At 43.6% G+C, this 111,258-nt stretch overlaps 3 protein-coding genes across 5 annotated transcripts; all 3 read left to right on the top strand.

Moving 5' to 3' along the window:
* The first annotated feature begins 5,553 nt into the window (after positions 1 to 5,553).
* On the top strand, positions 5,554 to 16,448 carry LOC119240098 (CD48 antigen). Of its 2 annotated transcripts, XR_008551302.1 has the most exons (5): positions 5,554 to 5,749; positions 12,323 to 12,619; positions 13,503 to 13,766; positions 16,030 to 16,185; positions 16,335 to 16,448. XR_008551302.1 is itself a non-coding variant. In XM_037504460.2 (4 exons), the coding sequence occupies exons 1-4, from the start codon at positions 5,680 to 5,682 to the stop codon at positions 16,107 to 16,109; spliced, it is 711 nt and encodes a 236-aa protein (XP_037360357.1). In that variant the 5' UTR covers positions 5,554 to 5,679; the 3' UTR covers positions 16,110 to 16,278. The 2 variants fall into 2 exon arrangements, 1 of the variants encoding a protein (XP_037360357.1); XM_037504460.2 differs by lacking the exon at positions 16,335 to 16,448 and having other exon boundaries at positions 16,030 to 16,278.
* A 32,026-nt stretch (positions 16,449 to 48,474) lies between these two features.
* Positions 48,475 to 79,948, top strand: SLAMF1 (signaling lymphocytic activation molecule family member 1). The gene is made up of 7 exons (XM_037504461.1): positions 48,475 to 48,550; positions 56,673 to 57,008; positions 58,868 to 59,152; positions 69,440 to 69,538; positions 73,590 to 73,657; positions 78,873 to 78,965; positions 79,358 to 79,948. Exons 1-7 carry the CDS (start codon positions 48,475 to 48,477, stop codon positions 79,406 to 79,408), a joined length of 1,008 nt encoding a protein of 335 aa, XP_037360358.1. The 3' UTR covers positions 79,409 to 79,948.
* Positions 79,949 to 92,308: 12,360 nt separating this feature from the next.
* CD84 (CD84 molecule) lies at positions 92,309 to 106,950 on the top strand. 2 transcript variants are annotated; one of them, XM_037506659.2, is made up of 6 exons: positions 92,309 to 92,396; positions 101,368 to 101,709; positions 103,393 to 103,644; positions 103,989 to 104,108; positions 105,154 to 105,243; positions 106,041 to 106,950. In XM_037506659.2, the coding sequence occupies exons 1-5, from the start codon at positions 92,351 to 92,353 to the stop codon at positions 105,222 to 105,224; spliced, it is 831 nt and encodes a 276-aa protein (XP_037362556.1). In that variant the 5' UTR covers positions 92,309 to 92,350; the 3' UTR covers positions 105,225 to 105,243; positions 106,041 to 106,950. The 2 variants fall into 2 exon arrangements, with proteins under 2 accessions (XP_037362556.1, XP_037362555.1); XM_037506658.2 differs by having other exon boundaries at positions 106,030 to 106,059.
* The last annotated feature ends 4,308 nt before the right edge of the window (positions 106,951 to 111,258 follow it).

Below are 111,258 nucleotides of genomic sequence, written 5' to 3' on the forward strand. Positions count from 1 at the left end.
CTAAACCTGCTCTTTAAATATAACTTACATCTCTGTCTTGTGGAGAAACTCACCTGGGAAACTCACTGCATGCCACTGAAAGGGGAGCTCTGGTGACACCTTTCCCAGAGAGACCATAAGGACCCCGCACTCCAAACCCACTGACTCCAAAAAAGACATCATTACTGTCACTGGAAGATCCAGATTGTCTTATTCACCAGGATACTCTGGGCTTGGGAGGGCATCTCTGGACGTAAGGGAGAAGGAACACTGAAATAATTTTCCCTACATGGCACAGGTTTATGTCAAATGGCTGATATATATCAACATTGTAGGGAGCTTCTCCCCTTGGGGGCCAAGAGTTATTTCAAGAAAAAGTAAAGAGGGGCTTCCCTGGTGGCACAAGGGTTGAACACAGCACTATGAAGCTATATGCAACCCCTGCAGTGTGAGTTCAAGGCCCCAGCCCGCCAGGGAGCTACCCACATGGCATAGCAGACCTCTCCTGTCTCACCCACTGCTCCCCTCAGCAGTGTATTTCAGTCAGTCTGCCTGTTCTGTTCCCCACTCTGTCTCTGGTGAATCCTCTCACACCCCGAACCTCTGGCCTGTACCCCAGCTCTTATATGCATAAATAAATAAATCTTAAAAAAAAAAAAAGACAAGAAAGCCGTCTCTCCTGTTTTCAATCTGCTTTCCATTAGTGAACTTTCTCACATCTTCACCCACCACCTCCTGCCTGTCCCCTCAAGTAATGAAGCAGTTGAAAATCACAGTTTTAAAAGAATTGAAAACAAACTGCCTTTTTATAAAACTCGATGGAAAACACAGTTTCTAATAGCAGAGTTGCAGGTGCAGCCACGTGTCAAAGCACACATCCCTTACCTGTCCAACCTCCTATGCTGGTCTGTTTTGTGCCTGGTTACTGCCGTCACCGCCAGCATCAGCCGTCTCCTTTCCCACCGTGTATCTACTTTCCTTTCCTTGCAGCAGCTTTTTATCCTTGGTTTCTGGCTTTGCAGGAGAGGCTTTTGCAGATAAGCCACGATCCTTTTCTGCAAACTGTCTTGGGTTGGGCCTCCCCTGGTGGGCATCAGTTGAGTGCTGGGCTGCGAAGCTGCCCACAGCCTCTGGAGCGCCAGTTCAAACCCCAGCCGCTGGGCAAAGGTCCCACATGGCGGGACAGACCTCTCCTGCCACACCCACTGCTTCCCCTCAGCAGTGTATTTCTTCAGTCTGCCGGTACTGCTCCCCGCTCTGTCTCTGGTGAAACCTCTCACCCTCCCGCACTTCTGACTGTACCCAATGCTTGTATAAATTAAAAAAAAAAAAAAAATCTTAAAAAAAAGAAAATCTTTAAAAAAAAAAAAACAACTGTCTTGGGTTTTACCATCTTTCAGCCTATACACTTGCTCTCGTTGGGGGTGGAGCTCTCAGACTGGCTGGGGATGCCGGTGGACCACTGGCCTAGCCACCCCGGAAATTGCTCTAGCCTCTTTCTCTTCACTCTGTTCACCACTTTATTCTACAAGTTTTGTTTCTGTTGAGCTCCTGGATCCACTTCCTCATTCTCATTTATTTCTCAACTCAGTGCAAATTGTGATTTTCTTCCATGATGTATTTGGAATTAATTTATTGGTCAATGGCGACTAGTGCCAGGAAGACACAGAGCTGGTTTTCCATGATCCCAGCAGACGGGTAAAGGAGAGTCCTGGAGCAGACTCTGCAGCACTAACAAGAACACAGAAATTGAAACTGTATTCAAATTCTCTACCACATGCCTGAGTTAGTGTCTAGCAGTTTTGTACTTTGGGTCTTTTTTTTTTTTTAAGATTTATTTATTTTTATACAAGAACTGGGGTACAGGCCAGAGGTTTGGGGTGTAAGAGGATTCACCAGAGACAGAGTGGGGAACAGAACAGGCAGACTGACTGAAATACACTGCTGAGGGGAGCAGCGGGTGAGTCAGGAGAGGTCTGCTGCGCCATGTGGGTAGCTCCCTGGCTGGCTGGGGATTGAACCCATGCTGCAGAGGCTGCGGACATCCCCACAGAGCTGCGCTCCCTCCCTTGCTCCACCAGAGAGGCCCGGACTCCTAAATCTTAACATATGCCAAACTGAGTTCATTATCTCTCATGTCCTAATATGAACTATGATGGATTTGATCACCCAAGCCAGTAACCAGACTCTAGCCTTTTCCTCACCCTGGTCCCAAACCACGTATTGAGTTTGTTGATTCTGACTTCTTCCCTTTATCCCCTCACCCCTGCTAACTTCACTATTGCTTGACTGGATCCTCCCAATAGTCTCTTATGTTTCCTTGCTCCTCACCTCATTCTCCTCCTCATTAGTTCTCTGTGTAATCTGTGAAATGAAGCATATCACTCACCTGTTCAAAACCCTCTCAATACCTCTCATTGAAAGACTTCAGCATAAAATCCAAACTCCTAATCAGTCCCGCTAAAACTTTAGCAATCTGGACCTAGGTTCCTTTCCAGTCTTGTCTTTATTTCAGTCACACGAAAACACCCCCAGTTTCCTGAACTCATCAAGTTCTCTGGCTTCTCAATATCACTGAAGCTTATTTCTTTTATAACACAGTCCCACTCTTCAGAGGAGCCACACCCACTCACGTGTTTCCCAGCACCTGCTCTAGTAACAGGGTGGTCCCCAGGAAAGGGGGAGGTTCCAGGTTTCCTGCCCCACCCAAGGGAGGGTGGAGCTGAGCAGGGAGAAGAAGCTGCAGGGGAGACTGAGGAAGGAAGGAAGCAGGATGGAGCCAGAAGGAGACCTGGAGGAGGCACATGGAGCTGAGAGACGAGGCAAGAAACTGTGCTTGCCTTTTGGTCGTGGACTGGGTGACACAGACGTGGGTGAGAGACCCATGGTGAGGTGACAATGGCTGCTTTTGTCTTGATTTTGATTTTGTTCTCTTCCCTCCAGACTTGTCTGGTTGTTTCTGATCCTTTTCTGTGAGTCCCCACTGGAAGATGCTTTAGACCTGTGGCAGGCTTTGGGGCCTTGCTCTGGGCCAATCCCATTTGGATGGACTTTTACCCTGGAGGGGACGGGTAACTTTGGGTGCTTGATTTAGAAACTATATTCTTTGCCTTTCCTGTATTGTTTCCTAATTGTATTAAAGTTCCTTCCCATAAAGTCTCATATGTTTCCTTCCCATTAAAGTCTCATAAAGTTCCTTCCCATTAAAGTCTCATTTTATAAGTATAACATCCCATTTTACAAAAAAAAAAAACAATTATTGCAGCAACACTGCATTATATGCTTCAGCTGTGCAGCCTTGAAATCAACATGTGCATTAAGTTCACCACTACACGCCCAATTCTATTCACCAACATACAATTCATCCCTTTAACCTAACTCATCTACCACACTCCCCTTTTCAGTCTGCTCACCACCAAGTGGCCTTATAGTCTAAGTGTGTATTTTTGTTTTATTTAGTTCATGCATTTGTTTGGTTTCTTTATGCACCATATATGAGTAAATCATATGGTATTTGTCTTTCTCTGACTTATGTCACTAAGCATAGTACCCTCTAGGTCCATATACCACATCTTCATCCAATTATTCATTAATAGGCACTTCGGTTTCCAACTCTTGCTTATTGTAAATAATCTCGTGAGCATGGGATGCATATATCTCTTTATCAGTGTTTGTATTCTTTGGGTAAATACCCAGAAGTGGGATAACTGAACATATGGAATTTCTATTTTTAATTTTCTGATGACTATCCATATTACTTTCCATAATGGCTGCAGCAGTTTACCTTCCCACCATCCTCAGCAACACTCATACAACAACACTTCAACACTTTGCTTCTCAATTTCCTCTATTAGGCCATGAATTGCTTAGGAACCAGCAGGAGTGTTACTTTCATTCTACACTCGCAGATATAGCTAAAGAAATAACCAACAGATCTGGGGAGGGAGTTGAAGGGCCAGAGGGAAGGAAATTTGGCTTTGGTCTCCACTAAAATGGCTCTCACCTAAGTCAAGGTGATCAGTAACCACACAATTACTAAGTGGCAACTGACACATGTTCACTTACCTGGATGCTGTTTTGGAGTTCTTTCCTATATATTTTTTGAGATATCACTTTCTCTTAGACTCCTCTGGGTCTATCCAACAGATCATTTTCCTCTCCAGGATCCCTTTCTTCTGCTTACCTCCTGAATGGCTCCTTAGGCCAGCACCAGGATATTGTCTGGGTCCTCTGTTCCATGCTGCTGCCCGCTCAGCCACCCACGGCATTGTTCTTTTCCTCACCGGGACTGCCGCCTGCCTATGGTGCTGGTCCTAGAGTTTGAAAATAGTTTTTGTTATTCTCCACTGGTCAATACCTCAGTGAATGCTTCAACAAATGCTATAAAAAATTCTGAACATATGCTTCTGAATGATTTGCCCTGAAAAAATTGCTGAAGCATATGCTTCAACAAAACTCATGGCCTCCTCAGAGGAAGACTCCTCAAAGGAGGGGGCTGAGCAAAGCACAACAATTTGTTTCACTTCCTTCCCTTGCCCCATTCTCTCTCCGACTCCACCTCTTCCTCAACTATGTTCTCAACTTCCTTTAAAGTCTAACCTAGCTAACCCCACTTCAACCTTGGTCATTCTACTTCTGTCTTTTCTCCTCTCCTAGTGCAAAGCCTGACTATTGCCAATTTGGGGGAGGAGCTAAGGGCCAATTTGGGGGTGGACTGGGGCTGAAACATGACAAGTCGACCCTGAGTTTCAGCTGTAAAATGGCCTCCTCACCTCACAGGGCTACGCATGATCAAGCATATGGGGTGTCATAGACACTCCCACACATTGTGCTGACTCAGCTTCCCCATGTTGATAAAGGATGGTAACTATTCTCATCCCAGGAATCCACAGGTTGAAGAGAACAGCGGCTTTGTTGGGCACCTCCATGTGGAGAATCAGAAGTGTCCCCGATTCTGAAATAGTTACGGGTGTGCTGTTTCAGGGACTTTGGCTTAACTACTGGGCCCCCAAAGTGTTCTGATTGAATAGAAATGAGCCTGAGATTTCTTAGACCACAAGTGTCTGGTATCCACTTGGGGGACAATAATCTTACTTTTCTATGCACGTTCACTGGGTAGTCAATGTTAAGTTCAGACAGTGCATTTATCAGAAAGGAAACAGGCTGTGGAGGAGCTGAGGAGGTAGAAGCACAGCCCTAAGGCTGTGAAGATCTGACTTCCCAATTTCTGATTCTCACAACTCAGAGTTCCCTTAGAACAGAATACCCACAGTTTTTGTGTGTGTGTGTGTGGAGGGGTGGTGCGGGGGGAACCTGCTGGTCTCAGCCGCTGAGTCAGTCAGGGTGATTCCTACCTGGGAAACCATAGCAGATATCAACTATAAGGACCCCTTAATCTTTTCTGAGCACAGATCCCTCTGAGGATCCCGTAGAAGCTTCAGATTCTCTCGTCAGAAAACAATACAAACAAGATTGCTCATTTCTGTGTTCTTAGTTAAAAAAAAAAAAAAAAAAAAAAAAAAGGCCATCTATTTCCGTTCTCTTGGCCCCACCCTGAGGGCTAGATGAGGAAATGAAGAAGTGTGGGTTCACTTACTGGTGTTCACTTTTTGGAGTCATTACTTCAAGAGGATGGGAGTGCTGAATCTCTTTTTAGCTTATCCTTGAAGTTTCCAGTGTCCTGAGAAGGTCGGAAGCAGCATGTACTGGCAAGGATGGGAATGGTGTCTGGTCCTACAACTTCTGTTCCTGCTGGAGACTGGCATTCAAGGTACTTTCCACACATTGTCTGCCTGTGATTGTGCACCAGAGGTGGGGTCCGATGGAAAGGGGGTGTGGGGTGTGGCTCAACTCTGGAAGAGGAGTGTGGGCTCCAGGCAGCAGGGGGCCTTCCTTAGCCTTGGAGAATATATACCTTCTCTTTGTCTATGAGATTTGCTAAATTTGAAGAGGAAGCTGCTCTCATACTGTGTGATTAGGGTTCCCATTTCCTGGTGCCATGTCAGCCCCACATCTAAGTTTGTGTCCAGAGGCTGCTACCATTTTGTCCTCAAAAAGATCGCACTTTTAGTAAAGAAAATTTGGGAAATATTGCTTCCTCTCGAGTCTTTGAATAGGGGTCTGAGCTGAGACCTAGCCTCAGCAGTAGAGGAAACCCCAAACACCAGGGTGTTAAAAGTTAAGGCCCGATCCTCTGTGATGTGCTTGTTCTGCCCCATCCTGTGCCGGGGGCTGGTGGGGGGGGATTTGCTTTCCTTTTTCTGTTACAGCTGCCCAGCCCTCCATCATTCATCTGCCTAGACAGCCAGAAGTAAGGATTAAATCACCATACTTTTCACTATTGCACCCTCTGCCACCATAGGTATTCAGGTCTTTTTCATTTAAAGGACTTTAATACTCACCACAATGGAGAAAAATGAGAAAAATGAACAAATATGGAAAAAAAAGTCACATCATAGGTTAGAGTAGCATGTCCCTTTTAGGGGGGTCAGAAGGAAAGGTGTTGACACTCACCAGGGCCTTTCAGGAGACCCTGCTTTGGCTCTGGGGTGTGACTGCATCAATGCAGAGACCTGGTGTCTTCAGGACTCCCTGGGGTGGGTTCATCTCCTAGAATACTCACAGCATTGGAATGGGGGTGATGTGAGGTATTAATCCAATTGCTGAGTGAGAAAGATGGAGTTGCCAGAAGAAACAGAAACTTTCCGGACTTTCAGTAAGTACAGGGTACACGTGCCTAAATCGCTGTGTACAAATTATGCTACAGATGGTCATCTGAGTCCCAATTTATGACTCCCCCCATATAACCACAAGCTTTCTAAATTTAACTGTTTGCCTGGAAGGAGGTACTTTTTGTCTTACCTCTAACTCTTTGTACAAGTCTTTTCTCCTGCCTATAATTCCTGCACCTTTTCTATCCCTGCTCTCCCCTTCATGTGAATTCCTCCTGGAAAGTTCATGCTCCAGATTCTGGTTGAAGTTTGATGATCCTTGAGCTCTGTGAGATCAGGGACTATGTCTGGTGCGAACTTAGCACAGTGCCTAGAGCCCAGACTCAATAAATAATTGTTAAACAAGTGAATGAATGACCTCAAGGACTTCTTTCAGGGTATACATCCAGATCTTCTTGGGGCACAGTAGTTTTTTTTCCGCTGTGAAAAGGAATGATTTTTGGACAAATTTGGAAGCCCTTTTAGATATCTTTCTTCACCAATAACATCTGTAGAGACCTGTTAAATCTATTTGGCCTAATTCCTCTTTCAAGGCTATTGATTCCTTATTTAGTCTCAATCTTGATGATCTGTCTATAGTTGTAAGTAGAGTTAAAATCCCCTAGTATTATTATCTTATAGTCAACTGTCTGTTTAGCTCTGTTAATAATTGTCTAATGTATCTTAGTGCTCCATCACCAAGTGCATATGTATTTATAAGTGTTATTTCTTCTTGTTGTATTAGGTCCATAAAGTAATCTGTCTCTCTCTCTTATTACCTTTCTTCATTGCAAGTTTGTTTTATCTAATTCTAGCTGTTCTTGAATTCTTTTGGTTACCATTTTCTTGTAGGATTATCTTCCAGGCATTAATTCTAGGCCTGTACCTGTCTTTGTTGGCAAGATAGGTTTATTTTCAACAACAAAATGTTAGACTTTGTTTTGAAATCCAATCAGTCATTCTTCACCTTTTGACTGGTAAATTCAGTCCACATACATTTCAGGTGATTATTGCAACATAAGTACTCATTGCATTTTGTTCACTTTTTAAAATGTGTCTTATCTTTTTCTTTTTCTTTTTTTTGAGGGCTTCCTATTATGTTTTGTGTTTCCGTTGTCTTACATGTTGTTTCTATTGATTTCTGTTTTAAGGTTCTACTGAGGTTAGAATATGACAGACTATTTGTGGGACCTATTAGATGGTCTAGTCTCAAACTCATTCTGATGGGTCACATTGTTACTCTACTCCTTGTGTGTGTTATATAGTTTATGCGCCTGTTACCACTGTATTTGTTGTTCTGTTGCTTTATAATAACTCCTTTAACACTTTATCCTTCCTCAGACTTCTTTCATGTACATCTTGGCCTTGATAAATTCTTTTAGGTTTTGCTTTACAGTACATATCCTTACGCAAAACCTCTTTCCTTAAGAGTTTTACTGGACAGGATAGTAGTGACATTTAGAGAAGTCAGAATGTCCTCTTTAGAAACATTTCTCTCTCTTAGTAGATTATAACTTTCTTTGATTTAATTTTTTTCCATTTTAATATTACTTTCAACAGACAAAAAGCATGGTACAAGAAAGATCTTGTTCATTTTCTATTACAAACTAAGGTAAACAGTTACTTTATCTTGAGCATGCAGACACATAACCTTATTTCTTTTTTCTTTTAGAAGTAAATAAAAATGATATTTGTCCTTAATGTAGTTTTCTTACCATCTAAAATATAAAATTGTTAGGAAGGTAATAAAGCTTTTGTAAATTTACTTTAAAAATAGAAATAAATTTATTATACAAGAGAAAAATATCAATGAACAAATATATATGTATTTATTAGATAACTTTCTGTTAGCCAATGAAAGTACCATATTGATATTCCTAATAGTACTGCATGTCTCTGCATTAATTGGCAATCTATATTAATAAAATTAATCCATCTTTGTTCTTCAACCTGTTAATGAATTATAGCATTCTTTCAGAAAACTAGGATATTTTCCCTTTTATATGGTCAATGAAGATCCTTTCTACACCTTCTATTTTTAGTATTGTTATTTTTCTAGGCAATCTTTTCATTTAACATTTCATAACAAATTTAACTCTTCCTTCATTATTTTCAATACTGAGGCTGCTTGATATAAGATTTCCCTTGGCTTTTATTTTCCCCTTGATGGCTTTGCATTAACTTATAGATAACCTGAAACCTTGAGTGCTATAGTCAACAATCTTTGAGTTGTTTCTTTTGAGAATTACTGGGTGCTCCTCCACTGCTGCTCTGCTTTCTGGTCTTAATGCTATATCTTATTAATTTACTCCAGACTCAGTCATAAGATAGGACTCCACTGGCCCAGTTAGGTCCCATCGCAATATTTAAGAGACACAATTCATTGATCATAATAATTAAGTAGTGACTCCAATTTCTTTTTGCAGTGTCTTAAAAGACATTAAAGGAAACACAATTTGTGAAATATGGCAGCACTTCCTGCAAGGCTTTTCCTGCCCTCTTCAGTCTTTTCATCCCTCTTTGACAGAGATTCTGTCAGAATCTCACTTGGAGCATTCACGTTGTAACATCTGTATCCAACCTAATTCATGTTGTTCTAGTCTTTGTGTATCTCCTCTTTCCCTCTGGCCTTTTAGTCCAAACTCATGTTAAGGTGTAAGCAAGAGGGAGAATATGTATAATACAAATGTGAAATTTACAATAAAAATGTAAAAAACACTTTTGACTAGTAGGAGGTCATGAAGAAGAGTAGATAGGAACACTTACGGAGGCATTTCGTCCCTGTCAGTCATTCATTTGCTAATTCAATTCCACAGTAAACACTATAAGCCAAGTATTGTGAGGATTCAAAGTTGCTTAAGATGTGACTTTTGCACTGAAGAAGCCCACAGCCTTAAGGACTATGTGTTACTTCTTCACAAGTCAGTTTGAAGTTCTTCTAAGCATGTAGGGATACCCTTGCCAACCATGACCCCATTGTCCTATAAAGCAGAATTTGTTCTCAAAAGAAGAAAAGATGCAAATTATAACTGGATCTGAATCATAACTTGAGTCACAATGATCTGTATCCTTTTTGCTTTTGACCCATCATTATTCTTCTGTCCTCGAGGAAGTTTCAGGGAAGATCTTTGATCTGGTGATAGTGCTGGGATTCTTATTACCATCATATATCCTAAGCTAGTGATCTGCCCTTCTTATCTCTTATACATACAGTTGTCTTGTACATTTAGATCATCAGGCTATGAGTGAAAACTTCTTCAGGAACTGTTATGATTCTTTGAATTTTAGTCCTCTTCTGCCACATTCTTCACTCTTTCATATTCACATATAGGGGTTCATTTCTAAAAAATATGTCATTAATTTTATCTTTGTTTTGTTATTCTTTGGGTAGAACAAAATCATTTCAACAGGCAATTATTAAGCTTATTAATAATTTAGCCATAGTTCTACAAAGAGCTGCTGAGATTCAACAAAAACAAAGTGAATAATCCAGTCAAAAAATGGGCAGAAGAGCTAAAAATAAACTTCTCCAAAGAAGAAATGCAAATGGCCAACAGACATATGAAAAAATGTTCAACATCACTTGTAATCAGGGAAATGCAAATTAAAACTACAATGAGATACCATCTTATACCAGTGAGAATGGCACATATTAAAAAAAACTAGCAACAACAAATGTTGGCAAGGATGTGGAGATAAAGGAACTCTCCTGCACTGCTGGTAGGAATGCAAACTGGTCCAACTGTTAGGGGGAAAGGATGTCCTGAGCTAATTCCATACAGGCTTTGTGGACTCCACCCCCACTCCAGACCAAAGCCATCAAGACACTGGAAATGACAAATCCCATCATCACCAAAGGGAGGGTTGCTGGGACCTGACCTGAGGGCGGAGTTAGCTGCCCGGTTTGATATAAAACCAGATACACGGGCCTTGGGTCTCTCTCTTGGCCTCACAGCTCTTGACTCTTCACCAGCTCTCAGCCTGCCATTGGGATTCCAGATCAGCAGATCGGGTAGGACGCATTCATGAGTTAATCTCCCTCTTTTTCTCCCTGAGTTATTCATTTCTTCATTTCCCCTTTCTTTTATAAATAAACCTTTTATTAATCTTTTGTGTGTGCCTACAGGTGAGTATTAATAAGTAGCCCCTTTTAGGCATGCAGGTGAGGACCCATAGTCAGGCAACCCGTTTTGTATTGGGGTTCCCTATAACACAACCACTATGGAGAGCTGTGTGGAGAGTCCTCAATCTGCTAAAGATGGAGCTTCCATATGATACAGCAATTCCACTGCTAGGTATTTACCCAAAGGACACAGAAATATTAATTCCAAAGGGCACCTGCACCCCTCTGTTTATAGCAGCACTATTTACAATAGCTAAGCTATGGAAACAACCCAAATGCCCAAAAATAGATGACTGGGTCAAGAAGATGTGGTACATATACACCATGGAATATTACTCAGCAATGAAAAAAGATAAACTCATGCAATTTGCAGCAACATGAATGGAGATGGAAGGGATCATGCTCAGCAAAATAAGCCAGAAAGAAAAAGAAAAATACCAGATGGTCTCACTCATAGCAGGAATTTAGAAAACCTAAATAAGGGACCAGAAAAAAGACGAATTATAATAAAGTAAAAATCAAAATCAACAAGCAACTATTAACCAGAGACACACTACAGTGGGGGAGGAGGGAGTAGGATCAAATCAAGGGGGGGAGGGGGAAAATTGTGTGGGGACTATAACCAAGACGAAAATGCATACGTTGTGCAAAAATGAAAAATGATGCAAAAAATATATAAAATATAATAAAAATACAATAAAAAATAATTTAGCCATAGTACTAATTATTATAGATACAAACTATAATGTAGGTGATAATAATAAAATAACAATACATGAAAGTTATTGAACGCTTACTAATATCCCAAGTATTATTCTAAGTACTATATTTACATTAATTAAATTGTATTCTAAGCATTTTAAGTAGCTCTGACTCCTACCACCTACTGCTGGAACCCATGGAGAACACAAGTCTTGGGAGTAGAGACATGATCTGTCATGATTTTATTTGAAAACCTGCTGTTTGATTATAAGGGATAGAGCCAGGACCAGAGAGTTTCATTATGGTCTGAGGCAAAGCTAGATGGCTTTTTAGTGTTATCCCTGTCCCTACGCTTACTTCTAAAGCTCCATTTTTTAAAAAAGATTTATACATAGAAGACCTGGGGTGTAGGCCAGATGAGCAGGAGGGTGCGAGGGTTCGTTCACCAGAGACAGAGGGGAGAGCAGAACAGGTGGATATACTAAAATGCACTGCTGAGGGGAGCAGCAGGTGACACATGAGAGGTCTGCTGAGCCATGTGGGTCTCCTCCCTGGCGGGGATCGAATGCCTGCTGCAGTGGCCGTGGATAGCTTCATAGTGCTGCGTTTTAACCCTCTGCACCACCAGGGAGACCCTAACGCTCCAATTTTATTGAGTTGATCATCAGGGACATTTCCTCTGATGCAACCCATACTCATCGCTACCAAACAGAAACTTCTTCCTCCTCCCTTGCCCCACAACCTCCCAAAGCCTGAACTGCACAGCTCTGCTTCTCCAGTGCAGGCTCACTGTGACTCTCCCTTGCAGGTCAACCAGAACACAAGGTGACTGCCCTTGCTGGCAGCAACGTGCGTCTGCTTATGCCCCATTCGGGTAAATACAGAGAAGTCAGCTGGTTTTTCAACACCAGCAAGAAGATTGTGTTATGGGATTCTGGAGAACTTACATACTTCGATAATGAAATGAAGAGCAGGATCCATCTTGATCAGTCTCGTACATTGCACATCTCTCGTGTCCAGAAGAGTGACAGCAGCACCTACATCTGCGAGGTGGTGAGCAACGAGGGAAAGATAGAGCAAAAGACCATTCAGCTGCAGGTGTTTGGTGAGTTGGGGAAACTGAAGGGCAAGTCCCCTTTCCAGGGAGATCCAGGGTGTACCCCGGGAGGCTTCCTGGGGATCATGAGGATGCTCTGGGAGGAGGAGAAAAAAACCTCAGGGCAGGCTTAATCATTCCTTGTAAGCCAGTTCCATCTGAGGTAGAGCCTGCATCAGCAAAAGGCAAAGCAAATGACTTCACTGTGTGCAGGACCCAGGCATGTCGTACTCGAAAACTGGTGTTTTGTCCTTCCTTTCTCATAGCTGCTCTACCCACTCCACCTCCCCCCATCCATCCATCTGCTGTCCATCTTTATAGATACTTACAACACCTGCTATGTGGCCAGCTCTGTGCTAAACCTGAGATGAGTCTACAGACACAGTGCTGTCCTCTGCATGTGCTAGGGCCACGAGAGACTCCTCTAGCTCCGCCACAGTCCAGGAAAGGGCTTTGCCATACACAGGCCAGTCCCTCTGACCCCAGGACTCCTGTTGTCTCTGGGTCGAGGCGCTCTTGCAGGATGAACGGGCCAAGGTGTCGCTAGCAGGCCATTGCTAGAGAAAGGCTCCAGGGCAGACTTGGGTAGGATGCCAATTCTTGGTCCCAGCCCTTCTCTGCCACAGTGGGTCATATACCTCTTTTGTTTGTTTGTGTGGTATGACCCTGGATCCAGCTTAGCTTTACTCCAGGGTAGCTCCACTGCTTGGAGATGCTGAGGACAAAGAGCTCCCTGACTCCCTGTAGGGCTCTTCTGGATGATGGTGATTTCCACCACATGCAGAGACTTCTGGTTCCCTTTGCGCTTTGTTGGCTCAGCCCTTGATGCTACTGTAAGCACTAATAAATATACTACATTTATTTTTTTATCTCATACACCTCTTATCTTTAGGTCCTGTGCCCCAGCCAGTTCTAAAACAAGAGATGATAAAAAAGGTGAACAGCAATTGTTTTCTAAACCTCTCATGTGTGGTGCGTGACCCATCCGTGAGTTACAGCTGGTATGGGGAGTCAGGGCTCCTTCCTGAATTCCAGCACGGTATGCTTGAGCTCATCGTCAACCAACAGAACTACTCTGACTTTTACACCTGCAATGTCAGCAATCCTTTTGAATGGAAGAAAGCCACAATCAATGTCTCCTCATTGTGTGTGCCGGGTAAGAAGTTTCCCCAAGTGTGCAGAGGAGGCCTGGGTGATTTGTTTCCACTTGAGAGAAAAAGGGGTAAAGACCACCTGGCTTCCTAGCACAGAACTTGGTGATGAGACTCAAAGGGACTTCAGGGTCTACCTGGGGCTTTGCCACTGGCCTTTACAAGCCCCCCCCTGCCTTGTAGAGCTCGGGGCCTTCACCTGCAAGGGTGACTGGCACAGGGTGGCCATGGGCCCCTTGTCCTGACTCCTTTCACAATGCCTGACCCTGACACCAGAAGCCAGGGCAGACATGAACAACCTGAGGTTTGAGGAGAGCAACATGTGTCATTCATTCAACACATGTTGTTGAGAGGACAGCTGGTGAGCAGGGCCTGAGGGGTCTGCAAGGTAACCTGACTAGCATGGATGCAGATGAGTAGATGGACTTGCGTGAATGAAAACAAGCAGTGGCCAGAGGGAGAACCTTACCTTAAGTCATACACTCCACTTCCCTGGGTTCATGAACTTGAAAGTTCTGATGAGCTTGAAAGGCATATTTTGGGTTTCTCTTCAGTTCTTCTCTCTGGGGCACCCTCCCAGAGCCTCAGTCCCGCTGTCTTGACACAGTCTGATGGTGGAGGAGCTAGACCTTAGGTACGGGAGCCAGCCACCCCGGCGACTAACCTGGGATTTACAGGACTAGCCAAACATGTTGTTTGCTTCTCCAAGTCACATCCTTCTCAAGTAACAAATAGCAGTTCTTACATGTTGTTGTTGTTTGTTTTTTTTTTAAAGATTTATTTATTTATTTATACAAGATTGATTGATTGATTGATTGATTTATACAAGCACTGGGTACAGTCAGAAGCGCGGGAGGGTGAGAGAATTCACCAGAGCCAGAGCGGAGAGCAGAGCAGGCAGAAGGACCGAAGTACACTGCTGAGGGGAGCAGCGGGCGGCAGGAGAGGTCTGCGCGCCATGTGGGACCCTCCTCCGGTGGCCGGGGAGCAGCGGGGGATCGAACCAGCGCTGCAGAGGCAGCGGGCAGCTTTGCAACCCAGCAATCAACCGCTGTGCCACCGGGGAGGCCCCTTACATGTTGTTTTAAGGATTACACGGGACAGTATAGCCAACCCAGCTAGCACTGTGCCTGAGGAGACTTCACTGAATGTAGCTAAATTATGTGTGCCCAGTCCCTTTAATCCTGGAAGCCCTAGGTGCCAGGGACACCTTAACAGACTTGGAGACTCTCTCCAGCATTGCAGACTGTGTAGTCTCCCAGAGACTACACACCCCGGGCCCTGGTCCACATATGCTTCGGAATAGCTGTGCCAACATGGGGCATGTGTGGGGACATTTTCTTGCGGTCTTCTGAGGCCCAGTCTATTCCTCGCCTGTGCTGACCTTTTACCTCTGCTCCCATCATGGACTCGAGAGCCCATGCCCTCTTTCTTCTTCCCACTAGAGGGAAGAAGAAGGACCTGCCTCTTCTCTCTCTCCTGACATGCCTGCTTTTCTTCCACTGCAGACCCCCTGAGCCAGTGGGGTGTCTGACTGAGGGACCACAAGTTGGTCTGACCAACACCACCTTCATGTCAGATCCAGAAAAAGGAGGTGATCCTGTCCTTCATAAATCAACTGCTTACTGCAGAGAGGGGTAGGCAACCAGACACCCCTTTTCTTGAAGGGTTTAAGCCTCCTGTCACCTTTAAGCCACCCCAGTTCTCCTTGAGCAGTGTCCTTAATGGCTCTTTCCTATGTAATCCCTCTACCCTTTCTCCTTTCATTGTCTGCTTCCCCCCTCCCCTCCCCCTCTCTGGCCCTCTCCCCTCCCCTCCCTCTCTCCACTCTTCTCTCTTCCCTTTTTTGACCCTCCCTCCATTTTTCTTCTTGTCTTTCTCCTCTCTTCTCTCCCATTTCCTCTCCTGTCTTCTCCCCTCCCTTTTACTCTGCTCCCCTCTTCTCTCTTTTTCCTCCTTCCCTTCCCTCCTCTTATTCCCTCCCTTCCTACCTCTTCTCTTCCCCTTTCACCTCCTACAGATGGTTAATGGCCTGAAGATGGAGGGGGGCTGAGGTTCTTCCTTCCCTGAAGGCAGCTGCACACAGCAGCTTTATGCGGTTATCTGCGCACACCTGGGCCCTGCCAGCTCCTGCTGTCCCGCAGAAGCGAGTCTCCCAGGCTGCGGACACCCCTGGCCTGTCCTGTGGGCCCCCAACCCAGTGTTGGCTCCCCCCGCCCGACGCCATGTTAAGCAACCAGGTAATGTGAGGTTCTCTTGCTCTTTCAGGTGCGTCCTCTGTGAGAGCCTGGCCTGTCCATTGGCTGGTGGTCATGCTGCCCACAGTTCTTGGCCTCCTGTTGATGTAAGAGGAGCGTTTCCCACTCCCGTGCGGCTTCTGCGTGCAAGAATCTTGCCTTGGTCTGCAGCAGGCTGAGAACTCTGGTATATAAATGTGTTATAGAGCAGCCCCGATATTGAACGGGTTCAAATGGAGAAATAGGTTTGGGTTTTTTTTTTTATTACATTTTTTTTTATAGAGGCATGTTTTATTTATTTATTTGTTTGTTTTGTTTATTTATTTATACGAGCAGTGGGTGCAGTCAGAAGCGCGGGAGGGTGAGAGAACTCACCAGAGCCAGAGCGGGAAGCAGAGCAGGCAAAAAGACCGACGTACACTGCTGAGGGGAGCAGCGGGCAGCAGGAGAGGTCTGCGCGCCATGTGGGACCCTCCTCTGGGGCCGGGGAGCAGCCGGGGATCGAACCGGCGCCGCCGAGGCCGCGGGCAGCTTCGCAACCCAGCGCTCAACCGCTGCGCCACCGGGGAGGCCCAGGTTTGGTTTTTTTAAGCAGGGCGGGAAAGAGACGCGCAAGGGCCGTGGCTGCCGCCCTCCTCCTCCACTAGCGCCGGTCGCCCGACGTGGGAGGGGAGGGGAAGGGGAAGGGATGGGAGCCCCCAGTCCAGGCACGACTGCGCACGCCGGCGGCAACAAAGCGGCAGAAACGCTCCAAACGCCGCTCCCGGACTCGCGGCGCCGCCCGCCTCCTGTGAGCCCCTAATGCGCCAAGCGTCCCCCTAAAGGACTCTCGCGAACGCCCCCTTCCCCTCCCGTCCCAGCCCGAGGCCAGAGGCCCCGGTGGGCGGGAGAGGGGGGTGGCAGAGAGGCGGCGGGGGGCTGGTCTTGGGGGAGTTGGGGGGTGGCCGCGGCGCCGCAGGGCCCCGGTGGAAGGGCGCCGCCTAAGCGTCAACACCGCCGCCCCCCCAAAAAAAAGGCGAGGCACGCGCGCCCCCTCGAACTCCGCGCCCCGGCCCCCTTCCCCGCGCCAGAACCGGCCACCTCCAGGACTCCGGTCCCGCGGAAGGGGAGGGGAGAGGGGGCGTGGGGGGGAGAGGGGGCGTGGGGAGGGGCGGGGGAGAAGAGAAGGGGTGGGGAAGAGAGGGGGCAAGAGGGGGAGGAGGGGAGAGAAGGGGGAGAAGAGGGGGGAGAGAGGCGCCCCATGAACGTGCAGTGCGTGAAGGGCGAGGAGCGGCAGGCATTCCCGAGAAAGACCTTGTTGAAGCAGAAGCCACAAGGATGCCTGGATATTCAGCCAGGTGTTAATCTGGGTGTGTGCGTTCGCGTGCGTGCGTGCGTGCGTGCGTGCGTGCGTGTGTGTGTGTGTGTGTGTGTGTGTGTCTGGGTGAGGCTGACATTTGAATGCGGGCCTGAGTGAAGCGAATTGCCCTCCCCAGTGGGGGTGGGCCTCGTCCCATCTGTTGAAGGCCTGAACTGAAGGAAAGCTCTCCCTCCTGCCAAGTGGCGAGACTCCTCCGGCCTGCCCGCCTTCCCGCCAGGACATTTACTTTTGTCGTATGTAGGGTAAATAGTTTTCAGGCTTTTCTACCCTCCCACCATTAGGATTGCCCTGCCTGATGGGGCACCTGCAGTTGTTACACTGTTGTGGTGTTTACTTCTGTGGGCCATGGGAGGAGTATTGGGATAGTCACCAGAGGAGCGGAAGCAGGAGAGAGAAGAGGAGAAGGCAGGCCAGAGAAGCCCAGAGTGAAGACCTGCTGGGGGCTTGGAGGCCTGCCTGCCGTGTACCTCTTTGCCACACTATATGTAAAGTTCAATAAAAACCTGAGAAAGCCATGGAGGGCTCCAGGAATCCTCCTTTACATGGACATGGACAACCTGCTCTGTGACCATCCTGCCCCTTCATCTTTCCTTCATATCTGGACTGGAACTACGTCATCACAGTGCTGGAGCTCCAGCTTGCTGACTCAGATCTTGGGGCTTGTCAAGCTGCATGAGCCAACTCCTTATAATAAATCTCTTTACATGTATGTGTGTCTTAAAGTTCTTGTGTGTGTAGGTCTCCTGTGTTTCTCTTATATGTGTATGTGCATGGTATCTCCTGTCTTAATGTGTGTGGGTCTCCTGTGTGTCTACTTATCTCCTACGCATGTGTGTATCTCCTGTGGCTGTGTCTCGAGTGAGAGTATCTCCTGTCCTGTGTGTGTGTGTGTTTGGGTATCGTCTCTGTGTATATATGTGTATGTATCTACCAGTAGTAGTATCTACTACTGATTCTGGTTTTTTTTTTTTTAATAAATAAAGATTTATTTATGCATACAAGAACTGGCGTGCAGGCCAGAGGTGCAGGGGGTAAGAGGATTCACCAGAGACAGAGTGGGGAGAGAACAGGCAGATCTACTGAAATACACTGCTGAGGGGAGCAGCAGGAGAGACAGGAGAGGTCTGCTGCGCCATGTGGGTACTTCCCCGGCTGGGGATTGAACTCATGCTGCAGTGGCTGCAGATAGCTTCATAGTGTTGCGTCTTGACCCCTGGCACCACCAGGGAGGCCCCCTACTGGTTCTGTTTCTTTAGGGAGCTCTAATACATGGGCCAATACAGAAAAACTCCTTTCCCCAGTCTTACGTGGATGGCCACCAGAAAGGCATCACATGATGTGGCAGGAAGTGAGCTCAGTGGTGGAGTCATATGAAGTCAGGCACCCGGGTCCAAACCGCAAGCTGCCTGGTCTTGGTAGGGTGTGCCTGGTAAAGGAAGTTTGGGTTTATTTGTCACCACAAGATATTCTGGGCCCCCAAGACACCCATTCTCTGCAAATCCCCTCCAAATTCACCTCTCACAGCTGTTGTCCTTTGATGGGTCTCTTCACTGTGCCTGTCTCCTTCCCTTTTCCCTTTCTCTTGGTAGAAGAGGAGGTTTTCTTGGGCAACACAGACACATGTGTGCTCTGTCTTTCTCTCTCTCTCTCACACACAAACAACATACACACACACATACAAATACACACATACGGTAGAAATAATAAGAGGAAAGAAATATTACTTTAAGTAACATGTTACTTTAAGCAGCACAGCTCTCCAGACGTCATGCTTGTATTGGTCTATTGACTTGGAAACCTGAGTCAAATCCTACCAGAGACACCCAAGTCACCAGCACCAACACTCCCCTGCCCCATCCCCATCCCTCAAGGCAGTACCAGACACACACTTTGTGGCTTTGTGGGACTCAGTGCATACTGAAAATGTGGACCCCCTTCTTCAAGAAGCAGAAAAAAAAAACTGTCATTAGGGCCAGGTGCAGCTGGGGTTGCATGGCTAAGCTGCAGCAGCTCCAGGTGCAGGAAGCAGTAGATTCTACAATGAAGAATAGAGAGGGGACACCCGGAAGTCACCGGCGTCATCTGGTGCAGCACTGGCTGTTGTGAGGACAGCCAGGCCTCCAGGCAGGAGGCACACCAGCACCCTGAGCACTGTCACGTGCCTCTGGATTTATCGAGCCCAGGCCTTGGTGACCAGCTAGCTGGAGAAGCTCCAGGACTACCTGGCCTGCTGCACCATGCATTGCAACAACAAAGCAAAAGATTCACGTAGATGCAGGAGGTAAAGATGACACGGCAGCTGGAGGTTGTGTGTCAAGCGTGTGGATGATCAGGTGCACCTCATCCAGACCATGGCCAGGAAGGAGTCGCTCTCATTCATGGGAAATAAAAGTCTTTGCCATTGGCCATTGGGGCTTAAGGCATGAATCTATTTTAAAAGAGGAATGAGAATTTGGATTTTTTTTTATTTAATATTTTATTTTATGTAATTCTTTTTTCATCTTTGCACAATGTATGCATTTCATTTTGGTTATATTCCCCATACAATTGCACCCCCCCCTTATTTTGACTCTAGTCCTTCCTTTCCCTCCCCCTCCCTCCCTCTCTCCACCCCCCCCCCCCCGTGTGTGTCTCTGGTTTATAGTTGCTTGTTGATTTTTATTTTTACTTTGTATTGATTAGTCTTTTTCCTGGCCTCTTATTTAGGTTTTGTAAGAGAATTTGGATCTTTTAAGCGAAATTTTTGAATGAAGAAATTAAGGACAGCAGCAAGGTTAAAGCATATGTCACTTGCCTCTGGACGCTGGTTCCTTTATGTTTCAATGCTATAAAGTGAAATAGAAAAAAACTGGTGCTAAACTCTGGATCAGAAATGGCACAGGGGAGTTTTGGAGAGCCCAAATCTCACGTGGCAAATGCTGGTCCTGGCAGGAGGGATTTCCCTTGGACCAAACCAAAGCCCTCCACACTTCAGCTTCTTGTTAGTACAGACTCCACGTTGGCAGATCCTCTAACCCACCTGGGACCTGGTAGGGTGCTAGGAGAGGTACTTGTTGCCAATCCCCTCTTGGCACAAAGATCACCACACCATCAACTGTGGAACAAAGTCCCCTAGAGCATGAATTTAGAAGGTGGAAAAAGATTTCTGGGTCTTCGTTTTGCTTGGTTTGGTTTTATACAAACCAAGCGCTTGTTGATGACTGTCTGTGGTCATCAAGATGGGGATGTGCATTACTTGAAACTCTCACGCATTACATCTTTCAGCTGAGAGGCCCTGCAGAAACAAGAGAGGCGGAGCCCCACTGGGTGTGGGAGACAGGCTCCCCTCTCAATGGTTCCTGAAATTGCAGTAGAGGGAAGGGACAGCCTTACGGTGGCACTGTCCCTGGAAGGGACAGGGGTTTCGATTGTGCTATCTACCAGTATCTGGGAATAAACAGTGCAAGAGGCACATTTGGGTATTTAATTAAAAGTTATGATGTGCTGGATTTAGAAAAACCATTCACAGATGACTGCACTGAAAGCCTAAATGCAGTATTGCTGACTCAGCCTCCTGAAATACCAGAGCCCTAGAGAGACAGCCTTTTGGTGACAAGGTCAAGGGAGAAAAAGTAAGCACCTCAGGAGTGGGAGGAGGAGGAGCTGTGATTCCCTTGGAGCAAAGAACAGGGAAACATCGTGCAGAGTTCTGCCCCAGCTCTGTTGCCAACTAGATAAAGACTTTGTCTTTTTACCAACTGATTACTTGAAGTGATAATATCGCCTGTTTGCTGTTTCAAGGCTGTGATATATTATCCTAGCGGTCTGGCTAGAAAAAATAAATAAGGTCTAGTTTTTCCCTCTCTCCTACCCTTCCAAAAAAGTTCCATTAAATGATTAAAGCATAAAGCTTTTTCTTTTCTTCCTCAACCTCTCTCTCTACTTGGGATTGCATTTTTTATAGACTATTTAATATTGCTCCAAATAAAATTAAACATATTAATGGTTATTATAAATTTTACTGCTTTTATTGTGCAGTGTCAGTTTGCAATGAAATATGAGAAATCAGATGTGGAATTGTTACAGGGCAGGGAGAGGGGCACCCCAGACCCCGCAAACCTGCCTGCTCTAAATAGGTTCTGCCATCTGCCACATCAACACACATGAGACTTTAATAAAAAGGAACTTTAATACAATTAGTAAATAATACAGGAAAGGCAAAGAATATAGTTTCTAAACCAGGCACCCCAAGTTACCTGTCCCCTCGTGAGTAAAAAGTCCACGCAGGCAGGATTGGCAGAGAACAAGGCCCCAAAGCCTGCCACACGTCTAAAGCATCTTCCAGTGGGAACCCACAGAAAAGGATCAGAAACAACCAGGCAAGTCTGGGAGGAAAAGAGCAAAATCAAAATCAAGACAAAACTGCCATTGTCACCTCCCCATGGGTCTCTCACCAACATCTATGTCAGCCAGTCCACGACCAAAAGGCAAGTGCAGTTTCTTCACATGTCTCTCGGCTCCATGTGCCGCCTCCAGGTATCCTTCTGGCTCTCCATCCTGCTTCCTTCCTACCTCAGTCTCCTCTGCAGCTTCTTCTCCTCCCTGCTTAGCTCCACCCTCCTTTGGTTGGGACAGGAAACCTGTAACCTCCCCCTTTCCTGGGGACCACCCTGTTACAGAAGGACTGAAATTACTCAATTCACATTTTGTAACAGGTACATGCATAGCTCTTTTGTTATTATCAGAACAGTGGAAATGCAGAAAACAAAACAAAACCAAAACTAGCTTAACTTTTCCTTTTAGTCCACAGCGGTGATGCAACATATTCCACCAACACTCTATGAAGCTGTTGCATCAGCGTGGAGTCTCACTGGACCTCCACTGGGTGAGAACCGTGGGCGTCCCTAAGGACGTCCATGAACAGGCCTGGAAGGATGCAACAGAGTCCCAGTGGACGTCACTTAAGAAACACAAATTGAAAGGTGAAATTATTAAGAATTTGAAGATGGTGACACCAGAGTGTTAATCTAAGTGCAGCGTCCACTGAACACACAGCCCTGTTTGATCATACAGGTCACACCCCATGAAGATGGTTTTGTGAAAGGGCATCCCATCCAAGACAGTTGCTTCTGAGAGTTCTAGAACACATTGCTTCCCAGTCCCATATATGTTTCTGCACATCAGAGCTCAATAGGGTGATTTTCAGTGAATGCGGGCTATTTTGTTGGTGCAGAGACATTTCAGCACTTGCTGGCAGTTCCGTGAACAAACCGCCAGTTTCCTGCTAGCCCTCGGTCCCTCTGGTGGGCTGGCAACACTGCCCTCTGCTGGCTCACAGTGGCCAGTTCAAGTTAAAAATTAAGATTAGGTCCGCTCGTCCCACACTTCAACTTTCCCTTGCCCCCTAGGAGTGGGAGGGATCCTGTCAAAATGCAGACTGAGTCAGAAGGTCTGAGTGGGGACCCAAGTTCAGCATTTCCAGCAAGGCCCCAGGAAATGCTGATGTTACTGGCCATTTTGAGTAAGAGGCACAAGTGTCTAAGTTTCCCACTGTGCTGACTTCCAGGTTTATCCTTGGGACCTGCTTTTCTCCTCTACTTCTGGCTCTGCTGTGCCCCTGGCACCACTCTTCTTCTCTTTTCAACTTAAATTTTCCTGGGAACTTCCCTCCCAGGTGCCCTTGGTCCCCAGGAGACACTGGCTATGCTGCGAAAGGATCAGCTTGTCCCCATTGCTCAGGTGACAGACACAGGAGGGTTTGCACAGCCAGGAGTTCTGGCGGCCTGAGAGAATTAACCTTCATGCCTGACCCCATACAGGCAGGCGGCTTGGATTGGGCCTGGTCCGGGGACCAGGTAGGTGCACACATCAATTAAAACTGGACCCTCCAGTATCTAAGTTCAACACTTCCCAAGCCGCATGTGCCTGATGCCTGGCCATGTGGTCACCGAGGCCCATGCCAGGGCTGCTGGAGAGCACTAATGTGGACAGAGTTCATCTGATGCCAGTTCTGTGTCGAAATCTGTCCCTGATGCTCTTCTTTACAAAAAGAGGGCGGGTGGTAAGAGAGGAAGTCTGCCCAAAATTCTTCTTTGGGGATTTGGGTTTTAAAGAGCTTCCTTGACTGTGTCAACTCTACACAGCTTATGCTGAGACCAAGCATCTCAGAAAGGGTCTGTCCTTCAGCCTCACCTCAGGTCCAGGAATAATAGGTCAGCCTCCTCCAGTGCCTTTGGGGTATGTTCAAGTGCATTTTTTGTAGTGGCAGATGATGTGCCTGGAGAGGTTGCCTTCCCACCCCCCAGCCCAGAGGTGGAAACAGGTGCATCTTGCCCAGAGCCACCTGCACCAGTGCAAAGTGTAACAGCAGGACTTCCTTCCTTTCTTACTTATTTTTTTTAAATATATATATGTGTATGTACGTGTATATATATTTTTATATATAACATCATTGTTCATTTTTGTACAATGCATACTTGTATGCGTTCTCTTTTCAGGTGCATTCCCTGTAAAATTCCCACCACCAATTCACCTGTGAATCATCACCATAGTCCCTTGTGTTCTTTCCTCCTGTTTTGATCCCTCTCCCTCCTTTTTTCCTTAAATGTCTTTGATCTATAGTTGCTGTTAGTTTGTTACTTTCATTATTATTATTATCATTATTATTATTAATTTCCAGATCCCTTATTTGTTTCTCCTATATTCCTCCTATAAGTGAAACCATCTGATATTTTTCTTTTTCTTTCTGGCTTATTTTACTGAGCATAATCCCTTCTAGCTCCATCCATGTTGCTGCAAATTTCATGAGTTTATCTTTTTGATTGCTGAATAGTATTCCATTGTGTATATGTACCACATCTACTTGATCCAGTCATCTATTTTGGGGCATTTGGGTCATTTCCATAGCTTACCTATGGTAACTAATTCTTCAATAAACACAGGGGTGCAGGTATCTTTTTGAATTAATGTTTTTGTGTCCTTTGGGTAGATTCTAGGAGTGGTATTGCTGGGTCATATGGTAGCTCCACTTTTAGTAGTCTGAGGAACCTCCACACAGCTCTCCATAGTGATTGGACCAGTTTGCACTCCCACCAGCAGTGCAGGAGAGTTCCTTTTCTCCACATCCTTGCCAACATTTGTTTCCTTTTTTTTAAACACGTGCCATTCTCACTGGTGTAAGGTGGCATCTCACTGTAGTTTTGATTTGCATTTTCCTGATTATAAGTGATGTTGAGCATTTTTTCATATGCTTGTTGGCAGGCCTTCCTTTTTTTTTAACAGCTATTCTGCCCATTCCCCGTGCAAACTGGGCAAGCTAGAGCCCTGTACCTCTTCCCAGTCCCCTTCCCGTAGCCGCTCCCTATGTCTTCCTCCTCCTCCATCATCTCCCCAATTCCTGTCACCCTCATCTTCTATCCTCACCATCTTCCCGCCTCTCATTTATCACTCTAAATTTCCACCTCATCCTGCTGATTCATTTCTTCATCACACCTGCTTTTCAACCAGCCCTAGCCCTGCCTGGTCCTGCCTCTGATGGTCCGCCTGCCATGAGGTGGTGTCTTGGGTGGCATCTTTCCCCCCTTAGTAAAATCGAAACTATGGTCCCTTCCAAAAATGCCTCAATAAGTGACCTCAGTGCCAGGAGCCCCCTTGGGCACAGGTTCCCTGTGGAGCCCACAGCACAGCAAACACAGTGGTCATTCTCTAGGAGATGTTTGTGACAGGTTTACTTTAGGGTCTTTTTTGCTGCCTCAACGTTAGAGCTAAGACACAGGCTTCACATTCTAAGAGGATCTACAAACAAGATGGGGAGAGCAGCCTCCTCCCCAGGCTTAGTGGGGGGGTTGGGTAGCTGCTGCTGCTACACTGGCCATCCCCCACACTAGTCCCACCTCTCTAGAAGCAGAGAACCCAGGCATGTGTAGGCTTCACCATGATCAGAAGTGCCGGCCTTGAGAGGCCATTATTTGTCCTCTTGCATTTCCTCATAGCAAACGACAAGGCCTTTAAAAGCACTGCTTGAGAGATTCGAGGTGTGGAAGAAGTGGAGATTATGTCTCACCCCCTGGTCAGGCAGGGGATCTGCTGGCCTTCCCCAAGGTAGAACAACATCACTAACTGGGGAGCAGGCTGCACACTTGCTGCCTGGGGTGGGGGGTGAAGGAAGTGGAGGTCCCAGGGTGGGCAGCGAGGACGGCAGAAGCTTCAGTTTTCTGGCCACTGGCCACCAGGTAGGCCGGTCACAGTTACGTCATCACCACCGGGAGCCTGTGGGAGGAGCGCCGGGAGGCCACGCCCCCATCCACTCGTGTCAGGCTGGCTTCCACCCCACCGAGCTAGTCCCCAAGGGCGCTGGCCCCCGGCTGCACACAAGAGCCAATTTCAGAGTCCGTCAGAAAAGGCGGCTCAGCATTAGCAAGAGAACCCCAAACAACCAATAACAGCCAGGTAACTGTGAAGGGGTTTGCCTCTGTCCCTCCTGTCTTAAACACCTGAGAAGCTGGAAACAGATGATGTAAAATGGCGTGAGAGGGGCAGCCCATACCTCCCACCCTATTTCAGAATTTTGGACCATGAGACTAACTGAGCTGGAGTGACAGGAAGAGGTTAGGGGAGTTTTACACTGAATTGCATGGTTAAGTTACTAGAAGTGACAGAAATGAAACTGAGGGATTTACCCAAAAGGGATTTAAGTTATGGAAGGCAGGCTTGACAGTTCTCATGCGAAGGGGGTGAGGGGGAAGGAGGAGGCTTTCTTTGACATTAATTCCCCATCAGCCAAACTCAGACTGGTTTTCTTTTCTTTTTTTTATAAAAGGCTTTTTTTTAATGGCGAATGATAGAATTTTCAACAAATAGTTCAGGAATAGTTCTATACTGTAGAATATTCTTTCAATAATAAAAGGGAAACTATTGACACATGTTTTAACATAGATGATTTTAAAAATAATTGTGCTGAGTGAAACAAATAAGAAAAATGGAATATAGTAAGGTAAATGAGAAGTAACATATAGCAAGAAAGCAGATCTGTAATTGCCTTGGGGAAAAGAATAGAGGGGGAGGGGTGGTAAAGCGATATTGCAAAGGAGGGTATTTGACGTGTTATCTTGACTGGTGGTGTTTTCACAAGTGTATATGTATAGCAAAACTTAATAAATTGACAATGTAAACATATGCAGCATATTTTGAGGTATACCTGATATGCTGTATATTTTAATAACCCTATAAACCATGTTTACATATATAATTCATCATTTTCTATTTTACAAAACAGTGATTTTTTAGTAAGTTTATTAAGTTGTGTATCCATCACCACAAATCAGTTTTAAAACACTTTCATCACCCTAATATGATCTCTTATGCATTTACTGCTAATGTATATTTCCTACCACACACAAATCAAACCACCACAATTTTTTCTCTCTATAATTTTGCCTTTTCAGGATATTGCATAGCAATGGTATCACATAGTATGTGGTTTCTATATTTAGTTCACCTGGCATAATGATTTTTGAGGTTCATCCAGAGAAGCATATATCCAACGCATGTTCCTTTTTGCTGCTAAATAGTATTCCACAAGATATTCAGACTGTTTAATACACTGATGCATGTATTTATGAAGCCTTTGCTCTGAGTGACACAGTGCCTAGTTCAGCACTGAAAAAGACACTGTTCCTGCCTTTACAGATTACACTTTGGGGGAAAAGACAGCCTTAAGGAAAATTAGTAATTTAATTTCTTTACTACAGGCGTCAGATATGATGACAGCTAGAGAGAAGGGCTGGTGAGGCCATGGTAAGTGTAAGAAAAGTCACATCCAGCTTTGAGGGTCCCAGAGAACTTCCCTTTGGAACTGAACAAAGGATGATCCGTCAAGAAAGAGGGAAAGGCTGTGAGACTCAGGGCTCTACAAGAAAAAAGCTCCTGGTTGCTGGAGAGGTTTGAATGAAAATATATATAAAGCCATGTCCCATGTTTCTAGATGGCAGAGCTGTCCTGGGTAGTGGCTCTTGAAGAACAAGCCAGTTGCCAAGGAATCCAGTGTGCTTTAGCAAACTTAATCTCAAAAGAAGAACATCACATCCATGACAGAAACCTTTTTCCTAATGTGACTGCCACCTGCTTATTCCTTAGGAAAACCATTGAGAAGATCAGTGCAAAATGTCACTAGCAGCGACCCTCAGTTAACATGGAGAGGACTGTTTCTGTCTTCTTTACACTGAGTGGACATTTCCCTACTCCAAGATCAGTACTGTTTAAGCAAATGAGAATTTCTGTAAGCATTGGGCCAAATCAGGCATTTGTATTTGCAAAAGACAAGAAAGGACTGAAAAGGCAGAAAGGGTGCCTCCTGGGTCAGCTGTTGTGTGCAAGACACCTACACCAAAAAGGTGGGGAGAATTTGCTAAGGCTTTTTGGAAAACCTTGAAGCATCGAGAGAAAAAGCTAGACACTGCCAAAAATTCAAGGTTCCCCACCAAGATGAATCAGATTTATGACATTGTTCAGATTTATGACATTGTTTCATATGTAAATTCCTAAAATTGCTGTTCCTTCTGAAGTCCCCTGGGCTTTTGAGATTAAATGGACAATTCATTAAGACCTTTCTATACATATATGGCAGGGTTGGGATTCTTTTTCTGAGAAAAACTAAAAGGGCAATACAGAGAAGGGCCAGCACTCCCTCTCCAGTCTCTTGTGACGGATTTGGAGAGGGACAGAGGGAGGAGAATCAACCCACTCTCTTAAGACTTTCTGAGTAGATGAAACGGGTCATTAAAGCAGCATTGACTGATCCACAAGCCAGCACCTATAGTGGTTGCCCTAATTCCCGTCTCCTAAACCTTCTTTCTGTGCTCCAGGACCAGATAAAAAACTGAATTCCAGATACCCTAATTCAGAAAAAGGAAGAAAAACTTGTCAGTCCTAAGAGACTGAGAGGTCCAGTGTGTCTGGAAAAGCTAGAGAAAGCATCGAGGGAGATGGGACAGGGAGGGTAGTAGGGGTCACATTGTTAGTGCTATTAGCATTAGTACAACATATGTGTACCCTGTGATCCCCAAACTTGCTCACTCTAAAGTGACCCAGTCATCTGTGCACACAAAGGCAAGGCAGACGCTTAGTGTGAAAGATCTTTAATAGAATTAGTGTTCAAAGAAAGAGAAGAGAGGATAATAGATCCCAAGAAAACACCCAAGATTGCCATCCCACTGTGGGCAAATACCCAGCAAATAGGGGTGGCCCAGAGGGGACCTCTGAGTCCGAAATCCTGCCAAAAGTCTATCTTCCTGTGGGGGACCATAAGAAAGGGGTTCTGAAGCAGGTCCCAGAAAGCTGGGACAAAAGGAGCAAAATCAGTGGGTGCCATTGTCAGGTTCCCCATGTGTCTTTCACCTACATGTCAGCCACCTGTGTTCCTGGTACAAGTCCAAAGCTGAGGCACAAGGGCACCATTTTCCATGTATCTCCCACCCTGAGGCCAACCCGCCCTTCATGTTATGTAGCTTCCCCTGGCTTCTCAGTTCTGCCCCCCAGTTCCCAGTAGCTAGTTCAAGATGGCTGCATGTAAGTGGGGGCAGGGAACATGGTACCTCCCCCATGTTTTATGGAGAGGCCTCTGTTACAATACCCTGTAGGGTCTTGGGAATTTTAGTCTAAGAATATTAACAAGTAGTTAATGGGTTTACTGCAGGGAAGCTGCATGGCCAGATTTGTGCTTTGAAAGTTTGTTGTCACCAATCTGTGGAAACACTCAAGGATGTTACAGGTGTTGACAGAAGTGGTTCTATGTAAACCTTTGTAGGATGAATAGGTGAGTGAGCAACTGTAAAATTTGAAATATCTTGTTGAAAAATTCTAGATAGTAATTTGGCTTCATTTCATTCATTTTTTTTTCTATATGTGGGATAATTATAGGGTAGATGGAGACTTTACTCGTAGACCCATCGGCCTCAGAAATGATCCTGGCAAATATATAAATGCTTGTATAAATTTTATTATGTACTTATAGAGGATGATGAAATAAATACAAATATATTTATATAATAAATAATTGTATATTTCCAGAAAAGAGGAAAATAGATCTAAATTATGTGACTCAAATGGAGAAAACTAGCAAAGAATTTGAAATAAAATCACAAAAGCTAATGTTTTCTCACAGACACTTTTATCATTATTTAATGAATGATTACATAGGTACTGAAAAATGCATGGTAAATTTCTACAGTGAACATTCTTCTGTAATTAACATCCAGATCAAGAAATTTGTGATTAATTTTAATAAATGTGAGGGATAAATTCTATTGTGACACTGTTCTCAGGAAAAGCAGATGAGCACACAGGTTGGTCGATATTGTCCTCATTCTCCTTGACAGCCAAGCACATGAGCATGCACGCACACACCTGCCTCTTAGACCTCTGATGACAGTGACATCCTGTCCCATGTTTAAAGCATTCTCTGGGTGGCAGTCATTCCTCATTGATTATAAATGTTTATAATCAATCAATAAATTGATTATATAAATAAATATTTGTCCTCCATTTTTTTCAAGTGAGCAAACTCTGATATTTAGTTGGGTTGCCATTCATCTAAGGTTGCATTCCCTAAGTCCTTTACTTTTCAGCATGATTATGTAGCTAAGTTTTAGCTGTTGCTATATAGATAAAAATTTTCTGCGATTTCTAGGAATGGATAGAAAGGTATTTTCCATTTCCTTCATCCTGCTGCCTTGGAGAAAATAGTGGATGGACCTTCAATAGTCATTTTGACAACAAAGGTCTCTACCTTAGAATGAAAGAACCACCACATCCTAGAGAGAGAATAGATATCCTCATGATGTCTGAGGAATCAGCACACTAAATGAAACTGCCTACCCTTTGTCTTCATAGTTGAGAGAATGATAAATACATATATTGTTTAAGATACTCTTTTTTGGGTCTCTTAAACTCACCTAATTCTAATCCTAATCCTACCTTAGTTATCATGTAGAGTCTCAAATGAATTTACCTATACTGCAAAAGGCACCAACTAAAAGTTATAGCTAACTCTTGCATATAGAAATCGTACCATGGATATTAGAATTCATTTGAACAAATAATCGCTATTCTTTTTATTCTCTGTATACGAATTACTTGTGAACAGAAATTCTAAAATAAAAAATTGCCAAATTGAATTTGTTAACAAGGTAAGATACAATATAAGGTTTATTTCAGGAATGCAAAGATGGTTTAACTTTTAAAAATATATGCAATCAACCACATTGGATAACTAAAGAGGAAAAGCATATAATCACATCAATAAATGAAGAAAAAAGGTAATAAAGTTATGGTAATTTTTAAATCAATAGTAAACAAGAACTCTTTTAATCTGTAAGGAGGATTCAACCAAAAGGCAGTAATATATATAAAAAAATGACAGAGTAAGGATCTCCAAAAATTCTGCCACACATAAAGACAATGAGAAAACTGGGGGAAAAATAATCAGTATCAACTTTTTTTTCAGAATTCTAGAAATTAACCAAAGGCTTTCAGCAATTTGGGGAGTGTTCAAAAAATGGCTAAATCCAAGTAAGAACAGTGAGCTTCATGACATCTTAACTTACTCTATTCCATCTCACTCTCTCTAGCATCTATCTTGCCTTTAAAACCAACAGCCTGCAATCATGGTGAAAACCAATTGTCTGGCAACCACAGGAGGTGCAAAACATGGAGCACCCTCACAACTGCATTCCAGTAAAGTGTCATTATTGGATCTATTTGGTGGTTCTTTGAAAGATCCCCCTTGCAAAGCTGTCTTTATTGGAACTGACTGGGAAATGACAGTGTAGACAGTCTTTTCCATGTGGGTGTTTGTCATAAAACAATGAGGGCAGTTGGTTAGCTTTGCAACTCTCTGAGATGTTGGGTAACAACAGTTCTTTTTTTTCTGTTCACTTAATCAAGAAGAAGTAATACTTCCATGAATAACAGATAGGTGGGGGCTGCAGGGCTCTGCACTCCAGTTCTTGGGTAACTACAACAGTTTCTTTTTCTGTTGTGCTAGCCTCTGGCAGAGGGCAGGAGTATTAGGAGAAGGGTCTTTTTATTTTTATTTATTTATTTATTTTTAAAGATTTATTTATTTATTTATACAAGCACTGGGTACAGTCAGAAGCGGGGGAGGGTGAGAGAATTCACCAGAGCCAGAGCAGGGAGCAGAGCAGGCAGAAGGACCGAAGTACACTGCTGAGGGGAGCAGCGGGCGGCAGGAGAGGTCTGCGCGCCATGCAGGACCCTGCTCCGGTGGCCAGGGAGCAGCCGGGAATTGAACCGGCGCTGCAGAGGCTGCGGGCAGCTTCTCAACGCAGCACTCAACTGCTGCGCCACTGGAGGCCCAAGAAGGGTCTTTTTAAAACATAAATTTGAGGGTGATATTTCCATGCTTAGAATTTTCACAGATAGATGTTGTAGAGAGTCTAAAAGGTTATTACTGATCCTATGCAGCTTGGTGTTATAAATTTCTTCTGTCTGATTTCTAGCAAGGTACCTCCCTTGCACCAAAGGCTGCAATGTTCCTGAACTACTTGCAGTTCCCCAAATGCACCCAATCCTTTCGCTCAAATTTTTGCACTTCCTGGAATCTCCCCTCCTCCTCCTGGTTTGTCTGACAAACTCCTACTCATTTGTTAAGATTCAGATTTATTGTTACTTCTCCAAAGCCTGGAAATTACTACTTAGGGAGGAGCCTTTCTCAGGGACATCACCTCCTTCCATCCACTATGTGACGGGGATGATTATTATAGAGAAAGCTTGGAAATTATCAGGAGGGAAGTCCACAAAATTTGCATTTCCCCATATTTTCTTCAACTTATCAGCAGTTGAGGCTGAAGTCAAAGATGCTTTCTTTTTTGGGCCTTGCTGGTGCCCACTGGGCACACACTGGGCTTGAGCTGGCCCATGACTCATCTTATATTCGTAAGAGTCTTCTGGTCCCTTAATACTCAGGCCACTGACTTTTGTAGTGCTTGCTAAGATGGCTGTATCGATGGGCATGTTGGCACCTAGAGAAGGCATTTACATCAGTTTGTTCAGTCTTCAGGCTTATAGATAACACCTGTAACCACAATAGAAGCTTCTGGAAGTCTGCATGGTATGGCATAAATAGCATAATCTTTGGAGCTAGACAGCCTTGGATTTGAGTCCCAAACCCATTATTTATCAGTTTTAGAATATGAGAAGAAGTAAATTTCTAGTCTTTGGTCTCTTGTATGAAAAAAGTGGATGATTTCTTTAATGACAGTTCAATGAGATTACCTCAGGAAACCATGCAGCACCAGGGCTGGCATTCAGCAAGTGCTCAGTAAGGATTAGCTGCCTTCCTCTGTCTCATGCTACTCCCTTCCCTCTCTCCCAGGCTCAGGACTTTAATTTGACTGAATCAAGACAAGAACTTGTAACCTCAGTTTCTGTAAGATTAGAAGAAGACAGAATTAACCTCTGTGCCCCAAACTTTCTGCTCTCTTTGCTGTTATCAGGCCTGTCCATGGGTGTGACCTGTACAATAGTGGCTTTACTCTCAGAGGAAGTGAAGAGAGGCTGGGAGGTACCTGGGGAAATGCAAATTTGTGGCTAAATAGGACTTCCCTAGGTCTGATGACTTCCAAGATATTGCTAAGATATAATTCCAGTGATGATGTAGAGAGGACAGCCCTACCTCAAGGAATGGCCGTATTAGTAATGTTCATTTACAAACACTTTTAATACCTATTGTATGTCAGGCATTGTTAGATTGGGGAAACATGAAGGCAAACAGAACAAAATGAAACAGATATGTGATGTGTACTGGCCTAGATCCGGTTTCTAGTCATGGCTTTGCAAAATCTGAGCATGTGGCTTCTGGCAAGTCCCTCAGAGGTGTTAATCTCAAGTTTTAACTTCCAGAAGGTGAGGTGAGGCAATTCTAAGGTCTTTTGTTTTTCTAAGGTCTTTTATTTTTCATTTTTCTCTAGATTGTACCACCTCTCTCTAATATATTCTAGGACCCCTGGAAATCTCCATCTGATGAACCATAAACACTTCAATAGAATGTACCCAAGACAATGCACTTACCTTATACCCATGTTCCAATTTTGTCCCAAAGTTATCTCCCCATCCCATCCTTCCTATCTCAGAGAATGGCCTTTCTACACACCTGTGTAAAAGTCACAGTGTACAGGCCCCTCTCCTTTGTACCCACAGGCATTCAGTCATCAAACCCTGCTTCCACATATGAAAACTAAATCTCTATGGGGGCCTCCCTGGTGGCACAAGGGGTTAAGCGTCAGCACTATGAAGCTATCTGTAACTACTGCAACATGAGTTCGATCCCCGACCAGGGAGCTACACACATGGTGCAGCAGACCTCTCCTGACTCACCCGCTGCTCCCCTAAGCAGTGAATTTCAGTCAACCTGCTTGTTCTGTTCCCCATGCTGTCTCTGGTGAATCCTCTCACCACCACCCCCCCCTCCTCCCGCACCTCTGGCCTGTACCTCAGTTCTTGTATTCATAAATAAATAAATCTTTATTTTTTAAACTACTTTTTAAAAAAGATTTTATTTATTTTTATATAAGAACTGGGTACAAGTCAGAGGCACGGGAGGGTGAGAGGATTCACCAGAGACAGAGCAGGGAGCAGAGTAGGCAGATGGATCGAAATACACTGCTGAGGGGAGCAGCGAACACGACAAGAGAGGTCTGCCACACGATATGGGTCTCTACCTGGCCAGCCAGTAATTGAACCTGCACTGCAGAGGCTGCAGACAACTTCACAGTGCTATGCTCATCCTGCTGCACCACCAGGGAGGCTCCATAAATAAATAAATCTTTAAAAAAAAATAAAGAAAACTAAATCTCTAGCACCTCTCCCACCTCATGGCCAGTAGTGGAGATGGTTCTATCTTTCACACAGCTCTAGCCTCTAGTTCCATCTAAATGTCTCCCAATCATGACCAAAGTGATCTTTCTAAAGCAGAAATGCAATCAGGTCACTCACCTGTTTAAAATTTTTGGTAGTTCCCATCAAGAGGATGAAAGATTTTCTAAGAATGCGCTGCACTATTTTTACGTGAGGAGTTTTGACCAGGTCGGAGGAGGGCCGGACTACCATGGGGAGGGCTAAGTTCATTTGGCTGAGCATCTTCTTGGAAATGAATGAAAGACAAAACAATGAGGAAGAGAGGGGGACTGGCAAATGCTGCGTGACTTGCTCTGTATACTCTACATGGTATATACTATGTGGTTTTACAACTCAAAAAATATGCCTTTCAGGTCAGGTTCCTCCAAATATGGAGATGGAGGGGTTTGTACAGCAAGTTTATTGTCAACTCACACCTGTGAGAATGAAGTCAGAGGATGGCGCAGAGGGAGACATTTATGCAGTTTTAACAAAGGCCTAAGCTGGCTCCTGAGAGGGCTCTGGAGCTGGTGGCCCTCAGTGACCAGTTCTTGCATGTGGGTGATCCTCCAGGAAGGCATTGTCTGAGGGTATTTCCTGAAGAGGGACTTAGCTGAGAGCTGTCAGTCACTGATGCTTCCAGTAACTGGGGAGGGTTGCTCTGATTCTGAGAAAGAGATGGGATCAGCAATCAAAGCATCTCCTCCATTCTTCAGGAAACTGTGGGATGGACAAGAACACGTTTTCACCAGCACTAGCCCAAGATCATACAAGTAGGTGAGAAAAATCGCTGCTTCCAATTCTCATTTTTCTGACTCCATGCACCTTTGGTTAGTTTTGCAATGACAAAAAAATATTTCCATTATAGTAAGGTCAACCTTGAACTTTCAGATAATTTGGGTGATGGTATAAGTTGTCACACACGTTGAGCCTTAGCAGAAGAATTAAAGCTGAGAATAGGGGGACCATGTATTTAAGGTCCTAGGCAGAGATTTCTGAGGGCAGACAGCATATCAGGGGCCTCATGTGAAAGTCAAGACAGTATCACTGGACCTTGTTCATGGCAGGATAGGTCTTTTTAGAAGCCTGGAAGTTTAAAAAATCAGCAAAGCAGCAGTTGCAGACCTTGGCCAGTGGCCAGAATGGCCTGGGAGCTAGAGAACTCAAAGAACAGATGGGAGTGGGACAGAAAGAGGGGAAGAGAGAGACAGTCAAATTCAAAATGGGGGTGGTTTCTAGGAAGAGGACAGGAAATGCCAAAGGAAGTCAAGAGTCAATGTGGCCTTCATGATAAATAGATTAGGAAAGGAGGTGCAGCACCCAGAAAGAATATGATTGATTGAGTTCATAGAGCCATGGCTGTTCTTGCTTCTTGGTCTCTCCTGCCCACCTTCTCTGGGGACAGCAGGCTTTGATAAGGGCTTTGCTGGGTAGCCTGTCTCCTAGGTCTCCTAGTAGAGCTGCCCCTGCTTCTTACTGTGTCACCTTAGGCAAGTTATTGAACTCACTAAGCCTCAGTTTCCTCCTCTGTGAATTGGGGATGACAATAGTAAGGTCTAGACTTGGTGCAAAGTTTGTGGGAAACAAGCTATTTAGAATCTTGAAGGATAGGCTCAATTTCCATTGTGGGGTTCTCATATTTGTGTACACCCAGGATGTAACACTCTGGTGCAGATAAACCAAATATGGAGCCCAAGCTCTTAAAGTCTTGTATTTTACTTTGAGAATTGACTTTATTTTATTTACCGGTCTGTCTGTCCATCTGTCTATCTAATTGGTTGACCATGGGTTTACAAAACTGAGTAGGTTTCAGGATACTAGCATAAATCACGTCTACCCTCCACCAAAATGCTACTACCATTCCCCACTGTCTAACCCACCAGTCTTGTATTTTAAAGCGTTCAGCAAGCAAGGCGATTTGGTCGCCTTTCTCCCAGCCTCCATCCCAGACAAGGATTCTCATTGTGTGGGAGTCTGCATGTGGAGGAAGAGTGGGTGATGTTGGAAGCAGAGAATGTCTGTAGCAGCCCCTGCTGAAAGCTCAGTTGGAGGAAGGCTGAGAAGGACAGCAAGGCTTCAGGATGCCCTCTGCGCACACGGGATTCCAGAAGCCAGTGGCCCTGACCCAGGCAGGCCTTTTGAATGACTTTTATACTGGATGTGTCTTCAGAAGTAGGAGCTGTGAGCCCTCCTTAAAGACAGTACAACAGAAACCAAAACTTCCTCTTAAATGATTTACTCACTTCTAGGAAAATGCCTTGGGGTGGGTCCTGCTCCTCACTGCTTTTTCTCTGCTGTCTTGCTAAGCAAAGCAGGGTTCAGAAATAGTAAAACTAAAGAAGGCAGCTCTGGTGTCTGGAATAAACCTTCTTTTACCCTGGATATGCCTTTTTAACTCAACCTTTTAAATAACCTCGTGATCTTTATTTGCTCTTTCCAAGGCCAGATAATGAACATACTGCTGCTTTAGAAATCTCTGGTCATAAAACTAGGCAAGAACATATAATAAAACATGAGGACATCTCAGTCATTTTCGTTACAAATGTGCTAATGGGATGAGTAGCCTGCTGAGTTAGAAAAAGCCTTACTTAAGCCACTGCCACTGGGTGAGAAGCTTTGTTACTCAGTGTCCACACTGGGCACTGGAGCCTAACTCTGATTATTATTTGGAATTAGCCCTACTCTTATGAATTTATGTAAGTCTGATACTAGCAGAGTCCTTTTGACTTGCAATCTCAGAGCAAAAGAGTAAATTGAGGTGACAAAGTCCACCCTACAGAATTACAACCCTATAAATATACAACTACAATTTGAATAAACAGTAACTGCAATTACTATCCTGTGTGATTTTGATATTGACTTCAAATTCTTCCACATGTAGATTTTGTAAAGCTAAGTCAGTTGCAACTGAAGACTCAGTTTCATATTTCAACCCTGTTTCACAATTCTGTTCTGATTCTGATTCATATTTTATTTTATTGTTCTTGTTCTGTTGTATGCACTGATGTTTTTCTTTATGACATGTTTTTCTTTATTCTGAGAATATTTGATTCTTTTATAACAGACATTTAAACGCTGATAACAAGAAATCCACCATTCTGTCTCCAATTGTGAAAACACCTTAATAGCTCAAAAGCTCATCATCTCTAATTTACACTGCAAGATTTAACGTTGCCTCTTACAGAGAAGCCCAGGAATGACTTTCATTTCTGGGGTGTCTGAAGATTTCCATTGCAGGTCTTTGAAGTTTGTCCCTGATCTTATTTTACTTTTTTTATTGTTAGAAGTCAAGTGCAACTACATTAGTGTCATCATGTAATCACTCACACTCATCCTCAGGAATCAGTGAAAACAAGGGGCAGCAAATGTCACATGCCAGACATGGTACTAGGCTCCTCCACTGATGCCATCGAGTATTCCCAACAACCAAGAAGGTGTTTCTTCATCTAACTACGCTACTGATGAGGAAAGAAAAGCTCAGAGAAATGAAATGCCCTGCCTAAGATCACAGGATGTATAAATAACAGATCTGGGACTTGAACCCAGGTTTCTGAATGGAGTCAGAGTCATAATTAGTTAACTTTGATGCCAAATAAACAATGATTTGCAGGAGATTTTCAAACTTGAAAACAATTATGATAATGTTAGAAAACTATGGAAGATTTTCCTTTCTTCTTTTTGTTTTTTTTTTTCAATTCTGTATTACTTTTGCATTTCCTAAAAAGCAGAATAAAGCCTTAATATTTAAAAATACCATTTCCTAAATTTCTTGCTCTTAACTGGAAATGTAATCTAACAAAATCCTTCACGTGTCTGACAATTAACCGTGTCAGTCGTTACATGGTTACACCCTTAAAGAATGGTACAGTCATTATATTTTAACTGAGTGGAGTGGTTTCCTCACAGGCAAGTGCTTGTGGCCAGCAAGTGACAGGAAATTGGAAGTTACTGGACTTCTCCACAAGGCCCCCTTACCCAGGCTAGCCCCCCAAGCTTCATCTTGTTGCTCTCAGTGATCCAGCTTGTTCTTCACTGGAGCTTTCTCATCTATAGCTGAGTTTTCCAAGTTTTCCTCTCTTCTTTGGACTCCCTCAGGTCAGCCACATCATCAGTGCAGCAGCTCAGAAACCCCTATTCTGGGCAGCATCTATGGCCCAGGAACATACCAGAGGATCATTGGGCGACATCCCAGAGCATGCAGCTCCCACTTTCCAAGGTTTTTCTGCCTCCTAGGCAAGCAACTTTTGATTAGGGTCAGAATTATTCAGAGAGAAAACAGTGAACCCTGCCTCTCATCAGTCTTTGCAGGAAGAGTACACAGTGGACATGCCAAAGAGCCATCTAGACCTGCCAAAGAGGAGATCTTCATTTGAGCTTTGCATGGAGGGAAGAACGAGGCTGATGATGGTGATCCATGGTTTCTAAGGTACTTTGCAAATGATTGTCATATTTGCCATGTTGTCTAAGAAGACAGATCAGAGTTATGGAAGGCTGTTTTGGTAAACAGAAAAGGCTGGTGACTCATCAGCCACTGTGACTGGTCCCTACACCCTGTTCATTCTAGAAGGAGTACAACAGCATGGATATTTCTCTCTGTGGCAGCTTATGCCAGTAGAAAGCAGGCTAGCAAATTCATATCTGATGTGTCAGTGTAATGCAAGGAAATTAGGAAGCACCCTAACCTTACTAAGACTGCTTTTCAAATTGCGGTGGAAACTGCAGGAATGTGAGAAATTCAGGGTCTGTGCAGTGAAGGTTCAGTAGCAGAGAGGGCCCCATACAGGGGCCTGGGCTCTAGAAGGATAGTGTAAGCATCTGTGGAAATTATAAGAGTTTGGGAAGGAAATCCTTAGATTAGATGCCCTCAGACATTTCTCCTCAACCTCCAGATTCCTAGGCTCTGAACTGGATCTGAACCCAGAGGAGGCACAGAAAGGGGAAACTAGTGAAGGCTTCTTGTCCAGCATTTTGAGTTCCATCCCCATAAGGTCAGTTGGCATACCAGGTCATGTCACCAGTCCCCCTTCTGGGTCACTCAGCTCATCCATCTGCTCAGGTTAAGATGGCAGATGAAACCTCACCTGGGTCTCGGCTAGAGTCAACTTACAGCCCTGCTCCTCCCCTTCACCCCTCATCCCCACACCCCAGCCTACAACAGGGCTGTCTGGTTGACTGGTCTGCTCAGTCCCCATGACAGACACCTGTCCCGTGGCCTTCCTCATCCAGTGGGCTGACGCCAGGGTGTTTTTTCCAGTGATTTCCCCAGACCAATTTTAGACTCTACTATCAGGTCTCCTAGGAGATATTTAAGAGTTTGGGGAAATTTTGTATTTTCATTTTGTTTTTGTGGGTAGTTTTGTGTGTGTGTGTGTATGTGTATGTGTATATATATATATATGTATATACTATATATATACTGTATCTATAGATATACTGTATCTGTAGATATATAGTATATGGATATATAGACACATACAGCATATAGACATATATAGTATATAGATGTATATAGTATATATTTTATATATATATCTATAGATATATATAGCATATCTAAGTATATTTATATCTAACTATATTTATATTATATATTTTATGATATTTTATTTATAATATTTTATACACTATATATGCATATAGTATATTTATATATTTATTAATAAAATAAATATTTTAAATAATATAAATTATTTTATATTTATTTATATTATTATATTTATATATAAATAATAAATGTATATTTAAATATATGAATATCTAATATAGTTATATTAGATATATTTATATCTAGATATGCTATGTATCTATAGATAGAGTGTATATACACACACATATACACACACACACATACAAATAAATGACTCATCATGGGCTTCGTGAAAACAGGTGGCCTGACCTGTCTTTCAGTGACCCTTCCGTGTGGGGCTGGAAAGCCAGGTGTACTCAGAGGCAGCCCAGCTCCAGGCACCTTGATCACTGCCACCCCCAGCCATGAAATGCCAGGGGAGAGTACACAAGTCTGAGGGGCATGCTCGACCTTGTGTTGAAAGAAAAGATGATCGCCTTGTGCAGCCCCCTGAGATTGTTTGCGAGGCTGCTTTTCTCCTCGCTTGCAGGGTGGAAATCCACCCTCCTTATCCTCAGGGTGGGATCTCACATAGCCAAAGAGAAGGACATAGTGACTGTCACGGATGCTGGGGGTGAGGAACAGGAGATGGTGCTAGCCCAGCAGTTTCTGTTGACCTTGCCAACATGTCTGTGTGTCAGAGCAAACATTCCACAGGTAATGGGCTATCAGTCAACAGGAGCCTGAAGTCTGGCTACAGTCTTGTCCCATGTCGTATGGTGAGTGGGGAGAGGGCAGACTCTTCAGACAGATAATGCAGGGTTTGGATCCAGTGCTTCCACTTTTTGGCTTTGAGTTATTGGATGCTTTAGCCACTCTCCATCTCAACCTGTAAAATGTTGATAATTATTTCTGTTTAATACTGTTACAGAGATGAATGGAATAGTGTAGCTGGACGCCGCAGGCATCTAGGGAGTTCAGCTGATGAAACTTCCTTCTTCCTTGCCCTCTTGAATCTTCATGGAGACAAGAGTACACTCCAGGGAAACAAGAGCTCTTGACCAGAGTCACGATTCCTAAATTAAATCCAGGCCCTGCCTTACCCCACTGCCCCTCAGACTCCTTCTTAGAGGCCATAAATTCCAAACAGGATAGTGAAAGTGAGCTTTTGAAAACGGCTTTGTAAATATAAGATATAATCACCTGTATATCTTTTTTGTTGATATAGCAAAGTCTGCTCTTTATAACAGAAGGAAACAGTACCTGGTATAATAACTGCAAACCTTAGGTTAGTCACCTTGCACCTCAGACCCTATATTTTCCTATGGCTACCACAACAAATTAACTTAATGGCTTGATCACAGGCTTTTGTAGATATTCTTCTTCAAGTAGAGGGAGTTCCCCCTTTTTCTAGCTGTTGAGAGCTTTAATCATGAAAGAGTATCTCTGCATCTAATGATATCACCATGTGAATCTTCTTTAGCCTGCTAATATAATGGATCCCATTAATTGATTTTTTATGTTGAACCAGTCCTACATACCTAGGATAAATCCTACTTGGTTAGAATGTATACAGTTCTTCTTCAACTTAAGGTGAGTTTGCATCTTAATAAACCTATCCTGAGTTGACTTTAATCAAAACTAAAAATATTTTAATATACCTAACCTAACTTAGCCTAGATTATCCTAAATGTCCTCACAACACTTACATTAGCCTACAGTTGAACAAAATCATCTAACACAAAGTCTATTTTTATAACAAAGTGTTGCATGACGATTTCATGTAATTTATTGAATTCCATACTGAAAGTGAAAAACAGATGCCCTAATTCAAAATTTGAAGCATGATTTCTACTAAATATGTATCATTTTTGCACTTTCATTCAGTGAAAAACAATTTAAGGCATGTCATCCTAAGTCGGAGATTATCTGTAAATCTCTTATACATTGATGATTAAATTTGCTAATATTTTGTCAAAATTTTTTGTATCGATGTTCATGACATATATTAGTTTGTGCTTTTCTTGTAATGTCTTTGTCTGGTTTTGTTATTGGAGTGAGTTAGGATATAACAAAGAATGAGTTTGGTAGAATTCCCTCCACTTCAATCTTCTATAATTTCTTCTTTAAATATAATTCACCAGTGAAGCCATCTGGGCCTTGTCTTTTATGATTTGGAAGGTTATTAATTATTGATTCAGTTTCTTTAATAGATATAGGCCTATTCTTGTATACATTTTAGCCTATATATTATTTCAAGGAATTGTGCAATTCCTTTAGGTTATCAAATTTGTGGACATAGAGCTGATCATAGCATTCCTTTATTAACCATTAAATGTCCATGGTACTGATGTCTCCCTTTCATTTCTGACATTAGTAATTTGTGTCCTCTACATTTTTTTTCTTAACTAGCCTGGCTAGGAGTTTATCAATTTTGTTGCTCTTTTTGAACAGCCAGCTTTTGGTTCTATTGATTTTCACTATTGATTTCCCATTTTCAATTTCATTGCTTTCTGTTCTGGCTTTTATTATTTCTTTTCTTCTGCTTACTTTGGATTTAATTTCTTCTTTTTTTTTCCCCTAGTTTCCTGAGGTGGAAGCTTACATTGTTTATTTTAGATCTTTCTTCTTTTCTTTTTTTTCCCAAAGATTTATTTATTCATACATACAAGAACTGGGGTAAAGGCCAGATGCATGGGAGGATGAGAGGATTCACCAGAGACAGAGTGGGGAACAAAACAGGCAGACTGACTGAAATACACTGCTGAGGGGAGCAGCGGGTGAGACAGGAAAGGTCACTGCACAATGTGGGTTGCTCCACGTCGGGCAGGGATTGAACCGGCGCTGCAGAGGCTGCAGACAGCTTCACAGCCTGACTCAACCGCCTGCGCCACCAGGAAGGCCCCTTTCTTCTTTTCTAATATTTGTTTTCAGTACTATAATTTTCTCTCTAATGTGTTTGGGCACTCAAGTCCAATGGCAAAAAGGAACCAAAAGCAAAAATGAGCAAGTGGAACTATATCAAACTAAAAAGCTTCTGCACAGCAAAGGAAACTTGCATCAAAATGAAAAAACATACCACTGACTGGAGTAGATATTTGCACACTTGTCTGACAAAATATACAAAGAATGCATAAAACTCAACAATAAAAAAAAACTTGATTAAAAAAAAAGGGCACAGCATCTAAATAGACCCTTCTCCAAAGAAGATATATAGGTGGCCAAGAGGTAATGAAATTAGAATTAGAAAAGGGCCTCCCTGCTCATTATCTCTTCTAATTAAAGAAATGCAAATCAAAACAACAAAATATCTATCTCACACCTGCAAGAATAGCTATTGTTCTGGGCCTCCCCAGTGGCGCAGCGGTTGAGCACTGGGTTGCGAAGCTGCCCACAGCCTCTGCAGCGCCGGTTCGATCCCCGGCTGCTTCCCGGCCACTGGAGGAGGGTCCCACATGGCGCGCAGACCTCTCCTGCCGCCTGCTGCTCCCTTCAGCAGTGTCCTTCGGTCCTTCTGCCTGCTCTGCTCCCCGCTCTGGCGCTGGTGAATTTTCTCACCCTCCCGCGCTTCTGACTGTACCCAGTGCTTATATAAATAAATAAATAAATAAATAAATAAAAATGAATCTTAAAAAAAAAAAGCTATTATTCAAAAAAGACAAAAAACAGCAAGTGTTAAAGAGGTAGTGGAGAGAAGGGAACCTTTAGATACTGTTGGTGGGAATGTAAATTGGGCTGCCATTAGGGAAAATGGTGTGGAGACTTTAAAAAATTAAAAATAGAAATTCCATATGATTCAATTATCCATTTTGGGTATTTACTTGAAAAATATAAAAACACTAATTTGAAGAGATATATGCCCACCATGTTGATTACAACACTATTTACAATAGCTAAGAACTAAAGCAACCTAAGCACCTATTGATTGATGAATGGATAAAGAAGACAGAACATTGTTTAGAAAATAAAGATGAAATTCTGCTATTTGCAACAACATATATGGACCTAGAGGGAATTATGTTTAGTGAAATAGCCCAGACAGAACAAAAGACATACACAGTAAAATGTCACTCATATGTGGTATATATAGAAAACAAACAAATAAAAAAAGAAAGCAAACAGATTAAGATTTCATTGGTATGTGCTTTATATAGAAAACAAATAAAAAACAAAATAAACAGATTAACTAAATAAAACACGAATAAACTTTTGGACTATAAGACCAATTAGTGGTGGACCTCCCTGATGGTGCAAGGGGTTAAGTCAGCACTATGAAGCTACCCAGGGCCTCTGCAGTACGAGTTTGATCCCTGGCCAGGGATGAAACCCGCAAGGTGCAGGAGACCTCTACTGACTCGCCTGCTGCTCCTCTCAGCAGTGTATTTGAGTAAAGCTGCCTGTTCTGCTCCCCACTCTGTCTCTGGTGACTCCTCTCACTCCCCTCCCCCACACCTCGGGCCTACATCCCAGCTCTTGTATGCATAAATAAATAAAATAAATCTTAAAAAAAGACCAATTAATGGTTATCAGAAGGGAAGAGGTAAAGAGAGTAGGTAAATCTAGAACAGGGAACAATGGTATGGTAAAACATAGATTTGGACTTTCAGTGGTTAACTTAACTTAGTATTTACACATGTTGATTCTCAATCATGAACACCTGGAACTTATATAATAATGTTATAATGCAAAGTTACTTCAATAAAAAAGTAAAATAAAATAAAAATAATAAAGAATTAGAAAGAAATTCTCTACTATTTTTGTTGCTTTCCAAAAATTGTAATAAGTTGTATTTTCATTTTGCTCAAAATATTTAAAAACTCCTCCTGGCATTTTTTCTTTGGCCCATGTATCATTTAGAAATGTGTTGTTTAAACTTCATGTACTTTGGAATTTTCCAGTGGTCTTTCTGTTATTGATTTTTAGTTTATTTTTTATTTTTATTTTTTTAAATTATTCATTTATACAAGAACCAGGGTACAGGCCAGATGTGCGGGAGGGTGAGAGGATTCACCAGGGACAGAGTGGGGAGCAGAACAGGCAGACTGACGAAATACACTGCTGAGGGGAGCAGCGGGCGTGACAGGGAGGTCTGCTGCGCCATGTGGGACCCTCGGTGGCCGGCCGGGATTCGAACCGGCACTGCAGAGGCTGTGGACAACCTCACAGCACAGCATTCAACCACCTGTGCCACCAGGGAAGGCTCTGATTTTTAGTTTAATCCCACTTCAGTCTTAGAGTAGACATTGTATGGTTCTATCCTTTCAAATCTGTTAAGTTGTGTTTTATGAACAGCAGCTTGTCTATCTTGGTATCACTCTGTGTGGGCTTGAGAAGAAAGTGTATTCTGCTATTGTTGGGTAAAGAAATCTGAGGATATTCATTATATCCAGTTGATTGGTTGTGGTGTTGAATTCAATTATGGCCTCACTGGATTTCTGATTATTGGATCTTATTGAATCTGTCCATTTCTAATAGAGGGGTTCTAAAAGTCTCCAACAATAGTAGTAAGTTTATTTATTTCTTTTGGCAGTTCTATGAATTTTTGCCTCACATATTTGAAGCTCTGCTGTCAGACACTAAAGGCTTGTTAAGAACTGTTATGCCTTCTTGGAGAATCGACTCTTTTGTCATTATGAAACATCACTTTTTACTTTTTAAATTTTTTATATTACTTTTCAAATTTCTTTATATCATTGTTCATTTTTAAACAATATTTGCTTTCCCCCACCCCCTCAGGTGTAGTCCCCATAGTTTCCTTCCCCAATGCACCCGTGCACCATCACCTCAGTCCTTTGTGCTCCTCCCTCCCTCCCTCTGATTCCTCTCCCTCCTCCTCCCCTGCAGGATGTCTCTGATTTATAATTGTCCATTTTTGCTTTATTGTGTTTTGTACTGTTATTATTTTTTTACACTGATGTCTTATTGGGTTCCCCTATATTCCTGCTATAAGTGAAACCATCCGGTATTTTTCTTTTTCCTTCTGTCTTATTTCACTGAGCATAATTCCTTCTAGTTCCATCCACGTTGCTGGGAATGGCATGAGTTTAGCTTTTTGATTGCTGAGTAATATTCCATTGTGTATATATGCCAGATCTTGATCCAGTCATCTAATTTTGGGCATTTTGGTTGTTTCCAGGTTTTACCTATAGTAAATAGTGCTGCAATAAACATAGGTGTACAGGTGTTTGAAACATCACTTTTTAAATTGCTTTCTTTGCTGTCTACTCTTTCTTTTTTTATAAATTTTATTTTTACGTAGAAGAACTGGGGTGTAGGCCAGAGGTGCAGTGGAGGGTCAGAGGTGGGGGTGAGAGGATTCACCAGAGACAGAGTGGGGAACAGAACAGGCAGATTGACTGAAATACACTGCTGAGGGGAGCAGCGGGCAAGTCAGGAGAGGTCTGCTGTACAATGTAGGTCACCTCCCTGGCTGGGATGGAACTTGTGTGGCAGTGGTTGCGAATAGCTTCATAGTGCTGTGTCTTAACCCCTTGTGCCACCAGGGAGACCCCTTAAAAAAACTCTTCTAGTGAGTGTCCTCCTGTTGCAATGCACATATACAACTAATCCAACCACACTTTGCCTTCACTTATTCCTTTTCTGATGTTCTTCCTTTCTTTCTATAGATCTGAGTTTCTGATCTGTCTCATTTCCCTTCTCTCTAAAGCACTTCTTTTAACATGTCTTGCAAGGTAGGACTACTGACAACAAATTCCCTGAAATTTTGTTTGTTTGCGACAGTATTAATTTCCCCTTCACTTTTGAAGGATTATTTCACAGGATACAGAATTTTAGGTTGGTGTTATTTTTCTCTCAACACTTAATATTTCATCCCATCCCCATCTTGCTTGGTTTTAAGTTAAAGAAATATAAAACAGCAAAAACGTAATTGCTTGTGACACTATAGACTTTTTTCTTAAAAGACAGTTTTTGAATACTGGAAAAATATCTTCTCTGATTTTTTTTATGCTATTCAGAATGGAATAGCTACATCATGACCCACCTTTTTTTTTTTTTTTTTTTTTTTTTGAAAGATTTATTTATTTATTTATACAAGCACTGGGTACAGTCAGAAGCACGGGAGGGTGAGAGAATTCTCCAGAGTCAGAGCGGAGAGCAGAGCAGGCAGACTGACCAAGTACACTGCTGGGGGGAGCAGCAGGCAGCAGGAGAGGTCTGCGCACCATGGGGGACCCTTGCCCACCGGCCAGGGATCGAACCAGCGCTGCAGAGGCTGCGGGCAGCTTTGCAGCCCAGCGCTCAACTGCTGCGCCACGGGGGAGGCCCATGACCCACTTTTTAAGGTTAATCCCCATTATTACTTTTGTTCTCACTCTTACATTTAAACAATCAGCAACAGCAACAGAAAAAAAACAAAGCACTGGTTTATAACATTTTCCAAATCCCATAGTTTATATACTCCTACCATGGTCAACCTCAAACTACCAATTACATGCAGAGCTGGAAGGAGAGATGAAGTAACCCACGCAGTGTGGTATTTTATTTCCACTAGAGATACAGTAGATGTAAAGTTCTAAGAACATAGATAATAGTAAAATGTTCTCAAACAATTAGGAAGTAATGAGTTTTAAGTTTTTAATTTCCTTTCTTTTTAATATCATTTAATTTTAATTTTATATAATTCAATTTTTAAATAATAGTAACATTTATGAGTAAACCAACTCACACCATTCTTGAAAATGTAGCCACGAGTTCTCCGGAGCTGGTACATGTCGGCTAGTGCTGGGGAGAGGATGGCAGGGTCCCAGGTGAGAGGGGGAAACCGGGGACAAAGAACAAGCTCACACGTGTCATTAGCTCTTATTACCCCACTCACTTATGTAGCACACTGGAAACTGCCCTAGACTTGTTAAAATGAACTTTAAAAACATTCTCTGGCCTTTAAAATCTTGTTAGTACCATAATAGCACCTTTCCAGTGCTTCCTTCTTATAGTTTATCCCATGGAGCACAGAGGCTTTCATCTGTCAGTTCTAGTCCCTTTAAGTCCCCAAATAAAGGTAGCCCCTCCAAACACAGGCAGGGCTCTCTAAATTCCACCACATTGTATCCAACAGGGAAACTGGTTTCTGCCAACTGATGTGCTGGTCCCCACCTCTTCTCTATGACTTTGGCATCAGGACTTGAATGCATGGACAGGTGAGTTCTCTGAACCTATGGAACAAATCAGAAATAAGAGGTTCCTCATTTATTAATCCTCAGTCACTCAAGTTCAGCTTTGAATTAACTAATACAAATTTGGGGGTGGACTGACAGGACTCTATCTTTTCTTTAACTTTAAGAAAAGTTACCAGACAAAACTGCCCATTTGATTTGCTGAGACAGCTGAGAAAATGGGGGTGGGGGGAGCATTTCTGCCCGTGGCTGAGTTTGGGCGAAGTGACACAGCTCCTTTCCCAGCTCCAGTGGTCTAAGCACTTGACTCGAAATTCTTGGGAACAAAAAAATGATTTAAGGTCTGAAAGCAGATGAGCAATCCCCAGACACGAGTAGAAAAGAAAAAGTCCCGGGGACACAGGAAGCTGCCGGTTCCTGATGCATAAACTCAATAGCAGAGGCTGCTCTGTCTACTCAGAGTAACTGTGGTGGCGTCTGTGAGCAGACAGCCCTTCTCCAGGCCCTTCCCTCTCCTCAGAACTGATGGATCCCAAGGGGCATCTCTCCTTGAACCTTCTGCTGCTTCTCTCCCTGGCTTTTGAGCTGAGCTGCACAACAGGTGAGTGGTCTTTGGCTTGGGGCTTTGATTCCTGCGGCTGCTGCCAAGAACAAGCAAGTCCCATGTGTAGAGAGGAGACGGCAGGGGCTGGGGCCTGGGGACTGGGGTTCTACTGTCTCCTCCTGGGGCTTGGCTTTGAGTTTCATTTGTCTCTTTCAAAGAGGAAGGAAGTTTTGGAGTTCCTGGGCCCCTGGATCCTAAGGCTTAGTGCCATCAATTCTAATTTCCAGAGAAACCAGAACTCTAAAGCCAAGGGCACCAGCCACATTCAGGTGAGAGGCTCCACTCCAGTTGGGTTGAATGGCTGGTTTTGCAGGGCTGGTCTTTGCAGGGTGGGAGACTGAGCTATGGGGATGGAGCTCTGGGAAAAGATTGCTCCTACACCCTTGCCCCAGAATGGAGTCCTCACACACACAAGTGGACACCCCAGAACCACAAACCAGAAACATGGTCCAACAACAGGAAGGGCTGTAGTAAGGAGAAAAGGTAGAAGTGAAAATCCCAGGCATTGGGTTGAGAACTGACAGTGGCCACAGTGTGGTCATACTGGTGGCTACTTTCCCAGAAGAGAAGGTTCCAAGGCAGCTAAGGGGTAAAGGACAGAATTTCTGGAGCCCAGGGCTGCATCAGCAAGTGGGAAATGCAAATCAGGAAGCCTCTAGGGCAGCTTCGTGGTAAGGTGAGACCAGTACAGAGCTTTTGGAGCTGTGCTCTGCGCGTTTCTTTCTGGCTTGTCTTCCTCAAAAAGGTGACCTGGTGTTCTCTGCTCAAGGTATCAGGGCTATGAGAAAGGACATTTGAGAAAGAAAAAACTAAGCAAGAAATGGGGTCGGGGTTCCCTGGGGAGCAAAGTGAGTATCTCCTTTCTGCTGAGTGCCTTGGAACCTTGGTGAGACCACGAAAGGCAGCTTGCTTGGAGTAGAAGTGGCATTAGGGAAGGGGGGAAATCCTGAGGCCCTGGGTGTTTTGCCCTTGGGGTTTTCAAGACCGCAAATCCATTAAGGACTTTTCCAGGAAAAGCCCAGAGGTGTGTCGGGGATGGGGGTCGTGGGGGTTGGGGTGTCACTGGGGTCAGGGTGGGGGGCACATGCCTGGGATCTGTCTTGTACCAGACTCCTGAATGAAGAATCAAACTTGGTCCAATTTCCCTCTGAATGACGCAGACCCAGGGCTCTGCTCCCTGAGGTCTAGGAGAGGAATGATTGCTCCCAGGGCTCAGAAAGCCAACTCTAACCCCTGTAAGCATCACAGAGAAAGCCAAGCCTTCCCTTGGAGGTGCCATGTGTGATGCTTCCACCTTTGGGGGTGATGGGGGGACTCTGGGCTGGGCTTTATCTCCCTCTGTGCTCATCCTGGCCAACCTAGCTCACATGGCCCAAGTGCTGCTGGCTGCTGTCCCCCGAAGGGTGGTGGGTCTGCTCCAACATACGTGCCCATCCAATCTGCACAGCCCCTTTTTTTCCCCATGTTCTCTGAAATACACACAAAACTTTTACAGTATTTTTATTTTTAAATGTGCATTCTTTTGTGAAACCTCAATAAAACCCAGACAGTAGTGATGTGCAAATGAGGACAGGTCAGCCATGACAGATTTACCCAGCCAAGAAGCCTGATTCTTGTAAAATCAGTACCACCCCCCTTCCCAGCACTACTCAGGTCACTTTTCAACTCAGTCAGAATTGTAAAAATCAAAAAGTCCACATGTCCCTTTCCCCAATAAAGCAAATTTTCCATTTCCCCCAATGGTATTTTTTAAAATAGACTTTATTTTCAGAATAGTTTTGGGTTTACAGCAAACTTGAATGGAAGGTACAGAGATTTCCCTCCGCCCCCACACATACACAGCCACCCCCACAAGCAACAGCCCCCGCCAGCTCGGTGCATCTGTTACAGTGGATGCTCTACCCCAGTGGGACTTCTTTTTCTTCCACGCAGGTCTTCCCTGCTTCCTTCACATCCAGAGAGGAGAGATGAGGGACAAATGTGGGCTCTAGACTTGGTGCAACCTGCATGCTCACTATGCAGTCTCTCCCACCATGTAGATTGATTTCTTAAAAGCTTAAATGCTGTGATATAAAACCATCACCTTCACTGTCTCCAGTGCTCTACTTGCAATCAAAATATCAGGGTTATTTGGTTTAATACAAATCAATCGGGCAATTCCATTCAGCCACTATTCATTAAGGACACATGACGGGGTGGGCACTGTGAGAGGCGTCAGAGAAGCAAAAGCCTCTGCCCAGCACCTGACACAGTGTCTAATGCACTGTGTGACCCAACAAATGTTTGTTGAACAAGTAACAGTAGTATGCTCATTATGCTTGCTATTTGCCAAGCACTGCTCTAGATGTGTATTTATGTGTTTTATTCACGTCTCACCCCAGCCCCATGAAATGTTTGTTATTGTTACCATCGATATTTTGTAAATGAGAAAAAGGGCAGAGAATAGTTCAGTCACTTCTCTATGGTCACATAACCTTAATGAGGGAGACAAGAGAAATTGATGTTTAGGGAGAGGAAGGTTAAAATTTGTGTTCAGACCCCATGGTAAAAATTAGAATGTTATCTGCAATTGAAGCACGTGAGTTGATTTTAATTGAAATGGAATGAGCTGAAGTATAAGAATTTTCAAAAGGTGAGAGAAGTTAATAAAATCATAGAAGGAAATAGAGGGCACAGGCAAGCGTTTGGAAAGTGGACAGGAATGTCTCTCATCGTGTAAGTTTTCATGTAATCTTTTTGCTAGCTAGCTTGTTTATTGGAAGAGTAGCACATGTGGGTCGAAAAAATTTCAACATGCAGAAGAATATAGAATGGAGACAAATCTCTCTTCCTGACTCCTCTCCGGCAGCAAATACTGTTAGAGGTTTCTTCTGCGTCCTTCCAAATATACACCTTGGGTTTTATTGGGCTTGAAAAGCATATGTAGATAAAGGTGCAGCTGCAAAGGTGAAGTACAGGGAGTATTTGCGGGGAGGGGGTGGTTGGTTGGTAGGTGGTCTGTTGTACCTGAAAAAGACCCCCACTATCCTCTGTGTTTTTCCTTTTAAGGACAGTATCAGGAGAAACCGAGTGCATTTTGACGTTGGAGAAAGGAGCGCTTTGCCTCTGTTGTAATTTTTTTCCTTCCTTCCTGACTCTCTTCCTCCCTCTCTTTCTTCTTTCCTTTCTTATTCCCTCATTCCTTCCTTCCTTTCATTCTATTTTTTTAAAGATTTATTTATTTATTTATTTATTTATTTATTTATTTATTTATTTATTTATTTATACATATAAGAACTGGGGTACAGGCCAGAGGTGTCGGGAGTGAGAAGATTTACCAGAGGCAGAGTGGGGAGTGAAACAGGCAGACTGACTGAAACACACTGCGGAGGGGAGCAGCAGGCGAGACAGGAGAGGTCTGCTGCGCCATGTGGGTAGCTCCCTGGCCAGGGATCCAACTCGTGCTGCAGTGGCTGCGGACAGCTTCAGAGTGCTGCGTCTTAACCCCTTGTGCCACCAGGGAGCCCCCTCATTCTATTTTTGATTATTAGGTTTTTTTCATTCTTTTGAACAATGAGACTTATTGAGTTCCTACCTGTCCCACTTGGGTTTAAGATAAAAAATAGTGAACAAAACAGCCCTGTACCTGGAAACTAACCGCGGAGTAAGGATGAATTAGTTTAAAATGATGGGTGAAATGGAGGAGAGATGCAAAGCAGGGCAGGGAAGCCTTGTCTAAGAGAGGGGCAGAGACAGAGGCCAGAGGGTGGGAGCGGTTAGCCAGGCAAATAAAGGGTGAGACAGGCTGTCAGGTTGGGGAGCAATGAGTACAAATATTCTGGGATCCCCAACAGCACTAAGGCATGGGAACCAGGAGACAGCTACTAGGCAGCAGTTGAAAAAGCAGCCTTAGACACTCATGCTTTCTTTCTGGCCCCAGGGTTACCATGGAAACTATGAGGCCAATGAAGAAGTCTTGCCTCTTGGCATGACAGAAAGGCCATGGCAAGTGCTGCTAGCACATGTGAATGAAGGGGGGCTAGGCAGAAGCAAGGGGTTATTTTTAGGGGGAATCCTGTCTTATGCAAGGATTATCTGAGTGCTTCTGATTTCAGGAAAATGTGCCTGGTGCATGTGAATCACTCTGCTTTCTAAGTTGAATTACCCATGAAGGAAAGTGAGTTGGTGTTCACAGTACAAATGTTTCCTCCAGACTCTTTTTCAGGGCCGACTGAATCACAGGCCCACTGGGAAACCCTCAGCGGGTGAAGGGGGAGCTCAGGAGCTGCAGCTCCACTTGAAGGGCTGTATATGCCACATTAAAGCTCCCACTTATTTTCCACTTAGTTTCAAGTGCCCCTTCACCCCACCACCCAGCCACTCACACACTTGGCTGCATCGTCACGTTTCATGTGGGTGGCGGGGCGTGAGGGTCTCTTCCTGGTGAAGCTTAAATTCCACTCCCTGTGATGAGTGTGTACACGGCACTCCGCCCCCTCTTTCTCTTTTTCCTCCTTTATACTTTTTTTTTTAAGATTTATTTATTTATGCATGCAAGAACTGGGGTACAGGCCAGAGGTATGGGGGGAGTGAGAGGATTCACCAGAGACAGAGTGGGGAACAGAACAGGCAGACTGACTGAAACACACTGCTGAGGGGAGCAGCAGGCGAGCCAGGAGAGGTCTGCTGCGCCATGTGTGTTGCTCCCTGGCTGCCCGGGGGATTGAACTCGTGCTATAGCAGCTGCGGACAGCTTCATAGGTTATGTCTTAACCACTTGCGCCACCAGGGAGGCCCACTCCTATATTCCTTTTTTTTTTTTTTTTTTTCTGTTTTCTTTGAAACTTTTTGTTTGCTCCCTACCTCATCCCATAGTCTCTCTTCTCATTCCCCACAGCTTTGGTCCAAAGATTCTATGGATTAGTTGGGGGAGGGGACGGAGGACATAGGAGGGGGCTGTGGCCTGAGATGGAGTCATTACCATCAGCCATCAGTTTTTCTTCAAATCAAAATGAATCCAAAAAAAAAAAAATCAACAGTGCGAAGATGATTCTTATTCTTATTTTGAACCTCAGACCCCTTTGAGAGATGATGTTTAGGAAGGCGCTTATGGGAAAATGTACATATGCTTAACTCACAGTTTTTGTCCACCATTTCCTGGGGCCCTTGTACCTCATGACATTTCTACTTGCATGTGTGGCTTGGTTTTGTGTTATTTCTTTCTGTCTAGAAGTTTAAGTTCAGGATACGAGGGGTTATTGGGGTACTGCCCCCACCATGTTGCCTGGAGAATCGGGCATTCATGAATGTGGCTGGAAGAAAGTCCAAAACGCTTCCCAATTTGTCTTTGTAAAAATTGCGACAACATCATTCCTCGTCTAATCAATTAAGCAACAACAGCACTTTCAGAGTTGGTGTATTAGCAATATTAAAAAGAACAAATGTCTCCTTGTCTTTCCCACTTTTCGTTAATAATCACGAGCCTCAACCATCCTAATTCTGATTTTAAGACTGTTTTCCCTGTTCCTCAATCTCGAATCTCTAGTCCAATAACAGGCCCCTTTGCAGGCCAGTGTTGGCATTTCAGGGCATTTTGGCATTGAAGATTTTGACCAGTTTGTCCAGTTTTCTAACAACTCATCTTAACTATTGTGTCTTTGCTCGGTGACTGCTTTACTAAAGCAGACAGTTTGATTTTATTCTCTATCTTTCTTATCAGCTAGAACAATCTATGCTCTTTCTGAGTCAAGAGTTCCTTTTATGAACATTAGCTTATGATTATGTTCAATTACATGGCATATTGGACAAAGTGAAACATGAGAGATTTTAGTCACATAATACAGTTTTTGGCGTTCCTAAATCGAACAGATATTTATTAAAAGTCTATGATGTGATAAACACTCTAGGCCCTAGTGACAAAACGGTGAACATGATTCAATTCTTCCTCTTGAGGAGTATATTGTGCAGGGGAGGGAGACAAAAATAAAATAAACGAATATATAATATAACATCAGGCAGGGATAAGGTCAGTAAGAAGGGCAAGCTATTTAGATGGGATGGCAAAGGAGCTCACTCAGGGAAGGTAAATTTTCTAGCAGAAACCTAAAACACAGTGAGGAAATGAGCTCTCCATACAGGTAAGGGAAGAGGTTTCCAGGGAGAGTAGACAGCAAATGCAAAGTCTCTGAGATAGGAAAGCTCCTGGTGTGTTTAAGGGCAGTCAGAGTGCATGTGGTCACAGTGCAACGAGCACAGGAGAGTGGACAGAGAGACGTGGGAGATGCAGGGGGGACCGGTTATTCACAGTCATGGATATCATGACTGTGATGAGAACTCTGTATTCTTACTCTTTGAGTGCTAGAGAACCTGGGATTTTAAAAGCAGGAGAGATACAAAATAATATAGTTCAAAAGATTACTCCATCCTCTGCACAATGTCGGGAGATTAGTGCCCAAGCCACCACATTGGTGGTGGCCAAAGAGCACTAGCAGCCCTTGCCTAGCCCCAAAGGAAAGGAGCTCAGCAGGCTGTGTAATAGAAATGAAGGAGGTTCATTCAGATGCCAGACATTTTTTGAAGGCAGGGCCATCAGGATTTGCTGATAGACTGAATGTGAAATGTGAGAGAAAGGAAGGAGTCAAGGATGCTCCTAATGTTTGAGCCTGAGAATTTAGGGGAATTGTACTGTGGCTCGCAGTAGGGACTATGGAAGCAAGAACTTACTAAGTTTGAGATGCTCCAATAATTAAACACTTTGAAGAGTAGAAGTTTCCAGTCAAAAAGATGGAGAAATGGCTGCCACTTAAATAGGAAGGAAGCCAGGAGAGTACGGGGCTGAGGGGCCAAGTGGAGACAGTTTTTCAAAGAGGCAGTGATGGACTCTGTCCAGTGCACCTGAGAAAAGATGAGGGTGGAGGAGTCTCCAGTGACCTTGACAAGAGTGGTTCCAATGAATAGCAGAGAAAAACACCTGCTTGGAGTCGGTACAGGAAAAGTGGGTCAGGAAATGAGGCCAGAGAGAGTAAATCACATTAAAGGAGTTTGGAACTCATGCTTTGGGGTAAAGAAAAACAGAGAAACGGGGAGGTTGCTAGAGATGGACCTGGGATCAGGGAGGGGTTTGAAGGTGAGGTAAATGATGTGTTGGCATATTGTGTGTTGATGGAAATAACCCACCATCTACTATGCCAGCAATAAAGGAGAGGATGCAAAGGGTGGTGCCCTTTGCCCGAGTAAAGCCTGGAGTAGGAAAATGCTCCATGGAGATACTGCTCTTACCTGAGAGCACTGGACCCTCCATCAAGGTAGGTGGCTGATTTGATAGTGGCACAAAATGGAAGTTTCTTCTGCTTTTTCAGTGAAATAAGAAGCAGGGTAATCAGCTGAGTTTGTGGGTTTGAGGAGACAGGAGGTGTTAAATAGTCAGCAATAGATACCCCACAGTGGTTTGGTAGGTTTGGGGTTTTGGATTTTTCTCTCTTCCTTTTTGTTGGTAGCTGTTGTTGGCTCCATGTTTTTTTTTTTTTTTTAAGAGAACAAAGTAATTTCTCACCCTATTATTAATAATTTCAACAGTGTTTGGAGAGATAGGACTCCAGAGTGTTAACAGTGAGTGCCTTACCCCCTCACCCCACACCCTCAGACTTTTCTTCTTCGTCATCATCTCTTTCCACCCTTGTCATTATATAACCTTGGTCTCCTGGGTTCACGAGCTCATCATCATGTCCAGTTACTGCCCATCCTCATGTCACACATCCAGTGGGAATGAAATGTCTAATGGAGGAGTTGCCTGGATTCTAGTCTAGTTGCTAGTGGGAAATAGTATAGCCTTTAGGGAAGTCCCCTAAATTATCTGCGATTTTGATGCCTTAACTTTAAGTCTTAGTTGAGAGATTTTTCTACCAGAAGAAGCCCAGTGTCTAGTTAAGTTAGTCACACAACTCTACTGTCATTTTAAGGTTTCCACTGAGATTTTTGAAATATTGAGACTATAGTGGTGCCTTGGTGACAGTCCTTAGAGGCCACAAAGGCAACCTAGGGAGAGAGCAAGAGGAAAAGAGAGAGCCTCCACTTTACCATTCCTGACCCATAGATGTGTGTGATTCACAGAGGTCTCCGTAACAGCAACACTTTTCTACAGGTGAGGGCTCGAGTTGTCAAAAGATCACAGGAACATTGGGACACAGCGTGCTGCTGCCCTTCACATCTGGACACATAAATAAGAGCATGAACGAGAGCAAGCTCATCCTTGTCGCCAGGGAAGAATCACTCGGAAGCAACGTCAAGAAGAAAATTGTGTCTTATCATCAATCGGAAGGGGGTTCTCCTGGCTACGTGGAGAATGGCTACACATTTCACTTGGAAAACCTGAGCCTGGAGATCCTAGAAAGCAAGAAGGAGGATAAGGGCTTCTACTTTATGACCCAGGAGGGAAATGTTTCCATCCAGCAACTCTGTCTGCAGCTGGAGCTCTATGGTAACAGTGGTGGCTTCCCTGACCCTCCCGGAGGGTGGGATGGTGCCTTACCCAAGAATTCAGGGCTCTTTCAGAAGCAAGGGGGTTTCAGGATTGGGAACAACTGGAAGAGCAGTAGCTCAGGGTATTTAAACTGGGCTTCAGGAAGAAGTTTCAGAGGTTAAAAATTATTTGGTCCAGATCGCTCATTGATGGCGGCCAAAGAGCACTAGCCCCAAAGGAAAGGAGCTCAGTAGCCTGTGGGCTTGGGGGCCTGGATCCCCAAAAGTCTGTCTGCAAATAGGACAGACTTCCATCACATGGAAGGGGATTCTCTGGGCTATTTGGAGAACAGAGGAGAATGGTTTGGAAAAAAAAAAAAAAAGCAGTGTTTTTCCTCCTGATTTTTAAAAACTGAATACTACAAATCAAGCTCAGTCATTCTTTCATAGGTGAGGACAGGATGGTTTGCAGATGTGCATACACCTCTGTGGGTGCTCACTGCATGGGAGTTCTGAGAAAAGGTGAGCCAAACCTCAGTCCACACACCACCTGCCAAGCCCTGACCCCACAGAGAATGCATCTTCCTGGGGAAGAGGCTCCTTTTCCCATGTAAACAAAATCTCTGGTTATAAAATCCCTTAGTTGCCCAGCTTATACTAGAACCCAGGTCCATGTGAACCCAAGGCAGTTCTTTGTTGAGCCTCTTTTAACTGCCAACCCTCCTTGAATGTACCAGAGTTTGTGTCTTTGAGACCCAGAGGTTCCCTTGAATTTTGGGCATCCTTGGCAGCCATGTGGGCTGTGCTCTTCTGCACACTGACTCCTTATGTCTCATGAGGGACAGGAGCCCACCCACCCGGCATTTCTTTCCCACAGGAGAGACAGCCACACTCTTTCCCAAGTTCCCGTCCCAAGCATTACCCTTCCCCCCACAGCACTCCTCTAGGCACCAGGAAGTCACGGTCACTCTATCATGGCCCTGGGACAAGGCTGCGCTCAGCCAGGAGCCCACGCAACATGCATGTCCCAGAACATTCTACTACCTCTGTTCCCTCTGTCACATTCTATGGTCAAATTCTTACCTTGAAAAATGTGGTCTCTGCAACCATGGTCTTCTTCTCAAGTCAAAGAAAAAGGCTGGATTTTGTAATCAGATAGACCTAGCTTCACATCTCAGCCTGCTGCTCAGAGATTGTGTGAGATTACATGAGACTCTCCACCTTTCTGGGTCTCAGTTTTCTCATCTACCAAGTAATTAGGTTTCAATCATTAAGAAAGGGTAAAGAATATGATGAATGTGAAATTCCAGCATTGTGCCCATCCTGTGGCAGTTGCTAAAAAAGAAGACTTGCCCTTTACCTTGCCTACTCCATGACCTTAGAGTGAGACAGGTTGGTTGGGCCTGTGGCAATCACTACTCAGGTGCACTAAAGGACCTGTTACACACACACACACACACACACACACACACTCCCATCACTAAAAAGTCATTTTTAGATCTAGAAGGTGATGCTTTAGCTAGTGGCAAGTACAGTCTGTGGAGGATGACTTGACAGCGAGCTTTGTGGATAGAATCCAGGGGAGCAACATGATCCAGAAGCATCAGGAAGGGCAAGCGAAGCCCTGACAGTATCAGCAGGAGAGGACTAAAAGACACATTTCTGTTCTCTATTTTATTTCCAGATGGTCCTGGAAAAGAGTGTAGGGCGGAGAGAGGGATAGTGTGAGGCAGAAGGTCCTCGCCTGAAATAACTCACGTGGAAGACCCACAGGGAGGAGGAACTCCAGTGTAGCTGCATTGGCTTCTGGGAAAGAGATCAAGTCAGAATTCCAAGGGGTTCATTTCAGTGATGACTCCTTCCTCCCTCTCCTGACAGAGCAGGTCTCCACTCCAGAAATTAAGGTGTTGAACTACAGCCAGGAAATCGGGAACTGCAGCTTGACGCTGACCTGCCAGGTGGAGAAGGGAGACCAAGTAACTTACAACTGGTATGAGGTGGCAGGCACCCATGCACTGAGACTAGTCAATGGGTCCCAAGTCCTGCACCTCACTCTGGGCCCTCAGCATGCAGACAACACCTACAACTGCACTGTGAGCAACCCTGTCAGCACCAGCTCCCAGACCTTCCACGCCAGGCACAGATGCATGAAGTCAGGTGAGTGTCCTGGGAGGGTGCCAGCATGCCATGTCCCCACCTGGATTATTGCTCTGCTTCTATAGTGATGACCCTCTCTTTGGTGACAACACTTTCCATTTTCTCTGTAGTTTCTATAAGCTGCCCATGTGCATCCAGAGAGAGCCCTCTGCACATTATGACCATGTGGTAATTACAATGCCTGGTTCATAGTTGAGGGGCTCAGTACCAAATGATGAATTCAGACCCAGGGTCCAGTTCCCCAGAGAGCGACATTTCCTCTCCCTTCCCACCTGCAAAGGAGGCTGTGCGAGGGAGTGCAGATGGCAGGGCCTGATTCCAGGTCTAAGCTGAAAACAATGGAAGGTTCTCTACCACCAGAAAGTCTCCATCAATCACCAGTGCCATAGGGAGTTGGGAAGAGGTGTGATGTCCGATCTTTGTTTTCCGACACATGTAGTGATAAGATAAGAAACATTTGCTTGACAGTGCAAAACAGAATAGAATCAAGGGCCACACTTGATGGAATGGATTGTGAATCCATAGCAGGTCAGAGGGCTCAGAAGTTGGCTTTCTAAGACCTAGACTGAGGCTTTGAGACTAATGATGCACATTGTGTGGCAATTTTGTTATTGGCAAAGCAATTTCAACTGTGTCATCTGTTTTGATCCTCACAATGATCTTACAGGTAAGAGCAATCATCCTCCTCATTTATAGGATTAGGTTTTGACCTTTTTCTAGAAAGAAAAGTGTCCTTATTCTGTTATTGAGAGGAGGGGAGGGTCGATGAAGCAAGCCTGCTATCTACCTGAGGTTGGAAACAGACCAGACCAGACTTTTTTCACCAGTAGAGCTGTGCCTGTGCCTCCTCGGTAGGTTCAGGGACGGAAGGACCGGGTGCTGTCCACCAAGGCATTCTGATACCCTGACATTCTCCTGGCATCCACAGGGAACAGGATTCACTCCAAGGGTACTCCTGTCTATAGTAGACCTGACATCTGTGTGTGGGGTTTTTCCCACACCAGTGGTTTTCCCCATGACCAGTGATGGGAGACAGGGATCCAGCCAGGTAATGCCCTCAGCATAGCACTTCCCATCAGAGATTCCCCTGCAGTACCCAGAGGGATGGCCTCCAGTCTGCATCAGGGTTCTCTGATGAACCTCACCTGATACTTGTGGCAGAGTCAGTTTCCTGTCCACCGACCAGATGTATGTTCCCACCTGCTATGTGCCCACCTGCTGTGCATACCATCCACACCAGAGGCCATTCCCCAGTTTAGACCTCTCTCCCTGCTCACAGCCATTGCTGGTGGGACCAGGAAGTCAGAGTTGCATAGTTTAGAGCTTGCAGGATGTGATCTAGGGGTCCTGGAACCCACGCAACCCTTTCTACTGACCAGAATGACTCCCTTAACCTGTCTAAGACATAAGTTCTTTACCTGAAGCCTTACTTGTTTACTAAGTGCCAGCTATGTGGAAGCTCATTTAATTCTCATGCAAACAGATAACATCGATAGTGTCAGTACCTTGCCTTACAAGTGTGGAAGCAAAGACATTAAAGGTCACACAGAGCAGGTGACTGAGCACAGCTGTCCAATCCAGAGTCCTCTTGGACCAGTGGAAGACATCACACACTAAAATGCCTTGTAATCATGATAAGATGTGGGCTTTTTCTAGAGGCTGAGGAAGCAGTGGTCCTCACCCCATATGGCCCTCTCTGGGGGCACCAACCCTCTTAGAATACAGACAGGACTCCACATGTTTCACCCTGGCCTATTTCAATACATAAAGAGAGCTCCTTCCATGTTCCATGCTTGTCTAAGTGGCTTAATGAGAATGGAATTAGTGCATTCCAAAGTCCTGGTGGGCCATATAGCTTACACTGGGGGTACATGGTTCACAATGCTCTAAGAAATATGTGAGATGCTCTTACACACCTGTTCTGAGAATCCAGTACTCCCTACTGAGAGCCAGCTCAGTGAGGGATGAAAGCCGCAAGGTCTCTCAGCAGGGTTCCCTTTAAATGGAACCACACAAGAACATATTTGTTCCTCAAAATTTTTTCCTAATGACACTTGTCCAGGCCCTCTGTCACATATTCATCCTGATGTCTACTGTGATTTCAGTGTTTTGCAGTAAGAAACACCTCATTCTCGATTGTTAGGAAGCTTCTTTATTGCAAAGTCCAAGCTTTTGAGTAGGACAATGCACTCTCCCTAGATCATGATGTGGTGTGGGACTGGTTGTCACACCATGTTCAGAAATACTTCTGTCTGTGCTGGCGTGAATCATGTAAACCTCAAATATTCTGACTCAGAGGGAATGACCCTGGAGGCTTGTTTGAAAAGAGGGCCCTTTAGAGTAGATTTGCAAAAAGCTGGCTCAGCAAGTCTGGGTTGGCACAGTGGAAGACAAGTCGACACCTGCCAGTGAGTTCTGGGGCTCCCCCTTTCTAACAAGGCCCTTTTTTTCAGAGAGGGAGCTCCCATGGGTATCGAGTGCTCTAGATGTTCTTTGCACAGAGCCGGGTTCTTCTCTTGAGGGACTCCCAATCCAGCGAGCATGGCAACGGCCGCGGAAGAGGGCACTTGGCGCCTTTCACTGGTAGGGCCTCATGACATGGCCATGCCTGCTCCAAGGGAAGCTGAGAGATGTAGTCCTTGGCTGGGCAGCCATGTGACCGGGCTGGACCTGCACTATGGTGGAATCGTGGGGCACATGGCCTGGGGCAGCAGGCAACACGGTGCTGGCTGGGACACACGGTTGTATAGGACTTTCCTGTGAACTCTAGTGATTTTTATTGGGGTGGTCTCAGACCTTAAATCAGTATACAATTTGTGAGCATCCTCCCCTACCCCCAATTTTGGGTGGAAACCGCCACCAGTAAGAAAGTATCCTTTGATGGCAGTTGCCTTCCCAGTAGGTGTGTGCCGTGTGCGCAGCCACATGAAAGGCAGGAAGGAGTTCGCACGCTCAGACCGTTACACTAGCATCTCAGCATCTCCTGGGCCGAGCTCCACTTGTCTCTCAGATTCTTTCTTGTTTTTTTCTTTATCTCCCTTAAAGAATAAGGTTTGTTGACTTGAGGAGAGAGACAAGCTTTTCTTTCTGTCACCATAAGCTTTCAGAGATAAAAAGGGCCTCCAGCATTTTCCTTGGCGGCATGGCTACCCACATAGCCACATCTAGCACAAAAGAAGGGGCAGAGAGAGTTTCCTGCCAGGAACTCTCCAGAAATGGCGCTGGAGATCGCAGTCAGCCTGCGCAGCTACCTCTCAGATGCTCCAGGGTCAACACCCACGTCTCCTATTTAAGGATGTCAGGTAGGGCCTCTTTGTGAATAAAGAACGGGGCCTGGGGGCCCACAGCCACTTTGGTCTGGTTTCTGGTACCGCCATGCCGAGGCCTCACTGTATGACTGAGCAGAAGGCAGGAGAGTGGGAGTTTCTGCCCCAGGAAGTGGGGTTTGAATGTGGGAGCAGGCGGGCTGAGAGCAGACCCACGCTCCTCTTGGTTCCACTGTGTTATGTGATGCTTTTGCCAACTAGGTCACAGCTTGGTCCATTTGATTGCCGCGTTGGGATGTTCAGAAGCTGATCTTGCATTCCTTCTAAGATCTTTGTATATGCAGTGTCTTTAATTTTCTAAAAAGTGATCATCTTCCCCCAGCTTCATTCCATGTCCTCTAAATTCATTTAACTTAGTTCATCGTGTGTTTATTGAGTGTCCCTGCCCTACATTGTGCCGGGTGAAGTGCGGGATGCAGATAAAGCAGAAGGTACAGGGTCTGCCTTCCAGGAATTTACAATTAAGTTGGGTCTTGCTAGGTGGAAAGTAGTTGTATATTAAAGTGACACTGCTAGAATTCCCACTCGGAAGGGAGCAGTGTGTGTTTAGGAGAATACTTTCATAAATGCTAGAGGGCAGAAGGCAACACCCAGCCCCAAGACTCGAGCTATGGCCAGGCGGTTCTGTGTGACAGGTGGGAAGACATTGCTGATGCAGACAGAGGAGAAAAGGAGAGGCCCTGAGGCTTCCATGCACAACTCTGCTCATCTTATGACAGAACTGCAGCTCTTCAGGAGAGTATTCAAGCCCACAATGCCCTTGGTGAAGGTTTTTGGTTTTGTTTTTTGTGGAAACTGAGAAAAGCATTGAACTTTGCACCTGGGCAACCCAGACAGGGGTAGGGCAAGTTGAGGGAGCAATGACATTGGGGCCACGAGAAAGTCAATCCCAGAAAGTACAGAAATCATGGGCAGCCTGGATACTGTAAAGCTAGTATTTTGTCCATATTTATCCAAATTCCTGAGGCCATAGAATCCCTGGCACTTAGATTCCATATTAATATCCTAATCAGATTATAGCACCAAGTAGAGGAGTTCATGTTCAAAAACACCTAGGCTTATGAGACAGACAAGGAGACTGAATCTTCAGCAATAACAGGAAGGGCTGAAGCACCTGTGAACATCTGTGAAGGGTCCTTCTGCCCTTGAGGTCACCTCTCTCCTTGTCCTTCCAATCAACCCACAAGAATGGCCCAGGCCTTCTGTGCATGTCATGCTAGGAGAGCTCAGGAGGAGAGAAGAGACACGTGCTGGCTCTGAGAACCTCGCAGCTGTCTGGGGAATGGGGCCCCTGGGAGGAGTTGATGCTCATTCACCACTTGCTGGATCCAGACCTTTCCACATTATTTTATTGATTCATCAGGTCAGCTCTGTGAACTCAATGCTGCTATGCTCGCTGTGCAGATAAGGAAGCTGAGGACCCAGAGCATCTGAGCAGCCTTGCTGAGATCGTAGAGCTGTCCTCGGTCACCCTGGACCTTGAATCCATCTGTCTGGCTCCCAGTGCCCTCACTGAAATTGGTCTCCATGGCCAAAAAAGTGTGGTCACAACTCAGATTCTAAGATGCAGGACATAAACCACAGAGTTGAAGGGACAGGGGACAGTAGCAGGAATGGTCAGGGAAAGTTACACAGGGAGTATAGCTGGCCTGGGGCCTAGCTGGGGCAGAGGGCAGGTGTGGATGTGGGGGGCAGGGGCCCACTAGGGGCCCAGGTTGTCTCCCGGGCATCACAGGTCACAGGCTGCCTTTGACTTCCTTGTGGGGCCCCAGCCCCACAGACTGCAAGCAGAAACTGCAAAGCCTGTGATCCCATCTCTCCGGCTCTGACTACTATTTCTGAGGCTCCAGGTATAGTTGCCTGAGTCTCTATCTCCTCAACACAAAATTACTGGGTTAGGGGAGATAAGCACTATAATCCTTTTAGGCTAAATAAAAGAAAAAAAAAATCTATGGTTCTCCCAGTAAATTCCTATTACTTTGCATCCAACCACTAGAGAAAGATTTGGGTTTGTGAAATAACTTTCAGGACTAGGACGGGTTGTCTCTCAGACGTGGCTGTAGTGGCAGAAGCTGGTCTTTTTTTCCCTCCCTCCCTCTCGACTTTTTTCTTCTTAATGTTAATGAAGTACCATTGTTTGACATCTTTGTTAACACTGTGAGTATACAGGACTTCTCCCTTCAGATGTGGGCACTGTGGCTCTCCCACTAGCAAAGCACCAGGTCACTCTATTGTGCTCTCTCCCCTCCCCCCTGCATGGCCCTCCCCTCTCCTCCCCTCCTGACTTCCTTCCTCTTCCTCTCCTCTCCCCTCCCCCCATGCCTCAGATCTATGGTCACCTTTCAAGGGATGGTTTTATTTCTTTTTTAAAACTTTTTAAATCTTTAAAATTATTTATTTATATATTTTTTATATCATTGTTCACTTTTATACAATGTTTGCTTTCTCCTCTCAGGTGTAGCCCCCATAGAATTCCCACCACCAATTCACCCGTGCACCATCACCATAGTCCCTTGTTTTTTTTGTTTTGTTTTGTTTTATTTAAATTTATTTATTTATACAAGCACTGGGTATAGTCAGAAGTGCGGGAGGGTGAGAGAATTCACCAGAGCTAGAGCGGGGAACAGAACAGGCAGACTAATGAAATACACTGCTGAGGGGAGCAGCAGGCACGGCAGGAGAGGTCTGTGCACCATGTGGGACCCTCCCAGGTGGCCAGGGATCCGGGGATCGAACCGGCACTGCAGAGGCTGAGGGCAGATTTGCAGCCCTGTGCTCAACCGCTGCGCCACCAGGGGAGGCCCACCTTAGTCCCTTGTTTTGATCCCTCTCCCTCGTCCTCCCTTGCAGAATGTCTCTGATTTATAGTTGCCTGTTAATTTTGTTGTTTTTTTTTTAATTTATAGTTATTCCCCACCCCCCCACCGAATCTCAAGGGTTGGTTTTAAAGTTTGCCTTTGTCTGACCATTTGTTTGATTTCTTTATATTCCACATATAAGTGAGCTCAGCCAGTATTTATCTTTCTTCCTTTGGCTCACTTCACTTAGTGCAAGCCCTTCCCTGCTGGTCTTTTATGTGCCAGGACAAGGGGGGCAGATGACCTTCATCGTCCTAGACCCATGGAAAGAAAGAGAGGCTGGCACCCCTGTGTCCTGTGGCCTCAGCGATGTGTTCCTGTCGTTGTTAGTTTGTGTGAGCAGCGGGCAGCAGGGCTGGGCTCCCCAGGCCCTGGGGACAGTTGAAAGTTTCCCAGGGCTTGGAGGGTGGTGGAGTCACCTGCCATTTTCTGGCTCTAGAGGCACCACCTTGTATGTAGGTTTTATTTTATTTTTATCTTAAATGAAATTTGAGAAAAACATCAGTTTTTAAAATGATTTAAAAGAGTGTTTGCTTTTAAATTAACTTGTTTTAGAAGTTCTCAAAATATATGAGGGAAGAAGAAAGAGGAAATAGTCTAAAAAGAGGAATAAATACTGTAGCAATTTGTTGGGTTAGTTCCATGGGCTGATGAAATATTGATTGTAAGCTGCTGTCTACACACCTCATTTCAGGGTTCTGGGGTTTGTCCAGGGGCCCCAGTGTTGTGACATAAATTTTGTGTAATCAATCAATTTATTATTCAGTCCCTATCTCACGCACACATTCATAGTCTCTCTCTCTCTCTCTCTCTCTCTCTCTCTCTCTCTCTCTCTCTCTCTCCCCCCCACACACACACACACAGAGGGCTCTCAGTGGTCATCAGTTTGTACTGCGGCCATTCAGAGTAGACTGGCTCCCAGGCAGCCCCAGCCTCCTCAGGGGTTTCATGCTCTCTGCTTGCCACTGGCTTTTGATCAGGTCATAGGACACTGATGATGCTGGTAACAGACAGGAATATAACATGTTTAATTTGGGAAGAGAATCTATATAAATCAAGATGTTCACAAAGCCAATCTAGTGAGAGACCTTGAGACAACATGATGTGTTAAAAGCCTAGGAAGAAAAGAATCTTTTCAAAACCAGGAGGCAACTTTTGTTCGGCTGTCAGCTGGAGGTCCACTTGGATTTTGGTGGGATGCCTTTAATCAATTCACTGAGACTTCAGTCTGTGGCTTTGGTCAACTCTGTAAACTTCTACATTGTGTCTCCAATACTCTGGTATTTTGTAACCATCTCTTCCTTCCCTTCAACAAATCCATCACAGATTCAACAAAATGCAGGTTTCTCCCACAACCATCTTTACAGTGACCCTTACACATTAATATGAACATCTGTAACATACTATGTAGGACAATACTGCTATTAATTTACTTGGAAGCTTACTGTATCAGACTTGTGCCCAAGTCCAAAAGTCTCTCCAACTGTCCAAGAATTCTGTCTTCACATAAGACTGGAAATCATGAAATATAGAAAGAAATACAGGCAAAACGCTGCATGGCATACACCTCAGTAGCATCTTTAAAGACACATCAACCAAAGCAATGATAGTGAAGGCAAAGATAAACAGCTGGGACTACATCAAATTAAAGAGCTTCTGTACAGCAAAATAGACAGTAACCAAAACAAAGAGAAACCCCACCGATTGGGAGAAAATTTTCACACACAACAGTAATGATAAAGGACTGATCACAAAAATCTACCAAGAACTGATGAGACTCAACAAAAACAAAGTAAATAATCCAGTCAAAAATGGGCAGAAGAGCTAAAAAGAAACTTCTCCAAAGATGACATGCAAATGGCCAACAGGCATATGAAAAAATGTTCAACATCACTTGTAATCAGGGAAATGCAAATCAAAACTACAATGAGATGCCATCTTACACCAGTGAGAATGGCACATATTAAAAAAACTAGCTACAACAAATGTTGGCGAGGATGTAGAGAAAAAGGAACTCTCGGGCCTCCCGGGTGGCGCAGCGGTTGAGCGCTGGGTTACGAAGCTGCCCCCAGCCTCTGCAGCTCCATTTGGATCCCCGGCTGCTCCCCCATCACCGGAGGAGGGTCCCACATGGCGCGCAGACCTCTCCTGCCTCCCGCTGCTCCCCTCAGCAGTGTGCTTCAGTCCTTCTGCCTGCTCTGCTCCTCGCTCTGGCTCTGGTGAATTCTCTCACCCTCCTGCGCTTCTGACTGTACCCAGTGCTTGTATAAATAAATAAAAAAAAAATAAATCTAAAAAATGCTGTCTAAAAAAAAAACCCAAAAACCAAAAAAAGAGCATAAAGGAACTCTCCTGCACTGCTGGTGGGAGTGCAAACTGGTCCAACCACTATGGAGAGCTGTGTGGAGAGTCCTCAACCTAAAGCTAAAGATGGAGCTTCCATATGATTCAGCAATTCCACTCGTAGGTATTTACCCAAAGGACACAGAAACATTAATTCAAAAGGGCACCAGCACCCCTATGTTTATAGCAGCACTATTTTAATAGCTAAGCTATGGAAACAACCCAAATGCCCAAAAATAGATGACTGGATCAAGAAGTGGTATATATACACCATGGAATATTACTCAGCAATCAAAAAAGATAAACTCATGCCATTTGCAGCAACATGGGTGGAGCTGGAAGGGATCATGCTCAGCGAAATAAGCCAGAAAGAAAAAGAAAAATACCGGATGGTCTCACTCATAGCAGGAATCTAGAAAACCTAAATAAGGGACCAGGAAAAAGACCAATTATAATAAAGTAAAAATCAAAATCAACAAGCAACTATAAACCAGAGACACACTGGAGGGGGGAGAGGAGGGAGTAGGATCAAAACAAGGGAGGTGGTAATTGTATGGAGACTATAATCAAGATGAAAATGCATACATTGTGCAAAAATGAAAAATTATGTGAAAAAATGTATAAAATTAAATAATAAAAAATAAAATAAAATAAAAAGAATACAAATCATTAAAAAAAGAATTCTGTCTTCAAACCCAGCCACATTTCTATTCCTAGAAGAAGCTCTGGTTCTTGGGGAGCTCAATGCCTGCTTCCTTAGCCATAAGCTAGGAATAATGAGAGTACCAACCCCATTGGATTGTTGTGAGGATAAAATATGATAGCATATATGATGCACTTTGGAAAAAAACGCTGGCCCGTTGTAAATGCTTAGCAGTTACTGAGCATCCTAGCTTATGGCTAAGGAAGCAGGCATTGAGCTCCCCAAGAACCAGAGCTTCTTCTAGGAGTAGAAATGTGGCTGAGTTTGAAGACAGAATTCTTGGAGAGCTGGAGAGACTTTTGGACTTGGGGACAAGCCTGATACACTAAGTTTGCTATTATCTTATTGAGCTAGATGTCTTGCTTACTGGAACAATAGATCTCATTCACTGTTTTCCAATTGCTGCTCCTGATTTCGAAGGATTTGGTAGTGGATAAAAGAAAGAAAGCAGTAAAAATTGGCTCTCCGATGTTGAGTCTGGGTGAGTGGTTCTCCAGGGCTAATACAAATGTGGGATTTATGATTGAGAAGAAAAGCCACGTGTTTTTCTTTCAGTTCAGGACCAGTGGGTTCAGTACAGTTATTTGTAAGGAAGGATGCTAATAGCATGATTGTGTTTATTGTTTTTAAAAAAAAAATAGTAGCTCTTTCATCCTCCAAGTGTCTCATGAGACTGTGTGGGAGTTTGGGGACAATATGTGATGCCATCATGTTCTTTGTACCAAAATGGACATAGGACACATCTGAGATTTAGAAACAGAGAATCTGAGTAGAGAGCCTCACTCAGGGGAGAGAGATAAGTCTAATTTTAGACATATGGTAGTTGAGGCGAGAATTAAGTATTTGAGTAGAAAAATCATTACAGAAATTAGGAATATGATAAGGAAGTCTAGTGAGAGAAATTAGGAGAAGAAAATAGCCCTCTTCAGTGACCTAAAGCTCATCTCTAAAGCCATCAGAAGGAATGTCTCCCTTGAGAGAGAAGGTAGCGAGAGATGGGAGGCTCTGTTTCCCCTTTTATGTAAGATGTTTTTAAATCAAATACCTTTTGATTTTTTTTCAGTAACACTGGATTGGGGACTGTATGCTGGGCTGGTCTCAGTGGGCATCTTAAGTGTTGTCATGATTCTCCCAGCAAAAATACTACTGTTGAGAAGAAGAGGTAAGTGTCTGACAATAAAGAGATTCTTATCAGGCTCTGTGGTAAGCGGGGGACCTCTTTCCACAAGCACAGACTTGCTCTCACCATTTGGGTTTTATGCATGAAGCCCTTTGTGAAAACACTAAATAAATATATCTTAGGACCTCACAGAATGGTCCAGTTGAACATCTTGGCTAGTAGGTTATGGGGATAGAAAGTGCTGAATCTGCCAAGGAGACATTATGCAGCTCATTTCAATCCAATGTGACTAGCCTGTGTAGAGGTAATACAGGCTGCCTATGGGGCCAGGCAAGAGGTATAACAGTACTCACAGAAATAGTACTCTTGTATCTCATCCAAGAAAAGTTCTAATTACTGACAAATAAAAAGACACTCTAAGATGCTTTCATCCAAGGGTTGATACCTTTCAACAATTTCTTCTTAAACTTTCAATGCTCTCTGGAAGAAGTAGGGCAGTTGCTTCTGTGTGGCTTAGCAGTGGAGTAACAGAGCTGCAGACAGCCTAAGAGATTCATATAAGGTTAACTGGTTGATAAAGAAACCAGAACCTTAACCACATCTCCCCTCTAGCACGGTAGGTTCCAGTGGGAAGACCAATAGATTGTCAGAGAAGAGCAGAAAGAACTCTCTTTACTAAGATTTTAACACGTTTCTACTCAATGGGGACAGTGTGCAATTTATGAGTTGCTTAAAGTCACACTAAATAGAATGGGAAGAAAGCAGAAGGATCCAAACCATCACAGCCCAATTATTCCCTTGCCCTTTAATATCTTCTGCCTCTTCCAAATTGCCAATAATTCATGATCTCAGGGGCACACTGTCCACCTCCCACCCACACAGGAGTCTGAAAGTGCTGTCCCAGACCAGGACAGATCCAGGGCTCCCCTCCCGTGGTGAACCTAGTCCTCACGGCACCAAGCAGACAGCAGATCTCATTCTCAAGTAAATCAATATTCTCCACGTGCCGCCTCCTCGGAAAAGCCCTTACCTCAGCACTGTGATCTTGGTTTTGCTTATATAAGAAGATCTACAACACAGCTCAGCCGCCCACTTTTGTCTCATTTCCTCCACCCAAGAGTTAGCTGTGGGGGAGACCAGCCGGGGTGATTCAGATAGAAATAATGAAAAGAGCCTTAAGAGAAGGGACCTTCCCCCTTCTCTCCTTTATTCCCTTGGGTAATAAAAATGCTGAAATACAGGTGTTGAGAAAACTGAGATTATAATATACCATCTGGCTATTGAGGTGCTGGGTCCACCTGCACTCCTTCCTCAGCTACATTCTGCCTGTCCTGTGGCTGTGCTCTAAGGGACTAGTGCTTGCCACCCTACTGTGATCCCTACCACTCTCCCCACACACATCCTCATCCTTATCTCCAGGAATCTAGTATTCTTTATAAACAAAGATCACACAAACTCTACCTCAAAGCTATGGAAAAATCTATACTTAATAACTGTACCTCCTCCCCCACCAACACACACACACACACACACACACACACACACACATACACACAAGACTTGGTCCAACTTTTAAGGTTTTCAAATGAACTCTGGCAAGTCCACATCCAGGAGAACACACTGGTTAAGTGCATGGGTTTAGTATCAGACAAACATATTCAAATGCAAACTTTGTCACTTATAAGCTTTGTGACTAAACAATGACTTAACCTCTCTTCTGTAAAGTGGTAATAATATTATCATAGTTTTGTGGTAGGAATCTATGAGTCAGTACCCGGAAAGCAATAACACAGTGTTTTTCGTGGATAGATGAGAGACAGGCAAATAGGTGATAGATAGATAGATAGATAGATAGATAGATAGATAGATAGATAGATAGATAGATAGAGAGATAGAGAGAGATAAATACACAGATAAAGAGACAGAGCATACATGCACAGGCACACACACACAAACACACAAAATTCCTTTATATAGGTAAGTTAAAGCTTCAATGTATAAGTCCTACAACCTGCAGAGAGCAGCACTGGAAGCAGCACTCAGCAGATTAAAGAATTTAACTCTTGGCAGCACATCAACTCAGTTGAGAGTTGATGAGGACGAGAGTCAGTCTACACTTTGATTTTTCACTTATGGTAAGAGGGGATCCAATGAGATGACATTTTGTCCAATGCTACACAGCCAATGAGATCTAGAAGGTAGACGGCCTAATCCTAAAGCCAGGACCTTTTTTGGTGGATACTAAGACCGCATAAACTTTGAGGCATGTTGAGCTAGCTCCTGAAAACCTTGCACTGGGAAGAAAAACATGAAACTAAATTATCCCAACCCAGTATTTTTGAGAGAAGTAATGTTTGACCTACTTTTTCCATCTGTCCTACCATTTCATATTGTCTCCATTCTAAATTTCAGCCTGATTTGACCTGACAGATGGAAAGCCCTATTCTCGATTTGCTCCCTTTATAGGACTAAGACTAGTGTTGCGTGGGATTTTCTAGCTTTGCAAACATTTGTGGATCAGAACAGAAAGTATATATTTCATAGAACTAATTTGAAATCCCCTCTGTTACTTTCTCTGCTCACCCAGCTGCTAGCTTTCATTCTACACACACATTCCTCAGTCGTTTTTGAGGGCCCCACTGGCTGCCCATCACTATCTCCCCAAGGATCACATAATCATGCTGCCCTTACACCTCCTTCACCACATACATACTTATATACATGTATGCATACACACATACATACACATGTTTATGCATACATACATATTAAGTCCCGTTCCTTCCAAATTGATACTGGCCTCTCGTAAGTTCTACTGTCTCAGAGACATGCTCTTAGCTTTTAAAGAAGATAAATTAATTGATGTTAAAATAAGTCTACCCTAAACACTTTTTGTGATTTCGTCTAGGTCAAACCTCCTTTGTCTCTGCCTAGACTTTGCAATTGTCCTCAACCTCCACACTTCAGTCTGTTACTTTCACTCCATCTTTCTCTCCACTACATGCACATGCAAAGAATAGCATGAAACATCTGAAAGAATGAGATAGACCCACTGCACTGTTGTGGAAAATGTCCTTAACACATTGTAAATAAATGTGAAGGTCAAGTTACAGAGAAGTGTGTATAGAATGACCTATTAGAATTAAAAATATCTATAAAAATTTAGTAACACCTAGAACTGTATTGTATAACTGGTAGTCTGTTTGAAGTTGGCTGTTTGAAGTTGATTAGAATAAAATAAAATTTAGAATTCAGTCCTTTAGTTGCATTAGCCACAGCTCAATAGACACAGGCTACCATACTAGACAGATATGAAACATTTCATCATCACAGAAAGTCCTATTACACAGAGTTAGTCTGGAAAGGATATGTGTTGAACAGTTAAAAGCAATTACTTCTGGAAATGAAATTGTGATGGCTAATGAAGCAGGGAACATCATTTTTACTCTATATGACTTTAATTTTTACTCTATATGATTTTAATTTTTGTAATGAGAATGGATTATTTCTATAATTTTAAAAGAAAAAAATTAAGACTGGTTAAAATGAAAATATTCCAAAGATTCTAAGTTCTGAGCAAAATTTCCAGATACTAGGCATTATAATAATTCACTGTAGGTTTATTTTCCAAATGGTAGCAGGTGTATTAGCCTCCTTATACCTGCTCTCCACTGCACACACCAAGTCCCCAAGAAATAAGGAGGCAAGAAAGCTGCAAGAGAAGCAACATGCTACAACTGGGAGAATACAAAATAGGTGTAAATCACTAGCCCTGCCCTCAAAGAACTCAGAATTCTATTAGGAGACCAGATAATGCACATTAAACAATAGATATCAAAATAAAAATGGAATGGTTACCAATTATACCTAACACATGTTGGGGATTTGCTATGTGTCACGCAATTTTCTGAACCCCAGTATCATGACAATAACCTAATATTGTGTGACAAGCAAACAGAGGATTGCGACTCAGGGATTTGTTCCTGTTCTGCTCTTGGAGAATGGGGAGAAGGAGTAGAAACCAGACAGTTCTGAGCCCGGTGTTCACACTGAGAACCAGAGAGAAATAAACATTGTGGTTTCTTCTTACCAGGTAAAACGGACCAACCAACAGTGGAAGAAAAAAACCGTACTATCTATGCCCAAGTCCAGAAATCAGGTGTAAGTTCTATACTTTTTTTTTCTTGGGTGAAGCCATCACATTTCCCATATGATTCCTGGCCAGTCCACTTTGCATGTTGGACATTCATTTACATGGGAGCAAAAGGAAATTAGGGAAGCAGAAGTCAAGTATAGGAGTGCTTTATAAGGGCATGAAATTTTGGTATTAGATGGGACTGTTTGTTATTTGAAATAATGGAAAACACTGGGTAATCTTCTGGTCATCTATTTCTTCTTAGGAAAAAAATGAGGAAGCTAGAGATACACGATCTATGACACTTTCTTGCTCTGACAATCTAGAATTGATTGTTCTGTGTTATCAAACTATTTCTCTAGGAAAAGGGGCAGGCTTGAAGAGAAGGGAAAGGCTTAGAAACACTATTGTGTGATGCATTGGGCTGATCCAAGTCTGGGAAGCTTGCAAAGTGCTAAAGAGACAAGGAAGGAGGCTCTTGAGGATTCAGTTAATAGCTAGAGGGTGGTTAAGAGATGGAAAATGCCATGTAAGTTGGAGAGAAAAGAAAGCAAAACTTTGATGGAGTTGGACTGAAACAGAAGAGAGGTACAAAAAAAACAGTCTTGATGAAATTGAGGAGTAGATGTGCCAAAAGGAAGAAGGTAGGAGATTATGGTTTGATATGAAAATATAGTTTTTCAGATAGGAAAGCAATTCAAGGTGATATAGAGGCCAGGCTCTGACCATTCCCTCTGTGTGTGTGTGCCCAGGGCTGGGGGGGTGGGGGTGGGGAAAATTCTGGAGTAAAGGAAGAAGTGAAGGTAAAGACAGCTTTGATTAGTACCTTATAAAATTCCATCAGTAGCAATAAATGCATTTCTGATAACTACAGATGAACTATTGGACAAAGCTCTTATTTCCAGCTCTTTCTGCTCCTTTTTGTCTGTGCAAGCATATTTTTTCTCCCTTCCTTTCTTCTAATAAAACTAATCTTAAAAAAATTTTATTTCTACTGTCCCCTAGTGGTGTGGAGGGTTAATTACACAGATCTTGGCCACCACTGACAACTAAATTTCATTTTTGAGACCCCCAAGAACAACCTCTACCCTCCACCCTCCACACATTCAAGTAACCAGGTTTAACTCTGATGTAATGTCTTCCCTATCCTCTATATCCCAGGCTGCTAGGATCCCTCTTTTTACTGTCAAGTATAACATATATACAAAAAAGTGCACAATATATAAATGTCAGCTCCATGAATTACCCCATCTTGGTGTCTAGTAAGACAAATCTCCCCACCTTGCTTTTCTTCAAGTTAATTTTATTTTTTACTATTTTTTTGTCCCTGTGTACTTTCATCTGTGTTTTAGAATCAGCTTCTCATGTATCACAAAAGGGAAAAATATTCCTATTAGGACTGCATTGAATAAACAGATCTATTTGGGGAGAAATTACATCTTTCATTATTAGCCTTCTAATTCCATGGAACTAACACCCAGAAGAACAAGGAACAAAAAACAGAGCAAGCACCCCCAGAGTTTGCTCCTCCCAATCAGATCCACTCTCTCCTCCCCACAGATACCACTTCTAAAAATATGACTTAGTGTTCTGCTGCCTTTTTTTCTTTTATTTTATAAAAATGGAATTTATAGTATCTTTCTTCTTGTTTTTTTTTCTTTTTCTCAAGTTTATCTTTATCAAATCCATACATGTCTTTGAGCTTAGATATAATGCATTCATTTTCAACACTTTATGGAATATCCATATACAAATATACTAGTTTACTTATTCAGGTGACTGTGGATGGACATTTGGGTTATTTCCAATTGCAGGCTTTATGAAAATTGCAGCTATCTCTCTTGGTCAATGTGCACACATGTTTTTGTTGGGTATTATACTTAGAAGTAGAGTATGAATCATAGAGTATGCATATCCTCAAATTCACTAGATAAGGCCAAACTGTTTCTAAAGTAGGTGGATCGATTTACTTTTCTACCAGATACATTTTTATAAGAGTTCCAGTTGCTACTAATCAAAACTTGACATTATCAGTCCTCTTAATTTTACTCATTCAGTTGGATGTGTTTTTTATGGTTTTATTTTGCATTCCCCTAATTACTAAGGGAATTTTACAAAATTTTATGTTTTTATTGGTCATGTTAATATCCTCTTATTTTAAAAAATCCTCTTATTTAAATCACCTGTTAAATCTGTCCATTTTTCTTTGAGTTTCTGACTTTTGATACATTCGTTTTTTAAAAAAGATTTCAGTTTTGGAGCAGTTATATGTTAGCAAATATCCTATTGACCATTTACTGAAAAGATCATCTTTGCCCCCCTGCAGGGCCACCTTGATCATAAACCAAGAGTCCTTATAAGTGTGGATCTATTTTGAAGTTCTCTATTCAAAATAGTTCTCTATTTTGAAGTTCTCCTTTCATCTATTTGTTTCTATACACGCACAGTTACCATGCTGTCTTTACAAATCTGTGATTACAGATTTATTATAGGCTTTGATATCTGGTAAAATGAGTTATTTCTCTTTTTCTCCATCTCCTTTTTTCAAGAGTTCTATGCCATTTTTGGCTTTTTTCATTTTTATATATATTTTGGATTCAGTTTGTCAAGTTCTCCCTAAAAATTCTGCTGGAATTTTAATTAGAATTGCATTGATCAATTTGAAGAGAACATGAATATTTATAGTATTGAGTTTTTTAATTCACAAAATGACATGTCCTTTCTTTCTTGTCTTCTTTAACCTCTCTAAATGATGTTTTATAGTTTTCTGCATAACAGGACTTGTATAGCCCTTACAATTTACTACTTGCCATTTGAGCATTTGATACTGTAGTATACTATCATCATTTCTTATCTTTTTTTAAAAATTTGACATCTATCTGAGACGGTATGATCCTATGCCTTTATTTTATTTTTTTAAATAAATTTTATTTTTATATTCCCCATACAATTGCAACCCCCCCATTTTGACCCCAATCCCTCCCCTCCCACCTCTCACCCCCCAAAAAGTGTCTCTGGTTCATAGTTGTTTGTTGATTTTGATTTTCACTTTCTTATAGTTATTCATTTTCCTGGTCCCTTATTTAAGTTCTCTAGATTCCTGCTATGAGTGAGACCCTCCGGTATTTTTCTTTTTCTTTCTGGCTTATTTCGCTGACCATGATCCCTTCCAGCGCCATCCATGTTGCTGCAAATTGCATGTGTTTATCTTTTTTGAATGCTGAGTAATATTCCATGGTGTATATGTACCACATCTTCTTGATCCAGTCATCTATTTTTGGGCATTTGGGCTGTTTCCAAAGCTTAGCTGTTGTAAACGGTGCTGCTATAAACATAGGGGTGCAGGTGTTCTTTGGAATTCATGTTTCTGTGTCCTTTGGGTAAATACCTACCTTTAAATCACATGTGATGTTGTAAGCCAGGCAAGGGCCATGCTTGTTGAAGGCTTTTAGGGAGCCTCCTCCTTTACATTTCCAGCATCTGCTGGATCCAGGTGCTCTTTGGCATTTGCTGGCTTTTAGCTGCATTACTCCAATTTCTGCCTCCATCTCCACATAACTGTCTTCTCTCCCTCTGTTTCTATTTCTCCTTTTCTGTCTCTTACAAGGGCACTTGTCACTGGATTTAATACCCTACTCTAGGATGACCTTGTTTTGAAAGTCATCTATTTGAATCATTCAGTTACTGCCTGTCTTTTCTTGCAATATTCCTCCACTTACTAAAATATCTGTGAACAAGTAGCATCAGCATCAACTGGGACCTTCCTAGAAATGCAGGATCTTGGGTCCCAACCCAGACCTTCCAAAATAGAAGCCACCTCCTTCTAACAAGATCCCCAGGTACTTCACATGCACCCTAAAGTATGAGAAGCCTGATCTAACCCAAGCACTTCCAGTAATCTGAAATTCATTGCCTCCCAAGGCAACTCATTCCGCATTTGAGCACTTTTAACTTCTAGGAAGATATTATTTTGAGTCAAAATGTGTCCCTAAAATTCCAGTCATTGTTTAAACCAGAAATAGTCTACAGAAGAAATCTAATTCCTCTTCTATATGGCAATCCACCAGCTATATGAACAGAAAGAACTCCTGTAAATTTTTCCCATTTTTTACCTTTTCCATCAGATAGCAAGATAACAAGTTGTCTCCCATTAAAACTTTGAGCTGTAGTTTCAAGTCTTGCTCTATTTCTAGGAGAAGAGGGCAGCGCACCTTATACCCAGGCCCTCAAAGGGTGTTGAAAGGCTGGTTTTACCTTACAGGGATGTAGCCTTCCTTCATGCCTACCCTGCTTGGTCTGGCATCGTAAATTTAGAACAACTCAAAGTAACATCAACAAACATTAGCTGGGCCAGGGCAGTGGGGAGGTGTGAGGGGAGGAGATTATATGTCCAGCTCTGTTTTGTAGGGAATGCAAAGAAATGTAGGCTATTCTTCAAGTAATTTACAGTCTGTTTAGAGAAACAACAGGTGAATATATCATGTGTTTTAAATACAGCATACAGTTGAGTGCCATAAAGTGTGACTTAAACACCTGAGGAATGTGGGCATAGGGAAGGGCATTTAAGTCAGGCTAACCAAAGAAGAAGAATATTCCGAAAAGCCTTTAAGTTACAAGAACTAGGTGGGACTCCCGGCTTTGATACTTCTCGAATGTGTCCATTAGGAAAGTACCAAATATTTTTGGGTTTTAGCTTCTTCATCTGATAGAGATGAGTAGCAGCAGTATTTCGCATAGAGAGGGGTTGTGAGGCAAAGAAGAAGACATGTGAACTTCACTATCACTAAGTTCAGTATCTGGGCAGGACAGAGAAAGAGTAAGACACCACATTAGAGTGAGAAACAGCAGGAACAGCAGCGAGGGGTGGAATGAGCTCTGTATATTGCAGTTGATAGTGAGGGAGGGAGACCAAAACACCAAGAAGACCCTATTCCCTTCAGCTGGCCTGTTAGGGCCACACCCACTGTGAGGAAGAGCTTGAGAAGCCCTGGGAAGAGCTAGTGATGAATTAGGCTGTTCCTAAGGTTGTGAGCTCCAGTATCACTGGGGAGTTCTCGCAAAGTGCCAGGGAATGGGGAAGGTGGGGGAAGATCTTCCACCCAGGAAAGAGGCTAGACCAAAGATTCTAAGGAAAAGTTTCCAACTAAAAGCTTCATTAAACTGTGTTTCTCCTAAAGGACAGTAGGATGGGAAGTAATTCCCTGCTCTGCTAATCTCTTGCTATTGTTGTTGCTCTTATAGTCTGTTCACAAGAAACCAGATCCCCTGCCAGCCCAAGACCCCTGTACCACCATTTATGTTGCTGCCGAAGAGCCTGTCTTGGAACCTGCCCAGGTGAGACCTAGCTGTGCCCTACTCTGTAGAGGAATATTGGGGGAGGGGAGAGGGTGCCATCTGGGTGGAGCTGAAATGAAACAGAAGCCCGAAATGAAACAGGCAGGCCCAGCAAGCAGGCAGCAAGGGACACTGCAACCTTAGTTGCAGCATTTCAGGGAAACTGCTAGAGGCTGCTTACTGGGGCATAAAACAAAAGGTGGGGTTGTAACCCTCCCTACAAGGGGAGCAGGCAGCCCAGGGCCCTGGCAATGTCTAAAGGTCACTGACCCCATGACAATTCCAAATGCTGCCTGACCCTGAGACCTTTGTCTTTTCCTAAGCAGCTGTTTGCATTTGCACTTGTAGGGTGGGTGCCAGGCCCTCCTTTATGACATCTGTTTTGCCCCCAGGAATTAACCTCTATCACAGTCTATGCCAATGTGACGCTTCCAGAGAGCTGACACCACAGGCCAAGCCAAGGGATTTTCTGAAGGAAAATGCAGGAACTGAAATAAATGCTGAACTTGGTCCCAGGTCCCAAGTTCCCCGTGCTGCTCTAACATCTGTTCTCTTCTCTGATCAACTCCCTGGTGATGCTTCTCCACTTCCACCTGTGAGATGGACCAGGATGTGGGGCTTCCTAAGTGGGGCTTGACCTGCTCCACAGGGACAGGCCCAGAACGGAGAGGGTAACACAGCTCCCACCTCCGCGGTGGAAGAGACAATGGAGAGTGTGGATCCAGCAGAGTCCAGAAGGCCAGGTGCCTGCTCTTTGCTGGACGGGACAATAAAGCTGAATGGCAGAAGGCCAGACCATCCCGTGCCCATCTCAGTCTGCTAACCACCAGCCACAAAGCCAGGGAACAGTTTACATTTTGGTTGCCGGAGCTGATTCCCATCAAGGTCCAGACCTGTCAAGGCTCTGTATGTCAGTTTCTCTCTCTGGATGGGTAATAAGGGGTGAGTTCCTTATTATATGTAAAACACTCAGATATACTTTATAAAAGAAGCTAATACAATCAGTATTTTATTTGTAAAGTCCAGAAGCTAAACAGTCAATAAACTGAAAACACAACTTTGAGATCTCTGAGTTTTGAATAATGGAATGTAAATCATTTCCGATTCTTAACAGCACAGTTCTGTGCAAAGGGCTTTCAGATTTATAGAAAAGCAGCAAGTGTTGCGTGCTGCTGTTATGGAAGAATTTGGGATAATCAGAAGTTGTCCCAGATGCTTTTTTAGTCCCCCAAATAATTTTTAAATCCTAGTTTTTTCTTAACTCCATTAGACAACAAACCTGAAGCTTCAACAAAGAGTCTCTATGGCAAAAATCTCTTTTAGGAAAGTTCTATTCTCTGCTTTCAAACAGGTCCTCTTCAATTTAAACTCTCCTTTCTTGTAGATTCTTGGATGACTTTAGTGGACATTAAGAAATCAACTATCTTACAATCACTTAACAGAGGTGACAACTTTTTGGTTCATGGTCTTTACTGTTAGCAGGTAGATTGAGAGGTACCCCAAGACCCTCTGAAGGGGTCCGGCCATCCATGTGCATAAAGGCAAAGGAATTATGACTATGTAAAAGAATTTTAATATAATTTTGTGCAGAGAGAGGGAGGAGAAGAAAGGATAATAATTTCCCAACCAAACACCCAAAGTTACCCATTTCTTTGTGGGTAAATGTCCAGCCAAACAGAGCTGGCCTACTGCAGGGCCTCTGAGGCCCAAAACCTTGCCACAGTCAAAGGTACCTTTTGGCAGGAAACCATAGGAAAGGGACAGGAGGGGCCAAGCAAGTCTGGGATGAAAGGAGCAAAATTAAAGTACCATTCAAGGAAAGCCTGCCATTGTCAACCTCCCTGTGTGTGTGTGATGCATGTGTCTCTTCTAAAGGTCTCTACATGTCTCTCCTCCATGTGTCCCTTCCAAGTCCTGTGCAAGTCCGATGCTGAGAAGCAAGCAGGTCCTTCTTCTCCACATGTCTCTCTCCCCATATCTCTCCCTGTGTCTGTGTGTCTCCTCCTGAGCCCATCTGCCTTCTGTGTTATATAGCTTCACCTGGCCACTCAGCTCCACCCCTCAGTAGGTGGGGCTGGATATATGGAACCTCTCTTTTTATGGAGCTGCCTCTGTTGCATTAGTTACCTTGAGTCTTACCTCTGTCCACATTTAGTTCTGGTGTATCTCATTTCCTGGTACCAATTTCAACTATAGTATTCTTAGTTACAATCAACAGAAATCAACTCTGGAGTTTTTTATGTGAAAAGAAGTCTACTGGGAAGATATTGGTTGGTTCACATAACTCCAGAAGATGCTGTAAAACCAAACTTTGAATATGCACAGGAGAAGGGAGGTGAGGCTGTGGTTGGGAGGACAGTCCAAATCACAAACCAGAAGAGGAGTGACCATGCCCGCTCACATCACTGCCACTGGCCCAGGACGAGACCCACACTCTGCCACTCCCTCTGTCTCCAAGAGACTGGGGCACTCAATATTGCTACTGCTTTGTCTGTACCAGAGTGCCTTATCCAGTGTCCCTTCATCTTTTCATCTCTAGCTTCTAATTCAGAATTTGGGACTGCGTGGACATCTTTGGTTACATGTCCATGTTCTACCTCCAAGGATATCTGCATCTTCCACTTTCACCATGGCTGGTGGGCTCTGCCTATCATGAGTAAGGGAATTCAATGAAATGTGACATTGAACACGCAAGAAAATGCCCAATGCATTCACTAGCTATTCTGAAAATCTAGCAGCTACTAACAAAGGCTTGTGCCCTCTGGGTTTGACTCTTTGCTCCTTTACTACAACTCTGATTGCTCAGACAGCTCAGTTCCTATCACTTGGGTTTTTCTTCTGACTGAATTCTATCTTGTGGAAGTGCAGAAAAAAAGAGGCTATTCCCTTGGAAGTCCCTGACCTTGCTCAAGTCCTCACTGGGAAGACAGCTGAGTCAGTGGAAGTCTTCAGGTAACCTTCATACCATGCTGGATATATGTCTGCCACCACCAGCCCAGGCTTGAGAGGGAAAGCAGAGTACCCTGCAGATTATACCCTTACCTCTCCCCTTCTCTCCAAAACCCCTATGGCTGAGCTGGAGCTCTCCTTTTCCTCAGGCTTAAACCACACACACACACTCACACACACGTACACAAACAACAGATAAGAGTTCCCTTGGTTTCTCCTCTAATGTTTTCTTTTGACTGAGCATTTTCAGTTCTGGAGAACTGAGAAGGAACAGACCCACTCTCTTTTTTAAGGAACTGGTGTTCCAAAACACAACTGGTGGAGCCTCAGCCCTTTTTAGGGCTTTGTCACACAGCCAGGATGTGATGGCGAAGGGAATGTCTGCTGACTGGGCCACCGCTGATCACTGCAAATCATTGCTCTTCCTGAAGCTCTTGTTACTACCTCCTTGCAATGAATAAAATACACATAATTAATCGAGGGAGTCACCCTTTTTGTCTAATGTTACTAGAGTACTTGTAGCACAGCCTGTATTACATTGCATGGGCTTGGGTCTGGGTTATAAGCTGTGAGTTTGTCCCTTTCTAGGGTGTGGGCAAGGCTTAGCTGTGTGCCCTCTGCACACAGCTAAGGAACCTCTTACAAGCACACAAGAAAACTATGTTTAGAGGATTGTTTAATTGTTGTCACTGCCAGAGTAATTCCCTTCCCTGAACATCTTCAAATTCCCCTTGTGGAATAGACCTATAACAGGTTTCTTAACCTTAGCACTGCTGACATTTTGATCCAGATAAGTGTTTGCAATGGGACTGTTCAGTGCATTGGGTGATGTTTAACAGCATCTCTGGCCACTACCCTTTAGCTGTTATTAGCAAATCTCCTGTCCCCCAGTTACGGCAATCAAAAATGTCTTCAGAATGGCCAAATGTCCCACCAATTAAGAGCCATCAATTCAGGGGGCCTCCCTGATGGCGCAAAGGGTTAAGCATCTCACTATGAAGCAATCCGCGGCCTCTGCAGCACAAGTGCGATCCTGGGCCGGCCAGAGAGCAACCCACATGACGTGGCAGACCTCTCCTTGTCTTGCCTGCTGCTCCCCTCAGCAGTGTATTTCAGTCAAGTCTGCCTGTTCTGCTCCCCACTCTGTTGCTGATAAATCCTCTCACCCCTGGCCTCTCTGGCCTGTACCCCAGCTCTTGTATGCATAAATAAATGAATCTTAAAAAAAAGAACCATCAATTCAGAAACATACTGGCTGCCTTGTCATCTTTACATAGCTAACTATGCTTTTAAACCAAGAAGAAAATCTATCAAAAATCATATTTTGAAAGTGGTCAACTGGTAACTTAAGCTTGACTAGCACTTGCCAATTCCCAAGATTATCTAAATATTAGTTAATTAAGTATACTTTTAAAATACAGATGCCCAAGCCCTACCTGAATTGGTATTAAGGTCTAAGGAACCACCTACCTAGAGACTATAGTTACAACCATAAAGGATTTTGTGAAGAGTTCCACACGACAGCCACAAGAGGGAGACACAGCAGCACAGTCCAGTCACTCCAGGGCCCCCAACACCTCTTCCACATCTGAAGGATGTGGACTCAGTCATAGACTCACCGAACTGTGACTGGATTCTATCAGTTCCCAACACCTGCATGTGGGGGAAGAATTGCCCCTGCCCCTCGGAGATAAGGAGATGCAATGTGAATCAGCAACAGACTCTACTCAAGGTTAATTGCAGTAAGGCTAATTGAAATTAGATTATTTCATGGAAGAGTCCCAGTTCAACTGAAAGCTTCACTCACTCAACAAATAGCTATTAAATTCCTACTAAGTGTTAGTGGCATGATCCGTGGGTCATCCAAAGTATACTTGCAATTAAAATATGATCTGCTGGGACTCACTTGAAAATGGAAAGAGATTATATTATAATAACTCTGGAGCATGGTGGGTTAAAACAATTATTAGTCACCCAAGCAACAGAGGAAGTGCCTGACCTTTGTAAAGCACACGAGAGGTGCACCCAACTAGACCTCAGGAGTAAGGAGAGTAAGTCGATTTCAGGTAAAAAGTTCGAAGTTGCAGTGGAAGTGAATTAGAAACCTCCCAGGGGGTAATCAAAGATAAGACTTCATTCAGCTCAGGAAAAAAAATAGAATCAAATTCTGAGGGCTACCTTCATGGCAGTTACACTTTCAACCTGAGACTGAAGAGAATAAAAGGTGGGCTCTTGATAATGATGTACCCACATTTAAAGGGCAGAATGGGGTCTCCCCTGGTGGTGCAGGCGGTTGAGCGCAGTGCTGCGAAGCTGCATACAGCCTCTGCAGCGCTGGTTTGATTCGGTTCGATCCTGGCCCGCTGGTGAGGGTCCCACATGGCACGGCAGACCTCTCCTGTCTCGCCCACTGCTCCCCTTGGCAGTGTATTTCATCAGTCTGCCTGTTCTGTTCCCCGCTCTGTCTCAATCCTCTCACCCTCTCGCGCATCTTGCCTGTCCCCCAGTTCTTGTATAAATAAATGAATGAATCTTTAAAAAAAATAAAGGGCAGAATGTAAAACAACAGCCAAGGACACAAATAAGGTCACTGATCACAGAAGTCGGAAGGACAAGCCAGGTGCCTATTTCAGGAGCTGCTAAAGAGAAAGGGAGCTGAGAAAGGTCACTGGTTTTGGATTTAGTGAGGATTTTGTGAGATGATTTGGAAAACAAGGGAGTAAAAAGAAAAAAATAAATGAGGTAAAGATTTTTAGGTAAGTGAAGTGTGGAACTGATTTTAAATTTCTTGCTAGTTCTGGTCCCAAAAGTTCCTTTGGGGATGTGACTCAAACACCCGTATTCATAGGATTGTGGGCAGCCATGGTTGGAAGGACTTTATAAGACAATCACACAGTTCCTTCCTTGTCCAAATTCCTGGATGTCCAATACCACATCCCCAATATCCTCTACTGTATCCCCAACATTGTAACAGGCTTTGCCACACTGAGTAGTGAGGAGACACTCTCTCAGTAAGGTAGCAGGCATTCCTGGTTGCTGCAAAGTTCTTTAAATTGAATAGACATCCACCTTCCTATCACAGTCCCCTCCACGCACCCAGTGCCTCCGCTAGGCCCACTCTTCTTCTTGGAGTTAATGAAATAAAATCCACTTGTTCTATCTTAAAATCCTCCAAACATATAAAGGCATTGATTCTTCACCTTTTCTCCTACTCACAACTTTCCTAAAATTATCCTATTTTCTTTATAATAAACAAATTGCCTTCTCACTTTTACCATTGTCTGCCAGACAGTAGTGTGTGAACGGGGGTAGCGGGGTTCTGCACAGTAGAGACCAGAAGGGATCTTACGGCCCCCTTGGGTCCTCTTCGGATCTTTTGTCCTCCATCTATGCAGTGCACTTACTGTAGGCCTGTCTGGGAATCTTGTCTCCTGTCCCCTGGAGGCTCTTCTGGGCTCCCCATGATGACCTGGTGTAGTATCTTAGCAACTCTTGACTGCCAACCAGAGAGGAACCATGAATGACTTACTCTTGGAAAGAGATTCAATCAAGTTTAAGTCATCTGGGAAATGAAGCTTCAAGAAAATCTGAATAAAGTGGTAACAGGAGAACAGAGAAACTAAGGAAGGCAGTGGTAGGTGACAACAGAATGTGTTTTAATATACATAGCTTCAAACACTTAAACAAATGGCAGGGATCTTAGCGATCTCTTATCCCAACCCTAGACCCAAGGTAGGCATCTCTTTCAGGGGGAGACACTTCAGTTCCAGAGACATTCCCAGCCATTCCTGGCCCTCGCTCACACCACCTCAGAGGTGAGGAGTATAGAAACTGGCTTGTGAGTTTGGGAAGATGAACTAAGTGAACTCAGCACAGCCTGCTGAGCTGTCTTTCCGGGGGTGGCCTATCTGCAGGAAGCAGCGCGCTGTGGGCTCACATTTGCTCCAAGGGCAGCTGTGATCCTGTGGGGAGACGGGATTGAGCTCGCGTGACTTCCTCCTTCTCCCCATTCTCTTTTCCCCCTTAGGCCTCATCAACAGTATTAAATGATAACAGTAGCACAAACATACTCAGTAGCACTGAGGGGTGCTTATGGGCCAAGCACTGTTCTGGGTGTTGGTCACCTAAGACTGCATTTGCCCATCAGTTTCATCAGTAAAAAAACTGACTTTTTTTCACCATCTATTTTACTTCTGTGTATCTCAAAATTGATTCCCAACTCAGAAGAAGAGCAGATGGGATTTATTACCTCCTCCCGGAAACCTCACACCTTGGTTAACTATTTGCCAAGCCTTCCCTATACCTCCCTCCCACAGACATCTCAGTTTCCCCTTTAAAGAGGTCAAGTTGGAAAATCAGTGTACATTAAAATCCCTTTCCCGAAACTTGCCTATTTTTATCTTGGTTCTTCTCCGAATGAGAAGGTATTCAGAGAATATCTGGATAATTCCTCTTCCATATGACAATTTTTCAAATATCTGAATGTGACTGTTACCTCAATGTGACCTTTGACTGTGGACCAAGCCTCTGAGCACTGCCCCCCTCCCCCAGAGTTCACGGCTTCATTACTTTGAATGGAGTGATGGGAAAATGAGCTGAGTAATTCCCATGGTCTCCTTCTCCTAAAAGTCTATTGTGTCAAAGACTTTCTTCAGCCATGCTTCACAGGACTCATGGCTCTCACACTGTCCTGTCTGTTCTTCTAGAACACAGTCAACCTTGTCAATGTGTCTTAAACTTTGCTACTCAAGACCGAACTCTGCTTCAGACACAAGATACACCCAGGCAGACAAGAGCTGTTATTGTCCATGACGTGATAATGTGCATTCTTTTTGATTTTTGAGTTGCAATTCAAGTCCACAGAAATGGATTGATAGTCTGTTAATTATATTCCTCAATTCATGCCATAGAATCATCACTGGTCCAGGTGTTGCACCTCTTTGTCTTGTTTTTATCTTATTCTTATAGTCTCCCTTTTCTTTTTTTTAAGATTTATTTATTTATATGCAAGCTGGGGTACAGTTCAGAGGCTCAGGAGAGTGAGAGGATTCACCAGAGACAGAGCGGGGAGCAGAACAGGCAGACAGACCAAAAGCACTGCTGAGGGGAGCAGCGGGCAAGCCAGGAGAGGTCTGCCACGCCATGCAGGTATCTCCCTGGCCGGTCAGGAATTGAACCAGTGCTGCAGAGGCTGCAGACAGCATCACAGCACTGTGCTCAACCTGCTACACCACCAGGGAGGCCCTATTCTCCCTTTTCATACCCCATCCTCTGTTCTCTCTCTGCTCTCCACCTCCATGTCCCTGAACAGACACAACTGTCGAATGTGTGCCTATTTAGCCCACTGCCTGCTTCTATTTGTGTGAGTGTTTACACTGCAAATACCTGGAACTATTTTCACACACACGCACATGCTTGCATGCACACTTAGAGAAACATCTCATTCTGCTTCTCAAGTCTATTTTTGTTTTTATTGTTCAATATTGCACATTTTCAGACCTTTCCAAGTTGAAATATGTAGCTTTAATTCAATTTTTTTGAATACTGCTAATATTATATCCTACAGATATGCTATACTTTATTTCTCTGTTGGTAAACACTTTCATTTTTATAACTCTGTTATTACTAACAATGTTAACATAAACAATCATTTCTGTTTTTTTTATTTTAATATCTCTTTTGGTACTTATGTGAGTGATTCTCTGGGCAGTACTGGGGGGTGGAATGGCTGGGTCATAAATTATGCAAATACTCAACACTCAACTCTCTAAATGTATGTAATTGTTCTGCAAAATTTATGCTCCTCCTGATAGTACGTTAGAGCTCTTCCTAGTCCCCTTCCTCATCAGCACTTGAAATTCCCTGAAGTTTTGGCTAATCATTTCTCTAATTTGGTGTATTGTGAGTCTCCATATGATTATTTGGTGTTCCAGTTTCTATTCTATGAATTGCTTATACATAGTATTGACTCATTTTCCCACTAAATAACTTTCTCTTGATAATGTAGAGGTCATCCCTATATATTTTGGATACTAAATTTTAGTTGGTTACATACACTTGTCTTTTAACACTGTGCAGAGTCTCTTTCACCAGGGAGAAAATTTAATTTGATGTAGTCATCAACTTTTCACTTTATTATTATTTTTTTTTTAGTATGTAGGTTAAAAATTGGCATCACCCTTAAGGTTATAAAGACATTCCTCTACATCATCATCTAATAGTTTTAGTACCATTAATCAGTTTTAATAGAGTCAACTGTCTATCAAAATTCTGTATTTTTTGATTTGTTGCATACATCTTTCTTGTTTTCATCAAAATATTAACCATAACTATTTTTAAAATTGTATATACTAATCTGTACCTGTATAGGTCAGCTTCTACTGTCTACTTTTTCTCTTGATTATTAAACATTTTTGTCTGCCTGGGTTTTTTCAGTTGAATGCTGTATATTGTGTATAAAGGGACGAAAATGGCTAAAAATTATTTTCACTCCACCAGAGAGGATCTCCCATTTCATTCTGATAGGCAGACAGTCCAGTCACCTCCGTGCAATAGGAGTGAGCTTCATTAGGTTGGTTTTCTTCTCCCACCTGGATTCTTCATGTATTATCACCGTGGAGGTCACTGATTTGATTTTCCATTTGGTTTATTCTACTTTCACAGCTTTCCTCAGAATTTTTGATCTCCTTTGTTGATCTTTTTCCATCCTGCATCTCCATTATTTTATTATTTAAAGTTTCAGTTTCTATTTCTGTTGACTAATTTTATTTCTTAGGACATTGATTTGCTTTTCTGATTTTCCTTGTATATATCTGTTCTGATTTTCTGTGTTTTGTCCATTTCTTTGAATTTCTTGGTGTGGCAATTTTGAATTCTATATATGATAGCAAAAAAGAGATCACTTTATGGTTGAACTCTGTAGATTTGTTCTCTCTCTGACGTAAACTATTCCCTTGAGGACTCATATGTTGGAGTTTTCTGCTTATTTTGCTATTTTTGCGGGGGGGGGGGGGCGTCCAAAGGGTGCAGAACCTTCCTTTTCCAGCAGATGGTGCTGTGGGGGTTGTTTTGTGTTCGTGTTTGCGCTGTGTTTGTTTTAACTTGTCTTGGCTTGGTGTTTCATATTGTATGATGCTGTATGTCAGGAAGAACTGATCTGTAGCTTTTGAGTCCCGGGTAGGGGAAGGGCCTGGAGTGGTGCAGTTGCTGGTTAAAGTGGTGAGTGAGGGTGGCGCATGTTTGTGTCACCACTGATGGCTCTCCTCTGTGGCTTTCCATCTCTATATTTGTGTCGCCACTGATGGCTCTCCTTTGTGGCTTTTCATCTCTAGAATCTTAGGGTCATGCGAAGTGACACTTCACAGGATCAGCTCAAGTCCTAGGGGAGCGGGGGAGGGGAGGTCTCTCTGTGCCCAGTCCAGGTGGGATTCATCCCACCTGGCTCACCCCAGCACCTCTGCCTGCATCTCCCCTCAGTGGAGGGACTGTCCGCCTCCACACAATCAGCTTTCCCTCCCCAGAGCCACTAGCTAAACACAGAAACACTGATTGCACAACTAGTTCCTGTCCTGACTGAGTCCCTGCCCCCTTTGGTTGTGTAGAATTGAATTTCTTCTGTCTCTTCTGTTGTAGTCAGTGTTGGTCTCCAATGTTCAGAAGGTGCTCTAGTTTCTCCTCAAATCAAGGGATCCTCTGGGTCCAGTGATTCGAAAGCTACTTTTGATTATCCTCCCAGAAGCGAAGCAGGGAACCTCCTCTGACACCATCTTCCCAACCCAGTCTATTTTTATTGGTTGTAAAAAGGAAGCTTCCTTTTTCTTGATAAAGTGGCTTTATACGCCACCTACAAGTAGCTAGGTTTAATCTTTGTTTGTTTTTTTAACCCAGGACTTTTAGGCGTCTGGTTTTTCAGAGATCTATACCTGTTCAAGTGACCAGGTGCCAATAAGGGGTATTAGGTAGGGAACAGGGCAGTGGAACTCCAACATCTTCACTCTCTTGCCATCTTCTGGACTCCACCACCTAGGACCCTCATTTGATCTCAAGCATCCGCTGACTTGAACGATACATTATATGGCTCTTCTAGAATGAGGAGAACAAGACTTGACCAGTAGAATTCACAATGAGGAGGTCATGGATGAACTTGACTGTAGGAGTTTCAGTGGAGTCGGGAGAGGCCTTGGAGAGGGCGATTTGAAAAATAAGGAAACGGAAACATTGACAATGGAGTCATTTCAGTAAGACTTGCTTTTAATGGGAGCGAAGAAATGAGAGCAAAGAAATGGGAGCAAAGAAATGAGATAGTGTTTAACAGAGGATGTGAAACATTTGGAATTAAGTTATAAAGTATATTTGTGTGTTTGTCCACTCATCAGGGAGAAACTGGTGATGCAGGATGGAAGGAGAAAAAAGGAGAGAATCCAAAGAAGAAGGGGAAGAACCACTTTTAACTTAGAGCTGCCATATTGTTCCTCCTGGTAAACAAGTATTTTTTTCTTTCTCTGTTCTGCTTAATTTCCATAATTATTTGTCTTTTCTATGCACACAGAATAATTCTTCTTCCTACATATAGAATTCAATTTGTTTTTCATCTCTATCTGTCTCTAATTTCAGATTGCAGGAATTTTTAAGAAGCATGTACTTTTTTAAACTAACATCAATTTTATTTTTTTTAAGATTTATTTTTTATGCATACAAGTACTAGGGTATAGGCCAGAGGTGCGGAGTAGGGGACAATGTGAGAGGATTTACCAGAAACAGAGTGGGGAGCAGAGCAGGTAGAGCTACTGTAATACACTACTAAGGGGAGCAGCAGGAGAGACAGGAGAGGTCTGCCACGCAATGTGTGTTAGCTCCATGCTGCAGTAGCTGGGGATTCCTTCCATAGTGCTGACGCTTAACCCCTTGTGCCACCAGGGAGGCCCCTAACATCAATTTTATTATTTTAAGTTATTTTTCTTATCTTCACTTCAATCATTTTTGAAAAAAGTAGGAGAGGTAAAGAGAAAAAGAAGAAAACAGGAAGAAAAAGAATTCTGTTTAAAATCTGAACCTTTCCTTATGAACTGAAGATCTGAATTAGGTGATAATAATTGACTCTGAGCAATAGCTTAAAAAATACATGCATCCTGGGGTACATATACACAATGGAATATTACTCAGCAATCAAAAAAGATAAATTCATGCCATTTGCAGCAACATGGATGGAGCTGGAAGGGATCATGCTCAGCAAAATAAACCAGAAAGAAAAAGAAAAATACTGGATGGTCTCACTCATAGCAGGAAGTTAGAAAACCTAAATAAGGGACCAGGAAAAAGACTAATCAAAATCAATAAGCAACTATAAACCAGAGACACACTACTGGGGGGGAGGAGAAGAGAGAGGAAGGGTTAGGGTCAAAATAAGGGGAGTACAATGGTGTGGGGAATATAACCAAAGTGAAAATGCATACATTGTGCAAAAATGAAAAATGATGTAAGAATTATATAAAATAGAATATTTAAAAAAAGACTAATTGTAATAAAGTAAAAATCAAAATCAACAGTCAACTATAAGCCAGAGACACAGAAGGGAGAAGGATCACAACAAGGGGGGTGGGAATTTTACGGGACAAAAACCAAGGTGAAAATGCATGCATTGCACAAAAATGAAAAATGATGTAAAAAATATATAAAATTAAAAAAATAAAAAGAAAGAAACATATGCATTCTGCTGAGAAAGTAGAAGATGGAAGAAAGGGAATACAAAGTCAGGTTTTCAACAGCACGTGACAGCTTCATGACTTCTTTCTTGTTTCTCTCTGCATGCATGATAGAGGTATGTTTTTGCACATGCAGTAATTATATATTTAAGGGAATCAAGCTTGCTAAAAATGTGAAAGGAATACAGTTTAATCCTGTGAAATTAAATAATCTAGGAAGTTCCATTTCCCTTCATTTTCTCCATTGCTCTCCTTATCACACTATGTTGAAATTACCCGTTTCATTGTTGAGCTCCCCACAACAACATGGGCTCAGGAAAAGAGCAAGATAGTTACTTTGCTGCTCTTTATATTGCCAGTTCCCTAAATAGCACCTGACACCTAGTAGGCAGTCAGTAAATACTTGTTGAATAAATAATACTAGGCATTAATGTTATATAATGGGGGAAAACGAGCATCGTAAAGTATAGATCAACTTTTCCTAAGTCAGTTAACTCATACTTCCTTTTTTGTAAAAAAATTTTATTGAAATAGCTTTGGTTTATAACATTATATAGTTTCAGCATTCTGCTGGGTAAAGGGGGTTAATTTTCTGCTGAATGATGAAAATTAGACTTTTTTTCAGACTTCCTAATTAATCTGTCTATAAATGGAGCACAAAAACACAAGTGAAACCAGCTCCCTGCTAGCAGAGTTCCTGCCATTCTCACCCACGGAAGACCAGCCCTGGAGAAGATGGCTCAGCCCCTCCTATGGATCTTGCTCCTTTGCCTGCAAACCTGTGAGTTTTGACCCTTGCTGACTCCCTTCTAGTGTTCTACTTTTAGAAATTTCCCTTCAGAAAGATGCTGAAATGCACCTTTGATCTGTCTTAACAGACACACACTAGGTCTCTAGAAGGATCCATCTGACTGGGGAAAAACATAATTATTTTTTAGCTTTAGAGTTTATATTTCTGAATTTTGTCTCCACCCAGCCTCCAAAGGTCGTAATGAACTCTTCTGTTTAAGAATGTTAACACTTGGTTGAACTACCCAGAGACCCCCAAGAAAGAACAGATCATCCAAAACCTTGACTAACTTAAGTGCAAATTCTTTGGGGGGTGGGTTGAAGAGATATGAACCTATACCTCTGAATCACATACCATGTTTAAACCAATGGGTGGTGGTTTAAACCACACAGTGGTGCAGCGGGTTGAGCACAGCGCTGTGAAGCTGTCTGCTGCCTCTGCAGCACCGGTTTGATTTCCGGCAGGCCAGGGAGAAACCCATATGGCGCAGCAGACCTCTCCTGCCTCGCCCGCTGCTCCCCTCAGCAGTGTATTTCGGTCCTTCTACCTGTTCTGCTCCCTGCTCTGTCTCTGGTGAATCCTCCTACCCTCCCGTGCCTCTGGCCTGTATCCCAGTGCTTGTACAAATAAATAAATCTTTTTAAAAAATAAATAAACCAATGTTACATTAATGAAAAAAGTGATACAATAAAAAATTAGGAAAAAATAAAATAAAATGTATTACCTACTTTTGACAGACATGCACTTCCCAGTTATATCTCATTGCTCTCCCAGATTAGAGTGACACATGATCATAATTATCACTTTGAAAACTTAATCTTTGTATGTTCCCTTTCTTTGCAAAGCAAATTCTGAGCTATTCTCTGTTTATATCCTCCAAAAGCTCTCTAAAATAAATGGGGATGACATTACTATCCCTATTTTACAAACAAGATAAGTCTCAAAAAAGAGATGGAGAACTTGAATGAAAAACTCTCTTTTCTTACTATGGCTTAATTATGAAGAACAAAATGACCACTGGCTGTTGTTAGCACAAAGAAAATTGTATCATTAATCTAGGTCTGAGTGTTTTTGTATATATTATCTCATTTAATCCAAACAATTGCTTAGTTAAAGTCAAAATTGACTTTATTTCTTATTTAATAAATCTACTTATAGCACCTCTCACAAGTTCTATAAAAGCACCAGCATATTCCTGGCATGATTTAGAATATAAAGAATCCAGTGGGTTAGGATTTCCTGAAAAGGTAGAATTGATACACCTTGGTCTCTTGCATTTCCTTGACCATTTATAGCTGTGGTTCCTTTAATTCAAGCTTCATGGAGATTATACCCACTAGACAAGCCTATGGCTTTGGAGCTTGTGCTAGTCACCCTGATGTAGGAAGCAGAAAATGCAAGTAGATAGTGAACAGTTGGATAGAACCTACATGGAAAATACAGGAATGTCCCCAGTTTCCAGAGAAGGCTGGCCATCATGCATTTGATACTACTTAGTTTGCAAAGCCTTCTACAATTTTGATCTTGACATTCTTGTGATCCATACTAAAATCATTAAAATAAACAAGAAGAATATTATTAATCCTGTTATTTTTCTACTATTATTTTAGATTTATTTTTTATTTATACAAGAACTGGGGTACAGGCCAGAGGCCCGTGAGGGTGAGAGAATTCACCAGAGACAGAGGGAGAGCAGAATAGGCAGACGGAACTGGGAGCAGCGGGGGAGACAGGAGAGGTCTGCCGCGCTAGGTGGGTAGCTCCCTGGCCAGCTGAGAATCGAACCTGCACTGCAGAGGCTGCAACAGCTTCCCGGCACTGCACTCAACCCACTGCGCTACCAGGGAGGCCCCTGTTATTTTGTGTGTGTGTGTCTGTGTGTGTGTGTGTCTGTGTGTGTGTGTGTGTGTATGTGTGTGAAGATTTATTTATTTATTTATACAAACACTGGGTACAGTCAGAAGCGTGGAAGGGTGAGAGAATTCACCAGAGCCAGAGCAGGAAACAGAACAGGCAGACTGATGAAATACACTGCTGAGGGGACCAGCGGACGCGGCAGGAGAGGTCTGCGCGCCATCCCCTCGCCGGTGGCCGGGGATGGAGCCGATGCTGCAGAGGCTGCGGGCAGCTTCTCAGCCCAGCGCTCAACCGCTGCGCCACCAGGGGAGGCCCTGTTATTTTTTTTTTTTAAGTATGGATTAAGATTCAAGTCAAATACTTCATCTAAAATTTTACAACCTGAAGTGGTACTATTAGAAATTGAACTCATTCTTCTAATCCCATGACTGCTCCTCTTTCTGGCCCATGCTCTCTCTGACTTCCCAACTCAGTACATATTGAAACCCTTGATGCTCTAAGGAGGACTGACACATGCTGAAATAAAAGGCAGTTCTGAGATAACATGCGCCTCATCTACTGAAACTGCAATCAATCTTTTCAAATCCAACTGGTCATGAATCATTCATCCATTTGTTTTGTGATTTTGGGGAAACTGTATAAACATGCTTTTTTTAAATTTTAAAATGGGGAACTACTAGTCCAATATGATTATTTTGAGAATCAAAATTACAAGCTATGTTTAGCACTTGTTGCAGTACCTGAAAATAGTAAGTGCTGCGCAAGTATTAGGTAAGGCTGTTTCTGTTTTCAGATTTGCTTTAACATCATATTAGGAAGAGTGAAGGCCAAAGCCAGAGGTTCTAGGCAACATGTCTCTGTTTGGGGGTGATCCACGGAACGTGAGTGGGAGAAAATGGTGGGAGTTTTTGCTTAGGTGTGGGCTCTTGGGGTTCTAGAAAGGATGCCAAGGAAGGGTGCGATATCCATTGTCAGGGACCGTTGAATTGAGCTGGGGTTTCTTTTTGTAGAAGTGAAAATCAGAGGTGCTTCCACATACAATTTGCCTTTGCTGAGTTATCTATTTGCCTTCTATGGATTAATCCACAAACATTTCCTTAGTGTAGAAATATACCCTAAATTTCTCCTGCTGTTTTTCTGGCAACAGTGGTTCCTTAAATTTAGCCTTCAGCTTAGGAATCAACACTGATCTTATGTACTTCCCTGAAATAAGAGCATTGAGGCAGTGGAGAAGTAGTGGAGAAAGGAAGTTAGAAATTTCCCATTTTTTCTTGAAAATATGGAAATAAGTCTGAGTGTGCAAAGTCATGACTCTTCCGTATTGGAGAAGTTTTGTCTAAGAACCAAGACTCACTGTCCCTCTGCCGATCATTCATTACCATTTGGTGATTTGTCAGTGAAAAGTTGTGATTTATTTCCATCAAGACAGGATAGTTCAGTCAGAGGCTGGACCTATCTCACAACTACCTGCAGAGGAGGGTGGGGGCTGGTGGGCAGGTCTTCACCAACATCAGAAATTAAGGTAGGGGCACTAGGCAGAAGATCCAAAGAATGACTATATATAGATATCATTCAGGTACCATTCACATATTTGATTTGAGGTAACCTAAATTAACTTCTACAAACAAGGGTCCAATATAGACAGAACTTTGAAGCCCTGATGAAGAGAAAACACCATTGTGGGGTATTCTAGCAGTTGATACATAAAAGTCCAACAGGTATGTAGACAAAAGTGGGTATCTGTCCATGGTTAAATAGGGCCCAAGTTAGAAGATTTCATGCCTGGAGAAGAGTGTGTACAAGAGCCAATTTGTCATTGATCCAACATCCTTACATGGAGGAGCCTCAAGATAAAGACATTCTGTGTTCTAGGAAGAGTCTTAAACAGGCTGCTGCTGCATTCACAAAGGGGTCAAAAGCAGACCCCCAGTCACAGAATGAAGAATAAATTGTGAATGGGGAACATGGGATATTGGTACATAAGTGCAAAAATCCAGTTTATAAATAAAGGTTGTGAATCTGCACATCTTAATCACACAGGACACCAGTAGGAAGAAGCAGAGACCTGCCTCAGGAGTGCCATGTACCCCAAAGCTCTTCTTATCAATATGGTGACTGACAAAATAGCCAAGTACGTCCACAGCAGGAACCCAAGGTCAATGCTGGTAACCCAAGGTCAATGCTGATAGTCTACCAAAGATTCTTCTGAATCAACCCTTTCTTAGTTCTTTTTTTTTTTTTTTTATTTTTTTTAATTTTCTAGAGGCATGTCTTATTTATTTATTTATTATTTGTTTGTTTGTTTGGTTTATACATGCACTGGGTACAGTCAGAAGCGCGGGAGGGTGAGAGAATTCACCAGAGCCAGAGCGGGGAGCAGAGCAGGCAGAAGGACCGAAGGACACTGCTGAGGGGAGCAGCGGGCGGCAGGAGAGGTCTGCGCGCCACGTGGGACCCTCCTCCGGTGGCCGGGGAGCAGCCGGGGATCGAACCGGCTGCAGAGGTTGCAGGCAGCTTCGCAACCCAGCGCTCAACCGCTGCGCCACCGGGGAGGCCCTGAATCAACCCTTTCTTGTCTTAAAACTCAGGAGAAAAAAATCTGCAAGTTTGGAAGCACCTAGGTTCATCTGTGTAGAAACTAGAAAGAGGTACAGGAAATTAGTTGGAGGACTGATATCTGTAGAGATGTTTATGTTCCTTATTTCCATCTTTATGCTCAATAATAATAATTAATATATAAATAATAAAAGTGTGCTATTACAGAGGAATAGAGATGTAATAATGCATGGCCACTATTCTACATTCGTTTTCGAATTTGCGTGTGTGCTTGATTGCGCATCTTTGTTTTAAAGAAGAAGATTCAGGTTAACCCAAATCTCATAAAGATGATACAAATCAAGAAATATAGAAAATAGTAACTATTCGCTGGGGCTGGTAGTTTCCTTTTTCTTAAAAATCCTGTGATCAAGGACTTTCCATTCTCAAGGAGAATGTCACAAGATTTCTCAATGCTTGACTGCTGCTTCTTTCCTGGCTTGCCGTGCCCCCACCAACACTAATGTTTGAGTCCCGTCAGCATCTAGAAAAATAAGTATTGAGGTTGACTGATAGGAAGGTTCTTTATTAAAAAAAAAAAAGTCTTAAGTGTTTAAAGAAAGAATAAACTCCACCAAGTGGAGTGCCACCAAAAACTCTCCCTCATGGCTTTACTTGAACTAGCCCTTAATAATGACTCATACATTGTCAGTGTGACCATGGTGTCAACAGGCCCTCACAGATGGACTAGGGAAGCCTTGAAGTGTATGTACCAATTATTAAGATGACGATGAAGATGGGTATCATCCTCCTCATTTTCATTATCAACTTCAGAAATAACTAACATTTAGATTGCCGTGATGATTCACAGAGTATTTCATACTATTCACTGATCACTAATTAGATTGGGCAAATTTTATAGTTATTATTTCCATTCTGTGGATGAAGAAACTGACTCATAAAGGGTCTATGGCTTTATTAAGTGCCCAACTTATAGGTAGGAATAACACTAGCAGCACAAGTAGGTGCAGGGTTTCCCCACTATCTTCTACCCCAGCACCCACATCTTTAGTCCCCTATCTTTCCCCTACATGCAGTGGCTTTGGGATTATAAAACCACAGCTATGTGTAATGGATTTTCCCGCAATCCACATTTGATGTGTTCGAAGGTAGCAAAATCTTCATCTTAGGACTGTTCACATTCCATGCCTTTTCTCAGCATGCACAGGATTCTCAGGAATAACACCAACAGCACAAATAGCTGCAGGACTTCCCCAGCTACCCCTATCTGCTACCCCAGCATCGCTTCCTGAATGACTTTACAGGAGATAACACAACTACACATCATACCCTCATACCATCCTGTGGCTGTACATTGTTCTAATACTAAGATCTCAGCCTTAGTGGAAGGCCTACATATTTCCTGGGTTTGATGACAGAACCTACCAGAACCATGAGTCTATGGCTCCCACATCCTGTCCTTTCTTTTTCACACCTAACCTGAATCTGATGAGTAGAATGGCATTTAGGTGCTAGGACCTAACTTCAAAAAGCCTTCACAGACATGGGAGGTCTGAGACCAAGAGCAAGTATACAATTTGGGGAGCCCAGCACAACATGAAAATGTGGAGGCCCTTGTTCAAATATCACTAAGAATGTCCAGATGCATGGCCATATTAAATGAAGCTCATTGTCTTTCTGGGCTGGAGGCTTGTGTGACCACACAGATCATACGTACACATTTGTTGGTCCAGGGAATTTGGGTCCTTCTACCAGACCTCATCAGCTTATCTACAGAGAATTAATGTTCAAGGAAATAAATATTGGCAAATTATACCTCCTGCCACCAAAGGCAGCCTTAGTCTCTTCTGTTCCCCTTCTGTTTCCTTCACCTAACAATCACCCCTGGTCTTATTTTTCATTTGTATATGCATCTGTCTTACTCTCTGGGCTGTGAGCTCTCAAGACTGCACCTGCCTCTGAGTCCCTAACCCAGCACCTGGCACGCAGCCCTTAATGACAGTAGATAAGGGTCCTTGTTCTTCCCTCCCCGCCTCCAAGGGCCCTGTACCGTCTCCTTCTGAACTTGCACCCCAACTAGGTCATAAGAACTTGCCTGGAATATTCTTCCTAAGGAAAGACTTGGTTGATCTGAAAAGGAAAGAAAGACATTAGCAGCTTCCAGCCCCATTCAGGAGTTACTGTGCTGGGAGGCAGGGGCAGCCATGTGTTTGAGAAATCCCTTGGTTTTGTGACACTTCAAAATGACTGGTGTTCTCAAGGATCCTTCTCCTTCCCTCTTTATGCCAAACCCTGGGTAAAAGTTAGGAGCAGTCTGAGCCCACCTATGTGGAATACATACGTCCTGCTCTTGGGTGCTTACATGCAGCTAGTACTCATCAGAATGAACCAATTATTGTTAATGGCTGGTGCCCTTCCTGATTGGTTAAACATTTTAATTAGTAATTAAATATTTTGAATGTCACCCTTGCTGTCCCAAAACTATTCTTCACTAAATAGAGCTCAGAGAGAATAACAGGTAACAAAGGAAGAGGAAAAGGAAGAGGAAAAAAAGCACCTTATAATTATGTTACCTTTACAAGGTGATGGAAAAGCAAAGAAAGAGAAGAAAATAAACCCTTTATTTCCCCCATATCATATTGTTTTTTAAGATTTATTTATTTTTTTTAATACAAGAACTGGGTTACTTGCCAGAGGCACGGGAGAATGAGAGGATTCACCAGAGACAGAGTGGGGAACAGAACAGGCAGATTGACTGAAATACACTGCCGAGGGGAGCAGCGGGCATGACAGGAAAGGTCTGCTGCGCCATGTGGGAACCTCCCTGGCTGGCCAGGAATCAAACCTGTGCTGCAGAGGCTGTGGAGAGCTTCACAACGCTATGCTCAATCCACTACACCACTGGGAGGGCCCCCCATGTCATATTTTAAGAGCTCTAATCCTTTAGTCTTTCCTGGACAAATTTCTTGAATTCCCAGGAACAAGTGGTTTCTAACCACTGGTCAACATTGGTCTTTTCCTTAAACTGCTATGCTCCAGAGAGCAGACACTACATCTATTTTACTCACCATTGTATCCACAGCGCCTCTCATCATGTTTAACAGAGTAGATGCTCAATAAACACTTGTACCATAAATTATATTAATAAACACATACTGTGGTGTCCAGAAAGAAAGTGGACTTTGAATGAAGGCGAGCATTCTCATTCATAAATGTGTGAGTGAATGAATGTAACTTTGCTTACTTTAGAAATTTTTCCAACAGATTTTAGGCAATGGTAAGTGAATTCCACTTGTTAATTCATTCCATAAGTATTGACTAAGCACCCACTACGTGTCAGGTACTCTTTTAGAGACTGGGGATATAGTAGTGAACAACAACAAAATATATAAGAAATCACCAATTTGGAGCATGTCTCCTCCAGATCTGCTGAATTGCTCTGCCAGTATCTTCTAGGAAGAGGAGTGTAGTAATGACCTTTCAGCAAAGATCACAGGAGAAGTAATAACAACATCCCTGGCTCTTGTCCCAGCTCTTCTGCTTGGCAATGTGATCTGGAAAGAAAGATATTTGATATCTTGGACCTCGTTGAGTTTGTGGTCTTCATCTCTCAAACCTCTTTTAGTTCTGAGTCTTAAAGTCCAGAGGAGTTTTAAACAAAGTGGAGCCTTGAAATTGACTTGGAAACTTAGTTTTTATTTTTTTAAGATTTATTTATTTTTAAAAAACACTATCAGGGTTGTAATGTGCAGCATGATGACCATAGCTCACATATCTGTATATCTGTATGATAACTGAGAGTAAATCCTAAGAATTCTCATCACAAAAAAAAAAAAAGATTTATTTATTTTTATATAAGAACCAGGGTACAGGCCAGATAAGCAGGAGGGTGAGAGGATTCACCAGAGACAGAGCGGGGAACAGAACAGGCAGATTGACAAAACACACTGCTGAGGGGAGCAGCTGGCGAGACAGGAGAGGTCTGCTGCGCCGGTGGGATTCTTGCCAGCTGGCCGGGATTGAACCCGCCATGCAGAGGCTGCAAAAAGCTTCACAGTGCAGTGCTCAACTGCCTGCGCCACTAGGGAGGTCCAGAAACTTAGTTTTTAAATGAGAATCTTCAGGGCTCCCTGGTGGCACAAGGTGTTAAGTCTCAGCACTATGTAGCTATTGGCAGTCACTGAAACATGAGTTCGATCCCTGGCTAGGGAAGTAACCCACATGGCTGCAGCAGACCTCTCCTGTCTCACCAGCTGCTCCTCTCAGCAGCGTATTTCAGTCAGTCTGCCAGTTCTGCTCCCCACTCTGTCTCTGATGAATTCTTACCCCCACACCTCTGGCCTACACCCTATACATAAATGAATCAATTTTTTTAAAAATGAGAATTTTTAGGAACTACATGGTCATCATAACGTATTAGACATACCTTGAGTAGAATGCCCCCTTCCAAAGTCGATGCCCAAGAAAAGAAGCATTCTCAGGAAAGTGGATGAGATGGGAGGACAAGGGACTCTAACAGGCACAGTGGTTTTTCTATTTGTGTTCTCAGGGCCAGAACCAGCTGGAAGTAACACAGATGTCTGCACCGTGAACGGGATCCTGGGGGAGTCAGTTACTTTCCCCTTGAATATCCCAGAATCACAGCAAGTTGGAAGCATTGTTTGGCAGTTCAAAACATCAATTGCTTTTGTACAACCAGGAGACTCAGGAACAGTACCCAAAGTCATTGTGACTCACAACAGTTATAATGACCGAATAAATGTCTCAGGTCAGAACTACAACCTGGAGATGAGAAATCTTGGGATGGAAGATGCAGGCATCTACTCGGCCGACATAACTTTGAAGACCTCAAGCACTACCGAAACCAAGCGTTACAACCTTCAAATCTACCGTGAGTTGTGGGTAAATTGAAGGTTTTGCTTTGCAATTTTGCTATTTTTCTGATAATTGGATTCCCTAAATTTTTTTATACATAAACTTAGTTAATTTTATCAACACATAAAAAGAGGGTGTGGCTTTGTTTTTACCCATGGAATCTTCCATAACGGTTGTTCCCTGGGCCTTGCTTTTCTTTCCTATAAAACATGTACAATCACACCACTCACGTCCTACAGTTCTTGTGAGGACCAGTGTATGTAAAGCCCTTTTGTAAAAGATCCTTTTATTTTGAAATAATTATAGATAAAAAAAGAAAATGTAAAGAAATGTGTGGGGAGGTTCTGTGTACCCTTCAGTCAGCCTCTCCTAATAGTAACATCTCACCTAACTACAGTACAGCATCAAAACCAAAAATCAACAAAAAAACAAAACAAAACAAAAAAAACGAAAATCAACATTGGGTCCACCTACAGAGTGTAGTTAGATGTCACCACATGTTACACATTTACTCACATGTGTGAGCATGGAGTAGCTCTTTTCAACATAATCACACATGTAGCTTCACGTGAGCACTACCACAATCACACTTAAGATAACATGGCCACAAGATTCTTTCATCCCTTCAGAGTCACTTTTTACCCCTTCTCCCTCCCTAATTCCTGGAAGACAAATCCTTTCTTCATGTATATGATTATGTTACTTCACAAACATTATATATCGGGAATCATGCAGTATGCATGCTTCTAAGATTGACTTTTTTCACTTTCTCTGGTGCATCTATTCTCATCCTGGTTGCTTTTTTTTTTTTTTTTAAAGATTTATTTATTTTTATACAAGACCGAGGGTATAGGACATAGGTGCGGGAGGATGAGAGGAGTCACCAGAGACAGAGCGGGGCGCAAACAGGCAGACTGACTGAAATACACTGCTAAAGGAAGCAGCAGACAAGACAGGAGAGGGCTGCCACACCATGTGGGAATCTCCCTGGCTGGCCAGGAATCGAACCTGCACTGCAGAGGCTGAGGACAGCTTCACAATGTGGCGCTCAACCCGCTGCGCCACCGGGGAGGCCCTCATCCTGGTTGCTTTAAAGACATATGGAGTTGGGCCTCCCCGGTGGCGCAGCGGTTGAGCGCTGGGTTGCGAAGCTGCCTGCAGCCTCGGTAGCACCGGTTCGATCCCCGGCTGCTCCCCGGCCACCGGAGGAGGGTCCCACATGGCGCACAGACCTCTCCAGCTGCCCGCTGCTCCCCTCAGCAGTGTACTTCGGTCCTTCTGCCTGCTCTGCTCCCCGCTCTGGCTCTGGTGAATTCTCTCACCCTCCTGCGCTTCTGACTGTACCCAGTGCTTGCATAAATAATAAAAATAAATTTAAAAAAAAAACCACAAAAAAAAAAAAAGACATATGGAGTTGGGAATAAGTCATACATCATTACAAAGGACATATACAATAGGTGAAATAACTTTGAGAGCGTAGATAACAGCAAAATGTCCAAAAGGAAATAGAAAGTGGTGAACTTTGAGTATTTATTAGCTTTGTTTTTAATATAATTTAATTGTAAGTCTTTATAATTCAATATTTTGTGACAGTTCTATTTAACCACCATCTTGACAGTTTTTTGAAATGTAACAGTTGACTCTCACAGCTGGTGAGAGTCAGCCCCAGTTGACTTCTTGCTCATGTTTTCCCTCACAGGTCGGCTTGGGAAGCCAAAAATTACTCCGAGTTTAATGACCTCTGTGAACAGCACCTGTAATGTCACACTGACATGCTTTGTGGAGGAAGAAGACAAAAATGTAACATATAGTTGGAGTCCCCTGGGGAGAGAGGGGAACATCATTCGAATTTTCCAGAGCCACGAAGACCCAGAGCATACTTACACCTGCACGGCCTGGAACCCTGTCAGCAACAGCTCTGAGTCTATCTCTGCCCAGCAGCTTTGCTCAGGTAAGCAGCTCAGTCTTGTCCTCCCGGAGCCCTCAGCAGTCACTCAGAAGAGCTGCAAGGTCTGAGTCTGGGCTTCATTCTCTGGGGTATACACCTCCCTTGCAGTGGGCTGGTCCTTGGGTGTCTCCTCCCAGGGTGACCTTAAAGTGTCCAGAGTCTTCTGAGAGTTGCCAGCCACCTCTGATTAATAGCAAGTTTTCTAATAGCAAGAAGTGCTCTCCTGGAGCTTTGGCGTACCCCTGAAGGTCACCTAATTTTGATTGTGTCCCTGAAGGTACCAAGCCTGCCCAGCCGTTTGGGCCTGTTTCCTAAAGTCCTAGTCTTACTGTAACTTCTCTTTCCAGACACTGGGCTGAACCACCAGAGACGCCACATTGTGCTGCTGAGTACAATGGCTGTGCTTTTCCTGTTTATGTTCATCATATTGCCAGTAATTCTGCTTCTTCTGCGCAAAAGAGGTCAAGGTAGGATTTTCCCAGAAGGTAAAATGTGGGAAAGCATTTTCCTACTCCCTGGAACCAAAGTTATTTCTCCCCAGTGATGTGGAGAGGTCCTTTGTTCTAGAGAATCAACCCTCTTACACTCCCCTCCCTCCCACCTCACCAGTGTCAGAAAAAGGTTCCCAAGGACTGTGTGACATTGCCTCAAAGCTGTTCTGGGATCCCCAGAGTCTGGTGGGCCTGGAACTTGGGTTCAAGTTTAGCGCTGACATTAACAAGCTGTGCTTCATTAGACCAGTATCTCTGGCTCAGTGTTCTCATGTGTGAAGTGAGGTTTGGACTAGAGGGTCTCCAGGGGTCTCCGGGGTCACTTCAGTTCCACTGAGTTTTGACCATGATCTTTGGGGAGTCATTAAGGGACATGTACTCATTTGTATTCCATGGTTGTCATAAGGTCCCTCTGGAACATTTTGTATGATGCCATTCTCAATTCAGGAAACATTATCTTTGGCCCCAAGGAGATCATTATGCCCCCATAACCCCTATTTCTCTTACCCATGTCCACCTCAAATCTCCCTTTTCTACCAATCACCTCACAACTCCTGGCACAGGAGGGAGCTTAATAAATGTCTGACTTTATGACTCAATCAAGCAAGGTAGCCAGGAGCATCTACTATGTGTTCAACACTAAGGTAATAAGGTACCCACTGGAGGAATCCAACACAGATATAACTGGAGAGAAACCACCTTATTGAAAACCTGAGATCTCCTGTAAAAAGATAAGTAGCTGTACAGAGACCCTAAGAAAGACCTCATGTGGGAGAGTTATTCTGAGTACCTGCATGAGGAAAGGGAGAATCCCTTCAGCCTAAAGTAGATTCCTGAGTAGAAGAGAATTCCTATGGAGCTCTAAGGAGGCCTATGCTGGGTTTCTTCGTGACCATAGCAATTCTTCTAGGAGACGGCACTAGTTAATCTGGTAGGCCTCATTACTTCATCTTAAAGAGAGATCATTCATAAAATCTTCTTCCTTTCACATTCCGTGGTTTTACCTTTATTTGTGACACAGATGCTAATGCAGAGAAAATATACAAAAATGTTCCAGGGACCACCTGGCCAGCAGAATCCAGGATAGATTGATTAAATCCTCCAGACCACGGTAAGCCACACTTCTCGTGATCTGCCCACCCAGATTGGGAGTGAGCAATAGCCTAGACCAGGGCCATGACCAAAGATCTGGAGGGTCGTGCTGGAAATGCCACTCCTGGGTAATAGTGCCTTGAGTCCTTCTAGGAGGACAGAAAGTAGCCAACTGTTTCCCTGGTAGCTTTTGGTGCCCAAGGCTGGAGGCCCTGAGTTTCCATACTGGGCTGGACTTTCAGGTGAGTCAGGACTAGGAGAAGAGCGCTCCCTAAAGAGCCAAGCTAAGGGAGTCCCTGGTGAAGGCTCTGATGTGGCCTCACCCACACCTGCATGAAGTGTGCTGAGGGTTCCTGGTGGCAGATCACCTCCCTTAGACTCAGTTACTCTGTCTCCATCCTTCCCTGTCACCTGCCTTGTCACCTGTCCTGTTCAACTCCATCCTGGAGCAGGTGTCTACACTGCATCACCTTCTGTACCTCCACTAGCCTGCTCCCTGAAAACTGGTTCAGTCTGGTCGTAGAGCACTATATGTAGATGGACAGCACAGCTGGATTCGCAGGGCATGGGAAGCAAAGCTCAGTCTGAACCATGCAAACCCTCCTTGTGTCTCCAGAGGTTTCTGTTCAGTTAGTGCCCACTGTCCCACCCCCACTCTGCCTGACCCCCATCCTCTCCAAAGTAGAGCTGAGGCCCCAAGAGGCAGCCACCTGGGGAAAGAGGCACCAGCGAGGAGTGACAGGTAGAGCAGAATCAGGAGGGGTTCTTAACATTTTCCAGAGCTCCCTCACGAATTGGTCGACAGGTGTTTTATAGGTGTCCCTGCCCAAGGAGGAAGCAGTGAACTCAGTGTATTCCACAGTGCAACCCTTGGAAAAGGTAAACACTCCTGACTGTTCACCTGTTGTCCTGTGTGCTCCCTCCCTGTCTGCCCAAGCCGGGGCAGCGGGCGCTCCGGGCTCGTCCTTCCAGTCTCAGGACTGAGTGCTGACAGCTGTGGTCTCCAGTATGTCACATACACACAGAGCCCTGCCCCAGCTCCATGCCAGCCATGGGCCGTGATGCTAATCCCAACCTTAAATACCGGTGCCCCCAGCCTCTGAACTCTGTGAAAACTCCAGCCTGTAATACCACACTGCTAGGTCACGTTATGAAAATTAGAAAACAGGTGCCGGCTCCGGGCAGACACAGACCCACACCAGGAACAGACTGGCAAGCAGATGGAAAGCTGAAGCCCAGCTCCTGGTAGCTCTGTCAGCAATCGTCATGGGGAGCAGCCTGCAAAGTCTCTTGCAGTGGTCTCGGGACGGCCCCTGCCTGGAATACGCACGGAGGGAAAGTCAGTCTGGCCCAGGGAGGGGACTTGCCTTCTAAGGAGTGGATGATTGTGCCAGCGCAGGGCCTCCCAGACTTCTTCACACCACAGCACATGTAGAAAGCAGGATTCTTATGGCACAGTGGGGTCAATGCTCAAGATTGCTCATGACTGGAGTTTCTTATGACCAAAGATGTGACTCTTCCCTCAACCCCAAGTGCCCAGCAGACTAACATTCGCATGCCTGTAATACACCATAGCACTCCACCGAGGAGGCCTGCCCACACTCAGTATATGTGAGAAGCTTGGTACAGGGCCTGTGCCAGTCCACACAGCACCCGGGAACCTCCCCAAGTGCATGCCCTGAACTCTACTTGCCTTCTGTCTTGGAAACTTCTGTGGGGTTCCACCAGCGGAGGGGCATGGGGCAGTGCTGGGGGAGCCTGGGCTGGGACTGTCTGCCATGCAGACACTCACGAGGGAGGGTTGGAAAAGGCCCTTTGGTGGCGACCACACTGTTGGGCATTTTCTTCAGGTTTCAGAAGCCTTGTGGAATTTTCCATCCGGTCAAGCTCATCTTCTGTAACACTCTGTAATGATTAATTGATGGCTCCACTTGATGGGGCCCAGATATTTGATTAAACATTATTCAGTGTCTGTGAGGGTGTTATCACTGAATTTGAATTGATGGACTGAATAAAGGAGACACACACACACACCAGTGTGGGTGGGCATCACCATTCCCATTGCAAGCTTAAATGGAACAAAGAGGCAGGCTGAGGGGGAGCTCTTTCTCTCTGCCTCACTGCCTTCTAGCTGGGATGTTGGTCTTCTCCTGCCTTTGAGCTTGGACTTGACTGGAACTTACACCATCACCTCTCCTGGTTCTCAGGCTTCTGACTCAGATGGAAACCATTACCATCACTTCTCTGGGGTCTCTAGTTTACAGACAGCAGATCTGGGACATCTTGGCCTGCATAACAGCATCATCATCATCACCATTATTATTATTATTATTTTCTCCATTTGGTTCTGTTTCTCTGAAGAACCAGACTACTATATACTCCAAGCAGCCTCAGCAAGAAGAAACCATACCTGCTGCTTCAATCGCTAAAAGGAATTGATGAGCTATTTTTCTGGTACTTGAAAGGGCTTTACTGTAACCCAAATATCAAAACAAGAGAACTTGAAGGAAGCAGAGTTATTCTACAGGGGGACACTCAGGAGATGAAGGTGCAGGTGATGAAATTGGGGGCAGTTCCAGAGGCTCAGCCCAGAGGACACGGTGTTCAGCTGAGTTTTGTACCCTCCCCCACCCAGCTGCAGTGCTGAGAAACCCCCACCAAGTAAGCAGAACATTGGCGGGAACATCTGAGAAATTGTTTCCTGCGTATGTAGCAAATACAATCAGCCAAATTCTACATCCCATGAATAATCCCAGACTGGAGAACAGAAATGGACTACATGCAGACAGGATGAAGTCACGAGTCCCAATGAATGAATCATTGTCATTGTGTTGGGGGCTGCAAGGGCCCAAAGGGTAAGGCAAACGCCCTCTGCCCTGGTGAAATGAGGATGCAGCTCCAGCACTGTCACTGCAGTTAAATTCTGAACTCCAGAGTATAATGAGCCAGCATTGTAAGAAAAGACCTTTGGGGGAGACAGAGCTAAAGCCGAGCCTTTAAGAGTGGGTGGGATTTGGCGTAGAAAGAAGAGGGCTTCCAGGTGATGAACGCATGGAAAAAGCAGAGGCCTGGATTTGTATGATGATTTGGACACAGCCCCCCACCCCACAGACCCTACCCTACATCCCCACCTCTCATTCCTGGCACCTCCTGCATGTCCATGGTCCTTTGTCTCTGCAGGTCCACACCTTGGCTGGAATGTGCCCCACCCCATCCACTTACACAACTTTGGTGCCCTGTTCAGGTGTCACTGCTCTAGGAAATCATCCTTGGAATCACTAGTTAAATTAATAGGCTCTTTTTTCCACTTAAGTTACAGGGAGACTTCTCCATGAGGTGCTGAGCCATCTAGGGGAGGCACAATTTGGTCATCACATAGCTGCTCCTCTTACCATTCTCATGTAGACTAAGTTGGTCTCTGTAATGCAGGTGGATGCTTCAGCCTCACTCCCATGTTCTAGGATGATTCTCTCAGGGGTATCTTGTTCCTGAATAGTTGTTCAGGAATAACTCAACCTCTGTCTCCATCCTGGTAACATCATTCTCCAATATTTTTTTAAAAATCACATTATCACAGGGACTGAAAGCTTTTTTAGAAATAGAAAATGTTGTGTTTATACAACTTTGTGAATATAATTAATTCCACTAAACATATAATTTATGTAATTAAATTCCACTTGCACAGCAAAAACATAAATTTTAGGGTATGTAACCACAATATGTAATTTAGGGTTTTTTTTCCACAAGTTTTAAAATTCCCCCAAAATGAAAATGTATATAGATAGCAAAATTTCCAATCATATTATATAGTTAAGATTTTTGTACCTAGCTCAGAAAAAAAGTAAATAAATTTTTTTTTAAAAGTTGGTGCTGCTGGTGTGGGAAATGATCTTTCTTAGACCTCTGAGAGGAAGAGGAAGTCTCAGAAAGAATTGCTTTCAGTTATGTGATAGATGACAAGGCAGTGGAGTGTCTGGCACATCTCTGCTGCTGGGAGCATGAACTGGCTGTTCCAGTTTTTAACACTGATCTTCTGCCTTGGTCCAGGTAAATGTCTAAGTGACTCATGTAGTCACCGAGTGACTCTCTGATTTTTGTGCAGCTTGCCTTAACCTAAAACATTTTATATAGGTATCTATCTGTCTCTCTGCCGAGGTGCTGTGTGGGGTTCATGGTGGTGCCTGAGAAGATGCCTCCTTTACTTAACGTTGAAGATGGTTTACCTTGGCATGATTCCAAGTCAGCAACTTCAAGTATGTCCTCATATATATGCTGGGGCCTGGGAAATGACACTGTTTTGGGTTTATATCCAGGCTGTTGTGGTGTGAAGAGTACAAAGTTTATATAAGTCTTCCTTCAAATTAGCTCCTCTCTTACTGTATAACTGCAGGTAGGTTGTTGTTTCTTCCTGAGTTTCATTATCCTAATTTAAAAAATTATAGTACAGTTTAGTGAAAATTGATGCTTCCAAACTAAACACTAAGTACAGATTTCTTAGCTTTTGCTAACTGTGAAATAAGTTCTCCACCTGTCACTTCCTTTGATGTAAATCAGAGCTACTTTGTCCACTCTGCTTTGAATGCTAAAGAGAAAAATGTGAGCTGGTCCTGCCTGATGTGCATTATGTGGAAAATGTGAAAGTTCATGTCTTGTCTGGAAAATTACAAGGGATCCATTGGGGTCGAAGTATAGGATTGTGGAGCAGGTGGGGCAGGACATGAGACAGGGAAGCTAGTCCAGAGTCAGTCCTGCTGAGCAGCTAAAAATAGTTAATATTCATTGAATGGTTATTTTATCCCAGACACTGGGTCAAGTTATGTCTATGTATTATATAAACAAGTTTCCTGTGTTATATCCCCAAGTTCTATGCATTTATACTATTATTATCCTGATTTCTAAGTGAGGAGTTAAATGAAGTAAAATAATTTGCTCAAGTTTCATTAGCCCAGGGTGGAGGTGGTGGTGGTGGGGAGAAAGCAAGCATTTTTTAAAAATGAACAATGATGTAAAATATATATAAATTCAATAAATTTTTAAATTAAAAAAAATTTCATTAGCCAGCAGATGGCAAGCTCTTGCAAAAGTTTTGAGAAATTGTGACAATTGAACCAATGTGGCAGTAGTAGTAGCACATGAAAAGGAGAGAAGCAGGAATCATCATAGATGTAAAATAAACTAGATTGGCTGCCAGTGGGAATGAGAAGAAAGGAGAATTCGGCAAGTCATTCAGTAAATATTCATTGGGCACCTACTGGGTGCCTGACACTGTTCTAGTTTCTAACAATACATCATGAACAAAGCAGGAAAAAAAAGTTTGCCTTAGCACTTCAGGAGGGAGAATGAACCCTAAGCAAGATAAATGAGTGAAATTGTACATTAGGTAGTGATGAATGGCAAGGGGAAATAATTCAAGAAGGGAAAGGGATATGAAGTGTGTGGGTGACAGTGAAATTTCAGACAGAATAGCCAAAAAAAGTGACAAAGTTGGGGAAGAAGTTGTTACAGGGCAGGTAGAGGGGCACCTAGACCCCACAAACCTGCCTACTCTAAATGGGTTCTGCCATCCGTCACATCAACACAAAACATATGAGACTGCAATTGGGAAGGAACTTTAATACAATTAGGAAACAATACAGGAAAGGCAAAGGATATAGTTTCTAAATCAAGCACCCAAAGTTACCTGTCCCCTCCTGGGTAAAAGTCCACCCAAGCAGGATTGGCCCAGATCAAGGCCCCAAAGCCTGCCACAGGTCTAAAGCACCTTCCAGTGGGGACCCTCAAAAAATAATCAGAAACAACCAGACAAGTCTGAAGGGAAAAGAGCAAAATCAAAATCAAGACAAAAACCGCCATTGTTACCTCCCCACAGGTCTCTCACCCATATCTGTGTCAACCAGTCCACAACCAAAAGGCATATTACCTTTTAAACCATATTACCCATTTTTGCATAAAATCAGAGCAGAATAACCAAACAGCAATTTTAGCTCACTTTGTTGGAATACTCCATATAGGATCAGAGCAAATTCTTGACATC

Source organism: Talpa occidentalis, unplaced genomic scaffold (genome assembly GCF_014898055.3).
Source record: "Talpa occidentalis isolate TD23 unplaced genomic scaffold, MPIMG_talOcc4v2.1 talOcc4.12, whole genome shotgun sequence".
Taxonomy (NCBI): domain Eukaryota; kingdom Metazoa; phylum Chordata; class Mammalia; order Eulipotyphla; family Talpidae; genus Talpa; species Talpa occidentalis.

Bases quoted from the DNA above. Each gene is read 5' to 3' on its own strand.
- LOC119240098 (XM_037504460.2), top strand. From the start codon at position 5,680: ATGTACTGGCAAGGATGGGAATGGTGTCTGGTCCTACAACTTCTGTTC. The intron at 5,750-12,322 runs GTACTTTCCACA...TCTCCCTTGCAG, and splicing joins GCTGGAGACTGGCATTCAAG to GTCAACCAGAACACAAGGTG. The intron at 13,767-16,029 runs GTAAGAAGTTTC...TTGCTCTTTCAG, and splicing joins CTCCTCATTGTGTGTGCCGG to GTGCGTCCTCTGTGAGAGCC.
- SLAMF1 (XM_037504461.1), top strand. From the start codon at position 48,475: ATGGATCCCAAGGGGCATCTCTCCTTGAACCTTCTGCTGCTTCTCTCC. The intron at 69,539-73,589 runs GTAAGTGTCTGA...TCTTCTTACCAG, and splicing joins ACTACTGTTGAGAAGAAGAG to GTAAAACGGACCAACCAACA. The intron at 73,658-78,872 runs GTAAGTTCTATA...TTGCTCTTATAG, and splicing joins CCCAAGTCCAGAAATCAGGT to TCTGTTCACAAGAAACCAGA.
- CD84 (XM_037506659.2), top strand. From the start codon at position 92,351: ATGGCTCAGCCCCTCCTATGGATCTTGCTCCTTTGCCTGCAAACCT. The intron at 92,397-101,367 runs GTGAGTTTTGAC...TTGTGTTCTCAG, and splicing joins GCTCCTTTGCCTGCAAACCT to GGCCAGAACCAGCTGGAAGT. The intron at 103,645-103,988 runs GTAAGCAGCTCA...TTCTCTTTCCAG, and splicing joins TGCCCAGCAGCTTTGCTCAG to ACACTGGGCTGAACCACCAG.